The sequence below is a fragment of the Nyctibius grandis genome, chromosome 2, assembly GCF_013368605.1.
Source record: "Nyctibius grandis isolate bNycGra1 chromosome 2, bNycGra1.pri, whole genome shotgun sequence".
Taxonomy (NCBI): domain Eukaryota; kingdom Metazoa; phylum Chordata; class Aves; order Nyctibiiformes; family Nyctibiidae; genus Nyctibius; species Nyctibius grandis.
The window spans coordinates 62906827-63051005 of NC_090659.1; positions in this window are offsets into that span (position 1 = coordinate 62906827).

Below are 144179 nucleotides of genomic sequence, written 5' to 3' on the forward strand. Positions count from 1 at the left end.
ATAAATCATTATGGAAACAAAGACTCTCTATTTAGATTAGATGAAGTTCATAAGCATTGAAGCTGCTTGAAACATAGCCAGGCATTAATCAAAAAAAGCTTGTAGCAGGGAGTCAATTAAAATAAAAGATCAATACAATTTGAAAGTTAAATATGTATATGTGTGATTGCATGGCTGTATTAAATGTAATTCTTATTAATAAGTTAGATCTTTTATAATAAATGTTATATATTGTTAATTACAAACAGAAATTATAGAACTTGTAATGGTAATATTAGATTGAAAATTCCATTAACCTCAGCAGGTCTCTCACCTATATGGGTTCACTGTCTACTCTGAGGCAAAGGTATATAGAGTCTTTTGTTATCTCCCATAATATCAACAGGCAGAAAACTAGAATATGTTTAAAAAACCAAAACAATCTTCTTGTGAACAGGAGAGGACTACTTAAAGAGAAGAATGGCTCTGCACTCATTAGACATAAAACCAGATTTCAGATAAGGATTTTTTAACTTTGCCAAATGATCACATGTATGTGTCTAGGACAGCACTGAAGTCCCACATTTGCTCAGAAAGAATGAGTAGAAAGACCGGGGTGAATTTCAGTAATGTGTCTTTCAGTTTTGGTTTAAAGGTGTTCAGTTGTGAAGAGTGAAGATCAAAGGTATCAAAGTGTTTTGATACACTGGGCCTTTTTTTTCCCCCCCAGAAGACTAATGTTCACTTCTGATTTATGATACACATTAAATTAGTTTGGTAGTGGTCTCCATTTATTCTCTTGTCAATAAATGTCCATATCCCAAAACCACTAAGTAATTTTATGTGATTGGCAAGCTTTGCTCAGGAGAAACTCTGGACAGGGAAAGTGCATTGCAGGTCACTACTGACCTGAACTGGCAGAACTTAATAGAGAAAGCTCATAGTGTTTGCCTGTGCTTAGCATGAGTCTAAGCAGAAATACTAGTGATCAATCAGAAGCCCCTGAATTCACTGTAGAACTTATTGACCATAACTCACTGTATTTTTCCTATTTTTAAAGTCTCTTGGTATTCCAGTTGATTTCAGTAAACTCATGCTAACATAGTAAGAGCAAATTGCTTTAAGACACATTCATAAAAGCAGAATGCTTTTGCTCTCTCTTAGGTTTTGTTATGTTTGATACTGGCATAAATGTATTCTGCTATTCACAAAACAAATGCAGCACATGTCAACTAGTGCAGTGAGATTTTTTTTGTTACTTGTATTTTTGATTGTTCCTATTGTACTCTTATTTTATCTGTAGTCTTCCAAGGTCTATTTCATTTTCCAGTAGTGGGAAAGTACGCTTTGTGGTTTTGTGAGTTTTCTCTTGCAGGCTTATGGCAGAAATAGCCTAGGAGAGCAGTTTTCTACCTACCTTGCCCGATACCTGAGACATTTTGAAATAGTTTCTCTTGACTTAAATTTTCAAGTTCAACTAAATTTAAATATTAACTGTTCACTAGTGTCTAAAGTTCAATCAGTCTTTGTGGACAGCATTTCTTATTAACTGAGCAACCCCAGTGACAATCAGGTTACTAAGAATCTTAAAGCATTTAGCCCAGTTGTAGTCTTCTATATGTCTTGTTTATCTTTCAGAAAAGGTTTGTCTATTTTAAGTGTTTGGCAGTGTGAAAGATACTAATCTCCATCTGATTGGCAGAGTTTTTCTGTCCTTCAAGTGGATCTGTTAATCTCTTTACACGGGTGAAGGAGCCATTGCCAGACAAGTGGGTGTTTCAGAAAATCTGTATTTCAGCACAGCAGCCTGACCAGTGGGTTCAAAGCAGCTGCTGAGCATGGAGCCATCCTTGTCACATCGTGCTGCTGATAGGCAGGCAACTCTGCACAGTTTGAATGTCTTCCTCTTAATTGTGTGGCTATAATCAGCCCTTGCCCTTGAGTATGTTTTGTCTCTATAAACTATTGCTTTCTCTCCGTAAAGAGTATTACAAAATATATTAAGCTTGTCTTGAGGTCAAATTATGACACAGAAAATGTCTCTTTTCTTCTGTTGGAAAGGACAGGTGCAGCAGCTAATTTATGCAAAATCATTACCTAGTTTTGTATACAGGGAATATGGCTGTAAGGGAAACTTTGTCACGATTCTTCTTGTAGGACCAGAAGTGTCATGTCAGAAAAATCTGGTGTGGTCACTAGTTTGGGCTTTGTCACAAGCAGGCAATATAATAGGAGGTGTAATAATGAAACAAATACTTGTTTCACTCTCTTCAGTTGGAATTGAGGTTATTATAAAAGGATTGTGCAGGATAAAGGTTTTAGTGAATACGGAATGTGAGAAATCTGAATTCGTATGTGAGAAAGACTTCCCTTTTTTTTTTTTAAATCACTAAACAGTCAAAAAACTTCTAAAGAACCACACTGTCTCAGTAATAGCAAGAACATTTCCAGAGACCTGAATTATTTTTCAGTAGCAAAAACCTGCTATCCTTTCTTCCAGGGAGAGACTGATTATCTTAAACCTCATTATTTTCAAAATTCTACCTTTAGGTACCACTGCTATTGCATCTTTTCTTCTTTAGAAGAAAGCAACAAAAAACAACAATATGATATGTACAATGTAGCAGATAAGGCTGCATCTTTGTGAACCATAAAAATAAGCAGACAATTTAAAAAATATGTTGTGATACTGACAAAGCAGATAGGTATTTAGTGTGATACTTAACCCCCACTGCTCCGGTACCATGATACATGCCTGTATTTTTAAAAACATATTTACAGCTGGCCTAAGCTTGCCTACAGAAAGAGCTTGATATGCCAGCACCAGTAATAATAAACACAGGCACAATTTTATTTGGGGAGACAGCTGTTGAAACGCTCACATTGCCACTGGCATGCACTATGTGTAGTGAAAAAGCAACACAAGCAAGCAGAAGTAGGTCTGAAGGAAACCAGACCCACACAGTGAGGTGACACAAACAGAGAAAACCTAGTTCAGCTGGATGGAGAAACAGCATACAGCAGAAACTGCCAAAAGGATAAACACAGAAAATGTTTTATGCAATGCCAGCAATGATAGGCTATGGCAAAATAGCTACGGAGCTGCCCCAAGTAACATTTTCCGCTCCCTATCTATACAATTTGTGGAGCACATAATGACAATTGAGTTTGGCAACTCTCGGAAGGAAACTGAACTATTAGAGCATCTACCATACACCTAAGAAAGGGACTCTCAATACTCCATCTTTGCCTCTTTATGAGCAAAAATGGGCACAAAAAGCAGATTTGCCTATGCAAAAAGTACATATATAGCTGTCAACCTCGTAAATGGATCTATTTCTCAGGTAAGATATGTACCCATTAGTAACAGAGTTTTATTGTGAGAATTTGCTGATGACACAAAACTGGGACGGGTGGCCAATACACCAGAAGGTTGTGCTGCCATTCAGCGAGACCTGGACAGGCTGGAGAGCTGGGTGGAGAGGAACCTCATGAAGTTTAACAAAGGCAAGTGTAGAGTCCTGCACCTTGGGAGGAATAACCCCATGCACCGGTACAGGTTGGGGGCTGACCTACTGGAGAGCAGCTCTGCAGAGAAGGACCTGGGTGTTCTGGTGGACAACAAGTTCACCATGAGCCAGCAATGTGCCCTTGTGGACAGGAAGGCCAATGGTATCCTGGGGTGCATTAGGAAGAGCGTGGCCAACAGGTCAAGGGAGGTTATCCTGCCCCTCTACACAGCCCTGGCGAGGCCACATCTGGAGTATTGTGTCCAGTTCTGGGCCCCCCAATTCAAGAAAGACAAGGAATTACTGGAGAGAGTCCAGCGAAGGGCTACAAAGATGATCAGAGGACTGGAGCATCTCTCTTATGAGGAGAGGCTGAGAGAGCTGGGTCTGTTTAGCTTGGAGAAGAGAAGACTGAGAGGGGATCTTATCAACACTTACAAATACCTTAGGAGTAGGTGTCAAGAGGAGGGGGGTAGACTCTTCTCAGTGGTGCCCAGTGACAGGACAAGGGGCAATGGGCACAAGCTGAAACGTGGGAAGTTCCATCTGAATATGAGGAGGAACTACTTTACTTTGAGGGTGACAGAGCACCGGAACAGGCTGCCCAGGGAGGCTGTGGAGTCTCCTTCCCTGGAGATATTCAAAAGCTGCCTGGACGCAACTCTGTGCAACATGCTCTAGGAAAACCTGCTTTGGCAGGGGGTTGGACTAGATCATCTCCAGAGGTCCCTTCCAACCCTAACCATTCTGTGATTCTGTGATTCTGTAATTTCACAGATTTCATGGGTGCCTTTGAAACGCTTGGTCTGATGATTAAATGCAATATTTCTAAGAGGTTTGAACTCATAGGCAGGATGTGTATGAATAGCAAAAGCCAAAGTCAAAGATATGTATTTTTAAAAACACAACCCCCTTTGTTTTCTGGCTTGTTTCTATTTCTTTCAATCTCAAAGTGTTTCATATGAAATTTCCCACACATTAGATGTGTTTTGATTTTTGTATGGTTTTCCTGGCAAGACAAGACATTGAGATTTGCAAACTTGAAATATCTCCTTAGAAATAAGTAAGAAAATAGTAAATAAAAATAAGACCCTGAAGTATTACATGACAAAAAGTTAGACCAATTACACCAGAAGACAATACCTGAAAGTCATAGTCTTTGTGGTACACAGCGACTCTCATATTTTTTGGTAATTACCAGAAGTTTCCTATATGAACAGCAATAAATATGTGAAAGCAGCCAATAAGATTTGAGAAATTATATGGAATATTTAATCTGATACTCAAAATGAAGCAATTGTAAAACTATAACAAACCTGGTACATCATTGCTGTGAGGTGAAATAGTCTAATGATGGAGGAAGAATAGACAAACTACTTTTAATATTGTCATAAGATATGAAAGCAATTATTAGGACTGTTCAAGCCCATTCCTTAGATACTTCCTTTGTTACATATTTAACTTGTTTTTAAATTTCTGGAAAATTTAGATATACAGCTTTATTATATACTGGGACAAAAATAAATAAGACTGTACCTGTATTAAAGCTGTCTTCAGATGTTGCATTTTTTGTAGCACCTTGCCCAATAGGACCCTTATATTTGAGTATAGCAATGCAATACAAATACATGCGTAAACCAATGTATGAATATGTATGTGAATAATATGCTAGTCAGGATTGCTGTTGTTCAAAAGAGAAAATCTAATACTTTGCAAGGAAATTCTGTCCTTGTTAACTGATTAACCTTTTGGGTCCACTTCCTCTCTTCTCTTTGACTGAATATTTTCTGGAGCACCTACAGCTTCATGCTATACAAAATGGAGAATTCTTAAGGTACAGATTTTTTTTCTTTTTGGTTAATTTAAAAAAGAATTTCTTGCCATCATATATTACCAATCATATTAAAAGAATGATGTTTATGAATGCAAATTAGACATAAGTCAAAGAATGAAGACATAGAATAATGTTAATTAACATAATATCTCAAAATACTTACAGATTAAGTAAAACAGGACAAAGTTAAAACTATTTACAAGGTAGTAGTATGGGGATAGTTTAACAATCTAGAAAGTACACAGACACACAAGAGTTGAAAAAGTGTCCCTTTGACATATCTTTATAATATAATCAACTGCAATTCTCTTCTCAAGTCAGTTTAATCAGAAATGATTTTTCATAGCCTAAAGTCTGAAAGAAATCGTCATACCAACTGCTGAGTTTTCTAAAGTGCAACTGGACAGCCTAAGGGGGGAAGAATAATGTGCTCCAGTGGAGCAAGTTCTAAAATATTCTATGGCAGATGGAGTTTTCTCTGGAACAACTAGATTACAGATTACATTTATTTTAAAAGTGTGCTGTGTCCTTTTAAATTTTTTTTTTATATTCATGGTCCTTCCTTGCAAAAAGGACATGGAAAAGATTTTAATTCGATGTTAGAATGCACAACATCACATCACTTATTACAGGCAGAGAATCTAGCAATTTCTAGAGTTAAGATTGCCTGATGACTTCTATTTTAAAACCCAATTTTCCATTCCATTCCATTCCATTCCATTCATCTTCACCAAAATATAACCTTGGGCTGAAAGCATCATTATTACCAGAATTTCTACCATTATTATTATCAATAATATGAGAAAGGGAATTTCAAGAGAAGAGTTCTGCCATTTTTCAGAAGAAGATAGGGCAAATGTTGCTGAGATGTTTCAGTGCCTGCACTCTATAGAGGCAAAATCATCATTCATTTCCACAAAAATCTTCCTAAAAATCATTTAATAGAAGTTTTCTTCTCTGTGCCAAATATAGCGTGTATCATGAGGTGGCACAAAAAATATTAGTTTGCACATTTGCAGAGTTTTGGGGCGATCTTCTCTGTGACATTTCCTGGAATTTAAATAACTAAATATGAAAACTTAATAGTCATTAAGTATACTGTCTTGCATACAATTATGTAAAATAGTTCAGGGATAAAAAAAGTTAATGATCTTCTAATATTTTTATATCATACATAGTTTTTGCATTCTTATTCTATGGGTGTGATATTAATTGTCTTCAATGACTTATGACCTGAATTTATTGAAATGCACTTCATTTATTCATATTGCATTCCACCCATCTTCACACCCTTGTAAATGAGGTGTTAATAGAGTTGTGGGACCACTACTTCATATAGCCTGTTCCCAAGGAAACGAGGTGTCCTGGTTTGGCCTAAACCAGGCCGATTTTCCTTTCAGTGATTTTTACTTTCAGCTAAGTCTCCTCTAAGTAACTGCACTTTCTGAAACTAACTACATGTTTTGCAGACAGTGTCTGCTTCCAGGACTGATAACGCTCGAAGTTTGTAGTTATCGCTGAGGCACCGGTAGGGATGTTGTGCAGAAAGGCTCTTGCTGTACTTAGTCTTAGAGAAACCAAGGTCACTGCTGAATTCCTCACTGCTTACGAGTGAAGAGCTGAAGGGGGGTCGCAGCTGCAGGGGGGAGCAGACAGGGCAGGTGACCCAAAATTGACCAACGAGGGTATTCCATCCCATACACGTCATTCTCGGTATAAAGCGGGGGGATCACGAGGGTCTCGCTCTTGCTCGCTCTTGCTCTTTCTGCTATGGCCGGTGTCCAAGGAGGACTCCGACTGTTTTCCTGCTGCCCCCGATTCCGATCCGTGCATCCCTGAATCCAGCTCTCGACTGTCGCTAGGCCCAGCCTGGGCCTTCCTGGAGCCTGCCCTGCAGTGCGGTGGTGACGTTGCCGACATCGGGGGAGCTCGATCTTGGTTTTGTATATATATTTGTATATATTTGATTATTCCAATATTATTATTATACTCTTTTTCATTATTATAGGTTTATTAAAACTGTTTTAACTTTCCAACCCGTAAGTCTCTCTCCCTTTTCCCTTTCCCTTTCCCTTCGGGTGGGGGTGGGGAGGGTTAACAGAGAGCGTCTGCCGCAGGTTTAATAGCCGGCCCAGCTTTAAACCATGACACGAGACCAGAAGAGGTTATCCAGAGAATCACTACAGAAAAGGCTGAAGCACAGCCTGCAATCTGCTTGATGGTGTTCTCGCAGGAAGACGGCAGGGGAGCTAAAGGCACCGAGGTGGCAGTGGTAGTGCTTAGATCTTGGAGAGGCAGAAACACTTGTACAGCATTTCAGCTGTGTGACTGAGACTAGTGAAACTGGTTAACCTTGTAATATGGTAGTGCCATTGCTAGTAACTGTAAGCTTTCTACTAAGTTTGTGAGGTCTCAGGACAGATGCTTGTCAGGTATTCTCTGAGCTTTTCTTGACCTGCCTGATGCTCTGTCTGACTTGGTTTAGCAGTGACAGCAATTTCTTTAATCAAGCAGGTGTCCACAGATAATTTGTTTTACTTTTGTCTAAATTTGTGTGGTATAAAACTCATAATTTTATACAGATAGCAGTACTGAGAAATTATTCTACATAGAATGAGGTTTTTATGACTCTATAACAATGTAATGTATAGAAAGGAAGGCCTGACACAACAACAAAAGTCTTGAGAAGGGGAGACAGGTCATGTGGTATAGGGGAACACAGGCATGGGCTGATTAAAGATAAGGCACAGACTTGCCATGGGAAACCTCACAGGTATAAACCGCTCACCAATGATCAGTTAAAAAAATGCAGACCTGGTGATGGACAAAACTGGTTTTAGAGGTAATAAAGAAAGTAAAGAAATGGCACTATGGTGCATAAAAGGCACCACATATAGCAGACTCAGATGTAATTTTCAAATGCAAGTGTTCAAACCAATGAAAAAAGAAAAACATATAAAAGCTTGTTAGAAAAAGTGTTAAAAAAAAACAAACCCAAAAACCCACCCCTACATGGAACCTAAGGTGATGACAAAGAAACCATCAACATGAGCATCATATTCCTCCCACCAAAGAACTCCAGCTGTTCACGAATTACTGTAACACCTGCCACCACCACCACCAGAATGAAACCACTTGCCTTAGGACCTGTAGGAACATTGCAAGGGTGAGCACAACACCAGGAAAAGGGGAAGAATTTAGATGTATGTATATAACAAACCTAACTCCATTTTTATTTTTTCTTTCTCTGTAACAAATAGATCTGGACTAATAATGACCAGACTTTTAAGATTTCAGTTATACTATTGGTTTGCTTTTATATAAAGTGCGCTGCTTCTTTGCCTGTGAGCAACATTTTGAGCATATCACTAAAGACCCGTTGATTGTGGTCATAGATACATGAAAAACAGTCTGATTCCCCTCATTCAGGAGGCCAGTAGGTGCTCCTTTAACCCTGACTTATCTCTGCATTTGGCTAACTGGAAGATGTGTAGTTCTTTCCTCCTGAACTGTGGGTGTAGGTTTTTGCCTTTCTTATGTTTGTGAAAACAAAAACATTGGACACCAGTCTATCTTGGTATATTTCTGATAAACTAGCCACAAACATAAGAAAAATAATTTAGGATGACAATGAAATTAACTTCTTTTTCTTGTTTGCTGTTTCTTAGTTTGAGCACGAATCAAAAGTCAAATGGAGTAATTCAGGATAAAGATCCTTCTCAGGGGCAAAATTCACTGCAGTTACTTAAAGACCAGGTAATTATGCTTGAAAAAGCATAGAATGAATTTCAGCCCCCAGTTCAACAGCCAGTCCCAGAGCACCACTACAGCCCCTGTGCTATCACAACCTAAATCTGTAGCCCAAGGAGCTATTACAGTCTCTTCCATGGCACTTGAGAAGTTTTCCTTTTTATTTTCCTTCCTGTGAAACTACAAAATTGGCAGTCAATTTCCTCCCTTTCTCCTTACAGGCCCAAGACTGATTATGAAATAGCATGATAAAATATGTATTACAACCGGTGTTCAAACACAAATTTTCGAAATAAATACAGCATCTTGTTAGAGTGGAGATAATGTTCCAATAACACAGAATCTGGAATGTTCTAGATAGGATTTATTAAACAAAACCAGAAAGAAAGTTGGTTTTTGAGCTAAGACTGGTTTTCTTTTTCTAATAAAGCTCTGTCATAAAAGGAAATATTTTCACTAATGCTCTCTAACTTAGTTCCCATGACCACTTACTTCTCTTGACTAACTATATTGGAATCCTAAATTCATCAACCCTAGGTAGAAGGTAGTCTGAAACCACCACCCTTCTCTTGAACTTTGGTCCACAGTAAATTAGTCATAAATAACAACTAATCTCAGTATAGATCAGAGTGAGTACTTTTGGGGTTTTTTTAAATACCATCGGTAAATAAATGTCTGGAAGTTTAAAAACACATTAAAGGGTATTAAGTGTGTGGAAAACTGCGAGAAAATATATGCCTTTACTGCATTATTGTGTCAATAACTTTTTAAGAGTCTGTCATGCAAGTCATCTAGAATAACTGCCCCTAAGTAAGTTATCAAAGAGTAATAATTATTTTCTCACCAGTGCCATATGTTGCACTTCTAACTAGCCACAATGCAGCAGGCTGAGAATAGACAGTTATAAATATCCTGCAGAGTATCACATTTCACTGTTGTCTCTCTAAATGAAGGACAGAGCTCTTATAATTGGGGAATGTAACCTCTAGAAAAAGAGGCAAAACACATCCCCTCAGGTAACTCCAACCCTGTTATTCAATCACTGAAATGAGGCAATATAACTTTGAAAGCACCTTTGCACCTGGCAACCACAGCATCACTTTCTGTCAGGAAACAACAAGCTTTAAAATGTGTTGGTTTATACGTGAACAATTTAGCATGAAATGAAGCTTGTGGAAGAGATCGTACTAACCTGAAAGATATGGTAATTTTTAATATAAATTTGTCCCATCAGCTCAGTAACAGCAGACCTTCCAAGAGGACACAGTTTTCCTATACAGGTCACATCAGAAAAATGCAACCTATTCCTTATTGCACAGAAAAGCTGTCACCTCTGAACTGGAAAAGCAGCCATACTGTACCACCAAAGTAAGGATAAATCAAGGACAGAATATTTTTTTTTACTAAAACAAGCAAGAGGATATCTCCAACAATGAGATAGCCATCTATACCTGCGCCCTGATGTGGCCAGTGAAGGTCAGCTTTGTATGTCCTTCTTGAGATTTATCTCAGATAGTGGTCTGAGGTTAAAACTATCTTGTCTCTGTTCAGATTTTACATGGAGATCACAATCTTGATTTAGCTTCCTTGAGCTAAAAACACCCCTATTTTTGCAGTAAACACTGTCTGAAGCAGTGTTTTTCATTTACATGAGATGTCCTTGGAGAGCCATAAAGAAAACTGGCACCCTCAACGTTTGATCTTTTTCTGGTGGACAAAGATTGCATTAGATCACTCACACTTTCATATTTGAAAGCAGACGTGGTAGGAGAGTCAGAACCCAAACCAGGAATCAAACTCTGTACCAGATGACTGAAGGCCGTAAATGTATAGGGAATGGCAGGGTTGTTTCCCTGATCATATATCCTTGTCTTGGCATGCACTACTGGCCATTGCTCGGAGACCTTTGGTATAAACCAGTATAGCCATTCCAACTTTCTAATGTATATGCTTTCAGCAAGAACAAAATAAAAAAAGTCAGGTGCGGAATTCATCTTACTTAAGTTTAGCCATTTGAAAGTCAGGCATTTGGCTTCAAGCTTGTTGTCTAGACTTCCGCTATAGTCAGTGGAAAGAGAGGATCAGTTCCAGAAGAGTCTATATATGATATTTAGGATAGATAGGCCCAGAGTGGTGCATGGGTGTCCCTTTCTCCCCCTCTTCCTCCCTCTCTTCCTTTGATCTACAGAAGCCTAATTTTTATCTGAATTTTAATCACTTATTTCAACGGAAGCTGCATCAGACCTAATTCATCAAAAAGTGTGTGCATGTGTCTCCATGTTCATTCCTGTTCTGGGAACCACTTTTTTCAATGCAAAAGGCACTATGTAAAGATTTGCAATATCTATGCTAGCACTTCTGTGATGGTGCTGTTTTGTTTGGTTGAGGATTTGTTCTTTTTTGACAAAACAAATTGAAAGCAATAGTTAGCTGGATACAGCATCCCTGGAAAAGTAACATACAGTGTAGTGTATCAATTTTGTATTTCAGAACTTCAGATTCAATAGGATAAGTTTAGTACTCTTACTATTCCAAGAACTGCATATCTATTTAACATGCTCATCAAATCAAAATTATTTATTTCTGACAGCTAAATTGAGAACAAGTAGATGACAATTTAATTTGTTACACCTTTCTCCATTTGAGTGATACTCATGAGAGTCTGTCTCCACAGCGTGCCAGACAAGTCTGCCCCAGAAAGTCCCTGAGACACCAAAAAAAATTTGTAGATCAGATAAAACAAAACAGGCTTCCATCAGAAAGCATAAGAGCTCATGAAAGAGGTTTTAAAGGCCTTTCCTGATTGCTGTGAACTAAACATAAGGTTTATCATATAAACAGAATTTTTAAAAAAATGGCAGCTATTAAACAGATACCAGAGGGTTATTCAAGTGCTAAGTAAATGGAGTTGAGCTAAGATGGAGATGAGTTCAGACTTAACACAATTTATACTTAGAATGATCTTGCTGAAGACTTCAGCGCTATCAAGTACATGGTGGGCTTAAGTTACTTAATAGGTTTAAATAGCCCAAACTGAAACATATGGGCTCCCCAACATGAAAGTCCCAAAGTGCTAACTGAAGTGTGAAGTATTTCTCAGATCTGACTCTACTCATCCGCAGTACTTTTCTAGGCAAAATTATTTTAACCTGAATTCAAGCTGTTTGCAGACAGCACATAACATGTTTCAGGCCTCTAAGAAAGGACCTCCAGCTATATATCTGCTCTGTCTGACAGTGGACACCTGATACATGAGGACACAGAATGAAAATGGGACACATAGATGTGGCAAGCAAAGCACAAACTGGGACACCTGCATTGTATCTGCAGCCACTGAACTGCATCTTCATGTCAGATTTACAGAGAATGCAAATGTTAAGGATAAGGCTTGGATTACTTCAGGGCTGGACTCGTCAGCTACCCACGAAGCAAGAAATATAGGCAGTCAGTAAAAATTTCCTCTGCTTGGGGCGGCTCCTCAATTTCACTGTAGTAGTTAGCTTAGTATCTTAATTGATGACAGCAAATTGTGGCTTTCCATTTCGTCAGAGAACCTGAACACCTGTACTTATACAATATTTTGAAAGAAACAACCTTCTTCAGGTGTTCTTCTGTGGCAGACAGAGCTTTGCTCTAAGCCTGCCTTCCATTCCAACTGCTGTGTCTTGCCTTCGGCTACCTATCTTGGAGCCTGCTCAAGGAAATGAGACATCCTTTGACTTTCACAACACAGTTGTTACCAAGATTCTTTTTTACTGGATTCACCTTGTACCTTGCAACTTCCTGAATCTTTTTAATTTGTAATTCGTATTTTTTCTTAAGTCATTGCCATTACCCTTGCCACTTCTTCAGCATCTGAAACATTTAAATTAAATCTAAGATATTTTCTATAAATTATATGCCAATATAATTGCTAAATAAAATTTGATAACCCATTCTGTAAGTGGAGGTATTTTTAGATGATCACTCTGATTTATTCTTATTTTAAAATTTATGAGAAAGAAAACTCTTATAATAAAATGCCATATGCATTGGCAGAACTCTACCTACAATTTTAACATGACTGGAGCTTGTGCTAGAGCCCATTTCACGTCTGATCTAATTTAATTCTAACTTAATTTGAACTGAATGCTGCAGGTGAAGCTACAGGAATGCAATGCCCTGCAGCTTTACAACACCATCTCTCCAGAACACACTTAAACAGATTAAGGCCTCTTCAGGACTTTCCCTGATGCACTGTGTCTTCTCCCCTAAAGCAGACCTTTGATTCTTCAAGGAGGTGCTCTAAGTAAGAATGTTTAGCCTTCTGGAACACAACATTTTTCTGTGGGCATGTCTAATTTCCACTCACATTTCCCAGCAGTCTGAACAGACTGCAGTTTAACTGTGCAAGTAATGGGGCTGTGCCTCCCACCTAAGCAAACTTTGATGGACTACATCCAGAGATGTTGCATGGGAGGGTTACAGTACATGCAAACATGTTGTGAAATAATATGGATCTGTTATCAAACAGCACATGAGAGAAAGGGTGAATGAAGAAAACCAGTGTCCTTTTGCATGAGTAAGAAGCTCCTGGGCATAACAGGAGGCAATTCTGTAACTGTAGGACACTGTAGGGAGCTGTTAACATGTGGCAGGCAAACACCCGAGCTGTAAGACCTGATTCAGTTGTAGGACTTTGCAGACTGGACACACTGCCCAAGATCAGCTTTGATGGTGGTTCATGTCATAGTGCAAACCAAGTAGATTAGGTCAAATGGCAGATCGAATATGCAGGCTTGACAATATTTTTTTGTTACATACTTAATGCAGAATCTTTAAATATTCACCTGTAGATGCAAGGTTTCTGTTATGTTCAGTGCCCAGAACATCTTTAGGAGAGAATTCCCTCTTTATTGTAAATGTATACTTATTGCAGAATTTAAATTAATGTAATTCTGTTCATGCACAGAAACTATAGAAGTTTGTGCCCCACTGTATGTATTAATATTCCTATTTATTAAATACATGTGGTACTTGATGTTCAGTTAATACCATGGTAAATATAAAGTAAATGTTAGTCTGTTTATGCATACAATGCGTACATAGATTTTACTGACTTAATAAAAGTGGACAGCTTTAAATATAGAGTCTTGTAAGCTGACATCTGTCACACACGAATGGCAGAATAAAGTATAAAGAATTAAAACTGTAAGTGTGAAGTTTTGCAGTGCATTTCAAGGAAGGAAAACTTCTAACTGAATAAAAAAGCCCCTCACACTTCAGGGGTGATTTCATTGCTGACTTTCTGTTAAAAGTTCAGTCACTTCGAAGACTGAAAAGCACTTGAAAATTTGCTACTAAAATAGTTATGGTGATATCTAGTGCTAGACTTTCTACAACTTCGATGTCATAACATGCAAAAAATGCTTTATAAAACAAACAAAATATGTATAATGAAGGGATCTTAAGCAGTGCTTTTCAGAGGTTGACATTCATACTTTTAGGAAGAAGCTGACTGTGTAAAGTTGTGCTCTTTGCTCTGAATGGAAGAGAAGTTTATTAAGACCACCGGCACAGATCAAAATGCTTGACTTTTAAAAAAGCAAACAACAGCATTTAATTTGAATGTTGTCTTTATTATTTTGTATACTGTATCTCCCAATAAAAAATACAACACTAGATGAGATGCTCCATAGGAACGCCCCCTCAAAGCAATAATGAAAGCATTCTATTCAATATGTATATATATTAATAAGCACTAAAATATTGTTGGAGCTTTTTCACTGCCTATTTTTTTTTTAGGAAAAAAAAATCAGTTAACTTAGTTTTACTTCATGGGGCTTTTTAGCTTTGGCAGAACCATGTAGTCTACTGGAATATGTTTCTTTTCACATTTCTCTGTCAAGCTTTTATCTGGAGGGAGATACAGCAGTATAGCTTAGTTTCTTGTATGCATTTAATTTACAGAATCATAGAACAGTTTGGGTTGGAAGGGACCTTAAAGATCATCTAGTTCCAACCCCCCTGCCATGGGCAGGGCCACCTTCCATTAGACCAGGTTGCTCAAAGCCTCATCCAACCTGGCTTTAAACACGGCCACGGAGGGGGTAGCCACAACTTCTCTGGGCAACCTGTGCCAGTGTCTCACTACCCTCACAGTAAAGAATTTCTTCCTAATATCTGATCTAAATCTACTCTCTTTCAGTTTAAAACCATTACCCCTCGTCCTGTCACTACTTGCCCTTGTAAAAAGTCCCTCTCCCGCTTTCCTCTAGGCCCCCTTCAGGTACTGGAAGGCTGCTAGAAGGTCTCCCCAGAGCCTTCTGTTCTCCAGGCTGAAGAGCCCCAACTCTCTCAGCCTGTCTTCAAGGAGAGGTGCTCCAGCCCTCTCATCATCTTTGTGGCCCTCCTCTGGACTCGCTTGTAGTGTCTCACTTGTAAATACTACCAATAAAACAGTTCAGATGATAACCAAAATATATTTCCATCTTTCCTTCTTAGTCCTGAAATTTTCATTCTGAAAACTAAAGTCATGAAAGTTTTCTGTTGCAAGTTAATATAAGAAATGGCCTTTTAAATATATATATAAAAAAACCTCATGCTAATAAACTAAATAAATCAATAACTTGGAAAGGAACCAAAAGTGGATTTTTTAAAGGAACAAAAAATCACCCATTTCTCTGTAGTGACGATGTTTATATGTATTTCAAATTAATTTAATTAATCCAGCCAACATTTAATACAAAACCTGTTGACCTTTAAAAACAAAAAAAAAACAAACTCAGTATCTTTATTGTTTTCTTTTGGTAGAAACATGCATTTTCGCTTGTTTTTTTCCTGCTTTTATATGATGGTTTGATGCTGAAATGAAAAAATATCAGCGGCCCTGGAATCAGTTTTTTTCTGACTCTAGAGACCGCTCCTTTTTAAACCAAAAAGAAAAATAATATTAAATCAAATGTAAGTATTAGCTGTAATAAGAATTGGTGGATGCTCTTGAAAATTAAGTCCTTGTTTAGACATTACATTTTTTGTATTGAATTAAAATTGAGGGTTTTAAACACTTTAAAAATTGTCCTAGAACTCCATGATTTTGTTCAGTTTTTCCTTCTGACCAAGTTATAGTCTGTAGATGCAGTTATGTCTCTCTACATAAAGTTAGCTCTTCATTTCAGAAACCTATGCTACCATCAGTAAATTAGAGAGTTAAAAGAGCTTTTAAAGAGGTTAGTCAGTATGACAAGAAAAGAGAAATCAACAAAATGAGGGCATGAAGGTCGGATGAACAGGTGGTGGCAAGTCAGCAATATATTTATTGTTTAAAATTAAAGATAATGTAAATGCAAACTTCTAACTCCTCAAAATAAGATATATTTGTTCTTATAATGTGATATTTGTTCTTATAATGTGATCATGTGATTTCAGTAAAGAACAAGAAAAGTCAATTTGAACAATTTCTCTGTCAATATCTATAAATTCGACAGGAGTGAACATGGAGGAAAAATACTAGGAATACTAATTTGATTTCTTTTTCAGTCAGTGTACCCCATTTATGCTTGCCACAGGACATTTTCTCTTGCTCTACCATGAATATTCCAATACTTCTATTGGAAGTAAATAATTTCTTGGCATCAGCTGATTATCAATTTATATTCCAGGGAAAGCTGGTCATCTTTAAAATTTTATCTTAAAAGCTGCATATCACATTCCTATGAAAAATCCCTAATCTGTGATTAAAACTCAACAGAAAGCTAAGGCATAATATTAAAGACTCGCTGACTTTTCATTTTATTCTTTTAAAGAATTTGGCCAACAAGGTGGGATTTAGAAAAATTATTTTGTGTGCAGAGTTTTGGAATATTTTTGACTAAGTCAAAGTGCAAAATTGCAAAAGCCTTCATCTATGTTTCTTCTTGAAAAGTGCTTTAATATGAGAAAGTACCACCGTTGTTCTCAGTAACGTATAGCCTGACTGTCTACAGAAACAGTGTTGATGAGTCACATTGTCTATCTATCTGTTCATCTGTCTGTTCATCAGTCCCTTTCCAGGAACATTTCAGTCCTCAGGTCATTTTCAACAAACTTTGCATCCCAAGAAGTTTAAGGATAATTTAGGAGTGAACAAAAGAATATCTACATGGTTGTAGTCCAATGAATATCTCAAGCTGGCATAAACTGGTAATGAAACTAAGAACAGAAGCCCTGCTCTTCAACCACTGTGGACATCTACTTTCACCCTGGCCCTAACTACTGTCATCCTACCTGAAAAGTATCATTTGGCCTTTCAGGTATGCCGTATGTATTTTTTCCAAGGACCTCCAGGGTCAAGTTATGCAGAATAGTTCAGAATAGCTCACATCCACACTATTCAGAGTTTGTCCTCTCTGAAGCTGACTGGACAAGTCTATGCCACATGGTGCTTGTCTCAGGATCCAGGGATCCAGGTCTCTTTGGGATCAAGAATGCTAAATGTGGTGCAGGACTACTCCATAGTCTTGAAACAAACTAACTTCTGATCGACAGTCAGGCTTTTTTTCTCAGAGAGAACCGTTTAGTTTACTTTAAACAAAGCTTGGGGCAAAATAAGAATTATCAGAGGAGGAGGGCTTTGGCATGAACAGGGAGATGTTAATTGGCAAAATAGTTGCACCTAAATGGATGAGAACATGGCAGCCCACAGCCAGGCTGGAACAGGAGTTTCCCAACCACTGCACCACCCAAGAACTGATAGATCAAACTCTTGGACAAGGAGATAATTTCCTTTGTGATCTTGGTGCTCTTCCTACTGTCAAGGAGGAAAACACTGGTTTGTCTGCAGAATAAGAAAAAATAGGGAGGAAGTGGGGAAGCTGGGAACTTCAATAGACCAGAGAAGAAGACTGGAAGGGGTAGTAATGGGTGAGAACAAAACAGAAGGCATGAAACCTATACAGGAAGAAATATGCTGTGATAGTTGGAAAGATGTATTACTGGGGAAAGAGAGAGATCAAAGGGAATACAAGAGGAAGCAGAGGAAACAAAAGCACAAGAGCTGCAAAGGAGGAAATAGAAGACTAAGGATGGAGGTGACTGGAAAACAGCTGCACAATTCTTTAAAAAATGTTGAGCTCTTTCCAGGATGTTTAATGATTTTCTCTTTTGTATATGTGGTGGGTGGACCCCAGACAGCAGCCAAACACCCATCCAGCCTCTCACTCCCTCCTCTCTCATGCAGGATAGGGAGCAAATAAAAGGAAGGTGAGAAAATCCATGGATCAAGATAGTGACAGTTTAATGGGACAGCAAAAGCTGCACATGCAAGCAGGGCAAAAAGAGGAATTAATTCAGTACTTCCCATCGTCAGGCAGACGTCCAGCCACTTCCTGGAAAGCAGGACCTCAGCACATGTAATGGTTGCTTGGGAAGACAAATGCCATCACCACAAATGTCCCCTTTCTCCTCCTTTCCCTGAGCTTTTCTTGCTGAGTACAACACCACATGGTATGGAATATCCCTGTGGTCAGTTTGGGTCCACTGTCCTCCCTGTGCCCCCTCCCAAATTCCAGCCAACCGTGAGCCAGCTCACTTTGTGGGGGAGAGGGAGGAAGAGAGAAGAGAGAAAGCCTTAATGCTGTGCAAGCACTGTTCAGAAATAACCAAAACTTTGGTATATTACCAACAACCTTTTAGCCACAAATGCAAACCACAGCCGCACATGGGCTGCTATGAAGAAACTTAACTCCATCCCAGCCAGACTCACTACAGTTGAAAAAAACCTCATGTACTGGTAAGGTATATGTTTCTAATAAGAATTTTTAACTGTTATTTTATTAGTTTAAGTGACAGAGGTCTATGCTGTGGTGCTAAAGATCTAAATCCAGTGGCAAGCTGGAGTTTTATAGGACATAATTTGAAGGGACCAATATTGAGGAAGGAGTTAGCATGCTGATCAGAAAACCAGAAAAATACAAACATAAAGAACAACATGGAAATAGTTAAGAAAGTTGTAGATAAACTCCAATATTTAATAATTAAAAGAGTTTTCACAATTAATCTTGCCTTGACAATCATAATCCCATTTTTTGCACAGGTATTATGCTTTAGTCTCCAGTTACATGATTACGTCATTAATTATAGGCCAGTTCTTTACTCCTTCACACTAGGGGAAATGATCATTTCAGATGTGTACATAAACTGTCTGCTCCTATTTATACATGTTTGTCAGATGTTGGATTCTGGTGTATAGGAGCTTATCCCTAGCTGTCTACACAGGTACAGTAGGCAGCCACTTTGAGAAAATATTTCCAGAGTGAAGAAATGGCTTTGTTTCTGATTCCTACTCTGTCTTTGCCTTGTAGCTCAATAAATACAAATTTTGTCATTAATAGCAAAAGTCAATAGGTTTTGTATTGGCTGAGAATACAAGGCCTCAGGACTTGTTTACATTTGTTCTAGCCTACGCTTCTTTTAGCTATGATGGCAATTGTCTACTAGTCAGGTTTGGTTTAAGTTAATTTTAGTTTATAGTGTATACTGAACTACATATAGAATAAAAAGTGGTTTGCAAGTGTGTAAACACAGGATGATAACAGAGGTCCCACACTGAAAATGCAAACTGTGATGGTCCTCACAGGAGTACAGTCTTGTTAAACCGATGCAGAGATAACAAAAAGGACAGAAAACGGAGTGACTGAGAATTAATGAAGAGAAATCTAACTTATGCAGTCAGTGTTAAGAAAATCTTTACAAATAAACACAAGCAGACTCCAAGACCACGGGGCAAGGGATCCCTACCACCAGCATCAAACTCTTCCTGGAGAAGAGCTCAGGGAGCTGACAACTCCCTCCAGCCTTTCTGATGGAAGAAGGCTGGTGCCATCACCCTTGGGAGAGCGCAGCACGAGACAAAAGGGGCAGCTACTACAAAGGGTTTTCTTTATAATTATCTTAACATGTTATTGGACTATGAACGACAGGACTACAGTAACTGAACTAAGAACTACTCTTTGTTGTATTTTGATTAGACTGTCAAATTAGATCAACGATGAAATCTTGGATCTACATGTGTATCACATGTTCCCTTTTGCCAGTAATAAGACTCTTGAGTGTAACAGCTGAAAAACTGAGAAGCCTGGGCTCTTGCTGTGGCTATTTCCCTTGCGTGAGGGTTCAGACTCTGTGGGGAAGCATCTGCTTCTGGGAAGTTGTAGGAGGAGTGCTGGATCTCCCAGAACTGTCCACCCGAGCTCTACCTGTATTTCTCACTGCTGGCCTCCCTTTAGCAGACATGGCCACAGATAGACTATAGCCACTTACCCTTCAGACAGAACACGTTGTTGGGAAGCTGGGAGCCATCTCTGCTAATTGTTAAAAAGCATAACAGGCTTTAATGTATTGCAAAATGTTACATACTTTAAAAGACTAACCCTGCAGCATCTTCATCTAGATCAACAAAATTAGTGGATGTTTTACTTTGATTTTTCAATACCTTTGTTCCCCATCTATAATACCTGCAAATTTCTTACCTACATTTGTGAGCTTCAGAAGCTATAAGGTTTAGCGTTATAGAAAAGCATTTGAGAAAATTAATATTGTACTGTAAATAAGATCTACAGTCACAAATAGAGCAATACAAAATCAAATTATTGAGAGCCTTATCTGTTCTAAATATGGAATATTTATCCCATCATAAGGAAGCTCAAAGCTATCAGCTATTAGCTGATATCAGCTGATAGCTTTCACAAGGCTATTATTACAAGGGAATTCATATATATAAAGTAAGCAAATGAAACCAGTCTTAAATCTCATGAAGATTGACTTGCAATCTTAATAACCTTTTTTAACACAGAGTTTGTTTTTTGGAACCACTTTTGTCTTAAGCCAAAAAAAACTGCACCTCTTTTCTGGGCTACTGCATTGCAATACTTTTATACCCCTTGGTTGAATTATAAATGTCACTGACACATTTTGCTGTGCAAATTTATGACTGGTTTGACTTGAAACATATATGAACATTTTCAGAATATCCTACCACGTGCCTTTTATTTTTCTCTCCCATGGTATTGTTATTTATTCAGTGTTTTTTTATTAGTGTCAAACGATCTTTCCATGAAACACAAACTATAAAATATTTTTTAAAAAAATCTACCAGGTGGCAACTCTCGCTGAGAGTACTTTCACAAATACAAATCACGTTCTTGCTGTGTTATCAAACTACATCCTAGATGATAAATTCTGTCTCTTTCACAGATAACAAGAAGTCTTCCTGCTCAGCAATTCTAGATGGGCCTATGAGGTCTATGACCTCTGAAAATACTTGCTTCTGAAGTCTGACACAGACAAAAAGGACACCTGGTCTAACCTTGGAAAGATACCACAGGCCACAATCATTGATTTTTTTATAATATTTCTGATACATTAAGTTAAAGAACAGGTTATTTCCAAAAATAGAGATACCATTTTCATACAATATCTTTGGCCTCTAGAAAAATAAGCTGTGACTCAGGGGATCAGAACTAAATTAGAAACTCCAGAAGACTGTAACTGCAACCGATTTTGGACATGTAGCTAGGGAGAAAGTAGAGCAAGAGAAACAGTTTAATCTACCTACCAATTGCCATGAGACATATTTGTAGCAATGCATGTACCAGAGCTGGGTACTGGGCCATGAAGGGCACATATCCAGGGGAGGCTGGATGCATGGCCAGCCCCTGTGTTGACTAAATAGAAGAGGGAAGCAGAAAATGTTAATGGGATTTAAACCTCCAAGGTGGAAAAGAGAGGAGGAAGAAAAAGAGGAGGCGTGAAGGCCCAGGCTCCCAAATCAAACTGCCTTGAGGTACCTGGCACAAGAATTTTCTTCAGGTAAGTTAGTCAGCTGCTTTGTACAGCAGCACAATATTCCAGAATTCTTCCTGTCACTTACCATTCTGTCCTACAGGCTTGAGGAGTCAAGCATCCTTTTCTGTCCTCATTTTAGGTGGTGATTATCGATCACAAATGTTTTTGGCTACCCAGTTCTCTTCTTTCATTATTCACTTCTGTGAATCCTCCCCATGGCTCCTATTGGCCGTTCCCGCTATTTCAAGTGCCAGACTGCTGTTGCTTGCTGCTGCTCTTGCTTTTACAGTGCAATTCAAGACATCAAGTGCTGCTGTGCAGCAAGTTGTTCATGACTGCTGTAGTAAGCTGCAGGCAGAAAGTTGCCACAATACGAAGCCTCCTTTTTCAGGAGGTAAAGGTAGCTCTTTAAGACAATAGCTGGAAATAGAAAGAATGAAACATTTGTGGTGACAGCTTTCAAAGCACCGGGTATCTAGCTAGGCAGAAAACTCAGGAGACAGAGAAATGTGGCCCTAACGGTGGAAAGAGATATAGCTTAGCAGAACAAAACTGATTGGAGGAACATATTTGGAAACTGTGAACATAAGAACCGCAGTTAGGCAGGGAAAATAGGGCTATGCCCATGCTTTTCAAACAGTTAGGCTTACATGAAAGAGAAAAACAACATCCTCATCTATTTCTCCTTCTAAAGTCCTCCAACTTCCAATAATGACTTTAACTTCCAAATTGAAGAGAGAGCATTTCTACCCTACCTGACCCAACAAGTGAACACCATTCTGTAATAGCTACAAGAATTAAACAAACTATACAAAACTATACAGTTTGGTGGAGAAGCAGATTCTAGTGGCTTTTACCTAGAGTTACAAAATGTCTGAAAAACTCAAGCCTTCACTTAAAGTTCCTTTTTCAGACATAATTCTGCTTTCTTCTCCAGCTACTTTCTGTACCAAAAAAAGGAGGGTGCCCTGTGGAAAACACGATACTAGTTGTGTAATGAAATACCTCACCACATATACACTTGCAAAAAACCTGAAGAACTTTTCTTTCATTTCCAACTAAAGTGACTGGTTTAATAAAATACATTTTTCTTCTCGCAATACATTAAAAAAAAAACCCATCAGATTTAAGGTTCAATAAGCAACTCCCATTTGCTGTTTTTTTGTGATCTCAAGAACTTTATTTAACCAACTTAAATAAGGTCCTAGGAAACATACCTCTCTCAAAAAAGAAAGAAAGATCAAGCTTACATAACTATAATGTTATTCAGCCATCAAGATTTGAAATGTGAACTTTTAGCTATATTGAGGCACAGGACTGAACATGCTAGCTAACAGCAAGTGAAGATTTAACTGAGAAAGAGAGAAACCTCAGATATGGTATGTGCCTGGGAAGAACAGTGAAGAGGAGTGAACTGCATCTTCTCTTTTCCACCTTCTGAAGGTAAAAGTCAATGGTCAGCCAAAGGGTCTGGAGGAAGCTGAAGGAGCAGGACTGGGAAAACAAGCACGCACTGAGGACCTGGGAGAAGGACTTCTGCCATTTGCACTGTAAGGTGCTCTAGGAGGTCCCAAGATGTGTCATGTCCCCTGCTGCAGCAGGACTGGTGGTGGTGGCCTTGGTCCAGATCTTTGGGGCATTTGTTTGCAAGCACACAGACAACACTTGCACGGTGCATGCCAATGACAGGAGGAAAATGACCATCCCTTAGATTAGTTCTGAGGAAAAGCCTGAACCAAAGTTTGAGGGACAAGGAAAGGGCACTTCCACAGTTTAAGTTCTCTCTGATTAATTTCAAAAGACATGACTGGAGAAACCTCAGCTTCTCAAAATAATACGTATGCAAAACCTTTACACTGAAGAGTTTTGTGCAACCTAAATATAGGGCTCACTACTAGCTAGTCATTCTATCTGCTTTTTAGAAATTGGCTCTGTATTCTATATTTTTCCCATTTCCTTGATTTGTTTTCTGTGTGGTGGTTTTTGTTTTTTTCTCATTAAGCCATCTTCTAGGATACCCTTGCCCATTCTCTTCTCAGCTTGCAACTGCACTTTTAACTGAAACTGAATTAGCTATTCACTTAAGTAGAGAAGACATCATTCCCTCAAATTCCATCTTTTTTGTGTCTTACATATACGCAGACATATTTTTGTAAAAAAAACCCTTCTTGACACAAATTAATATAATTCTTCCAATTTTAAAGAAAAACTTCAGAGTTTCATCCTGTTCCAATTTAGTTTAAAAGTTTTTGTGTTAGTTTACGTGAATTAATTTTTATCTTCTTTAATAAAACCACATTAAAATCATATATTTCTCAAGTATTCACATATGGTTGTTTCCACTGAGTAAAACAGTATTGTATGATTCTGACACAACCTTTTTTCATCAGAGACTCAGAGACAGCACGTCTTTGTGCCGGACTACACTTTTCGTGTAAAAGAGGAACAAGTGTTAAAAAACAGGATGCATGCTAAGCATATTTTGCTTTATTTACACCCAAGCACCAGTATTTAAAGGAGAGAGCTAAAAAGAGGCTAGGAGAGGCTCTCCCCCATGAAAACTCAGCCAGTAGTTACCAGAAATCATCCCTACCTCCACTGCAGCCAACAGGAGCCATAGGCAGTCAGAGGCAATCCCCCAGCTCTTGCAGCAACTTTCTCCTCCATGAGTCTTTGCAGAACAAAAATGGCATGACCTGGAGTGAATGGCACCAAATCATGCCTTCATTATTGTAAAGCATGCTCTCTCAGTGAGGGAAGAACAACTACAGCAAGATGCAACTATTTCTGATCTGGTACCATAAAAATTATTCTCAAGCTCCACCTGGTGGTAGGAAACTGGCCCTTAAGGTCCAGTCCTTACTCGGCACAGAAGGTAAGCCTTCTCCTAGGTTCAATTGGCGTAATTTGTAATATTTTGCAAGTAAATGCCCAATCTTTGTGGCAATGGAGCAAATTACTGTGTTGTTAATATTGTCAATATGAGATGTCAATAGTGATTCTATGGACTGTACACACAAGACTGACCATTTTTTTCTTTTCCAGTTCTAAATAAAATGTATGCTTCCATAACACATACAATTTGTGTTAATTTACAGAATAAAGACGTACACCCTGCTGTTAACAGCAACATAATAGTTTCACTGCTACTTTTTGGAAAATCACAACAATTCTTAGTATAGTAGAAAATGGTAACTCATCCAGTCTCAACTTCCCTGTACATACTGAAGGCTTCATCCTCTGAGACTGAAGACATCTACCCAGATCCTTCTGGAACCACAACTCATAAATTCTCTGAGGTAGATGATTAACTTAATTTAGCACACTGTGAGATCTGTGCTGTCTTTTAAAAAACAATCTTAAAAAGCAAGGTACAAATTTTGTGGTTGGGTTTTAAAAATCACAAGGCAACATTTGTAACAACCAAAACCTCCCACGTAATTGCTATTCTCTCCTCTGACCACATAGGTAAGGAGAGAGCTGACTCCTCTCTCCACATCAGCACACCAATCAGCAGCAACGTGAAGGCGCTGCAGTAATGTAAGTCTGTCCCAGAACAACACAGGTTAAATAAAATTAATGTTGTGCATCTGCTTTGAGTGCTGTGAAAGATGAACATGCTATTACCAGTTCTCTACAGTATGCTATTTTCTCAAAGCATGTTACAACCTGGTAATGAGTCAAGAATGTCATTCTCATCTTCAAAAGCCCAGAAGATTGTCTTGTTTTGGTTTGGTTTGGTTTTTTCTCCCTTCAGTCTACCTGAGTTTGTTTTGGGGTGGGTATTTTTGTTGTTTTGTGTTTTTTTCAGTCCTATAACATGACTGTGCACACTGCCTCTTTTCCCCTCCCAAGATCATATTAGTATTTGTTTGTATCAGCAAACAGTATCAGTGCTCTGCACTACCAAGTGAGCAAGCTAATGCTTCAGTAAATTGTTGCTGCCTCCTGTTACATCTGTTCTGCTCTGTTCACTAATTGCCTGTCACAACCACTGAGACATGGTGCCAGCCATGCTGCCACTTCTTCTTTGGTCAGCTTGTCGGCTCCTATTAATCTGAGCCCTGTTGCTTTTTCCGCAGCCAATGTTTTTGCACTCTGGATATAATGAAAATGTATTACCTTGGTGTTATATGAAAGTGCCAAAATTATAATTCAAAAGAGAAAAAGTTAATGATTTTTTGTGTGAAAGCTGACAATTCCTTACCAGAGCAGCAAATTATTTTCCTTGATATTGCTTCACTTTCAGGACTATATATATCTTTACACATATTTCAATCTGTTGCTATATTATTAATATTACTATTAATTATTAATTGTTATTATTATTGTAATATATGGAAAGGAGATTCTGAAATCAAGCTTGTGAATGTGACAAACAGAATCTGAGTATAATAAGTACTGATATCTAAAATATGACAATTTTAAAGGCAAGTCAGGAATACACTACTGATTTTTATGCTGAATTTTGTTAGCTTTTTTCCTTGGCGGGGGGAAGCGATTGATTTGAAACCAATTTAGTTTTGCTAGACTTGATACTTCTTCCAAAACAATTATATTCTCCACATTTTAATTCAGTAGCCCAGAGTACAGAAATGAAAGATCATGCCATTATAGATAAAGAATCACAGAATCATTTAGGTTGGAAAAGACCTTTAAGAACATCAAGTCCAACCATTAACCTAATACTGCCAAGTCCACCACTAAACCATATCCCTAAGCACCATATCTACTCGTCTTTTAAATACCGACAGGGATGGTGACTCAACCACTTCACTGGGCAGCCTGTTCCAATGCTTGATAATCCTTTCCATGAAGAAATTTTTCCTGATATCCAATATAAACCTCCCCTGGCACAACTTGAGGCCATTTCCTCTTGTCCTATCACTTGTTATCTGGGAGAAGAGGTCAACATCCAACTCGCTACAACCGCCTTTCAGGTAGTTGTAGAGAGCGATAAGGTCTCCCCTCAGCCTCCTTTTCTCCAGACTAAACAACCCCAGTTCCCTCAGCTGCTCCTCATAAGACTTGTGCTCTAGACCCTTCACCAGCTTTGTTGCCCTTCTTTGCACCCACTCCAGCACCTCAATGTCTTTCTTGAAGTGAGGGGCCCAAAACTGAACACAGTATTCAAGGTGTGGCCTCACCAGTGCCAAGTACAGGGGGACGATCACTTCCCTAGTCCTGCTGGCCACACTATTTCTGATACAAACCAGGATGTTGTTGGCCTTCTTGGCCACCTGGACACACTGCTGCCTCATATTCAGCCAGCCATCGATCAACACCCCCAGGTCCTTTTCCGCCAGGCAGCTTTCCAACCACTCTTCCCCAAACCTGTACCATTGCATGGGGTTGTTGTGACCCAAGTGCAGGACCCAACACTTAGCCTTGTTATAAGTCATACAATTGGTCTCAGTCCATTGATCCAGTCTGTCCAGATCCCGCTGTAGAGACTTCCTTCCATCAAGCAGATCAACAGTCCCTCCCAACTTGGTGTTGTCTGTGCACTTACTGAGGGTTCACTCAATCCCCTCATCCAGATCATTGATAAAGATATGAAAGAGAATAGGCCTCAATACTGAGCCCTGGGGAACACCACTTGTGACCGGCCGCCAACTGGATTTACCTCCATTCCCCACAACTCTTTGGGCCCGGCCATCCAGTTTTTTACCCAGCGAAGAGTACACCTGTCCAAGCCATGAGCAGCCAGTTTCTCCAGGAGAATGATGTGGGAGGCCAGGTAGACAGCATCCACAGCCTTTCCCTCATCCAGTAAGCAGGTCATCTTGTCATAGAAGGAGATCAACTTAGTCAAGCAGGACCTGCCTTCGTAAACCCATGCTGACTGGGCCTGATTGCCTGGTTGTCCTGTACGTGCCATATGATGACACTCAAGATGATCTGCTCCATAACCTTCCCTGTCACCAAGGTCAGATTGACAGGCCTGTAGTTCCCTCATCCTCCTTCCGGTCCTTCTTGTAGATGGGCATCACATTTGCCAACCTCCAGTCAACTGGAACCTTGCTGTTTAACCAGGACTGCTGATAAAGGATGGAAAGTGGTTTGGTGAGCACTTCTGCCAGCTCCCTCAGTACCCATGAGTGAATCTCATCCAGCCCCATAGACTTGTATGTGTCAATGCATATGCATATGCATGTGCTCACACATATGTATTATCTATATACATATGCATCTGTATACATATATTTCCATGTATATCAGCTATAGTGATAGTAAGAACCATCCCATGTTTATCTTCAAAACTCATTATCAGTCTTGGCTTCCAGACTATAGTGAGCTGAGGACACCTCTTCCCACCCAAAGTTCTGGAAAATAAGGTCAATAAAGCTCCTCTACACAGTTTCCCAAGCTCCTCTTCTTAGTGTCTGGAAGAATATTTAATCTGCACAAGGCAGTGTTGAAAACTTATAAGCAGTTGTTTTGGGTTCTGTAGAGTCCTAGAAGCAGCAGGGAACCTGCTTAGTGTTTAAAACAAAGTTTCTTTTTAAGAGATGCTCATTAGCACCTGTCCTGGGACTCTAAAAGTAAGGACTGCCATGCAGGTTTTCTGTTCTGTTGCAGAACTCTGGTTTTGCATTTGTATATGGAAAGAAAAGAAGTCATGGCTCAGTGACACCCCTATTTTTTTCACATTCTGTGTGACCACAGGACAAAAATGCTGTCTCTATTCAGGAATATTTACAGTCTGGTTTGATGCGCATGGTTAGATAATTACTTTCTAAATAACTGGAGAGGTAGACACAAGGTAAAGACATGACCATCATGACAGATACATGGACCCAGTGCAAAAAGATCCTTGACTGGTGTCAAGGGTTTCATGGGCATCATGGAGGCTTTTAAAGAAGGTTTTGTATTTTGATATTCTAAAAAATAAACACACACACAAAAAATATTAAAAAAATGTAAAGCTACTAATATTTATAGGAAGCTCTTTCAAAGATATTTAAGAAAAGTGACAAATTTCACCACAGCAAGCCAATCAGACACATGAATTGACAGCCTAACAGTACTGTATAGTTTGTAGGTAGTACTGAGAAAGGCCATGGAGAGTCTTGAAAGAAGAGGAAATTAATTCTGAAGAAAAAAAAAAGGAGACCAAAGAGAGAATATGAGAGAGAACAGATTCTGGACAAGAGAATGCAGATGGATACAGACAGTTACTTCGCAAGGATCAAACGCATGAACAAAATTACCACAGGGAAGGATGTGACCAAGTATCCATCGTACTGTCTGTATGCCTTTTCTTCCCCTCTAAACTCCAAGTTAAATATGAGATATTTATCTGTGTTTCACGCAAGAGTGTGCTCACCAGAATAACTTCTGATTCCCAACAGGGTTCCACAAGGTAAGGCATGCACATGGACCATTACCTCTGAGCAGATCGAACGTAGCAGAGCAGCAGTGTATTCCCCTGAAACTGTTTGTCATGCATTAAGCTTTTAACAAAACATAGACATAATATGTCCCTTAAGGAAATGAGAACTCAAGGTGACATGTAAGTTACAGGACGGAGACACAGAGTGATGTTCTCACAAGTAATTAAAAGTGGCTATAGCAGATCATCCTTTTCTAGAATAAAATACACTTTTATTTTTTAAATTATGCACAGGGGCAAAATAATAGAAATATCATTTCAGAATAACCAAAATCATTTTGGTTCACAAATTTCTCAGTGTGACTTCATATGGGAATCAAAGTGCTAAAGCTTCGGGGCTAAGCATATGCTCCCAGGTTATACAAAGGTGAAGGACACTTTCCCCAGGCAGCAGATCTTGGCTGTCTATGCTATCAACTCTCAGGAACCATCCCTGGCCTTGCTGTGGTCTGGATGAATTAGCATGCTCCCAAACAGTTCCTGGGCACAGTTCAGGGGTTAGAATGGGTAAGAGATCTTTACCAGACCTGCTTGCAGAGCAGGGGCTGAATGTTATATTTACAGGCAGGTTTATGACTGTTTTGACCTCAGTGCCAGAGAACAGCATGGTGCACCTTTGGTTTACTAGCAGGCATTTATTCTCAGAGGCCTAATAGAGGAATGAAAAGAGAAAGCCATCTCTCTGTTCACCTCACTCCCCTGAGCCATGCTCATGAGCAGGTAACTCCGGCGCTGGAGTTTTGGGATTCTTGGGGCTTGCCACAGAGCCTGTGGCCCCACACTCACCTCCACAGCAATCTGCCTGACAGCTGGACTTTCAAGATGCTTTCCAGCCTGACATAGAAATACAAGACCTGGGGAGTAATCCTGGCTCCAGGAGTCTGGTAGGCAGGGTTATTTTGAAAGTTTGTGCATTTTAGTGATTATGAGAGTTTCTTGCTCTTTCTGTTGGGAATGAGATGACTTTATGATCCCTGTTTATTTGCCCAACAACAAAAAAAAAAAACAAATATGTGAAAATTATGTGGTCAGGGCCAAATACTAATAAGGCATTTTGCAGACTGGGAAACAGCTGTCCAGTAGTCATGCCATTATTGACAAGGTTAGCATGGATTTTGATACACTGCAACACTGGGGGAGGGGGAGAAGAAAAAAATAAGAAAAAGAAACAAATCCAAACCCCACAGCATTTATACAAATCAAATACAAAAAAGACACCAAAAACCTTTATATCTGCATAACTATCATGTCAGATAAACTTCTGTTTGAACTTCTGATACAAAGCACATACAGATACACAGAAAAAGCAAGGTGAAAAAATGAGCATTTTTCAGGGACTTAGGAAGAAGTAAGGCTCTTTATATAAATAATGCATTCTCAAGAAAAGAAGCCCATGTGAATTAAAACATAATGGAATGGTAAAGAAGAACAGTTGCAAGACATGACACTTCATTTCTGGAGCACCTGGGAGATCATTACCTTAGTCTGCGTAATATTATCCACATCTATTCAGAAAGTACGACCCGAAGAATTAGTTGATGTACATCACATTTTCTTTTGAGTAAGTGGGATGTAAGGCAAAATATGTAGACAAGATTTAAAAAATGTGATAATATGATGAAATTTATCTGAAACATAATGTCAATGAAGTTACAGTTGGGATTAATTCATTCCTATGCATTTACTTATTTAAATTGGCATGTATATTCTTTTAAATCTTTCCTTCATTCTGCTTTGCAAGTTGAAAAAGAATTGTGTTATACAGGGACAACTTCATTATTTCAGTTACTGTGCTCTTGTGCATTTTGAAAAGTAGAATCCCCAAATATTGTCTTTCCTATTTTGCTGGTTAAGCGCTTAGATTGCTACAGGGCTGGACTGAAATTGTTCAGGACATGATGAGACTCTGGATTTCCGTGAGCTTTATCAGCCAGTCAGGATTCAGGCAAGGCAGCCAATATATTAGAATGAAATGTCAATTACAACGCTTTCCACTGTTATACGTTTCCAAGGATGACTGGGAAGTAAAGGCCTGATGGTTGGAGAAATTACTTTCTTTATAGTTTAGCTGTAATACTGACAACCAACAAAAGGAGAAATCTTATTTTCTGTTCAATTTATTTATGGGTCTGCACATCTGTGCAAAGCTCAGACAACAAGACACGCTTCCTTAACCAGGCCAAGGTACCTAGCCAATTCCTACAGTAACATGCCTTGCTACTATTTTCAATAGGATGTCTTTCCATGTAAGAATTACTTCTTCTAGTAAAAAGAGAGCGATGCCTCTAGTATTCATTTCTCTTGCACAAATTGCTTCCACAATATTTATTCTCCCATTGAATTAACATTATCTTGGCTAGAAATTAGAGTTTCTCTCTATTTTAATGAGTTCTTTGCAAAGACAAGGTGTTAATCTGGAATGACCTTACTACGACATCTCTTAATTCTTGATGGCAGCAAATGAAATGTGAGTGGACACAGAACAAATTGCTTCATTAGTGATATAGTGTATAATACCTAAGGAACTGTAACCCACATTTCCAATTCATGGGCCATTTCGTCTCATCATTATCTCCCACAATAAGATTGCACTATCCGTGTTAGCTAACAATATACTTACTTGTCACATTATGAGGATATGCTATTTAGCAGCTTATAGTAGATATTACTAATTGTGTAAAATATTGCCTTCACTTCCAAACACAGAAAGATCAACATATCTTAAAAATATGATGTGGCTGAGCATATTTTAAAAATATGATGTTACTGAGAACATATGAGAAGGCCACATCAGCAACTGGATTTCCAATGAGAGATCCTTGCATTTGCTAAGTATCCTATTCAGAAGTCTAATTTTTCACATTAGCAGTAGGACATCACAAGTCTCATTGAAAAATGTGTCAATGATCAATAAAATTGTTAGCTATAAAACTCATCTAATCATTGGAAAAGAAGTAACATTTGGGTTCAGAGTCTGCTATTTACATTATTACTGTTGATGTGTGAATGTTGTAATAGTAAAGCTCTTCCTGGGAGACAGTTTGTTCAGCAATTTTGACAATTAAATGTATTTATGTGTGTGTGGCACTGTGTAGCTTTGTATAATTAACTTTCTTTTAAACATAATTATTAAATGAAATACTTCATGGCTCACCACAACCACAAAGGCAAGCAGATAGACAATAGGAAATGACAGAATCAAGCTCCCTTTGCAGCTTCAGTTCAGCATCCTTGCACTTATAATAAGTTCTTAAATAAAATTATGTAGAAAATGGTGACAAAACCAGAAAGGCTAGTTAGTTTTCATCTCAACTACAAATCATATTTGCTTTATTTATTATCACTGTGTTTTTCATTCAGCATCCAGGCTATGCCCTGAATAAGGCAGATATAATAATATATTATATATTATAATAATATAATATATAATAATAAAAATATAATGAGAGCAATTAATAGATTATCAACATGTACATTTACAAAGGCTGAAATAAGATGGTACATTTAATCTCAGCTGCGGGGGTAAAATATCTCTTAAAATAAAAGAAAGGAAAAGGAAGCTTAAAAAATAAAAATTCCTGCAAATAAACCAATAATTCCATATTTCAGCATGACTTCCTGAAACTACTACCTGAAAGGAGGTTGTAGCAAGGTGGATGTTGGTCTGTTCTCCCACGTAACAAGCAACAGCCCCAAGTTGTGCCAGGGGAGGTTTAGATTGGATATTAGGTAAAATTTCTTCCCTGAAAGGGTTGTCAAGCACTGAAACAGGCTGCCCAGGGAAGCGGTTGAGTCACCATCCCTGGAGGTATTTAAAGGACGTGCAGATGTGGTGCTTAGGGATATGGTTTAGTGGTGGACTTGGCAATGTTCAGTTAATGGTTGGACCTGATGATAATAAAGGTCTTTTCCAACCAAAACGATCCTATGATTCTATGATTCTAATCCAGGTCTTTTAAAACAGCAGCCTAGACCAAGAGCTTTTGATGACAGGCATAGCTGATTAAGGTAAGTTATTCTTTGTGTGGATCAACTGCCAAGGAATGGGAGGGGAGGAAAGGACAGGCCAAGCACCTACGAAACTGCTCAACCATCCCATCTGAAGCTGATATATGAGGTCTTGCAGTGATGAGAGCAGAATTATTAGTGAAACCACAAAACCTGAAACACCTATCTCCCAACCCAGCTCTGCTGCCCCAGTACCGAAGTCATGGTTTCAGCTGCTGTACTTCATCCATATATCTGTGAGGCTTGGGAACTTGCTCTACACCTGAGTGTGCAGAAAACTCAACAGCAGGCTTCTTGACAGCGCGCTTTGCTGTATGTGAACCTGTGGCTTTTGAGAGTCTACTAATTTGTTCCAAACTAACTATATTTTCATGAGCATAGAAGAAAAGCACCCTCACAAATGTAGTGCTCCTGCTCCTAAGCCCAAAGGCACTACAGCACTTCAAACAAGCAAAGTGTAATACAATTTTTAAAAGAAAAATATTTTTCTTCTCCCAAATTAACTTTCATTTTAAATAACTAGGAGATTTTTAGTGAAGCATTAAAGTAAAATAACTACTCAAGTTGTGGAAAAACTTACACCAAAACTATCGGTGTTTTGGGGAAGTTATAATAGGCTTATAATGAAAAATGTTCTAGACCAAACTTTACCCATAATAATAGGTATAATTTCTGATATCCTAGCTCAAGATAGAAAGCATCTTATGATATGAATAGCCACTACAGGACTATTCTTTTTTTTAAGAGACTGTGATGTACTATGTATAATAATTGAGCCCGCTCTGAGATTGATGGCTTAGCCTAACTGCCACTGATTGTCCTCTTTGCACTCGGTAGTTCCTTTGAGACAAAACCAGGTATGGTTGAGGGATAGTTTACTCTAGTCTACAGGACTGCAGCTTGTTGTGACAAGGTAATTAAAGTTTTGCCTTGTTCCACACCCTCCGCAATCATCCAGGACTATCCCAGGCATCTTTCTATCCTCAAACACTCCCACGTGCCATCATACCACATTTTGAGATGAGGCACATACTCTTACCAACTCTTCATAAAAACCTGTGATGTCTCTATCTTTACGTATTTCAAAACAAAATGTCATTAATGGCCTGTTGGGTCATAGGGCCACAGAGGAGAGCTGGACCAGCTGATATGTAACATTGCTGTGTCCAGCCCATCAGAGAGGGAGGTCACACTGGGAGGTGAGTCATCTTGCACCATCTGGTCTGGGAGCCAAGGAAATCAATCCCTGAGCAAGGGCTTTAGTAGCATTGGCATAGCCAGAATCAAGCTCATATTGATTTAGAGAATGCAAGGACGGTGAAAATATTCATTTTTCATTTGATCAGGTCTATGTGCATTGATTCAGAAAGCAAACATTTTAAAGTGGCTCTCATCCTTTAAAACAATGCTGTTAGTGAGATCAAAAGCAGCATGAGTAATAAAGGTTAGCAGGAAAAATGTAGATGAGTAATTACACAAAAATCTATACACCTCCATGCAATCTCATTTGAAAACACTGTGGACAATTTCTTACAATGGACATCCCTCTCTCTCTCTACTGGGGGTAATAAACCTTGGAGATTAAATGAAGGAAAGAGGGAAATGAGCCTTTTAGTTCTATTAACTATTCTAACCTGTATGTATGGAATTATATAATAATTACTACTGAAAGGTAGAACATGTCATTTGGATAGGGAAAAAATGGTCAAGCAGTATCAAGCTACTTCTGCTAATTTCAAAATGGACTGCAATCTCTTAGCATTGCCAATTTTAAGAATCTTTCCGAGTCACTGAGGAAGCTGAATCAACAAAAATGAATTTTTGATTGATTAGGAGTAAGTTATGGTATTCTATTCTTTCAAACACAGAGATATTGATGTTATTTAAAGGTTATTAAATATATTCTTCTGTGTATATTTAAGCGTCACCTTAATCTCATCGACACTATTCAAGAACAGAGGTTTCTACTATAGCTCATGAAGATTTTGAAGTACAAGCTGTGAATTTAATGATCAGTTTATATTGTGAAGGTCAAAACCCAAAAAGGCTACCTCCAAAATGTCACTATTTGCAGTTGACTGTGTGTCCCATTTCTACCACTATTATTCAGACTGCTAGTAATCACTGTAAGCTCTAGATCTGTCATGTAAATTCAAGCAACCAAAAATTTTAATATGTAGGGCATCATGCACAGTGCCTCAAGCAACTTCACTAAAAGAGGGTCTACTCACTGCCAGATGTCAGAATTTGGCCCTCTCTAAGTAGACAGCAGGTTGGCAAAGGTGGTTTCAGATAATAACCCTACCTCTGTGCAAGGTTATAAAAATCCTATTAAATATCACTCTGATCCTCAAGTACAATAAGAAATTAATAAAAATAAAAGTTAGAATTGAGTATGTAGAGGAGAAAATATCCCATAAATGAAAAATGACCCAGAACTTATAAGTCTCAAGTCATTTCTCTAACAGCTGCAAAAATGTCAACAGCAGTAATACATAAAAAGCCAGCAGTGATTTCATTAATAGTACTCTGCTGCACTGCAGAGGGGATTGTGCTAGCACACGCTCGAAGGACAGACATTTCCTTTAAAACTCAAGTACATGAACTGGATCTTTTCCTCAGCTTCAGTCTACCTGCTGTTACCTACACAAGTGAAACTGGCCAACTGAAGATCATTAATCCATGGTCTCTCCGAATCTTTCATTTTCTCAGTGAGTGGAGCACAGCATGCTGGAGCACATTCTGCTCACAGCAAGAGCATCAGAGTCCAGAGACTGGAGTAATGATTGCTGTTTATGCTAATTCTGCACTTACACTATCATTCGAAAAACATCCCCCACACCGCTGCCGGTTGAGAGCTACTGTATATGTGTCCTTGAGCTTTTTGTTTTCCAAATATTAGCGCCTCTGGTTAATAATTTATCCTGTCTTTAAAGCAGCCTCTGAAAAATGGAAAGCAAATACACTGGCTGTGAAAGTTAAAAAACAGCACTGTGGTTAAGATGCTAAATGAGGACTCAGCAAATCTGGGTTCAATATTCAGTTCTTCTCACAGAAGCCCTAACAGACCCTGGGCAAACCAAAAGAAGAAGTGTGAGAAAAGCACTTACTGAGGCATGAGCAAACTGTCTTGACTATTTAATGGCAAGTTGCCTGAGCAAACAGGTTGTTTCTTATTACCCACAGGTATGGTACTTATAGCCCAGGGCATCAGCGGGGACTCTGGATGCTACTTTAGTACAGCTTTACACTATAGCAAAGGTCAAGTGATATTTTGGGACTCAATAAATTTAACATTGTAATGTCCAGTCTGCCTGAAAGCAGTAGAAAGATCACAGTTGTCCATTCACATAGGGAAGAAGAAGTTGCTGAGACACGGGGCTGACTGCAGTGCTCTGGCCACACCTTTCCCTTACCAAGGAGCTCTCCCATGTAACACCAAAAATCCAATATGCTGATAAAGGATAAAGTAATCAAAAAAGTTGAATGCCTGAAGAACTGGAAGGATTTCTAATAGCTAAGATCTCATTAAAAGATAGCGTTTGCATGTAAAGCCAGACAATAGTGAGATAGGCCTCGTAGGTTGTGATTGACAGTGCACCTGCACTCTCCATCCACTAGAGACCTCCGTTTATGGTTCTGTGGCCAAGGACATGACACTGCTTAATTTTAAACTGCAGAAATGCAGCACAATACCACAGTTTCCTTCACTTGTTTTAATTCCAGCAGAGGTGACCTTATTCCATCAGGATATCGACAGTGAATGTGACTGCTTCAGATATCATTATTGAAATTAATTTCTGGCAAAAAACTCCCTGTGTCCTTCTAGACAGCAACAATTGTTAAATGTCAACCTAGGTCTATAGTAAACATTGCAAAAGTCAAGAGTTCTGTAGTGACAGTTTGACAGGCAGAAGGTACATTTCATTATTGTCTCTTTTGTGTGATATGTCAAAAGAGGATAAAGACATCATTAAAAAATAAAAATCTGCATTCAGATTATCTACTATACTTGCCTAATTTAGGCAGTACTGTCTGTACTTGAAGTCAGTCTGGCAATCCTAAATAGCAGATGGTGTGACATTCTCATCTTTTGGTCTTAGACCTCCAAATATTTCTGAGAGTTACTTTGGCACCAACTATAAATGGTCTGAAGAAAACGCCAAGTTAAATTTAAAAGTTTTCTTTTCAAGGTGCCCAGAAATAGCATAATGCAAATTTCCCACTCCCCAGCTTTATTACTGAGACTCCAAAAGAGAGAAAATGAATCATTAAATAGATGAATTACAGGAAAACACATAGATCTTTCATACTCCTTATGTCTAAAACTGAAAAAAAAAACATTTCCATGAAATTCCACAGGCATGGAATCCAGCATTCATGTCCCAAACTTCTAAATTTTCACAATCACTGCTAAGAGCTGGATCATCTTATAAAAAATCTGAACTTCAGTTTAAAGTAAGTTTTCTTTTGTCTTTTGCCTCCATTTGAGCAATACCTACGGTATTAGTAATAAAACCCATGACATTAAGAATGTAAAAAATAAACTCTATAAAAGCCAAGATTTTCAGTTATGCAAGAATGTTGAAGATTACTAAACCAAATAGGATCATCAAGAAGACATTTGCACACCTTGTCACTAACCCTTCCACAACTGACAGATAAGTGATGGATGAAGTACAGGCTACCTAACTCAATCTCCTCGCTTTGCAATTATGTCATTATGCTTTTGGAATAAAATGAGTCATTTCCTGGTATGGTCAGCAGAGAAAAACAGAGGGAGATCTTATCACCAGACTTAAGTGTTAAGTTCACTATTTCTCCACTAAGTTGCATTTCTTGCCCCAAAGCCTCTGGAGCAACTCTAACGGTTTAATAAAAGAATCTGCAAAGGGAGGATACACATATGTCACACAAATGCAAAAAGTGAGAGTAAAGTATTTAGTTAACATCCCTTTTCCTGCCAAACTCAAGGCTCAGTCCCCCTCATCACTTTTACCTCACAGGAGACAAAGTTTCTCCCAGTTCAGTTCAGATACTGAATCGTCGCTGAAAATCAGTTAGTCCTAAGAAAACCAACAAAACCCAAAGCAAACAGGCCTTCCCCTTCCTTCCTCATAAAAAGGCTCATCTGACCTTTAAGGCCTGTGGAGTTGTGAAGGAGTATCCCACAATAAACATTTCAGTGTAACGCTCTTATATTAACCACTGCCTTTTCTCTGCATAATCTATAAATGTTAATATTGAAAACTGATATATACACATATGAATGTATATGTCTATATATGTATGTACACGTATACATAGATATGACTACCTTGCAAGCCTATTATTATTATAACATCATTTTTAATTATGACAACTTTCAGGAAGATTACAAAATCTCTCTCTCTCCAGCTGAGCATCTAAATCCTGAAATCCTCCTAAATCCATTCCTCCCATGCAACAAAAGAACCAAAGAAAAACACTATGGAACACATTTCATTAAGCCATAAGTGCTTGCAATGCAAGTTAACAAACTATAGGACAATCCAGTCTTGAGATATGTAAGAGAATTTTCACTCTGTCTAAAACCTTTGGTTAGATTCAAGGCTAGTCCATTTTTGCCTTCTCCTGGAATTTCAAATAATTTCCACAAACTACAGAAAGTGCCTGACAGTATGTGACCTTTAAAGTTATGTGAGTGACTTGAGACGTAATAATTGCCTTATTATTTTCTTTCTGTCTCTTAGTTAAAATAGAACCAAAATTTTATCATCTCTTTCAAATAGGCAATAAGTCTCCAGTCTCTAGTATTCTCCGGTGTGGTCAACATGCTGGAGGGAAGGGATGCCATCCAGAGGGACCTTGAAAGGCTTGAGAGCTGGGCCTGTGCAAACCGCATGAAGTTCAACAAGGCCAAGTGCAAGTTCCTGCATGTGGGTCAGGGCAATCCCAAGCACAAATACAGGCTGCACAGAGAATGGATTGAGAGCAGCCCTGAGGAGAAGGACTTGGGGCTGATGGCTGACGAGAAACTCAACATGAGCTGGCAGTGCGTGCTTGCAGCCCAGAAGGCCAACCGTATCCTGGGCTGCATCAAAAGAAGCATGACCAGCAGGTCGAGGGAGGTGATTCTGCCACTCTACTCTGCTCTTGTGAGACCCCACCTGGAGTACTGAATCCAGCTCTGGGGCCCCCAACATAAGAAGGACATGGAGCTGTTGGAGTGAGTCCAGAGGAGGGCCATGAAGATGATGAGAGGGCTGGAGCACCTCTCCTATGAAGACAGGCTGAGAGAGTTGGGGCTGTTCAGCCTGGAGAACAGAAGGCTCCGGGGAGACCTTCTAGCAGCCTTCCAGTATATCTGAAGGGGGCCTACAGGAAAGTGGGAGAGGGGCTTTTTACAAGGGCAAGTAGTGATAGAACGAGGGGGGAATGGTTTTAAACTGAAAGAGGGTAGATTTAGATTAGATATTACGAAGAAATTCTTGACTGTGAGGGTGGTGAGACACTGGAACAGGTCGCCCAGAGAAGTTGTGGATGCCCCCTTCGTGGTTGTGTTTAAGGCCAGGTTGGATGAGGCTTTGAGCAACCTGGTCTAGAGCAAAGGTATCCCTGCCTGTGGCAGAGGGGTTGGAACTAGATGATCTTTAAGGTCCCTTCCAACCCAAACTGTTCTATGATTCTATGAAATCTTTATTTTTAACAAAGGAAGAAAGCAATGCAAAGGCCTTTATATGGTAAAGATCTTAATGCTCTTTCACCTAAAACATCATTGAAAGCCCTTGGAAACACGACAGAAAGGGGATCAATGAACCTCTGAAAAAATTCTTCAGCCATCCTCCCATCCCCAGGGGAAGTTCCCTTTTCCACTGATAGGAAAGCTATACGAATACCCATCTTTTCGCTGGTCTCTCAAGCAAGTCCTGTTTATTTGTCAAAGCTTGAAAACCTGCAGCTCTTTTAAAAAAATGCTGCTGAACGGGAAGAATGATTTACTCCTGAAAGAGCTTTCTTGTAGCTTTTCTGAGCTACCCTCAATGTGCCAGCAGGGTTCCCACAGGCCTGCCCCAGCTATGGTAGCATAGCATTCTCCTTGCATTATATCCCTTAAAAAAAAAAAAAAAAAAAAAAAAAAAGCCTGCCTAGCATTTTATCATCAAGAGCTTTGCAAATCTAGTTTTATCCTTCATTTGCTTTTAAATTTCCTCTGAATTCCACATGTTCTGTATCTCTCAACCAGCTATGGAGATGATTACTCAAACAACTAAATACTATATCTGTTCCCCAAAAGGAATGTGGAAAGGCCACCAGGCTCTCCTTAGCCCATCTCTACTTTCCATCTGGGAACCATAAATTTCCTAATCTATTTCTTCTCCATGGAACAATCTTTTCAGTTTCTAAATGGAACAATATGACTAAGAAAGCAGCTAAAGTACTACCAGCAACCCAGTCAGGAATCAATAGCTTATAGGCTTCTGTTAGACTAAGCAGGGCTCACAGAAGACGTATGCTCTTTGGAGAAATTGTCCTGACTTTTACCCAATTTTCCTCTATAAAATTCAACTAGGTTGCCCCAAAACACTCTACCACATTTTGCCTGTTAATAGACTCCACATCCCTAAAGGTACGGTGTTTCTCTACTAGTCAATACATCTTAAAAATTGCAATTTCTATCAAAATACCTGTAACTTGTTCATGAAAAAGAGCATACCTTTAGAAGCCCTTGATCTTCCAGTTCATATTCACAGAAGATTTCCAATCCCAAGTTGCTCCATAAAATATAATCATGTGCTTTGGTCCAAGTTTTTACTCATATTTAAAGCCCCAGAATAACTGACTATATGTTAATATACGTCTATGTTTATAACCTCCCTGAATGACTTTTATTTGCTTTGGAAACCTTTCTCTTTTTGATCACTTCATTATTCCCCCCAAACAGAGCCGATCAAAGAATTCGACCAGGTGACATTTTCTTGGAAAATGTGGTCGATGAGCACAAACTATTTCATAAAAAATAATCTTTGGTTTAAGAGGCTTTTGTGGAATTGAAGGTAGAATCTGAAGGGACAAAGAAACTCACAGTGAGTTCCAAGTATGTCTGCCTTAAACAAAAAGACCTCAGGAATGAGTGTTCCCATTCTAAAACCAGGAGGTTTATCCCAAAACTGTTTTGTAACAGACATGCCCACAACCTGAGACCCTTGCTATGGGACATAAATTTAGAATAATACCAAATTTTCCAAACAGAACTCAAGGTTCTCCTTGTTCCTGGGCAATTTAATTACTCTATAAAAACTTATATAAATATAAAAATAAAAAATATATAATTATCTATGAACCAGAAACTTTGCTTATTTAGGCAACTGAAATGCTAAGATAGACTCCAATTCAGGAAGTTTTATCTCAAAGCGCTCATCTTCAGTAGCACTCTGTTCTGTATTCCCTAACACAACGCATGTCATTCACACACAGGCAAGTCCCTCCTTCTCGTCCCTTGTGTTGAAGGCAGTGAGATCACCTACTATTGCAAGAACTGCAAAAACTTCATGCAGTTTGAATGACTGCAGATCACCTTTAACTACTACATCTCTAAATTTCCCTATTTAACAAACTTCTGCTTTTTTATTCTTCATATTTCTTCTACTACACAACTCAAAGCTTGCCCCTGTCTAGAGATTCTGCTGTAACCTCTTTGCCATCTTGATGTTTGAGATTTCCACATCATTAGTTGTAGCAAATGCTTCTTCCCTATTTCTTTTCGTCCTCTCTCTTCTCTTTTATAATTTATCAGACCTTCTTCTGCACATTTTTAACACTTGTGCCCCAGTCCTGGAACATCCTGACTCTCCCATCTTTCCACTCTGCTTAACATATTCACAATTCAGTATCATTAAAGGATGAGATCTGTCCTTCCCCAAAAGGTGAAAAGACCTTGCCACGCAAAATGTTAGTACTGTTCAGGACATCCCCATGACCTCCAGCTACTCTCTCCAGCACAGGAGGCAGAATTCTGTGAATGGAAACTAAACTTTTCTCAATATGCCAAGCCCAGAAAACTGCCTATGAACTCATCACTTTCCACACACGCTGTTTCTCAGTATCTTCTGTTCTCATGCTTGTGAAACACAAAGACCACATTTCTTCATCCTGAAGGGCTCACATCTTGATGCTGCTGTGTGCTAAAACCTACTTATACAGGCCCTCAAATCGTGCAACACTCAGCATTAGGATGTTCAGAAACACCATAGACAAATAATGGCTGTCTGAAATATCCACAGTAACAAACCTGGAAAATACAAATGGTAAACAGGAAGATGCAGTTGTATTATTAACCTAGAAAGTTCAGGGGTACATTTTAAATCACCTTGAACATTACAGCTTGAACCTTACATAGAAATATTACTGGGAGGTTGCAAAATGTTAGCAAACACAGTGAAGAGTATGTTTTATGTCTATTTTAACTCTAGAAGAAAGTTGTCATGGGCTTAATAGAAAACTGAAATACAGAATTAGATGCTGCGCTTCCTACATCTGAAGCATTCCGAGATAAACTGTTCTTACTCTAAGAAGAAAACTTGACAGTTATTTCTCAGGTAGCTGGCAGATGAACTGCAGATTTTGCATGTAAATCTCTCCAATTTCAATAACTGGGACTACACATATGCCTGCTGTGGTATTCTGGGAAAAGGTTTTCACTGTGAGAGGCCCTGATTGAAGCCTCAACCATCACTGGCTATGGGTATCTGCCTTGGTCATATCTAGGGAGACACATTACCAGCATAAAAATTCTTCAAGTTGTTGTCTTCTGATATTATTCCTCAGTTACTAATTTCTTGGACCCTTTTGTCTTGCTGCACCAGAACTAGGGTTTCCCTTTGTATTACTAAATACAAAAGAATGTCTACAACATTTAAAAGGTGGCCTTTCTGGGGAATTTATTTCCTCTAGAGTTGATTCCTGCACCAAGTACATGACTGACATGACACATGAAACACTCTGAAGCCAAAGAGCTCTGCTGACGTGGAGGAGACCTTTCATGTCTTTCCATTTTTAAGTAACAGAGAATTCAGGTATGTGATTACTAACTCCCTTTATGTTTCTGATGCATCTCAACTTAACAGATGGAGTACTATTGTATTCCTTACCTTCGTTAATAACCATGAGAATTTTACATAAAGAAACACCTTCAAAATTATTTCCTGAACAAGAATACCTCTCTAACATGCTCAGGGGCTTCTTTTGGCAGCTGTACCAAAACAATGGGGTGTTACAATGCAAACTTATTTTTTCAAAACTATATTCACTTCCACTGTTTGTGTCTTGACCACATCTGCCCAACTCATCGAAAAATGGCTTTCACACATACCTTTGCTCAGAATCCCCATTCCCTTCACTTTCTCTTCTCTCTCATCTTCACTTAATTGTTGAGCAGCCCCATAACAACAGTAGATAAAACAGCCAAGAGCAGCATAGACAGCAGTCTGCTGTACATGCTGTTTACACTCTAGCACCTGTGTCTGAAATCATCTTGAAGGCAGAAGTAAGTAAGGAAAAGAACTGAGGTGATATTTCTCTCCTCACCATATGGAATCACACAGAATAGTTGAGATTGGAAGGCACCACTGGAGATCCTCAAGACCAATTCCCTTGCTTAGAGCAGGTTGCCCAGGGCCATACCCAGTCAGGTTCTGAACATTTCCAGGGACTGAAACTCCACAACCTCTCTGGATAATATGTTCCGGTATTTTAAAATTTGTTTTCTTATGTTTAAATGGGATTTCCCTTATTTCAATTTTTGCCTATTTTCTCTTGTCCTGTCTCTGGGCACATGTGAGACAGTCTGGCTCCATCTTCTTTATTACCCCCATCAAATATTTATACTCACTGATAAGATGCCCTTGATACTCCTCTTCTCTAGGTTGAACAGTCCCAGCTCTCTCAGCCTCTCCTAATATGGCAGATGCTCAAGTCCATTCGTCAGCTTCATGGCCCTTTGCTGGATTGGAGCTGGTATGTCCTTGTCTCTCTTGTACTGGGAAGACCAGAACTAGACCCAAATCTCCAAGTGTGTCTCACCAAGGGTGAGTAGAGGGGAAGGATCACCTCCCTTTACCTGCTGGCAATGCTCTGCCTAAAGCAGCCCAGGAGCCTGTCATCTTTCTTTGCCCTGATGGCACATTCCTGGCTCACATTCAAATTTTTGATGATCAGGACTCTTAGGTCCTTCTTTGCCAAACTGTCTTTCAGTCAGCTGGCCCCCAGTGTGTACTAATGCATGGGGTTATTTCTCCACAGGGGCAGGACTTCACATTTGCCTTTGTTGAACTTCATAACGTTCCTGTCAGCCCATTTCTCCAGCCTATTTATGTCCTCTGCATGGCAACACAATCATCTGGTACATGAGCCATTTCTCCCACTTTTCACAGAATCACAGAATCACAGAATCACAGAATGTTAGGGATTGGAAGGGACCTCGAAAGATCATCTAGTCCAATCCCCCTGCCGGGGCAGGATTGCCTAGACCATATCACACAGGAACGCGTCCAGGCGGGTTTTGAATGTCTCCAGAGAAGGAGACTCCACAACCTCTCTGGGCAGCCTGTTCCAGTGTTCGGTCACCCTCACCGTAAAGAAGTTTTTCCTCAAATTTAAGTGGAACCTCCTGTGCTCCAGCTTGCACCCATTGCCCCTTGTCCTGTCAAGGGATGTCACTGAGAAGAGCCTGGCTCCATCCTCTTGACACTTGCCCTTTACATATTTATAAACATTAATGAGGTCACCCCTCAGTCTCCTCTTCTCTAAGCTAAAGAGACCCAGCTCCCTCAGCCTCTCCTCATAAGGGAGATGTTCCACTCCCTTAATCATCTTCGTGGCTCTGTGCTGGACTCTCTCTAGCAGTTCCCTGTCCTTCTTGAACTGAGGGGCCCAGAACTGGACACAATACTCCAGATGCGGCCTCACCAGGGCAGAGTAGAGGGGGAGGAGAACCTCTCTCGACCTGCTGACCACACCCCTTCTAATACACCCCAGGATGCCTTTGGCCTTCTTGGCCACAAGGGCACACTGCTGGCTCATGGTCATCCTGCTGTCCACTAGGACCCCCAGGTCCCTTTCCCCTACGCTGCTCTCCAACAGGTCTGCCCCCAACTTGTACTGGTACATGGGGTTGTTCTTGCCCAGATGCAGGACTCTACACTTGCCCTTGTTATATTTCATTAAATTTCTCCCCGCCCAACTCTCCAGCCTGTCCAGGTCTCTCTGAATGGCTGCGCAGCCTTCCGGCACCTCAGCCACTCCTCCCAGTTTTGTGTCATCAGCGAACTTGCTGACAGCGCACTCTAATCCCTCATCCAAGTCATTAATGAATATATTGAATAGAACTGGTCCCAGAACCGACCCTTGCGGAACTCCGCTAGACACAGACCTCCAACTGGACTCTGTCCCGCTGACCACTACTCTCTGGCTTCTTTCCTTCAGCCAGTTCACAATCCACCTCACTACCCGATCATCCAGACCACACTTCCTCAGTTTAGCTGCGAGGATGCTGTGGGAGACTGTGTCAAACGCTTTACTGAAATCGAGATAGACCACATCCACAGCTTTACCATCATCTATCCATCGGGTAACATCCTCATAAAAGGCTATCAAGTTGGTTGAGCAAGACTTCCCGTTGGTGAAGCCATGCTGAGTGCCCCTAATGATCCCGCTATCCTTGATGTGCCTAGAGACAGCACCAAGAACAAGTTGCTCCATCACCTTTCCGGGGATGGAGGTGAGGCTGACCGGTCTATAGTTACCCGGGTCCTCCTTCCTGCCCTTTTTGAAGACTGGAGTGACATTCGCTTTCCTCCAGTCCTCAGGCACCTCTCCCGTTGCCCACGACTTAGCAAAGATGATGGAGAGTGGCCTAGCAATGACTTCCGCCAGCTCCCTCAGCACCCGCGGGTGCATCCCATCAGGGCCCATGGATTTATGGACGTCCAGTTTGCTTAATTGGTCCCTGACCCAGCCCTCATCAACCAAGACAGATTCCTCCTCTATCCTGACTTCTTCTGAGGCCTCAGGGGTCCAGGGCTCCTCAGGACAGCCTCCAACAGTATAGACAGAGGCAAAGAAGGCATTCAGTAACTCTGCCTTCTTTTTATACTCTGTCTCCAGGACCCCCACCTCATTCATCAGTGGGCCTACACTGCCTCTAGTGTTGGCTTTACCTGCAATGTATTTGAAGAAGCCCTTTCTGTTGTCCTTGACCTCTCTTGCAAGGTTGAATTCCAAGGAGGCCTTAGCTTTCCTAGTTGCCTCCCTACATCCTCTGACAACAGACTTATATTCCTCCCAAGTGGCCAGCCCCTCCTTCCACGATCTGTACACCCTCTTCTTCCACTTGAGTTTGCCCAGCAGTTCCCTGTTCAACCATGCAGGTCTCCTGGTACCCTTCCTTGACTTCCTACCTGTTGGGATGCTCTGATCTTGAGCTCGGAAGAAGCAGTCCTTGAATGCTAACCAACTATCTTGGGCCCCCTTACCTTCTAGTACACTGTCCCATGGGATTTCCCCTAGCAATTGCTTGAAAAGGCCAAAGTTGGCCCTCCTGAAGTTCAGGGTTGTGATTCTGCTAGCTATTCTGTTCCTGCCACATGAGATCCTGAACTCTACCATCTCATGGTCGCTACAACCAAGGCTGCCCTCAACCTTTACCTCTTCAACCAGACCCTCCTTGTTAGTGAGGATAAGATCCAGCAGCGCTCCTCTCCTAGTTGGCTCATCCACCATTTGCATCAGAAAGTTATCATCAACGCACTGGAGGAACCTCCTGGACTGGGGATGGCTGGCTGAGTAGGCCTCCCAGCCAATATCAGGGTAGTTGAAATCCCCCACGACAACCAGGCCCTGTAACTGCGAGACTGCTCTCAGCTGCCTGTAGAAGGCCTCATCACCTTCCTCATCCTGATCCGGTGGCCTGTAATAGACACCCACAACAGTATCACCCCTGCCAGCCTGCCCCTTAATTCGCACCCACAAACTCTCAACTCGCTCCTGATCCGCCCCTGGACAGAACTCAATACATTCTAGCTGCTCACTCACATAAAGAGCAACTCCACCACCTCTCCTTAGCGGCCTGTCTTTCCTGAACAGGACATAGCCAACCATGACCACATTCCAGTCATGCGAGGCGTCCCACCAAGTCTCTGTAATTGCCACTAGATCATAGCCCCCCGACCGAACACGGATTTCTAACTCCTCCTGCTTATTCCCCATGCTGCGTGCATTGGTGTACAGGCATTTCAGGGAGCGAGCTGGGCACACCGATTTCATCCCAGATTCACCCCCTGATTTCACCCCAGGGGGATAGTGGGCCTCCTGGTCTACCTCAACACTAGAGCATTGCCCCAGTGGTGCAAGCCCAGCTACCACCCCATCCCCCTTCGAATCTAGTTTAAAGCTCTCCGAATGAGCCCTGCTAATTCCTGTCCCAGAACCCTTTTGCCCCTACCACATAAACCTTTCCCATGTATCACTGTCACGCCTGTTGTCTTATAAAACCAGCCATTATCAAAGAACCCAAAGCCCTGCCTGTAGCACCAGTCTCGTAGCCAGGCGTTAATAGAGAGAATCCTACTATTCCAAACAACGTCATCACCTGAAAATGGAAGGAGGGAGGAGAAAACAACTTGTGCCCCAGACTCTTTCACCAACCGTCCTAGGGCCTTGTAGTCTTTCTTCATCCCCCTCAGACTACGGGATGCAGCTTCTTCCCCACCTGTCTGGAAGATCAGCAGGGGGTAATAGTCTGTGGCCTTCACCAGGTTGGGGAGTTTCCTGGTGATATCCCTGATTCGGGCTCCAGGCAGGCTGCAGACCTCCCTGTGATGGGGGTCAGCTCTGCATATTGGGCCCTCAGATCCCTTTAGAAAGGAGTCTCCAACCACTAAAACTCTTCTCTTCTTCCTTGTGGAGGAGGTAGCTATACGCCCGTCAGGTTTTTCTGACTGTGGTGGGACCTCTGATATAGGTTGCCTCTCCACCACATCCCCGTTGGACTGGCTGTATTCCACTAGGGCTTCATATCTATTGCTCAGAGGCACCTGTGGAGGCAAGGTAGGCAAGGAGGGCACTCGCCTTTTGCCACGGCCATAGACTTGCCTCCACTCACTCCTCTCCTCTAGGTTATTGTTTTCCACCTGACTACAGTTTTGTTTCATCTGCAAACTTGCTGAGGGTGCTCTCTGCCCTATTGTCCAGGTCAATAAAGAAGATATTAAGGAGCACTGGCATCAATATCAACCTCTGGGGTACAGCACTAGTGGCTGACATCCAGCTGAACTCCATACCACTGATACCCTTTGAGCCCAGCAATTCAGCCCATTTTTTAATCACCTCACTGTCCAATTTTCTAGCCTGTACTTCATCAACTTGTCTGTGAGGAGATTATGGTAGACAGTGTGAAAAACCTTGCTAAAGTCAAGACAAACAATATTCACTGCTCTCCCCTCATCCACTGAGCCATCATGGAAGGTTATCAGGTTGGTCAGGCATGATTTCCCTTTCATGAATCCATGCTGACTACTCCCAATCACCTTCTTGCTGTCCATATGTTTGAAAATTGTTTCCAGATTAGTTGTTCCATCAGTTTCACAAGGTAGGATTGATCAGCCTGTAGTTCCCTGGATCCTCCTTCTTCCCCTTCCTGAAAATAGGGTGGCATTTACTTTCTTCCAGTCCTCAGGGACCTCCTCTGATCACCATGAGCTTTCAAAGATAACAGAGAGTGGCTTCTGAATGACACTGGCTAGATCCCTCAGCACTTGTGGGTGCACATTGTCCAATGGAGTAGATTTAGATTAGATATTAGGAAGAAATTCTTTTCTGTGAGGGTGGTGAGACACTGGAACAGGTTGCCCAGAGAAGTTGTGGATGCCCCCTCCGTAGCCGTGTTTAAGGCCAGGTTGGATGAGGCTTTGAGCAACCTGGTCTAGAGGAAAGGTGTCCCTGCCTGTGGCAGGGGGGTTGGAACTAGATGATCTTTAAGGTCCCTTCCAACCCAAACCATTCTATGATTCTATGATTCTATGTCCAGGTTGTTCAAATGATCCCTAAACTGCACTGAGGATAAGCCTTCATAGCCCCAGACTTTGCCACTGGTCTCAGGGGCCTGGAGTTGCTGAAGGTAAATCTTATGCTGCAAAGACTGAAACAATGAAGAGATTGAGTACTTTGGCCTTTCTGTGTTGTTTGTCAGCAGATCCTTTTCCTCATTCAGCAATAGGTCTACATTTACCCTAGTCTTCCTTTTTTTGCCATTGATGTACCTGTAGAAGCCATTCTTGTCCTTCACATCCTTTGTCAGGTTCAATTCCAAGTGGGCTTTAGTCTGAGTGTGAAATGTCGTCTCAATAAAATTGAGAATATGTCAGTTTCAACAAAATTCCACTTTTAGCAGTAAATGTTCCATAAGAAAGCCTAGCTGCAAATACTTTAGTAATTATATACTGCCAGCATCCTCTGGCCTTCAGACCAGTTAGCATGATTTCCTTTCATCAGTACCATCAAGCTCTCTTAGTCTTCAAAAAAGGTGACCATATGTAAATTGTCTATTCCGAGTGATCCATTGGGATAACTCTAAAAATATGCCTGGGAGTTGTTCTCGATGGCACTAGTAACACAAAAGAAAAGTGTTGGCAGAGAATATTCTAACAATGCAACAGTGTGAAAGGCTTCCAGTGCATGGAAACATTTCCTGGCATCATTTAATCTATGGCTTAAGCATAGCTTTTGTGACTCAAGGTGACAGAATATGTACATGAATGTATTATGATATATCACCAAAGTTAAATTCATAGGATTATACTGAGTTACGTCATATGCAGATGCAAGACTACTAAACATATTACTAAAACCGAAGCAAGGTATGTATATATTCCTCTGACTACAGTTTGCAGTTGGGACACATTCTTTATTCTGTAAGGTCTAATTCAAGTCCCTTTGAACCTACCGGCAGGGTCTGTATGAAATCTGGTAATTCTAAGGGATAAAGACATTAATTCTAAGGGATAAAGACATGGGTACAAGCAAAATAAGATGTTTATCAACATTACAGACTTATCCTAAGGTTGGGGCAAGATTTCTTACCCCAGAATACACATTGTCATACTAATCACAGAGTTTATTTACTTGAGGTATCACTGGTTTCAGCCTTCCATGACTGTCCTTCTCTGAGGTTTGTCCCAAGCTGTGTAAGATGACCAAGCTTTCTCCAGAAAGCAGAAGATGAATGAGACACCTTCCCGTCCTTTTTACCATCAAGTTAATTGTTGAAATAAGACAGGTGCTTGCCTTCCACTCTGTACTTGGACCTACTTATATTGACAATGAACTCTTGGTAAATGAACTCTAGGGCAAGAAGGAGGACCCAGGAAACTACAGACCTGTCAGCCTCACCTCCATACCTGGAAAGGTGATGGAACAGCTCATTCTGGATGTTATATCTAAGCATGTGGAGGAAAAGAAGGTTATCAGGAGGAGTCAACATGGATTAATCAAGGGGAAATGATGCTTGACCAACATGATGGCCTTCTACAGTGGCATGACCAGCTGGGTAAATGAAGGGAGAGCACTGGATGTTGTCTGCCTTGACTTCAGCAAGGCTTTTGACACTGTCTCCCACAACAACCTCATACGGAAGCTCAGGAAGTGTGGGTTAGATGAGTGGACAGTGAGGTGGATTGACAACTGGCTGAATGGCAGAGCTCAGAGGGTTGTGAGCAGCAGTGCTAAGTCTAGTTGGAGGCCGGTGGCTAGTGTTGTTCCCCAGGAATCGGTACTGGGTCCAGTGTTGTTCAACTTATATATCAATGACCTGGACGAAGGGACAGAGTGTACACTCAGCAAGTTTGCTGATGACACAAAACTGGGTGGTGTGACTGATACAGAAAAGGCTGTGCTGCCATTCAGCATGACCTGGACAGGCTAGAGAGCTGGGCGGAGAGGAACCTGATGAAGTTCAACAATGGCAAGTGTAGGATCTTGCACCTAGGGAGGAATAACCCCATGCACCAGTACAGGTTGCGGCTTGACCTGCTGGAAAGCAGCCCTGCAGAGAAGGATCTGGGAGTCCTGGTGGACAACAAGTTCACCATGAGCCAACAATGTGTCCTCGTGGCCAAGAAGACCAATGGTATCCTGGGGTGTATTAGGAAGAGTGTGCCCAGCAGGTCGAGGGAAGTTATCCTCCCCCTCTACACTGCCATAGTGAGGCCACACCTGGAGTACTGTGTCCAGTTCTTGGCCCCCCAGTTCAATAAAGACAAGGAGCTACTGGAGAGAGTCCAGCGGAGGGCTACAGAGATGATCAGGGGATTCGAGCATCTCTCTTACAAGGAACGGCTGAGACAGCTGGTTCCGTTTAGCCTGGAGAAGAGAAGACTGAAAGGGGATCTTATCAATACTTACAAATACCTTAAGGGCAGGTATCAAGAATCACAGAATCACAGAATCACAGAATCATTTAGGTTGGAAAGGACCTTTAAGATCATTGAGTCCAACCATTAACCTAACCACTACCCAGTCAACCACTAAACAATATCCCTAAGCACTACATCTACTCGTCTTTTAAATACCTCCAGGGATGGTGACTCCACCACTTCCCTGGGCAGCCTGTTCCACTGCTTGGAATGGATGAGACCAGACTCTTCACAGTGGTGCCCAGCAACAGGACAAGGGGCAATAGGCACAAACTGAAACATGGGAAATTCCATCTAAATATGAGAAAAAACTTCTTTACTTTGAGGGTGACAGAATACTGGAACAGTCTGCCCAGGGAGGTTGTGGAGTCTTCTTCTCTAGAGATATTCAAAACCTGCTTGGATGCAACCCTATACAAAATGCTCGTGGTGAACCTCCTTTAGCAGGGGGTTGGACTAGATCATCTCCAGAGGTCCCTTCCAAACCTAACCATTCTGTGATTCTGTAAAACATCACATAGCACTAACTGAATATTTTACCAGGTTCATACAAACTCATAGCACTCAATGCTATGGCATAAGAATATAAGTATAAAAACAAGTGCACACACACACACACAAAAATCCCATGTCCTCTTGGGTTAAGAATTCTTCAAATCAAAACTGTAAGAGTCAAGCTAAATGTTACCGGTGCCCTGCCTGACCCCACTGAAAATTGAATGTTGCCAAAGTGAATGCCAGTGTCGAGCTGGGCCTGGCATTTCTTCAGACATCTGCCCATAAGTCAACCAAAGATCTGTTGTAATTTCAGCTGCATCTCAGCTGCATCTCCTCAGCTTTGTGAACAATAACACAAGTGAGACTAATTCTCCCTGTATCACCTGTGATGTTCTTACCTCTTACAGTGCCTCAGAGAATTCAGAGGGTGAACTCCAGCATACATCCAGGCTGCTTCAGCCAGTAACAGCACGTGCTTTAGAAGTGTGAAATACAGATGTGGCTCCTTTCCTGTGGAAGGCAGAATGGCTCACTGCTGACCACTGTTTACCTCCTGCACCTATGTGTATTTTGATAGGTGATTACATTTTCTTAAATAAACCTGTTCATTTATGTAAACAGTAAATTATGATTCTCTGTGATTTTTTTTTCCAAATAGACTTCAGACAATTTTACACATTAAAATTACATTATTAATATATTAATATTGTAAATTTTTACAGTAAACTAATCCTGAAACTCTAGGATTGTCTTCAAAATATGATGAGTTTTATTAGCTGAGAGTTAAGGTTGGTTAGGTTAGAATTAGTAGAAACAGGCACCAGGAAATTTGGTTCTATACTCTTCCTTGCTCATAACGTGCAGAACTTTTTATTGTTTTACATCACACACTAATTATTTCCAATGTCTTTCAAGACAGTGTATTAAAGGTCATTCCTGGATATAAAGTTATAAGTGAGGACAGAAGAGAGAGGAGTTATATTCTTTTTAACTGATGAGCAGACCTGGCTTAGGAAAAAAAAAGATCAAGAATGATATCTTTGTCACTACTCCATGTACGCAAGATGATTCAAAATATCCTGTAGTCAAGTGCTGCATTATAAGATAAATGCTTCCGAGCTGCAACTCTGTGGCTCAGCAGTGACAGCATTCCTTCTTCGCTTGCAGCTATATAATACAACCCTATTCCTGCCATTAAAGTTGTAGAAATAAAAATAGAAGAGCATTTGTCCTTTAGATATTGCATAGATATACATAGAACATATCTTTACCTAGATCTAAGTACTGCAGGGGGTTTATTTATGAGCATAGGTGCAGAAGAGAGAAAGTGCTTGCTTTTTAAACTCAGTGAAGGCTAACAAAGCATATCCTGCTCTCAGGAAAAGCCAAGGACGACTCTTTCCATGCTGTCTCAAGAGAACGGGCAGAGAAGGTGAGGATAACACCCTCTCCATGGAGTAGCAGTTTGGGGAAGCAATCTATTTTAAAGCACTCAGTAATGATAAATCCAGTTTAGCTTTAACCACGTTTCTGTGTAGAGATCTGAAAGATAATCATTCCTTCAGCCTCTCCTGAGACTGTATATTTGCTCTTTTCCCTTGTTTGGACAAATAGGCTACAATTAACCCGTGGAAATGCTTCCCAACTCCTTGTTGGTGTAAGCCCCAGTGACATCTCAGTCCCACAAAAGAATGAGACCCCTTTAGCTACCACTACAACACACTATTTCTACAAAAAAAAAGAGATACAGAGTGGACATTGGTACACTCCAACAGTTAAGTGCAGATGCAGGCAGAGCTAATGCCCTGGAATCTTTCTGCAGTGAAGTACAGCATGGTAAGAAAGCTTTCTCGTTTTTTACTTGCAAACCCTTATTTGATGCCTGTATCATAACAAATTGCATCAAATTATAAATGTCTTGCCTCGTTACATGAATTAGCTATGTGCAGATGTACTGTGACTGAGCAGCCAGAACAGCAGCATGAAGACAAAGTCAGTGGTGACTCAGTTCTGCCTTCTTTGCTGCAAAAGTACTGGTTTTCTAAAATGCCCTCCTTCAAAGGATCATAACATCACACAACATCCCTAGAAATTAAAAATGGGAGAAAAGCTTATTTAGAGCAAAATAACAATGTACTGGGTTGGAGGTAGAATTCAAGATTCTTGAGACACGAAGTTATAAAATTACCTACAAAACCATGATCTCCTCCGCACTTTAGTGTGCTTTTTCAATCGAACATTACAAACCACCTTCAGTTAAAGAAAGACATCCTATAACATTTTCTCATAGTGATTTGCTCTGAATCTAACAGAAAATATGAGATATATTAGAATGAGTCTGTCCTCTCAAATTAGTGTGTTGTCTATGGGAGTCTCTGCTAGACCTACAGTCATAGTTACACACAGAATCTCCGCAATGTTCAGTAGTTCTGCCCTCTGCCAGAACTGTAGGTTGTCCTTCCCAGTTGGGAAGGAAAGCTACAAAAAAACAATATTTTTAGAAAAAAAATTGCAGACTCTTATACAATACTAATTATCATTTTTATAGGGAGTTCTGCACTCAGAGTAATGAAGCTATGTAAAATAATTAGCAAAGTGAGGGTTGTTTTTTTCCAGTACAATATTCACAACCCATTTTTCCTTTTTGAGGGGTGTGTATAATATTTTCCAAAATATCTCATCTGAAAGTAGTCTTCTGTTTACTAGTTTCTACTTAAAAACATTAAGCAGCAGCACATAACAGATATTCATTCCATCCTAACTAGCTGCACTTGCATTTTACATGGCTGCAAAAGTACTCCAGCTGCAGGAAAGGTTCTGCCACACTAATGGATAAAATGCTCTGCTGTTGTACAGCTGTTTCCCTATTGCTGGTCGAAAGCATATGCACTGTCAAATGTTAGGCCAAAGGGGAATGAAGGCTACAAGGACACTGATGTGCCTTCCTGTCCCAGCCCATCTGCTGTGATTCCTTTGTAAGATGAAAGGATTTAGCTTTGGTTATGTCTATTTACTGTGACAAGATAATAGGCATGCTTGTGACAAAGAAGGAAAAGATGCCATTAGCATGTATACACAAGCCTGAGCAGCTCTAACTTTTAGGGTGAAGAGTCAATACTCATGCAAGATACTCTGCCATTGGTACTGGTGTGTTTTCACGCAATCTGACATTACTGGAAGGCAAAGGCATCTCTGTACCAAGCTGTGGGAACAGTACACAAAGCACACATTTTTATATTTCACTTTACTATTTTGTCTACCTAATAACAAAAAAATCTTTCAATTCCATTGTAGCTGGCATGCTAAAAAAATGCTGTCACGGATAAAAATTATTTGGCACTGGGAATCTTAATTTACCAGCATCAACTCTGCAAGATATTTCTGTCAATGGCCTGATTGAATGACAGCAGGGCACTCACAATTCCACTTCATGCATATATAATTACTGTACTGTACTGTACTGTTTTTCTTTAAATGGTAAAATTAAAGGGCTTCTTTAATGAATCTCCTAATTCTCACATGCTCTTTTAAGAAGCACTTGTGAACATTCAGACAACGGGATTTACTAGAGATGTCCCATTACAGCAAGACCTTCGACAGGGCCAGTCGTGGCACCTGCCTGCTTCCAGTGCATTCTTGGCAACTCCATCCTCGCAACTCCAAATAATGCAGCAATTACCAGCTTCTCTGTGGGTTGCTATTGTAAAGACTCTTGTTAACCACAGGCCTTAGGAATCACCTTGATGAAACTTCACGCTTTCACTTTACAAATTAGCATATGGCTGGAAACATTGTTAGAGATCTTTATAAAAACTAATTATATGTTCAGCCTTCATATGACCTGGCAGATTCAGAAAACCAATCTAAGAGCTATGGATTTATTGTTTACTGTGTTTTTTAACCATCCCACACCCACAGCTAACCCTCTTTGAATGTTTACAAACATTATAGTAGTTCGTGGTCTCCATAATTATCTCCCTTTCTGTATTCTTTATACGGATCCAGCTTTACACTCGGACAAATATTTAGCCCAGGCAAGCCAGTATAACTCAAGGGAAGCCAACTGATTTTATTTTAATTTGATTTAAACCAGATGAGAGTCTGGCTCTTAATTGCACTCTGAATTTTGTAAGAAAGTCATTGATGTAGCTTGATATACTCTCCACAATATGATTTATCTGTTCCTACATGAATGGCATCTTCTCTGTGTTGCTACCAGACTACCCTACCCTCCTAAAAAAATCATCCTAAACACCCTGACTTTCCTGTATAAGGGCAACGTCCTCATTTCATTGTAATTCACATGCAACTATTTAAGACCCGGTAGTAAACTGTACTGTGTGTATATTCATTCTAACATTTTGTCAGCTTGAACTATATATCCAGTCCTTCCCCCAGTGTATAATAGTACTGGAAAGATTAGATATTGATTTTCCCATATTACTTTAAATTATTTAGGGAAAAAATGCATTCTTTTGAAATTATGGCTTTCAATATAGCACAGTGGATTTTATTCAGATGTATTTTGTACTATGTTTTACAGTATGAAAATACTGTGGACACAGAACAGTAAAGCTTCAGTACAGCCTTTGTATTACTCCTTTGACCATGTAGTAAGAACAGTCAGAAATAATCTGCTAATAAATTTGCATGACTTTCAATCATGAAATTGTGTGGTTGGGTTTTTTCATTGGATTCTACTGCAAGTTAAAAAATACTGCAGTTAAAGACATGGAGCCTGAATGCCTTTACTTACGAATTGAATCTGTATGACAGAGGTTACTCAGTGTAATCCCACAATGGCCCTCATATCCTAGTGTGCTTCAGTTTTATTCAAAGAGTATGCCTTGGGATAAAAGGCTACTCTACTCTGCAGACCACCTCCTCAATTTGCCAGTCAGATTTTGGCTGATGCTGACAACAAGGATGTCCATTAATGTCATTTATTGTGGAAAATATATAATGCAGTCAGTCCTGCTTTGTAATGAGACCATCAAAGAATGAACAATCATATCAGATGGAAACAATTTTCAGTTACTTTTGGCCTGGGGTTAGATTGGAAAGGGTGACCTTGAGGTGAAGAGCTCCTGATCCTATTACCAAGCCCTCAGCAACAGAGTCTTCAGTCCCACTCTCCAGGACAAATTATTGCCTATACTGCACTGAGGATTTGCATTCTCTAGGATATGTTTTCTTCATATTTGATAAGTATCAAATCACAAGAACAATCTAAAACAAATACTGTCACTACTGCTCTATGAAATAAGCCACAGCAAATATGCAGATACACACATCTTACATCACAAGACAGAACCTCAAATAACACAAAACCATCCTCAAAAATCCCTCTAAATTCATACCATAAAACTCAAATTTCCTCTTAAGTAGTTATAATGACTGTTAGAGGTCCAGAAATGTAAGTAATTTCCATAAGCAAGGTGTATATTCTATAAATTCATGCAGGTCATGCCCTCTAAGATATATGCATCACATTTATTTAGTGATTTTTTTCATCTTCTTTCTTCCAATATTTTATAGGAGTTCTAAATAACACTACAAAGAATTAAGGGCAAGGTAATGGTGTGTGCTTAAAGTGCCACAACGAAGAGAGAGGTTGTTAATTTGTAAGATATGGCTGTTCCCAAGAACTCCAGGTTTGAGAAAAAGAATAGCTATAAGGGAAATTCTGACGGGGCAACTTTTCGGTTATCTGGTTCATTGGGTGCCCAGAGGCACAAACACTTTTAATACACAGAACTTTGGTCACAGCTTCCTCAGTCCTTGCTGTTGCAGCTCCTCCACTTGCATAGGACAAGTAAATATACAATGCTCTAGAAAGTCTGAGGAAACATCTCTGTGTATGCATTGAAAGGTTCCTTCATGGAAGGAGAGACGTGGGTTCCACCCTCCATCTAGTGACACCATGTAATACTTAAACAATTCCAGACTTACCTTGAAATGCTGCATAAGTACATTTAAACAGGTTTTAATTGTGCTTAAACAGGATTCTGTGTAAAAATTAACATCTCATTAAATAATATTTATTTAAATATTCAGAAGGCAGTATAGCACTCTCTCTCTCCTTCCTGCTCTAAGATATTGTACATTATTCAATAACATCATCCAGTCAACATTTTCTCACATAGAAATGTATTTTCATACATACTATTTCTGGACCTTTACTTCTGTACATAAGTGCATGGCCTTGTTAAGAAAGGCTACTATCTTTGTTTTCTTCTGGAAAGGACTTATTTTGGTTTTAAATGAATTTTCCAGTACATGATTTGCAACAAGCATGTCTCTATTCACTTGCTTCCAGATTCTTCCACTGTCCTTTCTGTAGCTAGCTTAAATAAAAGTACTTAAATAAAAATAAAAAGTACTTAAATAAAATAACCACTCCAGAGTCTTGCTATAGTCATTGCAGCAAAATATTCATCATTCAGACAAGGTGCCACTCTATTTCTATTAATTACAAGGAAAATTTGGGTAATTGTGCTTGTCAATTCTTAATTATTAATCCTGCAGGTTAGATGCCTAAAGTTAAGGAAGGTCTGTATCTGGCCTTGACAGTTAATTATAATAGTGCTCACACTGAAATGGGTAGATGCAGGAAAAGAGCTGTGCTACTGATTACTGGAATATCTGTGATCATTGCTGAGCTGGTCCTGGTCAGTGTATCACAACCACTTTGGAAGCCAGGAATGGGAATATCTACAAAGCAGTTAATCTCTTGGATTTCCAGTACCCTGAGCACTGCTTCAAGAAAAAAAGTCTCCAGGATCAAGGCAGGAAAGGGAAATGAAGTTGCCATTAAATGTTGGGAACTGGAAAGAAGGGAGAAGAGGGTTGATTTTTTTTTTCATAATTTAAAAAAGTTACTTACTTTTTTTTTTCTCATTCCAACACACAATGCACATTTCCCCCCCAACTCCCCCCCGCCCCGTCAACAGCACAGTTTTCCATGGGAACAATTCAGAGATGAAACAGTAAATAAAATAGTTTTATAATTTTACATGGACCAAATACTCCAGCAAATATTTGATATCACGTTTTTTGGTTTATAACTATAGCTATATACTCTTTTTCATGAGAATGGTTTAAAGAACATTTTTACAAAACAACTTCAGATCAAATTTGAAATTCAGTTATGGAAACACCCTGAAATATCCTTCACTGAGCTATAGAAGTGGCTAATGAACCTTTACATTCTTCACTTTTTCACTGCTACTTTTGCTGCTGAGACTGCAATGAACTCAGCCTGGGGTACTTTGCAGAAGGGAAGCCAACCTGTCAATATCCAGTATCCTTGCTTGACAGCTGGATCTTCAAAACAGTTATGTCCCCACAATTTCCAGCTCCCACCTCTATGGGTTAAACCTCAGAGGCATGAGAGTGTAAATCGGAGTTAGGATTGTTAAAATTACAAAACTCACTTCTGTAGAGATGAGGGTGCAACCCCTGAGCACATTTGGGGTTCCCAGAACCTGAGAAATGTGAATGCCCTGGGTGAGACTGCTCTGAAGCCACATTCTCCATAAGCACTGTGTGTACTGTGTGTACTGTACAGCTCATGTGATCTAATGCAATAGTTAAATACATTTGTTAACTGGAATTGTTAACAAAAGTTAAGGAAATAAAGAAATTTCTCAAGAACAAAAAGATCAACTAATACCAAAGACCTTTTGAGGTCTTTACAAGGTCACTGAGCCTGGAAAAAGTAAATTTTACCACACAGACTAGAGAACAGAAAGACCTCTGTTATTATGGTTAACCCAGGAATGTATAGGCTACCTATTTTTACTGTGATCTATTCAAAAAGAACCTGGGGTAGCCAGACAAGACAGAAAGTTCTGCGGCAATGTTAACAGCAATGTCTACACACTCTGGTATTCGTACTAGTTTGCCAGGTTTTATAGGAGCTAATAAAACCACATGTCTTCAGGATTTTCAATTTGTAAATGATGTTAGATTCAGCAACGACATTTTTCATCTTGATTTTTCTTTCCTCTGTCTTCTCATGTGTCATTCTTCTTTCATCTTCAAGCACATGCATTCAAAGTTAGCTTCTATTTCATGGACATTAGCCCATGAATTCCAATATTCATCCCTTTAGGCTGCTGTCTTGCGGCAGACTTTACATAGCAGAAATCAAGTAAGAAAAAAGGCCCTATAAAACATATCCTATCCACGGCAGGTGTCACCTGTCCAAAACAACAGATGTCAACAATGTCAACATTTTCAGACATTAGCATTCATGGGTAAATCTTGGACTTCCTACTGAGATTAGGCTTCAGACAGTGTAAAAGCTAGGTTTTACAAGAAGCTGCTAAGCCAACAACTCATGTACCCAAAAGAGACGAAAGGCATAGCAGTTTAGAAGGGGCAGAAGGGCAAAGAAAAAAATCTCCTCTTTTTTTGGAAGAAACAAAAAAATATGCCTGCAGGAGGCCGAGAAACTCACAGTTGCAGAGTTTCCAGGGCTGCTTGAGCACTGGAAGAGCACGTATGTACTCACATACATGCTTGAATATGGCTAGAGCTTTCCACTGCAGAGTGAGCATTTTAATCTCAGCCAAGCAAGGCTGCCTAGGGTACCCTGAATGCAGTAATTGACATGGCTTTCAGTGAAAGCAAGCCCACAGGAACACCCAATAAATGAGTGCCAAGAGAATGTTAAAATAGAAACTTCTATATAGTTTTAACTCCAGGGAGGTACGGTTGGTAGGAAGAGGTAATACCTTTTATTAAACTAGCTGATATGGTTGAAAAAGCAGGCAAACTTTCAGTCTCCGAGTCCCTTCATCAAGTCCCTACTGGTCCTCCTATAATTCACGTATTTTATCATCCACTCACATGAGAACAGTTGAAAAGAACTTTCTCAAATGTCAAGGAAGCATTGCTTTTCCTTTTCACCACATTTGGGCTTGTATTTTTAACCTTGAATGAAAGGAAATTATAAAGTAGACTAGCACAAATGGTATAATAAAAATATACTATTAATGAATCAAAACTCTGAAAATATTTCAGTTTTGCTTTTGGACCATATCAGAGTTACATTTGAAACATATTGACCCAAAGCACACTGATTAATAACATTTAAAAAAAAATTCAGCACACTGACTTGAGAAATTTTCACAAACATGTGTGAGAAATGCATAAACGAACTGGAGAATAACACTAGGCAAAAAATTACCTCATCATTTTAATAAGTTTTTCCCAGGATTTATTATAAGTCTTGGCAGCTTGTGCTGACAAAAACTTGGAGTACCTATGCAAAAATATATTCACACATCTATCCCTACTCCAGTCAGTATTCAGTACTGCTTGGGAAATGGCTTGTTTTAGCTCACATTTTAATCTTTGTTTAAAAACAAAAAGTCCCAACTGTAACTCAATCTAGATATGATCCTTCTCTCAGAAGTGACCATTTCAACAAGAACTGAAATATGAAAAAGTCAGCTACGTTTGAAGAAAACTCTTCTGAGACAGCTGATGAGGGAACACCTGAATAAGCACACCGACTACAGATTGCAGACATGAACGCAGACAGACTTGGACAGGTAGTATAGCATTCATGGCATTTTTAGGGGCATAAATATCAAGGTCAGTAAGTGAAATCCAGACAATGCATTTTATACTGTTCAATTTAGCAAAACATTTGGCATGGTTTCCATGTGAAGGGCTGAAGATGCTGCCAAATGAGTAGGGTGAGGGTAGTCTATGATTCAATGCAGAACCATGTTAATGATGCCCAAGGCTGGTCCAAGAGGTTTGGTAAGTCACGTAGACATGACACAAGTCATGTGTCTGTATGACACTACTCAGTGACATGTAGAAATAATAACTAATCTTACAGAAGCACTAGTGTGCTTCTTATCAATATGCTCTGCCCATAGCTGATTAGGCATTTTCTTATTACAGTACTACCGTGGCTCTGCTGCTCCCTCATCCAAAGCCAGCTTGAGAATGTCTGCATATTATTTTGTAAGAGAACTGCCTAAGAGACACAAGATAAGCAATAGATAGTTTAAACCAGAGTATTACAAAAAAGTCAGTCATCTGAGAGGTCTGGTTTTTAGGACATGGCTTGTACATATCTCTGTGTGGAAGATTTGGGCAAGTATGTGGAAAACACAGAATCAGCATTAGCCTTTGTATAAGCACGCAAATTCTTCAGTCTGAATGAAGGTAGACAGACTTATAGAAGGACTTAGTCCTGAAAAAGATTTCTCAGAACAAGTTTTGGAGAAGGAACTTGCTTGCAGCAGGAATTAAAAAAAAATGCTGATAGAAAGAAAACAAAATAATTCAGCATGTTACAGCAACACTTTTTTCTTGTTCTGATGGAACATCTATCCCCATCTGAGATGACAGTGAGCAGTGCTGTGCAAACTTTAAAGGGGCTTTGAAACCTTTCTTCTATTCATCCAGCTGCTGAAGGCCAGAGCATTTTGATAAGGAAAGCTCAACATAAACAAAGTCATTCTTCTCTCCTAACTTTTCCCAAAAATGTTTTCAGAGCTTTAAATGGAATATGAGGGGCATCTTATGACAATTATACATCTGAAAGATGTAAGGAATTCAGAGCTACCTCATCTATATGGCTAGAAATCATTGCAACCATCTCAGAAGTAATCTTGCCTTACATTTATGTCATAATGGAGACAAAAATAACTTTCTTGTAACATCGTCTGAAAGTCATTCAAAGAGATATTTAGAATTATCATCCAACTTCATCTGCGCTTTCAAAGATCTTTCTCTTTACCCTACTGATAATAAATGTCATGTATCTTTCACACTCATGTCAGAAAGAAAAAGCATCTCTGCAGCAGACTTAACATTCTTTCATCCCTTAAAAATTATAGACATCTACAGTAGGAGATTACAGTATCAACAACTGAGATTTTAATCCATCTAACATTGAAAAAACTTCTTTTAACACCTGAACAACCACTTCTTGCAAAGAGCAAAGCCATCCATAAACAACTTTTTATAATGGTAATAACCATGTGTTAATACTACCCACAGCTGTACCAGGTACAGAGTTTTCAGCATTTCTTTGGTGATATAGATAATACTGTTTAACACCTGTTGGAAATACTAAGTTTTCAGTTGTAAGCAGTGCGCCTATTACCTAGCACCCATCACCATGTCAGTCACTGAGACACAGAGATCCATCATGAATTACTCATCAAGGATTCAAACTCTGAAAGATAGTTTTAGAGAAGAGTTGAAAGAACCAAAAGATGTTGCTTACCTGTTGCTTCATTCTAACTACAACTCCATTATTAACACAGAAGAAACACCAATAGATTCACCAGGGACAGGGCAGGAAGGACCAACAGACACAACTTGGTTCTCTGCCCTGTCCCAAGTAAGGAAATGCTTCCTCAAAAAGCATTAAGACTGAATGTGGAAAGCTGTTTCTGAAATGTCCATTTGAATCTTGACATTTTTTTCAGACTAATGAATCTATTCTCATATAAGCTAAAACAAGATGATGACATTTTAAATTTATTGTGTCAAACGGTAAGCTAGTGAAAGCCTTCAGTGATAGTCCTACTGTCTGAGCTCTCATAAGCCTGAATGGTTAAGAGATATTTCCTGGTGATTTGCCTCCTTTATTTCCTGTCTTCAAGGCACAAGAGCGTCTATGATACATGTTATGATCTCTGTGGCGTTAAATCTCTTCCTCCTACAGTGCATGTCTATAGCCTTAGACCAGTCAGATAGCACAAGATCCCAGGTATTTGCCATGACTGCAGCAGGCCCAGGTGGGCTCAGCCCCTGCAGCTCTTCCCGTATGGAGTTCAGACAGCATGTGCATGTAATGACCCAAACATGTTTGACTGTATCTTAGTTGAAACAAAGTTTAATCTTAATGAGAAAAGCAAAACATAACACAGGCAAGGTTGTTAACACAACAAGAAATCTGCATGTGCATTTGTCTCTCCTGAGACCGAGATCAGTGTATTCCCATGTAATCTGATGGCCACAGTCAGTATGGGCAATGCTACCCTCTTTCTCCCTGTCTCCCTGTTTCCCAAGAACCGTTTTTTTACCCACCTCTAAGTTAATGAGCCTGTCCTCTGCCTTTTCAGTTTGCTAAACATTTTATATCCACATCTCCCAAGAGTCTGCCAGTGAGACTGGAGACCTCACTTCACCAAGGCAAAATTTTCAAGTAATTGGGTTTAGATTGGCTGCATGCAGAGCAACCTGAACATACTGGCCACTTCCCCAGCTGCATGCTGTTTGCACTTCTCAGAATTAGTCCCTTGTACCCACAGAGCAAACCACATAACAACAAATTGATGAGTGCATAGCAATCACAACATAACATAGCTGTTGTCCACATCCTTCTCACTGATAGCCACAAAATGGAGATAGTGACTGATGCTCAGAGTCTGGCTACGGATGCAGCCTTCTGTCTGCCGGTAGGGATGGTTGCTACAATAATGTGCAGCAGAGGCTAAAAAGTAAAATAAATTCCAAAGCAGGAATGACACCAAGTTAGCGAAGTACTGCTCAATCTCTAAAACATTCAATGTTCATTATTATTTTACGCTATCAGCAAATGAGGTGCTCAACAAACTGTGCCTCCAAGCAGAGGAAAAAGCATCTTCCTTTCAGCTCCTTGATACCACATATTATTTCCAGATTTGTTGATCAGATGATCCTGAGGTTTGTTTTTTTCCTCCCTTGCTTTAACTGAAGCTGAGCACTCCCCTCTTTCTCACTGCAGTCATCTTGTTATTTTCCTTCCCCCAGGAAGGGGGACACCTTAGTTGGCAAATCTATGCAAATTTACTGCTGTTATAACAGTCTGTTCTGTAGTCAAAGTTATCCTAGGATGCAGGCTTTTACTTTATTTCTTAGGATTTCAGAAACTATGTCTGCCCTTTCCTGCTTTAGTTTGCCTATAAAGAAATACAGACAAACCATTCTCACAGAAGATGCTCTGTAGTCTTTCTAAAGGAATAAATTGTCCCTTTCTGAGCAGCTGCCTATTACAGGCAGGTTTTTGCCCTCCATCTCCACTCAGTGACCTGATCTGTGCTTAGTACCATGATTCTGCTACACTTCACCAAGCACTCGGGAATTACAGTGGAAAATGCAATCCTCATCTTTCTGAAACACTGATGGCAGCTTACCTCTGGCACTGCTACTTCCCCCAAGGTGTATCAGACCAGCCACAAAATTTAGATTCAATCATTCATTGTTTCCCCATGAAAATACCAGAAATTATGTTTGACTTATCTGTAAAAAAGGGATCTGTTCCTACAGAGGATGCCAGGAACACAAATTGCTTCAAAAGAAGCTTCCCTTCATTTCCAGCTCTGTTTTCCTCATGGCAGCCAGTAGGAGGAAGTGACATCCTCAAAGTCCATTTCACTGTTCTTAAATGGAAATTAATAAAAATAGTCCCAGCCCATAACTAGAGTGTCTCCATGGTATAACATAATTAGTTGATTATAACAAATTCTAGCTAGATTTTTTTCTTCAGTCTGGGCAACTACCTCATTATGTTACCTCTTTTCCTCTTGATCTTGAAAAATTCTGAACAAAAATGGATGGTTAAAAAAGGACAGAGTAAAATTAGACTTCTAAATAAGATTTACACTGGTGCTAAGCACTTTTAGTTTGTAAATGTCTTTGCTTTCTTCTCTCTTTTACTGATACATTTTAGCTGCTTAGTATTTTTATATTTATATCCATAGATGTTTACCTTCAGAGAGCCCTGCTCAGTGACACACACTGAGCAGCATTTTTCCCTGCATTTCTCCCAATGAAGCTACTAATACTTCTTGTAATATAACTACTGCTCCTTGTAGTATAGGCTACAGCATAACATCCAGCTACAGCTACTCAGCATAGAATCATAGAATCGCAGAATTGTTTGGGTCGGAAGGGACCTTAAAGACCATTTAGTCCAACCCCTCTGCTATGGGCAGGGACATCTTTCACTAGGTCAGGGTGCTCAAAGCCCTGCCCAACCTGACCGTGAACACTTTCAATGATTGGGCATCCACAATTTCTCTGGGCAATCTGTTCCACTATCTCATCACCCTTATCATAAAAAACTTCCTTATGTCCAATCTACATCTACTCTAATTCATTTTAAAGCCATTGTCCTTTGTCCTGTCACTACAGGCCTTGGTAAAAAAGTCTCTCTCCATCTTTCTTGTAAGACTTCTTTGTATATTGAAATGCTGCAATAAGGTCTCCCTGGAGCCTCATCTTCTCCAGGCTAAACAAGGCCAACTCTCTCAGCCTTTCTTCATAGGAGAGGTTTTCCAGCCCTCTGACCATTTTTGTGGCCCTCCTCTGGACCTGCTCTAACAGGTCCATATCTTTCTTGTGCTGGGCACCTCAGAAGTGGATGCAGTACTCCATGTGGGGCCTCATGAGAGTGGAGTAAACATACAGATACTGTATAAAAATACTATCTGACTTCCAGATAGCAGGAGCTGATCATGCCTATGATGCCCTTACCAATCTACGTTTAGTGATTCCACGCATATGCTAACATGGTGGGACCAAAACAAGAAATGCATTTCCTTTTCCAGGTGTATTCTTATCTGATACCTGTTAAAAGTTATTCCAATTACCATTTAATCTGTTTCTTCCTCTTTTCTGAAGTTACACAAATGATTCACAACAGAAAACATACTTTATTGACTCTCTGCTGTTTGCACATTATTAGATTTTAACAGATACGCTCAGCTCTCAAAAATTTTGATGAATAGTTTATATAAACATATTCACTTGTATGGTTGGCCACAAGCTATCTAACTAATTTGTTGTTTCTGATATTTTCTCTGCATAAACATAAGTTTGTGAGTTTTGACTCAGCCAGCAAATAGCTGCACAATGGTGAATAAGGAAGTAGGAGTATACATCTCTTTCATAACCTGCCTGGGAGTGAAGATTTCATTCCCACCATGTAATAAAATGAGTGTTTATTGTTGCCACCAATGCCTTCTTCGAAGAAGGGGGAATACTTCTGAATTCAAAGAATAATGGTTCCTTTTTTATGAGTGACCAAGATGCAGTGTACTCTTTGCAGAATTCAGTAACAGAAAGTGAATACCCTCAAGACCTATACTGAACGTAAGAAAGGGGGCAAGAGAATGCAGTTTCTCTTTCATCCACCTTTCACACTGAATTTCCAGTTAGGAAATACAAAACTCTTAAGCAACTATGCAACCAGAAATTCAGTATCTTTTTTTTCAGAGTAGAGAAAAAGTGTTGTACCTTGGGTGATGATGAACATTTAAGTGTAATTAATTAATTCAATCCAGAATCACAGTTGGCATAATTAAGTTTCCTCTGCCCTGGGGACTCAGAAAGCTATTTTCCCTGTCAGACAGATGATTTCTTGGCCTTATACTATGAAAATCTATAAAGATTTCTCTTTGATACCCACATAATTTGTAAATATAAGTCGACTGAACAGAGAAAGCATATAGTCTATTTTGCCTGCAAAAGATAGATAAGAACTGTATTTTCTTAGAAGATAAAGGTAACCTCTAGTAGTAGTGATTCAGACAATGCATTATGTATGTCAGTGTCTAATACTGGAAAAAATATATAAGTCAAACATTTCTACTTTTTCTGTGTTTCTTTTCTACTAAATTATTTTTTAGTAGTCAAGGGATGCATTGCATTTGTAGAAACAGAAGGAAAATGGCTTCACAGCAAAGAATTCTTCCACCTGAAAGGTGAGAAACTTACTTACTTACATTTTAGGTCTTTAAATCTTGCCAATATTTATATCATAGCCAGCATCTAGGTGCCATAAACAATATGCAGTCACAAACATAAAGTGGAAATTCCCATGGGACTAAGCAGATTCTCCAGATTTAGAGTAACATTTCATCTCTTCATGGTCACCTTACATGCAAACATATATGCAGTAGAACTGAAAATACCTTTAAATGCTCCAGGATTAACCGCTGAAAAGACAGAAGTTCCTTGCTCTAAATAGTGAGAGTTGTTTAATGTTTTACTGACAATGAAGATTCATGCCTTCATCATAATATTTCAACAGATAAATATTTAAACTTAATTGAAGAAACAAGGCTGAGAACAAGTTTGTGCAAATTTATTATTAACTGTTATGCTGCTCAATTTTGTGTTTAGATGCTTTAGAATTCACTAAAATATTTTGTAATTGACAGACATTATCTTAGTAAGGTTTCACTCAAAACAATATTTATTAATGATTGGAAATATTTCCCCACTAAGAATATTACATTGTAATTGCGGAAAATCTAGCACAGTTATCCCATAAATAAAGTGAAAGTGTTATTTTTTCACTTTTACAATATGATGTTTAGATCCAAAGATTTTTATAACTGGTAATGAAAGAACAAATAGTTTACAGCTCAACATTATTATTAATTTTTTACTTAGTTACCACAGAAGCGATCATTAGCAAGTAACTAACCAGTAATCCTCTTTTTGTAGGAAAACGCCTTGTCAAGTTCTATGAAATTCTAAGACCACTGTTTCAGACCTTTCAAGTGAAAAAAAAACCCAAGAAAAAAGTTTTTTTTTCTATTGAGAGATGACAAGGATAGATTTATTACATCAAAGCTATATTCTCTTTCCTTCCCTCATTTTTCAAACTAGTTGCAATTAGTTCAATTTTTAGGTAATCAAAAACTAGATAACTTTATGGTTATGAAATGATTATGATAGTAGCCATAAGTAGCATCACAAATTTTGAATAATAAGTGAATAATCTGAACACTTTATGGATTTATTACTCTTATGTGCCAAAAGAATCTAAGAATAATCCATGTAAATTATGAGGCTTTGAGCAACCTGGTCTAGAGGAAAGGTGTGCTTTCCTGTGGCAGGGGCGTTGGAACTAGATGATCTTTAAGGTCCCTTCCAACCCAAACCATTCTATGATTCTGTGATTCTAAACAGAGATTTTCTTGAGGAAATCATACAACTTTTTAATTGTGTTAAGTTGCTGAAATTAAAGATAAATGGGGAGGCATTTCTGTGAAATGCTTACAAAACTAACAAGAGTCAAAGAGGGCGTTTTCTTCAGTTGTGGGGACAAAGAGCAGGTAGATGTTAACAGAAAGAGCTCTTTAGTTTAAGTATCTAATTGCATCTGGAAATACCTAGCAGAGTTCTCTCTTAAAAGAAAACAGGTAATTTTAATAGATGATAGCCCTAATTATCAAATGCACATATGAACCTGGTCACTCTGTTAAAGAAATAAATACATTATAAATCTTATTTTTATTTACTTTGGAAAACACTGCATAGTGAGTTAAATGCTGGACTGGGACAACTGAGACCCAACTGACTAGTGGATGGTTTTGTCTGAAAATATAACTTCTGAAGATTCATACCATAATCAAAGGGATAACTTTTGACCCCTCTAACTCACAGTCAAAAAGATTTAATTTATATTACCACAAAACACCGTAGACTATAAGACTATTTTTTTATTATTTCAAGATGTGTAAATAAAAGTTAACATTAGACCTACGGATTCATTCCTGCTTAAAAAATATTATTTATTGCAGTCTTTTTCTTTGGTGAATGTAAAATCTATTTCTGTAGAAGTGAATGACTTTATCATTAATTAATACTGCCAGACAATTTAAAGCAGCTGCTCCATATAATTTGAGAAGAAATGTCATTGCATGCAGTGATACTGCATTACCTATATATGCTAGGTTTTGATTAAACACCTTTTTGTTAGGATCAGCATTTGCTGTTCCCTGGTCATGAGGGTTAATAACTTTCTGTACCTGATGTTGGCTCTGCTGGACACCAATACCTGATTTGTGTTCAGTTGGGATAGTGGAGGAGGATCTCTTTGAATTATTTATTATTTCACATGTTGGAATTTTTTTATGACTGCCAAGAGTTCCCAAAGCCCAGGAGAGCTAATTGAAAAACTATTCTTTATAAATTTAAACAAATGCTCAAAACATAGTCTTTGACCCCTCTCTCAGAAGTCTGTGTTGGCATCAACACAAGTAGGTCTTGATGCAGCATTTTTTAGAAAAGCAGAAGTGGTAACAGCAGGACCATTAGCATGAACAGACTGTAACAGGTCAGTTCTCTTGCTCTGTAAAGCCAATACTTATTCCACTCTGATATTCAAGGGGTAGGAAATTTTAAAATTATGATTTCCATAAGATTTTCTAAAGTTGCAATAAAATTGAAGGACCTGTAAGTCAGTGTATTTAGACAAGTGTTACTACTTGGTGTTGTATTGGAGATGAAAACCAAGACCTTTTTGTGCCCATATTTGAAATACTTTTGAAGGTATGGTCACAGTTTGGCCACATTTTGACCAGCTGCTACTATGGAATATCATATTTTGAGATGTGTTTATGATGAATGAAAAGTCATCAATTCATTCATCTGGATACACAGTGTAATTATATGAAAAGAAGGACTGTTTTTCCTATAAAGTTTCTTGTTTTAATTATTGAAGTGTTTAACTTCAATCAAAAGTAAAGGGAAGCTAGGGAAGGATTAATTCGCTACATATTTTTCTCTTTTGCATTGTGCTGATGTGGTGGCCTAGGAAAATGAGTAGAAGCTGAGCAGAGTAACATCATTACTTATGAGTGTTGATAATATAGATTCATATAAATCAGACACGTTACTTAATTTTAGTATAGCATTTGTTCTAAGTAGACTGTCTCTTTACAGTAAACCAAATAACATGTTTAGAGAGTTACACATGGAAAAACAAGCTACTAAATTTTTAATACTATTAATAATTCTTGCTGATTAATCTAATTTAGAAAAGCAGCTGAAACAGCACCACTCTCTTCTTCCAAACCACATAAATATTTCTTTTTGATTCATGGATTTGCATACAGCAGAGATGATAGCAGTGTATGAATCAGGGGAAGAGTAGGTGAGTGAAAGTGATATATACTCAGTCTCCTGGTCTCACCCTGCAGGCTTAACTGGGAAAACATAATAAACACCAGGACATTTTGTTAAGGATTGGTCCTGGTGAAAGCTACTGTGACACTTCAGAGCAGTTGCCATGGAGCAAACTGGCTGCTTAGATGTTGCTGTGGTGGAAACTGGACGTGTAGATGGCATTAACTACTTAGGCAGCAATTTGAATATGTGTGTTTGTCACAGGCAGAGGAACCTCCATGAGGAGAAAGTCATAGTTCATAATACACCAACTGCTTTTCATTGTTCCTTCCATTATGACAGATGTTTCCAGGATGACAGCTATTGATGAGCATTGTCTACTGGAAGCTTAAAGAACAGGATTCCCTTAGCAGGTTTTAAATTATTTTTCCTTTAATTCTGTAGATTTTAATTCTTTTCCCCCCAAGAACTTTATTTTCTTCATTGCAAAAAGAAGAAGTGGAGGGTATAACTCCAGATAAAAGAAGCCCTTATAAAAGTTAGAGTTGTTAGTTTTTCTCTTTACCTTTAAATTGAGACATTCAAATTTATATATTTTTCCTGTCTTTTTCCCTTTTTTTTTCTTCTACTTTCACTTTCTACAGAGTACAATATCTCCATAAATTAAACTGAAGTTCTAGATAGACTGAAGATGATAGTTAATTCCTTATCCAGCACATGATAAACATGCTTCTGAAAAGCTGTTCCAGAAGCTGTTAATGACAGTTATTGAGATGCATGTTTTATAAATTACTTTTTTTTTAATCTACTATCAGTTATTTTTCAGTTTTCTGAATGCATAATGGCAGTGGATAATAACCATCTGATTGGCCTCAGTATTTTAAAGATGGAAAAGCCTTTGATTTATCTAATCACGTTATGTTGGAGAGATTACATTCGTACCCTAGAGTGCTTCCAAACCAAACAACTGGAAAAAATGTGGAGATTTTTTTCCTTGTTTAACTATGAGACCAGTCTTCCCATGTCTCAGATTCCACAGTTTACATGTAAACTCGGTTTTTAAATCTACTCAGCAATGTCAAACAATGATTTACTTCATACGTTATAGCACTTACATATAGTTCTGAGTAAAAGAACTGCAGGAAAGACAAGGAGCCAGAAGAATATAGTGTATATTGTTCTACAAAATGCCTGTATACAGCCAAATAAATGATCCACCTTCACTGTGTCTTCGTTTCAACTGACTCTCTGTACTCTGAATAACTGGAAATAATGGGTGGAGGAAAGGAAGAGAAGGGAGTCTTAAAATTGAGCTCTGAATTAATAGCATTTGCCTCTATAGCTATTTACGATAACAGATGTCTTTTCCCTGGTTTGTGTATGTGTATATTCATACACAAGAAAAAAATCTGAGGATAACAATGGTGCCTTCCTTTGCTTAGAAGGGAGAGGATGAAATGAAGTAAGAGGCTTTCAAACAGGAACAAAGAACCGCAGATTCCATTACATTTATGGTCTCATTATTTTGGTTCTCTGAAGATAAAGAGAGTCCCCTCAGTACAGGGCAGCCAGATGAAGTCCTTTGCATAACTAATGGGAAAAGAACAGAACACCACCATAATCTGGTTTTGGAAGAAACCTGTGAGATTATATTTACAGGCTATAGAGGAGTAGCTTAAAGGCAAACATTCTTCCTTACTTTGCAGTTCACTTTTTATACTTACAAGGCACTTTGGAAGTGTATTATACGCTGCACTGTACTATTGGCAGTGGTTGATTTGTGATGCTGTATCGAGCCTGTTTTGCCTTTAAGATACAAGTCCTCTGAAGCACTGATCTGAATGTTTGGCACAGTTCAGCTATTGTAAAATCATTGTGTACAGGTAACAATAAAATTATAATAAAATAATGTGCTGGCTTACTCCTAACTCTGTGCTCTAGAGTGACTCAATAAAAAAATGTATTTTAGCCCACATTCAAGTGAAAAATACAGTAATATACACACTGAACATGTAGTAATACCAGATTACTTACTCTGATTTCAGACTTCTCTATGTTACTGAAATACAATTTTAAGAGAGAATTTATTAATAGTATGATGTTAACATTTCCACTAAATCACCTGGATATATTCGATTTACACTGAAGAAGTTCCAGAACTATAAATCATAGCATTCTTGGCACTAGAAAAGTGTTTCTCTTGCCTAGATGAGTGGAGGCCATAGGCTGTGATTTTTCATTACTTTCTGATGGTCCATTAAGCAGCTATTCTATCTATAACCAAGATATGCTGTTGTTCAACCCAAAATTATAGGTACGATGCAGGAATCAAGGTAAGGTGCTTTGATCTATATTGCATCAGGGATCAAACTAGAGAAATATTGGCCTTTTGTTTCAGACACACATGAGGAGCAATGAGATATGAAGAGATGGCCTGACAGTCACAATTCTAAGAATTAAACTCATCCAGCAATTTTCAGTCCTTTCTTCATGTATCAGAGGCTATCATTTCTTTCTTTATCCATCTCTCTAGAAATGGCTGCTGTTAATCTCTCACATCCCTCTCCCTCTAGCCTTGCTTCAGAGCTAGTCACTTGTCCTCTGCTAGAACTGCTTTTCCTGTCCTTACCATGCCAACTGTCAGGGCCCAGGCCAACCCAGCCATGTGAGGTACCTAAGTTAGGTGTCTGGACTCCATCTCTGGTCAACAGAGAGAAGCTCTCCCTGTTAAGTCATCACTTAGAACAACTGAATGTGCCTTTTTCTTCCTACTGTCCATGGTATCTAGGATGACCACACAAAGCACCTCAGCTGGAGTCATTGTCTGGAGGTGTGAGACAGAGCCCAGGAGCTGTATTGTATCATGTTAATAAGCATCTTTTTATAAGGTACTTTTTATGGCTGTATCACAGACTATGAAAACACTTGGAAAAAACATTTGCATACAAAACCAGTCACATGATCTCACTGTTCATCTCATGACTCCCTTTTTCTTCTTGTCCCTTTCTTTTCCTTCCCCCAACTCCATCAGCCTGGAAGTGAAAACAAAAACCTTTCCCAGTCTTGAAAATGGCATCAGGTGCAGTAGCCAAAGCAAAGTAAAACCTGACTCTTATTCAAGCCACAGGTAGGACATCCTGATGCCAAAGAGGGAGAAGATCATTTTTGGGGAGGGGGGGGGGGGGGAAAGCCTGTGTATGCATTCTGGTTTTGGGATACCACCACCTCCTCCCAGGCAGTTTTGGCCTCACTCCTCTCCTGATGCCAGCTCACAGGAGAACAACCCTTGAGGTAGCCACAACCTCTTGTATTTCCAAGTCATGTTTTCCTGTCTTTGAGTTTGCAGGTGGTGTATTCTGGCCCTTATGCCTCTGAATCCCTCCCTTTCTCTCATTCATCCCATGCTGATTCAGAAATTACTGAATGTTACGTACATGTAAATAACACACCTGCGGTAGACATACTTGGTAAGCGCATACATTTTCGAGTTGCATCTGCTATATTTCAGAAAATTCTGCAACTTAAACTGAGCTCTCTTCAAAAGATTCTGGTTTTGAAAGATCCACCTTTTGATTAGGCCTTGACCACTGGCAGCAGCAGCACAGACAGACTGGCTGCAGGACCTTGAAGATGTGCACTACATCTGGTAGCGTTAATGTGAGATCTACAGCCTTCTCATCCTCTCCATAGCCCAACTTGTCTCCATCACATAAACCTGCAATGAAAGACAAAAGGCAGGTAATTTCCTCTTTGATACTTTTAGGCATTTCCTACTTCTCTGAAAGCAAAATCTGTTTCTTTCTGTCTAGAATATACACGAACAAACTCTCTGTTCCCTTTCCAGAAAAAAAACAATTGATGAAACAACGGAAGAAAACTCCAGCTAAAGCATAAATTAAACTATCTAGTGAGATTTTAAATATTTTTTTTTCTTTCAAGCTTTTCAAAATTTGTAAGCAGCAAGGGACAAAAAAAATAAATGTTAGCTCAACAATTTTACATCCACAGGAAAAAATTGGGCTGATTTGGGGAAAACTTCAATACATTTCCTCTTTCACCAGTTTATTCTTCCCTACTGCTCTTCTGTTCTGTATGGATCCTGTATCTAACATCATGCCCATCACTGTAATATGCATTGTCATTCCTGTTGTGCAATAAGTAATGTGACTAACATCTGTCATGTATAGATTGTTCTCCCATCTCCAATTCTCCCAGGTATAACACATTTAAAAAAAAAAAAAAAAGAAAAAATATTAAAACTTATCATTTTACAGTATTCACAAAGAATATGGAGTTATAATGTATACATTGACCTCTTTTGCTGGTATAATGCATTTTGCAGGAATATTTGCAAATCTATATTGTCATTTTTTTCCTCAATTTCTATTAATGCATGTTGTAAAATCTAAAATAGCTTTCTAATCTCAAGGTTTGCAACTTTAGTTTAAATAAATCTTGTTAGGCAGTAATAAACCAGAAATAATTTATGTGACAAGTCAGGCATCTGTTTTTATATCGTAATTCATACTGAGTAATATCTAGAGAGAGATTGTGGTATAGCATTTCATAGGTGAATATCAGTAGCATGCTCAAAGTCCTTTGTTTCTTTCAGTATGAACTATTTAAGAAGGAAAAGACAAGTCCCAGATATTAATTCTTCTCAAATTGTATTGGCTTTAAAGCCCATTTATCCATAGCTTAGTCCATAACGTATTGCACTACATCTGTCTACTTAGGAGGACTGGGAAAACTTATAACCTGTCTATGTCCCTAAGATGCAAAAAAGGGATGAATCACATGAGCAGACTTGTAAGAAATCTTAAATTAAAGTCTAAAGCAAAATCTAAAATGATGCATGCGGGGGTTGGTATATTGCCATAATTTCTCATAGGGATTGCATTTGTCAGCCAAACGATGTTGTAGTGTTCTGCATCCTAAAGTCAGAGCACCATTTTGCCATGAAGGGAAAATAACAAAACCCACAAAATTCCATTTCAGGGTCTGACATAAGGTGCTGTCAAGCACAGAGCTAACAACTGTGACAATGGCAGCTGTTCCCTTTGGCAAAAAACATCTGGGAAAACCATGCAGAATGAGAGTTGTTATATTTCTCTCACACCATGATCTGAATGGAAGGATGCCCAAAATAGTAGCCAAGTGGATGAAAGAAGCTTCCAGAGCTGGTAACCAGTTTAAGTCTGTATTATTTGCTCAGTCTGTACTTGTTAAACAGAGAACACTGACAAGGTGAGAAGAAAACACATAATTCTCTATGAGGAAAAATGATCTCCTCGGTACTTACTGCAAATGCACAAATGTGTTTCATAGGGTCAGCTTGCCTAGTCCAAGGGCACCCTGACCTAGGGAGATTAGATATGTCTCTGAAGGGGTTTCATTCATATAAGCAATCTGGTCCCTCCTGAAGAAACATCAACCAACACTGGGCTGTAAGAGTTAAAAGTTATTTTTTCACAAGCATGTACAGCCTCTGTGCAAGGGAGTTTGGCCCCATGCTCAGCAATACAAGCACAGGTTTTCTGAGGCTGTGTTGTGAGTAAGTGTGGACTTCTCTCTGATGAGACTGGCACTAAAGGGGTTTTTCAGTTTCCAAATCAATTATTTCTTCTGTTAGACTGAGATCTTCAACTCATTTTTCACTAATAGCCATCATGGATCTAGAGCTTTCAGTCGTTACCAGCACAGATCTGATTTGAAGAAGTGAAATAAAGGTGAAAGTCTCCACAGTTGTATGTTAATTTTTAAGGTATTCATTGTGACAGATTAAACATCCTCTCTGCTGACTGAAACACAGTTAGAATTTTCATATTATTGCTCTTTGACAAAGCAATTAAGGATGAACTACCTGAACTGCTGTCTAAAAGGTACAGTCTCTCCATAAAATCAGCTACTCAGTCAGACATCCTCAGGTGCATAAATATTTAGATTGGTAATCTTTACATGGGATGCAAAGCGTGTTTTCTGCAAGTACAAATCTCCTAGGACACAATTTAACACAAAAGTTAAATTGACACTGCCAAAGTTATCAAAAAATTTAGCATCTGTGCCCTGTTTTCATCCTCTCCCTACAGTCACTTATTTCTGCCCCCACATCAGCTCCTGGGCTTCATCACTACAAGCATTTATGAACTTGATCCCTCTGGAAAAGCAACCCGAGTAACTCAGCCCCACCCGTCTGGCTCACTGCACAGCCTGCACCATGCGAGGAAAACACAGGGCAAAGGCAGGAACATCAGAGATGAGGTGCAGTGCCTAATCTTGCAGCAATGCTGGTTCAGAACGCACCTCAAATTACAGTTTAGCTTTCTAGTTGAGTTATGATTAAATTCTTTAAAACTTAAGGAGGACCAGCACAAAGTAGGGATTAATCATCACGATGTATTCAACTAGGGACATAGTGTGTCTCTAGTTTGCAAGAGTACTTTGAATTTGTACACAAAATACTAGGCTCTTGCCTCCTCAAAATATCCATCAGGTCAACCAAATTCAGATGTAGTAGTATAACCTGGGGGAAACACCACCAGAAACCCTGTCCACAACATAGATGTTATTGACTGGGTAGCTAGGCAGATTTTTCACAAGAGAGCAGGCTATAGAAATTTCTGCTTGATTTTGCTATATGTGGCTTAAGGCCACTGTGGAGAAAAAAACTTTCAGATGTGCAACTTTGCCATTTTGTTCTGCATATTCTGACTCTATTTGGTGTGCATGCATGTCATAAGACCAACATAATTATATATGGGGCATGTAAAACAAAATTATAACCAAAAACTTGATATTAATAAGTCCAATAAGAATGCGGGTATACATAAATCAAATCTAATACTGATATGTAAAACATTTGCTATGAGTACTAATGTCTGAATATGTTCTTTCATTTTTCATGTCTGATATAAATTCCATTGACTAGAGTTATGAAATGTATGAATATTAACAATTCCATATTAACCTTAATAATTAAAAATTAAAATATTAACAATTAAAATGTATGGCAAAAGAAGTAAAAGGAATAAGGGTTTTTGACCTTGCAGCTCTCTTTATTCTGATTGGCTGAATGCTCCATCCCTGCCTGCTGTTCTGCAAACAGGCTGTGGTCTGTAAACAGCCTTAAATAGTCAGAGCCAAGTGAAGCAGCAGTATAAAGATCAAAGCAATCCAACTCTCAATTATTCCATTTATGAAATCCAGGAGTTTTACACATGAAAAATCCTTAGCCTGGTGGAAAAATAAGCCTATAAAGAACATAGTCCTTTATAAATCGCCACTCAGGACAATAATTGCAAAAAGACTGAGAAATAGTCCCAATGTCACCAGTGTTTGTTTTGATCCTAAAATTGTAATCACTTGTTCTTTAAAAAATGAAATATAAAATTAGAAACACCTGAGAAATGGTTACTAAAGTTTAAAAAAAATCTACAATTTCAAGTGAAGAAATAAATGTATTTGTTATCACAAATACATCCTAATTTTTTTACAAATTTAAAAAAAAGAAAAAAAAAAAGAGAAAAACAGAGAAAACAGGACAGTGGTGTTAGAACTTAACTTTATACATAGAATATATATAAACTGTCCAGCATAGATTCTATCTAGAGATTTCCAGGATAGTCATATAGAAATTTTGGAAGCAGACTGTTTTGAGAAGCCTAGGGCTCTGTCAGCAACTTATCCTACATGGTAAGCTTATTAGTTTAATAGAAGTAGAAAGAGAGGGCAAACGTTATATACACTGATAGCTATATTCTGATACCTTCTTTCCTGACAGTTATTTTTAGTCTGCCTTGCAGAACTCAATGCAATTTGGAAAAATTACTGACGAGCTTTGATTAAGGTTATCAGAAACTAATTCCCAAAAGTTACATCCTAAAAACTTTTGTCACAGAATGGAAAGCGAGTCATCTTTTGATCAGTCTTTGGAGAAGAATATGAGATACCCTTGCATACACATTGTGGGCTTGTTAGGCAAAAACAGATCCAGAAAAAATAGCTGAAAATAAAAAAGTAGGAACTGTGTTTTATAGCTTAAAACATTCTGTACCCCCAAAGTATCTAAACCATAAATTTTTCCTACAGTCTTTTCTGGTGTAGTCACATGTTCTTCACAAATTAAAACCAAACAATAACAGCAACAACTATCGAAGAAGCAAACCTAGAAAGACTACTCCCCATACTACAAAACAGAACCAAGATCATAAAGAAGGAAAAAACAGTCATGATGTAATAGAATCACAGCAGACCCAGATCTCTGTAACAATGAACTACTGAGAAATCTCCAGCCATCAAGATCAATGAGAGAACAAGGTTAAAGAAAAGAAGAGATACTTCAAATTAATATCCAGATTTAACTTTCACAAAATTTCTATTGACCATAAATTACATATAATCTGCCCTTCAGTGTGTACAGCATTTCTCTGAAGAATAAAAAGAGTTATCAGCCTTAATAAACTATCCCATCACCCCTTTCAATTTATTTCCACAATGCTGGCTGTGTTTACCACATTGAAAATCATTCCACATTAAAGGCCATACCAGGTGAAAAGTTAGCAAGGACTTTGGCACAATACATATGATTAGCTCTGTAAAATATTTCTCAAATCTTTTCCCCTGGTGGCAGAAGAACTAAAATAAGAGTGAGGGAACAACTGGTTATTTTTTGAAATAAGAACATGAAAGAAAGCTACCCTGCTCAATTATTATTGCACCCCAGCTTTTTTTTTGTCTTTTTTAAAGCCTGTTTAAATCACAAGTAATCCCAGATTAAGGTAGAAACATCGATCTTTATATTTCATACATATTCACATGTATGAAGTAAACTCTAAGATTTAAAATTAAACTCAGTCTGCCCCAGAAACTGCAAGTTCTGAAACCTGACTTCTTTTTCTTTGGATTTCAGTGTTATAAATACAAGATTCAAGGGATTAATTTGTCCTAATTTAATCTCCTAAAATTTAGATATTCACATCTAATCTGGACGCTTCTATAATGAAGAAAACAGGTAAAAGTAAAGTGTGTTTCATCAAAAAAAAAAAGACTATCAAAAACAATTCAGATGCCAAGCTTAGATTTAGACATCTGAGTGTTACATGGCTAAAGTTGAGCAAAATACATCCAACTCAAGGTGACATCACATATCTAATGAGAGGATAAAATAGGCTGCACTTGGGACTAATCAAATTTGTGGGAATTCTGTATACAAAAGAAGTAAACCTATTAAATACTTACTCCCTCTGTACATATGTGACTTTTAAAATCTTTATTTTCAAGGATATTTCAGTGCCGCTGAAGTTCCCAAATGTACTCCACGGGCTGCAGAATTTACCTCCAACTTAGTATTTAGCAATTTCACATACTTGAAATTTCATCAGGAATGCTGCCAACGCCGCCAACTTTGGCAGTCTTTGACTATAAAGGATTATAAGGAGCAGAATTTTCCAAACATTTCTCAGGTATGAATTGTGCATCACCAGAAAAGCTGGGTCTTTAAACTTGTTCATTTTCTTTATTAGCTCAAGAGACTCTATAAGATTAGATTAGGTAGAAGACTACATATATAACATATTTAATTGTCTTTAAATGCAATTTTCCATCTGGAAACAAGAAGGTAATTTACTTCCTAGGCACTGTCAAAATTTCTGTGGTCCAGCAGCAAGTTACACAAAATTGTCAGTGGTAAACACATTACGAGTCAAGAGTATGTGGGTAGTACAAAGATGCTCATCTCAAGGGGTGATTTGGCCCAGTTACTTTCTAAATCACCCTTTGGAGCTTTTTATTTCTCCTTCTTCACCATACTGGGAAACTAGAGCAATCAACCTCCTAAATAAAGATCAAGGTTAAGTGCCTAAAGCCAGGGATATAAGTCCAGGCTCAGAAACTAGTTTTGAAATAAATGTTTTGATTGTGAAATTATTCCTGAAAAAATGAAGACTAGCTATTGTTATGTGCAGAGAATTTAATAGAGTTTTCTCCTGAGGAGTAAGGGAAATATTAGCAAGATCAAAAAAACCTCCATATCTATTAAACAAGAGACACCAGAAGAGAGTAAAGAATCATTCTCTGTGTGCTGGATGAATTTTTTAATAGCTAAAACAAGTTTGTTATGGTACTGAAAGAATTTATTGCACCATTAGTTTATAAAAAATAACAACTTACTCTACAAAAACTGCTTTCATAAAGAATTGCCACCATGAACTAGCAATCAAGGATAAATGAATGCATGCATTCAGTATGCTCACTAAAATACTTCAAAATTTCATTAATATCTTCCAAATAGTCTGTCCAGAATATTATTTTTCATTCTGACTAATCCATTAATTTTGCATCAGCTGTAAAACAAAGATTCTCTTTGCTACATTAAAATTGTTCTAAAATACAACAGCTCCTTAGAAGTCTTCCTGCAAAAAAGAATACAGTAAGTTTTAATGTATTCTTACAAATTGATTTGCACTTTGCTATACTAAGAGATAATCAGAACAAATTAAAAAAGGCAGCTTATGCCCACCTTAGTCTTGGCAATTTGGTTGAAAGCATAGAACTGTAATTGTGTTTTTACAGCACTTCCTTGAGTCGATTTGCTAAATTTCAAACTTTTATTGAAATAAAATACTATTTACATTTGGTAAGAAATACTGTTGAGTGTTTCCTGGATATGTGAGACAACAGTGATTCAAGATGTATGCCACTAATACAAGTCATTATTTTAAGAGGAGTCAATACAGCTGACCATGAATATATTACTTTATCCACTCTACAAAATTTACTAGATCAAAAAATAATTTACTGCTTAGTTTGAGCAGAGAGGGGGGAGTATGTTACCTCTTACTTTCCATATACTTTATTATATTTAGTCAGAATGCAGACACTCAGTGGAGTAGATTCATAGCTAGAAGTGAATTTCCGCAGGGTTAGTAGTCACAAAGGAATGCCTTTTTCATCCCTGCTGTTCAAAAAATTTGTGAACATAAGTTTGGCATGAAGGAAGAGAGATCACAAGAAATACAACCATTTTGTGCCAGAACTATTTCAAAACTACTAGGCAGTGGCACTCCATTTAGCTAGAAGGAGAACAAGCTAAAATACCTTCTCTACTATTAAACTACTCACCTCAGTCTTCTGAGAGAGGTATAAAGAAAGAATGCAAAGCCCTTGGCTAGTGCCTTTTGCATGTGCTGTTCACCATTTGCACAATGCACTTAGTGCCATGCAGCAACTACATCTAATAGAGTTCCTCTAATGATTGTAATCAAATAAAAATAACCAAAAACCACCAGTAACAATAAATAAGAAGCAAAATAAATAATTAATAATTACTAATGTAATAATAAATATTAATGAAGATTAATAACAATATATTATGGACTATCACAAATTCAGATGTGACTTGAATATTTTGATAATTATCTTCACGCATCATGAAATATCAGAATGCTGGTTCATATGAAAGTGGGGTTATAGTTTTATCATCCCAATGGAGGAAACGCAGTCCAACATATCAAAATATTTGTTCAAGCTTCCCCATATATATCCAGGTAGTCACATGTCTGTGCTGGTGCATTTATACATACATAACTCACTAATTTAAAAGAAATCTCTATGCTTTTGCATAGAGATGTTACTGCATGTGAGCTGGCACCGTGCTGGTTCTTGCCTGACATAAGAATTTTTCATTTCACTTCCACACATATGTATGAAAGTGTTTCAATGTTCTTTAGCAGTGAAAACTAAAACCTCCAAAACTTATGATTCCCAGTCTTATAACTCAGTTTTCATAGCACAAGATATTTGCCCTAATTTATGGGCCTATAGGTTAGGTGTCTAAACATAGGATAGTAATGTACACTTCTTTTTAATTATTCATAGAATCATAGAACCATAGAATGGTTTGGGTTGGAAGAGACCCTAAAGAACATCTAGTGCCAACCCCACTGCCATGGGCAGGGACACCTGCCACTAGACCAGATTGCTCAAAGCCCCATCCAATCTGGCCTTAAACATTGCCAGGGAGGGGGCATCCACAGCTTCTTTGGGCATCCTGGTCCAGTGTCTCACTACCCTCACAGTAAAGAATTTCTTCCTAATATATAATCAAAATCTACCTGTTGGGGCCTGGATCGTGGAAGAGCTGTAAAAGAACACACACACAAGTACATTGTCAAGGACACAGTGTCCTTGGTGGTTGTGTACATGCTGAGGCAGCATGAGACAACAAGAAAATGAGGAAACAGAGCCTGAGAAAAGAGGATGTTTGCCTGATAAAAGGAAGATAAATCAAGATGTGTTTTTGCTTATGCTCATAGCAGATATCCAATCAGAACAGCAGAAGAGGCGCGTGGACGGCATATGGACAGCGCGTGCACAGTGCTGGCAACCAATCACATAAGGCGTGATCACAAATACGGAACTATGTATACTATAAAAGAGCTGTGTAACTTGCAATAAATGGGACTATCACAGCATCACATTGGTGTGCTGTAGTCCGTTCCTCGCATAGACCCCAACATCTACCCTCTTTCCGTTTAAAACCATTCCCCCTTGTCCTATCACTACATGCCCTTGCAAAAAGTCCTTATAGGCCCCCTTCAGGTACTGGAAGGCTGCTAGTAGGTCTCCCCAGAGCCTTCTGTTCTCCAGGCTGAACAGCCCCAACTCTCTCAGCCTGTCTTCGTAGGACAGGTTCTCCATCCCTCTCATCATCTTCGTGGCCCTCCTCTGGACTCAATCCAACAGTTCCAAGTCCTTATGTTGGGGGCCCCGGATTTTGACGCAGTACTCCAGGTGGGGTCTCATGAGAGCAGAATAGAGGGGTAGAACCTCGACCTGCTGGCCACGCTGCTTTTGATGCAGCCCAGGATACGGTTGGCCTTCTGGGCTGCAAGCGCACATTGCCGGCTCGTGTTGAGCTTCTCATCAACCATCACTCCCAAGTCTTTCTCCTCAGGGCTACTCTCAATCCATTCTCCATCCAGCCTTTATTTGTGCTTGGGATTGCCCCGACCCACATGCAGGACCTTGCACTTGGCCTTGTTGAACTCATGCGGTTTGCAGAGGCCTAGCTCTCAAGCCTGTCAAGGTCCCTCTGAATGGCATCCCTTCCCTCCAACATGTCGACCGCACAACACACCTTGTTGTCATCAGCAAACTTGCTGAGGGTGCACTCAATCCCACTGTCCATATCGTCAGCAAAGACGTTAAACAGGACCGGTCCCAATACCAACCCCTGCGGAACTCCACTCATCACTGGTGTCCACTTGGACATCAAGCTGTTTACCACAAGTCTCTGAGTGCAACCATTCAGCCAATTCCTTATCCACTGAGTGGTCCATCTATGAAGTCTCCAACTTGGAGACAAGTTTGTTGTGAAGGACAGTGGCAAATGCTTTGCACGAGCCCAGGTAGGTGACATCAGTGGCTCTTCCCTTATCCACCAATGCTGTAACCCTATCGTAGAAGGCCACCGATTTGTCAGGCAGGATTTGCCCTTAGTGAAGCCATGTTGGCTGTCACCAATCACCTCCTTATTTTGCATGTGCCTTAGCATAATTTCCAGGAGGATCTGCTCCATGATCTTGCCAGGCACAGAGGTGAGACTGACTGGCCTGTAGTTCCCAGACTCTTCCTTTTTTCCCTTTTTAAAAATGGGGTTTATGTTTGCCCTTTTCCAGCCAGTGGGAACTTAGTGGCTTAGTGGCTTAGCAACTTCATCTGCCAGTTCCCTCAGGACCTGTAGATACAGCACATTAGGTCCCATGGACTTGTGCACCTTCAGGTTCCTTAGATGGTCTCGAACCTAATCTTCTCCTACGGTGGGCAGTTCATTCTCCCAGTCCCTGCCTTTACCTTCTGCGGCTTATTATTACTGTCTTTTTTATTACTGGAGGGAAAAAGACACCTCTGGAGAACATTCATTCCCATCTGAATATAGGTATCTAAGGTGAACAAAACCAATAAACTTCCATTTATTATAGAAGGAGTTTAAGTGACTGGCTTAGATTTAGCAACTAACTTTTGAACCGCTAAAACTGGAGAAGATAAATCCCACATCCCAAAAACATGAGAAGGTCCACTGACACAACCATAAATAATAAACAGCTTAATTTTTCCAGATCAAAATGCTCTAAGTAGTCAATATGTAAGCGCTAAGTAACCAAAATATTCTGAGGTGCTGCAGGTAGTTGTACCCCCAAGCATGCCCCATACATTACCCCTGCAGTCAAAGGGAAAGGATAGGTGCCGTGAAAGGTCTCCAGAGGGTTATCATGCACAGAAAACCACATGGAGACAGAATGACCCTCCAAAGGTCTGCAAAGCCTCAGTGCAGCACCATGCATGGAAGCATGTACTTCACTTCACGGAGGGCTTCAAAGGAGCCCAAGGAAAAAGATGCCTAAATTAGTCAGACTGGGTCCTACCCAAACAGTGCTCAGTAGAAACAGTTAGTCTTACTTTCCTGTATTCACCCTTGATTGCACTTCTAAGACATAAATATTGTTTTTATAGCTGAATTATCAACCCCTTAAAATTTGTGTTTCAATAATGGGATTGGTGACAGCACCTCAACCGTAATAGCATAACAGTGCTATTATAATTATCATTACAGGAACAGATCTTACGGCGAGGCAGTGGTACACTCATTAATTTCCTTGCCTGATGCAGCCAGGATTCAGATACAGCTCCGAGTCTAAAGGTCAGGAGTCATATCAATCTGCTCCATAAATGTTTATTTTAGTGAGATGCAATGTCATAAGGGGATGGCAGAGAAAAGCTTATGTGTTTATATGGTGACCCTGCAGCAACAAATTGAAAATGTTAATATCCATTTAGATGAATTTTCTATAACTTTTTGTTTAGCATAATGGTGATAAAAAAAAATCTGAAGAAAATGCAGTACTTTAACACATGATTAACAGATTTAGCAGTGGATTTGTTGTTACTGCATTTAGAAAGTTTGCTCTAGGAAGATATCCTATGTACTAAAACTTGCTATTACTTACAGAATTGGTTATATTTCAATATCCTAACTTTAGATTACTGTGTCAGTATGCAAGGACCTGATTTTTTACCTTGTGAGCTTTAACTTGCAGTTCCCTTCTTGCTTCAGGAATTTAGGTTCTCTGAAAGCTCATGCATTTAAGCAAACTGTGAGACAACACATATAATTTGGGCATCAATTAATTTTTAGTTTGCTGTGTGTCTTAACCAATGTTTACATTACATGACGATATATCCTTTTTTTTCCCACACAGTGGTAGTGAATGAAGGGATAGCTGAACACCACCATAATGTAACATTATACTGTTTGAATAAAGATGTACATTGGAAAACTAGTGTACATTAAACACCAGTAGTAAAGATGCCAATCAAACTTCCCCATACATTAATATACATTTTTTCTTTTCTTCTGTGTATGTGCTTTGCCTAGAAGCCTAGAGTAACTGCAGTTAACTTCTGCTAGACCACCAAACTTTTGCTAGACCACCACTAACTGGCTAGAATTCTCAAGCTTGATTAACCTGAACAATTAAGAATGAAATCCAGTTCAAAGCTGTAATCATTTATTTATATAGGAAGGCTATTGTTCTTGGGAGGACTGGAAAAACCTTTCATTAATAATTCTTGCTTTTCCTGTTCCAGTATGATTTCTTCTTAACATACATACATGGCAATTTATAAAACTAATTCTAAATGTTATTTCAGTGTTTTCTGTCATCATATCCTATGTGCTAAAAAAGTTTTAAAGTTGAAATGCTTATAAATCCACAAAGACCATGCTGGCATGTTTCGTTACCAATTCAAGCTTATCTTTTGACAGACAATGTTATATGTAATGTGACTTGAATGGCCTTCGCAGTTAATCATCCCTGGCCTGTGAGCCAGCCCAGCCCAGCTGCTTGGATCAGCTCTTGTACAGGTAGCAGGGAGACACGGTGAAAAATGAAGTAATGATCGTTACAGAAAATTAATGGGGGAAAGAGAGAATATCCCTCATATGTAAATCTGATAATATCATCACATGATTAATGTTGGGTAGTTTGCTTGTTCTGTTTTCTTTCAGAGACGTCCGTACTGGCAACTGGGAATCAAACAATAACAAATCAATCCTATTGTTCCCGAGTGTAATTAGGCACTAATATTTGGAAAAGACTGATACCATGTTTTCTAGAAATAACACTATTCTCTGTCATATTTTCAATACTTATTGCAAAAAACTGAAGGACCTTAGAGTCCAAAGACTGCATATGTCAAATTGCATCTGAAACACTGAGTAGACTGGAGATTAGAAAACAAAAGTGCACTCTTTTTTTTCTTTCAAGCTCTCCTTGCTCTCTGTAGTTAAAATGCTTTTAACTAAGAATTAACAATAAAAGTCAATAGCTATGCACCCATTGCACAAGCATAAAACTTCTACCCGCAACAGAAGAGAAACAACATTGTCATTAATTCAGTATGTCCTTGAGTGTCAGGAACGAAGTCTAGAAAATTAAATTACAGACAAGCTCAAACAGGAAGAGCAGCCAGAATGAAGTCTCTCAGAACAATGGACAGTGACAATGGAGACTCAAATCACTGTAATAGTACCTATTCCTGCCATAACGAAAACAAAATAAATTACATAATTCAGAAGCATTTCATGAACAGAAAGTGTGATTGGTGCACTGGGTAAGAAAGGAAAAAAAAGACATCTACGCTTTGGAAAGATTTGTGGTTGCAACTTCTCCTTCCAGCTTTAGTGTAAAAATTCTGAAACTGGGTATCAAAGGTCAGTATGGTAGTGCTGGTTAATACACAGGAAAATAGAAAACTGATTTCCCCACATTAAATAACATCTCAGAAGAGAAAATGATGACTTACTACAGAACTGTAATTGTTTTTTCTGGTTTTTGATTAAATTAAATGGGATGTTGAGATTCCTTCAGCAACTTTAATAGTTCTACAATGAAATGATGTGGAAATTAAAGCATCACTTTCTCCATCATGAGCAAAAAATAGCAGATATGAAAGAAAGATGACAGTATATGGAGACAAACTATGTGTGCAGAAGTGAACTGTAGAGTGATGTTCAAATATTTTTTTTTTAATCCATAATGTAGCCAGAAAGCACTTAATAAATTAAGCACTTCCAAGCAAAAATTTCAACCAGATATATTCCTACAGCAGTAAACAGAATAATAATGGCCCCTTAGTTAACCAGTAATCTAATAAGACTTCAAATAGGTTTAATATTTCTGGTTTTAATTGTGTCAATTTTAGTCACCACTCTTGGAATGGAAAAGGTAAATTTTGGAGAACAACTATTTTAATCCTATCAAACTTCCGTTATGATGATCCTTTACGTATGTTAAAACATTCAAAATGCAGGCAACAAAGAGTCAGATTGCTGACCACAGTTTTAACTAGATTCCATGAAGTTCATGTAAAGCAAAAATATTAAGTTTTGCAAGTATCTATTACACCTTAAACAAATTCATGGTACACATAGGGTTCTAGATACTTACGTGTCTATAGCTATATGTACAGACAGAAATATGTCAGGCCCCATGTGTTCGTAGCTGTATAATACCCTACCTAACTATGTAATTACCTAATAAAAAATTACTTACCTTGCACTAATGGGAGCTTTTTAAGACTTATTGTTCATACACACATTCCACTGCTAGTGCATGTGTACCTCATGGAGAGAGCTTAGAGATTTGAGGTTAATAGTAGCCTTTGTGTGCATATGCATGCCAAATCTTTGTATTTGAAGGGAAGAGCTTACATGGGCTCACAGTAACCACACCGCAGTTGTTGACCCCAAACATGGAGTCATGTAAGGCTACAAGGCAGGGATGGATACTGGATTACCTATATAATGTAAATAAAGCCAATGTGACTGAGAGAGCTACTGTTACTCTAAGATGAGCAGCTTTTTCTCTTTTGACAACCACTCATATGTGCACATCCCAATTAGAGCATTTCATCTGGTGGTGCAATATCAGAATACCAGAAAAGCAAGCAAAGCACCATGGTGCTGAATGAAGCCCTAGGGGTGTACATTTCACAGAGCATTATGTGACCATTGGAAATATGAATAGATGTCTAAACATTTGTTTCTTTCTGCAATTACAGTGGCTGCTGTTCCATCATGCACGCAAAGACCAATTTTAACAGGCTTCTTTCAAATTAGCTTAAAAACATAGCCAAAGCACTGGAAAAACCTTTTGCTCTTCTTTATCTCAGTAGTTAAGCAGCTGACACATTTTGTGTATTGAGGGCCAGGCTTAGATGACTTTTCTCATTGTTCTGAATTCTTCTGGGTCCATTCGCTGAAGATGATAATGTGAAAGAAACTCAGTTTTGACAAGCTCTGTGAACCCTCTCCTAAGTGTCACAAAAGAGCAGCCTTCAGCTTGATTTGCTCTCAGCTGGTGGGAAGCAATGTCTCCAAACTTCCCGCATCCTTCAAACAGCAGTTTTCTAGGAAAGGTGTAGAAACCTACAGGTTCTCCCTCTTTCTTGAGTAGTTTCTCCTACAGCAGCTGATGCAGTTTGCAGTTGGAGCTTTGAAGACCCCTTATTTTTCCTTGCCATTTTGCTGAAGGCTCATCTCAGCTGGGCTGTAGGGGTTGGAAGCCAGTCTGCAGGTTTAGTTTCACTGCAGTCATCATGCAGGTAAGCTCAAAAGATGAAGCATATCAAAGCTAAACTAGTTCCCAGATATATTCTTTCCTTAATTATTTTTTTCCTTTTTCCTCAAAACTCTCATTGTGCATCCATTGCTTTCAGAAAGTAATACAGAGAGTTCTCTTGTGACTAATTTCAGCCCTATAAAATTTGCTCAATTACCACAAAGTGCCATGTAGGAGAACTGAAAATGTGTCTGTATTCAGAGGTATTTGGTTCAAATCCTACTGAAGTTCTCTTTTTCATTTAGAAATGATATATCGTCTCTGTCAATTATATTGCCAGTTCTACCTTCTTAAAGCAAGAAACGGATAGGTAGAAGAAAAGAAGGTCCGAAAAACTGACTTCTTGATCACATTTAGCAACCATATCTTCAGCTGTAATCCCCAGGAAATTGTCTTGCTGTTGTCTCTGTTATTTAAAGATAAATGTGGGCTGTAGAGGAGATGCGTTTTCTTCAAACTGAGAGATTCAGTTTCCATTAGTTATCTCTCACCCCCAAAGACAGGACAGGTATATACTATGAAACACTGAGACCATTTCAGAAGTTTTTAATAATATTTTTGTACTGGTTTTCTTATAAAGCATTGTTGCATTTGGAACAGACAATATGGCAGACCAGAAGTGCACGATTAATTCACAGTCAGAGGGAAGCATACTGCATAAGGACAACAGGATTTGGCTTGTTATGAACCAGATAGCTACAAAATATTTTTTAATGGCTTTGTAACCAAAAAAGTAAGAAACAGAAAGAAAACTCTGAAAATCTTTCCAGTGATTAAAATAAATTACAAAAATAAATTGCCTTAAAATTTGGCGTTGTTGACTTTAAAAATAGTTTCTCTTCTAGCTCAAGGCAAGTTCTACAGACTGATTACAAAACCAATGAAAACAAGATGCTGACACAATGTCAACTTTAGAGTAATAATTGCACTGCTATAATAATCTGTTTAATTGTTGTTTATTGTAATTAAAATCTCATGGCGCACCAGAGTTACAATTTTCTTTTCCATGTCAGCAAGGTCTCCTTTTATAGAACAGTTTGCCCAAAGCAACCAGTGATGTTACAAGACAGAGGTTAATCAAAGGACCTTACAAAGCTACACCTGGTATCCTTGAGGCAAAATGTTTGGCAAAACACAAACCCCACATAAATCGGAGCACGGTGGGTATGGGGGCATTGTTATGCTTGAAAGCAAAAATTGTACGGTTCATTTTTAAGTATCTGTTATATGAAGGAATATTCATGAGCCAATATTATTCACTTAATGACCAAAATACCTCTTATTGAGAAGATTGACAGCTAATTATAATTAACAAGACCAATAATTTTCCCATATCCATTTTCCAGATGTTAATGTAAACTAGATTGACAACACAGATCGACACAACAAAGGAGTCTAAGAGAATTCATTCACACCTGCTCAATAGCAAAACATCACAGAGGTCAGCAGAAAATTCAGAGTTAATTTTAAGATTTTGATATGTTGAAATGACATCTGGCCTCAGTGGAACATTGAGGGTAAACTCAATGAACATGTATACCACCAAAGAAATCTGGATTAAAAAGAAAAGAATGCTAAAGATAATTAATATCACTTTTACATAGTGCATCAGTAATGCTGAAGCTTAATGTGAAATAAACACTTGAGTCAAGTTAATCTGATGCTAAGATGATTGGGCAATTTATTACAGCTTAAGAAGGACATTGCCACCAGAGCAGGAAATAAAGGTTTTAAAACTTGGGGTAATTATTTTCAATCAGAGCTGCTTTCAAGGTCAAATGTTTAATACTAGCCATTATTTTCTCTCTGCTAACTTTGGCAGGCGTTTCACATGTCTCATCCATAAATAATTAAAGAAGTAACTGCTGTATCAGCTTAACCTTCAGAGAAAAACTTCAATGTCCAAGGTAAAGGTTTTATTCTTTTTTTAGTTTCCCCAAAAGACAGCAATATACAGTTTATCTGTCCTAACAAATACTGCCTACTGCTTTCTAATTCAACAATATAAACATTTCCTAATAAGCTTTCTTTGTGATTTATTTTTCCATTTGGACCATACTCAGCTCCTTCAGCAAATTGAGACAAATAACAAAACCAAAAGCTCTCTGCAAATGCAGCCTGCTAACACAAAAGAAATTAAATGGAATTTAAGCTGCTGGCAGGCAAAGATGAAGTAATATTTGATGTGGTTTTTTATTCTACTAATATTGTAACTATTTGAAATGAAGCAATATTGGGAAGAGAGTTGAGGTACTAGGTTTGTTTAGAGTTGAGGTACTAGGTTTGTTTTCAATTTGCTTGTTGCTATACAAAGGTCTATATCTAGTAATGCCTTTATATTAGTCAGACATTTATATCAGACTATACACTATAGACTGGAATGTTGGCACCAGAGAAGACCAAAAATAAGTGTGGGAAATAAGTGAGTTATAATACACTGTGCTATTAAATTCTGAAATGAACAATACTTGCTGAGCATCTGCATCTTGCGCTAGAGTGTTGATGTCCTCTGTGTTAATCGTATTTGGCTTTTCAGATCACAAATTCAGTAAAGAGTCTATACAACTAAGTACATTCATTCCAATTCAGTGAATATTGAAGTACATGCTTAGCACTTTCTTCAAAGTAAAATCAGAAAAAGAGAATTATTTGCTTGTTCTAACACTAAGCAAACTTTTAAATCTTTTTGGTTTTTCTTTATTTGAGAGTCTGCTTATATTCAGATAAATGTTCTTTGTGGGCGTACATGTAATTTGGGGAGTTAATTAAGTAATTCGACACTGTCTCCCACAGCGTCCTCCTAGACAAACTGGCTGCCCGGGGCTTGGATGGGTAGACTCTTAAATGGGTTAAAAACTGGCTGGATGGCCGAGCCCAGAGAGTGGTGGTGAATGGGGCAAAGTCCAACTGGCGGCCTGTCACTAGCGGTGTTCCCCAGGGCTCAGTTCTGGGGCCAGTGCTGTTCAATATCTTTATAGATGACCTAGACGTAGGGATTGAGTCCACCCTCAGCAAATTTGCGGATGACACCAAGCTGGGTAGGAGTGTCGAACTGCTGGAGGGTAGGAAGGCCCTTCAGAGGCATCTGGACAGGTTAGATAGATGGGCCGAGACCAACGGCATGAGGTTCAACAAGAACAAGTGCCGGGTCTTACACTTTGGCCACAAGAACCCCATGCAGTGCTACAGGCTGGGGGAAGAGTGGTTAGAAAGCGTCCCAGCAGAAAGAGACCTGGGGGTGCTGATCGACAGCCAGCTAAACATGAGCCAGCAGTGTGCCCAGGTGGCCAAGAAGGCCAATGGCATCCTGGCCTCTATTAAGAATAGTGTAGCCAGCTGGTCTCGGGAAGTGATCGTCCCTCTGTACTCGGCACTGGTGAGGCTGTACCTTGAATACTGTGTCCAGTTCTGGGCCCTGCACTTCAAGAAAGATGTTGAGGTGTTGGAGTGAGTCCAGAGGAGGGCAACCAAGCTGGTGAAGGGTCTGGAGGGTCTGACCTACGAGGAACAGCTGAGGGAGCTGGGGTTGTTTAGCCTGGAGAAGAGGAGGCTCAGAGGTGACCTTATTGCAGTCTACAACTACCTGAAGGGAGGTTGTAGTGAAGTGGGAGTCGGCCTCTTCTCCCAGGCAACTAGTGATAGGACAAGAGGACACAGCCTCAAGCTTCGCCATGGGAGGCTCAGGTTGGACGTTAGGAAGGATTTCTTCTCAGAAAGGGTTATTAGACATTGGAATGGGCTGCCCAGGGAGGTGGTGGAGTCACCATCTCTGGAAGTGTTTAAGACAAGACTGGACATGACACTTAGTGCCATGGTCTAGTTGACAGGGTGGTGTCAGGGCAATGGTTGGACTCGATGATCCCAGAGGTCTCTTCCAACCGGATTGATTCTGTGATTCTGTGATTGATTCTGTGATTCTGTAATAAGTATTTTACAAGTGCATATCAAGAATTCAGAACAAAGAAGTTATAAATCGAAAGGAAGCCTTCGGAATAGTAAGAGAAATCACACTAAATTAGAAGAAGAAAGCAAGCACAATATATAGATACATACATATACAATAATGCTCAAAAAAAAAAGGAAAGAACAAAAAAGTAGGAATTCTCTTCAGCATTGGTGAAAATATATGGCATTTAAAGACAAAAGGACAAATTCTGTGAAACCAAATATCTACATACCTTTAAAAAGTGTTTTTGAAAATTCTGCACAGTAGTATTTTTACTGGGGCCCTGAGTCAGCAAAACAAGCAAGCAATTGCCTAATTTAAGCACATGTACTCCTTATTGAAATGTAAGAAAATTACAGTTAAATCCCTCTCCCAGGAGCCCTTAGCCTTAAAATTCTACTCATTCAGTTTGCTTTTGATCATTTTAAAATTACTCAGATTTTTTTAATATGTTGTTATACACACAAAAGTGGATGTCTATTCAAAGTCTCTGTATTAACTTGAATCCTACATTATTTTCCAGTGTTTCTCAAGCTCAGCATTTCTTACTGAACTGCATTTAAGGCATTTATATGAGATTTGGCTACTCACAAAGCAACTATATCATTGCCTACAAAGACAAAAAAAGAAGAGCAGAGAAGGTGTATCTAATAAAAAATCCCAGCCTGCACAAACTTCTTGCTTAATTGCCTTCTGCTAAAAGTAGTGCAAAAAAGTTGTTAAAACCTTTGTCTTGGCTGTGGTCACAAATGAACAAGGTTCACACTTACAGACATTCTAATGGAGGTAATAGCTTCTTTACTGCACCATAGTAGTCAGTTATTATTAACTATTAAACCAATTACTGAGGATTGACTTTTGAAAACTAACTCTTGTGTGTAGTTTCTCTAATACTAAATGCCTACTGGTTCTCATTACAGCAGCCATTGGGGAATGTATGCTGGCATACCACTGTCTAGATTTATAAAAAGAACCTCACATTAACATGGTGTCTGATGAGTAATTCTATAGGATGCATTACAGTTCCAATCTTCAGGACAGGGTCAAACACAGAAACTTGTTTTCACAACTTTCCTCTCTGGGACATGATAATTTGGAAAGCAGCTTGCTTTGCCCCAGGAAAAAGGTTAATGCTCAGAGTTTTCCATATGTCATTTCTTAAAATGTTTTCTTAATTTAGAATGAAGTCCTTAAATTAAACTGAAAGATATATTTTGGTAACAATGTCTACAAGGATGTGGGCTTCCCCGAGAAACTGCTCCCAGGTGGAAGACGTGCAGTTTTTCTCCAAATCCCTCAAAATCTCCGTAACCTGAAAACATGTGACACTTTCAGCTTTCAAGACTGGCACAATGCAGAGGCAAGATATATTAAAACACTTAATGGAATAATACTTTATCTTGCTATTGAGGAATTGACAGTCATAAACAAGTTAAGTTTTTGTTATCTCTTTCAGTATCATCAGCAAGTCATAGACTAGAAAACATAAATTAGCCAGATCTTATCTCTGTAGAAGATCTTGAATTTTAATGATAAAACACCATATCTCAGTAGACTGAGAAGACAGAGAAAGTAGTTCTATCATCAGCTCTACAGCATACCTCTTCATTCTTCAGGCAAACTCAGTGCCTTGAAAAATAGGACCCCGGAAGGCTCTATCGTGATGTAATTCTAACACACCATCAAAATAGAAACTACCTGCTTCAGCTTGTCAGTAAAGCAGTGAAAAGTCTCTTGGCTTTTCCGTGCTCACTAGTTTCCAGACTTTCCTATGCCTCCAGTTCTGCTGGGAAATCACAAGCTGCACAACTGTAAACAACTGGATGCCCGATAACACAAAATTCCATGTCCACATGAGAAACCTACATCTTTATGTACTGAGATAGGTGACTCCTTGGCCAGAAATCTACTTAATAATTCCAGTAGGTGGTAGATGGAATTTGGAGCGGAAGGCTGAACTCAGTGTTTTAACTTTGGAATTAATATTAACTTCTAGAAAAAACTATCTGCAAACAGATAAAACCTAGTTATAGGCCTGTCGTTAGTCCCACCCTACAATGGCACCTCTCCAGTCCCTCAGAAGGGAAATCATTTTGTCAATGCCTTCCAATTTCAAGCTTCTTTATTTTTTCTAATCCCAGATGTCATATCTTTCCAGTGCCATGGAAGAGCAGAATATTTTTACATCATATTTTAGCAGATGGAATCCATTCCAGCCAAATTTATCACTGCCAGATGGCTGACCCTTATTTACTGATGAAAAGTTAGACACAGAGATAAACTTTAGTCAGTTAAAACATTCGAATTTTCTGCATGAAAATGACAGGGTAGCTCTTCCCTCATCATTTCCACCAGCACCAACAGATCATCAGCTCCCAACAGGTCAATGTCTAGCAATAAATAAATGGACCTTCACGTGAGATTTTAACATCTTCAGAACTGAATCACAAGATTAACCAGCAAAAAATTTAGGCCTTTGATACTGGAAGTCATAAGGAATATACTAACCTATCCTTCAATAGCACTAATCCTATATTTGAAATGAATCTGGTTTTCAGTGTTTGCAAAATAAAAGCCCCATATACAATGGCTCAAATATGCAATGGAGGGTCAAAGGTTTTGCAGGTGATACAGATACAAGTAATATATTACATACATTATTTATTGGCTGCTTTCTTAGTTGAAGAATAAGGTCTGGACCTGGAAAGCTTATTTGGAACAAAAATTTCAGTATCCAGATAAAGATGAAGCCCATAAACATCTTACTAAAGCATTAAAAAAAGCTAAGCTTGTCTACTGAATTTATAGGCTTTGATTTCATCCCAGAGCAGTTCTATATCATGTTCTGTATTTAACAGTTTAGTAGTTGGGTTCTACTTTTGAAAATTATGTTAAATGGTGCATACAAAGAGATTTAGAGAAGTAGAAAGGAAAGATGCAGTGAAGGATACACCCCAGGAAAGCAGGTAACCCTGAACTGATGATTCATGGACCTGAATTAGATAGCAAACATGAATTCCAACAAGAAAAGTAAGTGATTCTGCAAACAGTTTGTAAACTGTGCAGTGTAAAGAAGTGTTGCATTACAGTTCCCTGAAATAGCTCTGACTGAAAAATAACAAACCAATGACAAAAAAGTTGTAATACCAATGCAAGCCTTATTACTCTCTTCATCTTTTGCCTGTAGAAGAGTAGGACAGGCTTTTAAAATTCTCTTCCTGTCTATGGACTACCATATACATTCTACCAGTAAGTTACCTATCACCTGTCCCATTTCACAGAAGGATGTTTCTCAGATTCTCATATGGTAGGTAATGTAATTTTAAAAAAGCTCAGCTCCTTGCCCCAGCTAATGAGAGCAAATGCACATAGTATAATTACTTGTTTGTTGTAATTTTTCATGAATGCATTTTAAATGACAACATAAATTTATCTTCCAGAATAAAACTGGAATGCAGCATTTCAATTCCCAGTTTATCAAAATCTGTCTATGTATTAGAAAGGATTAAAATTTATAGGGGGGCCCTAAATCTTCATTCTTCCACAGTAATGCAGCTGCTAACTAGCTGCCTGGGAGGTAAGAAGCTTCCTCTGTGGTCATGATATTTAATAGTTGTCCACTGCTGGTTTTCTTACACATTTTTCTGGAACATCTGGTGCTGGACACTGACTGGGACAATGTGCTGACCTAGTGGGACTGATGCAATGCTCAACTTCAGTGTTACATGTGGTTTAAAGACAGAGTATGCTTTCCTAAACCACATGGCATGCAGATAGCATGAAGGAAAACAGCACTATGAACATTTCATGAGAATTTTACACCTTTTTCAGAAGTGTACAATAACAACCCCAGCCTGAAGATGAATATAAATTAGGATCAATCATCTGATCTATTGAGATCATTTTTACCTTCAAATTACAAGATCAGAAACAACATGCACTGTTATATATGAAACATAGTACAAATTAAAAGGCAGCCTTAGTTTCCAGCATCTTTAACATTTAGCCACTAATTCAAAAGTAAAACAACTCTCTCTTTGTTTTCTTTAGCTGCATTTTAGCCACTCTTTCTTCTGCAAAATGTCAGATATGGGAAATCTACAGTAAAGGCAGCCATAACACCATATAAATACATGTTTTAGGCAATATGTGACAGAAGAAACTGAAAGGGTTACTGGGTATGAAAAAGGTACTTCCTTTTTGTATCAATCCTGCAAAGCTGAGATTCCAAGAGCATTAGAGGGAACAGTTTACCCTACTCACTTCTGCTTGTGTTTCCCATGTTTTTTTCTCTGTTTTTTCTGCTTCTAGTTTTCTTAAATGCCAGACAAATAACATTTTATATCAGATTATAGGCACACATTCTTCAAATTTAGGATGTGTACAGGAATAAGATTAAGATGATACTTTCAGATGTATTGATAAAGATCTTGATATTGATAAACTCCCATATATATGCAGTTAGAGAAGCAGACCACTGTCGAATTACAGATATTTCTCTTCCTGCACACATTCTCACACTCAATGCATAAAATTCACAGGTGTGTACTTTTTGTGTATAGAAATATCCCTCAAAGCAGCACAGAAGGGAAGATGGCACTATTTCATTGTAGTCTTAATTCAAGTTTTCATTTCATTTGTTTCTCCCCTGTTTACTCTCAAACAGGAAGCAAGCTCTGAACCTTCAGGACCATGAACAGACTTCCATGTTTTAATGTGCAGGATCAATTCAATACCTTGGGAAATTTCCAGGAAAAGGGTGCATCAAATAGGCCAGGAGATCTGACCAAGGTCGCTAGCACATGAAGCCTATCCTTGCTTCCTCCAGATCTGAGGTCACAGATTGTACCTTGGGTATTAGCTCTATTGAAGCAAATAAAGGAAATAATGCCTTTTGTAAAAGCTGCAAAAATCTCTTATAGTGAATAGTATCAGGTTACATACATATAGAAATTGTCTCTGTATTGCAGCTATGGCATAATATATCTTCCTCTATTAAATGGTTCAAGGTTAAATCTGAAAGTTAATATCTCAATCTAATTGATACCAGGCTACTTAAATTGTACTGCTCAAGAAACACTTTAAGAATCATGGAATGCAGCTATGAACCGGTCACTAATAAGAAACTGTGCCTTCCATAAATACTCTATTTAGTTTCCTCAAGCATAGATGTTTTGGCAAAGAACACAGCATTTCCTAGTATGGTGACATAAATTACGCGTAATCAGACACATTGCTTTAAAATTCTGAATGAATGAGCTCAAGATTATTTTTCTTGTTCACTTTCCCTTGACTTTAGCAAGTAAAATTAATTCAACCACATCATGAAATATAAAGAATACTAAAATACTAACATACTGGAAGAAGTATAGCACAGACGACTTTATGAGTGTGATCTTGCATCAGCAGTGAGTATTTCTTATCTCAGACACAAAGTATCTGCCCCGTAACTGTATCCATATCTGCCTAGCTGCAAGTTTTTCAAGTGAGATGATAATACAGAATGCAGAACAAAAACAATGCTAATGACAACGCATTGATTATCAAAGAGAAATATTTCAAACCTTTATTTAAAAGTAAAATAGATGTCTAGGACAGGGTTAGACACTATAAAACAAACCATTTTCATTTCATTTCTATGCAGAGCTACACAGAGGTACGACATTCAATATTATTCAAAATGAAATGACATGTAATATTCTCTTTTACTTGCTGACTATGAAACACCAAATAGTAAAATTTAAGTAATATCAATGAATCTTTTTTTTTTAATGGTATCCGTAACTGCACCAAGAAATTCAACCCCTGACTTTAGCTTAAATAAATTCAGACTTTCAATAAGGAAATTACTGCTACACACAACAAATAATAGCAGCTAGTTCAAACATCAGCCTTAGGGTAACATTTCTTGAAAAAAGTAGTTTAAGCTGAAATTTCAATTTCGTTGCTTATTTTATCAGATAGCTTTTTACTACAACACTTCAATGCTCTGTGGAATACATTTTCATACTAAAGGATTTCTGGATCAAGCCTATGTTTAACACTTAGACTTTTCAAGATGCGTATTTATCCAAATACATGTTGCAATAGAATCCATTTACAAACTTAAGTAAACAATTCACTCTGGAGGGAGGGAAAGTACATGCAAAACCACATTCCTAAAATGAAGTCTGCAAGGCCAGTAAGAATTATTTTAAATTGATTATCAGATGAGATTCTGAAAATTGTAAATTGGCTTCACCCATTATTTTTATGTGCAGTAGTAAAGTGTGTGCCAGTGCTATACAGGCAATTAATACAGCAGCACTGACGCGCAAGAATTTCTTCATGCAAGCAGGTCTACACATTTTTCTTTAGTACTTAACCCACACTTTTGCACAGGTTCATTTTCTGCTTCCTATTGAGGAACTTCCATTTGCACAATTTATTCTTCCAGCAAAATAAAAAAATACCTTCCTTACAGAGTAGGAGGAGGTCTCCATTCCTCTTTTTCCATTTAAATTATTCTTTGGTTATGTCTTCATTAATAAGAGCAGCACAGTAAGAATTGGTCTGTAGAGCAAAATATTTGGTTCTGAGAACCAGTGACCACATCTTGTGTCTTTTGGGGACCTTTACTCCAATAGGCTCTGCTCTGGACCTGTTGACTGACAACCACTAGCATTTGGAGTGCATTAGGAGAGATCCTGGAGACCATCTTTTTATTTAGTTTCATACAGAAAGTACTCACGTAACATGCTCCAAAACTTGTTTATCATGTGAAAGAGAGCACAGATTGTGGGAATGACTGGGGAATCCACTTCAGAAGCAGACTAGACCGATCCAAACTAAAATGCTAATGCAGAGGTATCCTGTAAACACTCTATACTCATTCCTAAAATAACTCTCTCTCAAGGGTGTATCAGAGGTTCCTCACTTTGTGGGTGTAGCTAGTTCTCTTGACACTGGAAGGAAAGGGTACAATCAAGTCATTACAATTGCCATGACTTCACTCATCTTCACACAACTTTAACTTCTTAAGGCATGTGATATAGTAATGATAAGTCCAACTGAAGTATGCAACTGCTTTTCTAACTCTCTGGAATTCTGAAGTTTCAGAGAAAATAAGAGGTGAATGAAAAACCTTTAATAATCTTTAATGAGCCATTTGTGATTTAAAATTATGATTGCATTTGATCTTTCTCCTTCTGAGTTATCTATGTCAATGTACTTTCTTCTCAAGCTCCCTCTCTTAAAGATGCTAAAGTAACTCCCCATTTTATGATGTTCATGTCACTAGAGTAAACAATGCTCCGCACATCCTTCTTCCACTCCTCCATGGTATGTCCATCATAGTCCACTCAATTTTGGGTGATGAGCTCCCTGCTTTCTTAACAGAAGGACCTCTTTTCAATTGGCATTAAGCATCCATTCTTCCTGCAAACTACGCTACCCTGAATGGTTGTTTTTCAAAGCTGAGATCATCAGCAGTATAGCAGCCTGCTGTAGTGACTCACCATTTCCAGATATGTAGCCCTTCAGGGAAAAACGTTAGAACTACACTATTTCTATCAAATTTTGGTCTTGTTCAATTTCAATGAAAATGTCGTGCTTGCTCTAGGGTACTACAGACCTATTAAAAAGTGTACAGAAGAGATAATTCACTATTAAAATCTACACAATTTTGAAGTTATTTCTACAGATACCTGTAATATTTCTATTGAATTTTATAGGTTAAATCCTTATTATGAAACCCCACTGTGGCCTTTGTGTTCTAGGCAATAAAGTATAATGCGCAGCATGTGTAAATTTTGTGTTTGTTGGCTTGAGAGAAACAGAACTGCTTATAGAAATCTTTAACAAGGTTTCTGCATCTTTCCTCTTACTGTCCCAAAGGGCTGCTAAATTGTGGTGCACTGAAAAAAAAAAAAGACAGCATGCATAAATTTTCTAGCCATCAACCATCCTCTGTTTCAGTTTTGTCCAGTCATTGCCAGTCACAGGCTTTTGCCAGTGGCTGCTAAACTGCCTCTCCCCTTAACAGAGGCAGCATTAGACTATCTATATTGTTACAATATATATGTCACGCTGCTGAATATCTGCTTAGATTCATTAGCTGAGCTTCTTTCCAATGGTACAACAAAAAAGGAAAACCACACTACTTGTTTTGTTAAAAGTTAAAACCACTTCTGCCAACAGCAGAAAAAATTAACCTGAATGATTTTGTCATATAATTTCCTCTAAGAAGGAGAAAGGATACAAACAGGTAAAAATAAGGATGTTTTCCGTCAAGAGCATAAACACTGGTTTATATTTCCAAAAGTAACATGTGGTGGAGAAAAACAGAAATCTTGCAAAAAAATAAGACCATGTACAAAAAACAAATACTTCAGCACGTTTTAGATCATGTACGTGATAAAGCTGTTTTCCCAGGCAGGCAAAGTGTGAAATTCTTGTCATGGTTCTTAGTCTAAATTTCAGTGGGTCACCATTCAGCATGTAGCCTGGAGCAGAGCTCTTACTGAAGTGCTTACCATGTTCTGCTACACAGAAAATGTTTCCTCTTGTCCAGCATTTTCCCCTGATGAAGCAGAAGATTAATAGGATTAGATGCCTTTCCTTGGATCGGTTTGGCAGTTGTTCAACCTCTTTGTGGCTTGTGAACATTTTACTGATTTTCAAATATTTCTCCCTTCATTATTCCACCTTTGGTCAGCTTTGTGTCTCCCAGTGTCCCTCCCCCTTCTTTGTCCCTTTAAAGAATAACATTGTTTTGAAAGTACCTGAAGATATTCTGAATTTTGTGTGTCTCACATTGGCTTCTGCTCGAGGGCAAAAGATTAAATACCCACCCAAGTGACAACTCCCTCTCTGTAAAAACATATTTTAACAGAGTTCTCCCACAGATACAGCATTTTTGCATGTTCCTGATTTCTTCCTACATCATTTCTCTTTCCTGGTTAATGCATATATGCTTGTAAGAATTCATTTTTATAATAGGGTTCTACGGCACCAGCAATTAAAGAGAAAATGTAACACCACTTTCACTTACAAAGGACACAACAATTTTATGGACTACAAAGAGACTTCCTCATTAAAACTACCAAATGTACAGAACAGGCACAAATTTCTCTAGACTGTGCTCCTGGAGACTGAAGATATGGGACCCAGGTCCTGCCCATCAGTCTCACAGCTATGTGAGCACAACCCCGTAGCTTGGTTAATATTCTCTTTCCACAGAATCACAGAATCAACCAGGCTGGAAGAGACCTCTGGGATCATCGAGTCCAACCATTGCCCTGACACCACCCTGTCAACTAGACCATGGCACTAAGTGCCATGTCCAGTCTTTTCTTAAACACGTCCAGAGATGGTGACTCCACCACCTCCCTGGGCAGCCCATTCCAATGTCTAATGACCCTTTCTGTGAAGAAATTCTTCCTAATGTCCAACCTGAACCTCCCCTGGCAAAGCTTGAGGCTAAGTCCTCTTGTCCTATCGCTAGTTGCCCAGGAGAAGAGGCCGACTCCCACTTCACTACAACCTCCCTTCAGGTAGTTGTAGAACTTTTCCTGGAAACAAAAGCAGAGTTAACACCCATGTACACAGACACGCACCCTAACTTCTAACCTGGAACAGACTCTCTGAGAAATAATTGCAGCAAGGTAAGGAGACATGGACTCCAGACTTAACCATAGATGTACTGTGCGTAGACTTGCTGGACCTATCTGGATGCAGACAACCGTTAATCCTGGTTTCTCTTCATATGTAGCCTGCACCATGTATGTACAGTGTGTGTCCTGCGGTTGTGGGCAACCAGAACCTCCACCAGTCCAGTCTGTACTCTTTTGTGGACATCTGATCTAAATTCCAAAATGTCTGGATAAAGCCCAGACCTCCAGCAAGACTAACTGCATAACCTTGCCAGTGTTTAACTGTGGTTCATATACCTGTTGCCACCCATGCACAATGACAGGATGATTTTAGGCATTTCCATTACCGAGATTTTTTACAGGTCTTGAAGGTACTGAGATGAAAGGTGCTGTGCCATTCAGTTCTTCATACAGTGAGAGTACTGTACAAATAACAATTAAAAATATGTTATTTTTTCGTTTGGCCATGCTGTTATCTATCTGAATTGGGTTTACTTGGGAGAGCTAATTGCTTTTATGCATGGGAGCACATGCATACACATTTATAAAACATAAGTAATTAAAACTGTCTTTTCTCTCTTTATCCTTTCTACCAGCATACTGTGTGCTTCTGTGTGATCAGTGGTATAAATTAAAGTGTTTCTCTGTGTGTTGATTCTCTGCTATTGTACCTGAATCGTAACACCATTGTGACCTTGTGTCTTGTCTCTACTGTACCAGTAGAGATATGTTGTGGGCAAGTCCCAGAGCAAGGCAGTCTAGGATCTTTCTGGAGATAGTCTCCTTCTTGTCATGCTGGTGGGAATACTGTCTGCAAGAAATGCTGAGGTCCCCACAAACTCTAGGTTGCCTCCCCAGCTACAGATCAGAGTCCAGTTTCACACAGACACTCTGACATTTGCTTCCAACTCAAAATGAAAAAAAAAAAAAAAGGTTGTAAAATTCTCAGTGAAAATAAGATTAAGGCCTAATTCCAGGGTCATCAGCTGGGAAGGTAGTCCAGCAGCCAGGGAGGCTCTGCAAATCCCAGCCCTGTGCTGGCCACCCGCCACCCTGGTCAAGCAGGGAGAAGCTGGAATCTCAGGTTTCCAGGCAAGCTGTGATCTCCCAGCAAAGTGTTTTCAGTGATGATTCTGCACTTTTAAACCACCAAAGGGTCTTGAGTCAGCCTCAAACAAAAATCTTCTCCTTGGTTAGACCATATGTACATCTGACAACTAAGTCTGCATGCTATGAATAAACTGTTGGCAAAAATGAGAGAAGAAACCTGCAGCAACTATTTCCCGGTTCAAATACTCCAGTGACAGATCACCGAAAACTTTTCAAACCTAGTCTCTGTATTTCAAATAACAGAGTGTAGCCCATGATGGGCAGTTTCCCTGTGTATTCCTGCTGGCACCCCGCCGGTTCAACCAGCCCTGATGCACACCGTAGCCCCAGTAAATTTGGTTTCTCTAATAAGATTCACATCCATAAGACTGTGTCAGAGCCTAATTCCTCTTTGAATGATTTATGTCAGCAGTCTCTTACGTGCCTGTATTAGAGCTAGCGACCAAGAGGGGGCTTGGTGAATTTGTTGTTAAATATTTTCTTTCCATCATACATATATATGGCTGAAGCTGACTGTAATCAGTGAGGTAGGAAACCACTGTACTCTCTTACTTGCACATTGTGAGAAGGCATCACCTACTGCCAGTCAAAGGTATGAAAAAAGCAGCTTTTACAAATGAGACCATTGGTCACACATGCGAAACCTTTTCTGCTTCTTGGCTAGGCAGGAATAGCCAGTCTTTAGCTTAGTTCCTTTATCTTCATTTGCACAAATAGCAGCCATTAACCAAGGAGTGAATTCAATCAGCTTGTCTCCAGTGGGACATAAAGTCAAAACCATCTGCTAGTTCTTAAAAGCAATGAGGCAAATTTTATTACAGAGTGATTTGGTTACTGTTGCCCTTGTTTTAGCTCACACATTAAAGACTCTCTCTCCTGAAAAGTCTTGTCTGAGGTCCAAAATGAGATTGGTATGTCCAATGGACTGTTTGTAAATATCAGAAAAAAACATGGAACTACTGGAAGTCGGTGTTCAAAAGTGGCATACCAGTCTTTCGGGTCAAGATCAACATATATGGACAGAGTCCCCAGAAGAGTCTTACAATGTATTCATTTTCTTTAGGACTTTTTTCCCCCCTGTTCTTGTCCCATCTTGTTTGTATGCCAATTTTCCTGAAATACAAAAAGTTTTTTAAGTTAAAAATTAACGTGAAAATTGCACATGATCTTCTGGGCTGGATTCTATTACAAAAGCCACAGCATAGCCAATGTTACATATAACAGTATGTAGACATCTTGACTGCATTCACCATAGATAACTATATTTTAAATAAACTCACGTGTTAATGCTAACTCACACCTCCCAGATGTTGATACTGGCATCAGTATGAACATCCTTGTTAACTCTGCATTTTGAAATAGCCCAAAGAGGTCTGGACTTCCTTATTCCAACAGCAAATATATGGGCAGAGCCGTATGCTCTCTGAATTCTCATAAAAATCTCGAAATTCCTTTCCAAATCACACGCCAAGTGGTTGGATGAACTTAGTCTTTTTACTATGGTAGACATAAAAGACCTATGTGTAGTGTATATACTATGATATATACCTTATACTGGATGAGGTGTACAACACCTTGATTACTCCTAGGCAGATTAGATAATGAAAGTTTATCGAATTGGAAATCACACAAAAAAATCACATTACCATTCACATCCTCATTCAATAGCAGGCTAGAGAGATTGGAGCTGAAGTGGTGTAGTTACTTGAATGTCAAGAGGTCTACAATTCTTTCTTCTCATTAGTGTGAAATAAAAAAAAAAAAATCAGATTATTCTTCACAGACCTATTGTCCAAAACTGCAAGTTATTAAGCAGTTTGCCAGTTTCTGGCTGCATGGGCTGGGAAGGACTGGAAGGCTGCAAGTAGATGGGCTAAAGCCAAACATTTGAGCATAGGCTCCCTAAGCAAGAATTAATCACACCTGAGAGAATTAGAAACCTGAACATACTGCAAGGACTTGAAAGCTGCAACCTTGTTCTGCTAAAATTCTCTTGACAGAAACTGAACAGTGAGCACACTGCTGGTACTAAAGTGGCTCCTGCTTATAACTAGATACTTCTTTCTCTTCTAGGACTTTTTCAGCCGTAGATAAGGTCAAGCCTGAGATCAAACATTTCATTTGTTTCACCTACTTTATTCTCCATGTCAGACTCAAGCAGAAATAAAAAATGATTTTGTAATAAACTCACTGAACACAACAGCTGTTCGCTCTCTTTTCTGAGTGACATGGTTGTGTTAGATCATGATCAATTCTTATTTTTCACAGTGACACTACTGTGGTAGGAAGCATTACTGCCTATTTGGAAATTCTGTCCTAGTAATACCAGCAAAGAAATGCACTTGAAACTCCTGTCTGCTACCTCTATTGTAATGTTATGACATTCAGATTTATGGGAACTGTCTGAACTTCTATGACAGTAATTAGTTGGAAGTCTTAGGCAGGGTCTCTTTCTGATTTCTTGTCAACACATGTATCGTATAAGTTATTACTGTTTTGGATCAATTGCTCTTGAGAACAGATTTCTTATTCTGAACTTCATTTAAATTTTACATTCTATTTTCTTTTTCTCCTTCTTCACCAGTTCAGAGGTTAAAAAATAATAAAAATCTACTGGAAAAAAAAAAGACAGAGTTAACTTAAGCAGCTTAAGAAGTTATTTGATAGTAATGGAGCATTTCCATCATTTTTTCTGGACCAAGTTAAAATAAGGGAAATGCAGTTGCATTTATTAGACTAAGTCAACTGTTATGGGGTTTTAAATAATATAGAAATGTCTATACAAATTTAAAAAATTAAAACTACGATTTTATTCATGGGAAAAGAACCTCTTAGGTAAAGATGTAAGCAGTTTGGGAGGCAGAGATTCTAGAATTAAAAAAAACAAACAGGTCCAAAATAAGCATCTCCTGTAATAAAAAGTAAAATGACATATGTTTTATAGATGAAAATATAGATCCAATACACTGTTGGCAAAATGTTGAATGTCTATAAAATATGGGAGGTAGAATACACTTGTAATTTAAATATGGATTAACAAAGGCCCCAAGTTTTGTATTTTTATAGAGCAATTTGATATTTCCAATAATCAAAGCAGATTGCTTACAGCAGTCTCAATCTAGGCAAAAAAATACTATTTCACTCAAGAAGACACCAAATGGCTTTGTTTTGTTTTCCTTCTTTTTTTAATTTATCAAGAGTGATGGGCAAAAAAAGAGGCACACATGTAACACTGGGTGAAAAAAGAGCTGAGAATAAAGTTTTAGTCATTCAAAACAAAGAAATCAGAGGAGCTTATTTTTATGCAGAGCAAGAATTCAACACATGTGGTCCCTAAGAATACATAAAGAGGTGAATGTATATTTTAAGATTCCAGGTTAGAAGGCAAATTAATCACTCTACCCCAAGGGATGAATTAGGTGCTTAATAATTTTAGCAATCTCGACTACATGGTGCATGTAGGGCACAAAGATACTGGTAATGTCTATGAAGCCAAAACTCTCTTCAGGTTTCAAATTTAAATAAACCATTCCAGGCAATCATCTGTAGGAAAAAAAAAAAAAAAAAAAAAGAGGCTTGAGTTGTTACAGAGCATTACATTAGCGTATCTGGCTGATGTTGCAGCAATATCAAATATCTTTCAAGAACTGCTGTCTGGAATAGTTTATCCTCCCTCACTAATGAAAAAAAACCCAAAGTTTAGCTAAAATATTTCATTGACTTCTGCAATCTTTCATTCTCACTGACAAATATTTGTCTTACATTGAGTGCTGTTGTGCCATAAAGGTTATGGATCATCTGTAAAGATGTGGAGTGTAGCAAGGGACTAATGTTTCCCATTCTCTGTTTGTGGTATAGTTCCTGTACATGAATGGATTCTAATTTTTCCACGCCTAAGGAACTCCGTGTATTATGAATACATTTTTAGCCAGTGTTTATTATATGTATTTTAGTTATTTCAGACTTTATTTAACATACTTTTGAAAGGGAATTGTGAGACCACAATTAGAGAGGAAATACTTCTAAGAAAAGTTGTTTTAAAGGATACTCTGTTCATATTATACACCTAACTCTTTATTCTAGCAAAACAATACATTTCCACTTTCCTTCTCTGCTTTTGAAGTTTATGTACTTACATACTTATGCCATTTTTTTTAATCCCATTATATTCCTCAGTGTCCACAGAGTGGAGACTTAAGCTCCATTTAATACACCTAAGCCCATTGCTCTACTAAATTCCAGTGTCACCAGTATTTGGTTTTACTGGTACTTCAGGCAACAGAGGAACAGAGGAAAACAGAAACGGGGCAAGCCTGGCTTCCACCTGGAGACCACACATGGACCCTCTGTCTGTGCCCAAGATACGTCTTTACCTGCCAAAGGTTTAATGAATACCCCCAACCTCACAGGCTACTGGGCTAGCTCAGAAATTTTTGAGTCAAAATACCACAATTAGAATTTCTGGAGTTGTGTATAATTATCAAGTACTTTTAAGCATCTGTAAGGAACTCAAGAAGCCATGATGAAAATGCTGGGTTATGGGTCTTTGAAGAGTAACCTAAATTAATGCCAATAGAAAGTGAGTTGTTATAGACTCATAGGACTAAACAGGACCTCAAAAAGTCAGTTCATCCTTTCTGATACAAAAATGTAGGATTAATTATGCATGTCTTGTTTAAGGAAGATGTTTGCCTAAGCCATCCCAAAAAAATTTCTTAAATTGTCAAAGCAATATATTTTTATCTTTCTTAATTACAAAAATATAAACCCAGGAGATTCTAATCTTACTGTTACCATTCAGAATGAAACCTGGGTCTAAATTTCTGAAACAGCAACAGCCTGATTCACTCTACAGGGAAGGAAATCTTTCCCCTTTCTTTCTAACAGCTGCCTCAAATGCACTTTGCAGCAGCTTTGTATAAGCTTAAGGAAACATTGCTTAAATGCAGACGAAGGCTCAAAAAGAAGATGCAGCAAGGTGAGCAAAATATTCTGAAGCAGCAGATCTTGTGGCTTTGCTGGAGTTATACACCACTCAAGCACTATTCTTTTCCAGCCTCTCATCTACCTCTCCAAGAAGCAGCTACCTATTGCTAGAGTGAACAAACAGGATTTCTCCTCTGAACAATAGTATTTTAAAAATGTGACAAGGTAGGAGCTATGTGAGATAGAATAATTCTTAAAATTAATCCTTAACACCTACATCAGAAAACCATTATTCAGTCCACAGCTTGTTAAAATGTACTGATGATATATGCAAAGAAATACTAAAACAGGTGTTTCCACATATTTGAATGTTGAATAGCTAAAAATTTATAAATTAATTTTCCTGAAATAGCAATACTTTTTGTATAATACATTACTGCAATTGTCTATCCAAACAGACTAACTTCAGGTGAGATTCATTAGAAAGCTAAATCCAACCCAGCCACCTCAGGCTCTTTCTAAAGACAATGAATCAACAGATACCTCATTTGGTAACGAAGGAAATCCATCTCATTCTGAAACAGTCATCTAAGATCACTCCTCAGAGTGGTTCCTTTGATCTGCTTCTCTTCAAGCACCATACAGAGAGCCCACCATCATTTGCTCTCACTTAGACACATATCTAGATGCCTAAAGTGATAGCAGAAGCCATCTAAGTGACTGAAGTAGGTTAACTTAGAAGATGTGCCTGCAGCTGACCAACGTCTTCTAAGGAGGACAGTTGACTGCAGTCTTCCAGCATTCACAATTTCCCAGTCAAGTAGGCCCCAAAACTCATGGCAGGGGCTTAATCATCAGGAGGTGATCAGGATATCCTGTAACACATGATAAAGTGAACAAGTTCATAAGCATTGACTCAGTGCAGTCTGTGCCTAATCTCATAATCCCTGCTACATACAAACCCCTCAGCTTTTAGGTGGGTACATGTACTATGAAGGAGAATGAGAATTTTCCTAGTGTAGATTTTGTAGATTTTTTGGTAGGATTTTGCCTTCTACAAAATGATAGAGTATAGCTACTGTCACAAAAATCAAACTCCTGCTGACATAGTCAGCAGTTTACCATTTGTAAACTGAATAGCCTGTTGCATTTTAACACTAATTGAAGTTCCTCCCTGCTGAAAGCCAGACATTTTTTTGTTGCAGGACAGCAGGTGTAGAGTAATACAAAAAAGGATATTTTTTTCTTGATGTCAAACAGAAAGTCATTTGGCTATTAGAAAAGCAAGATATCAGGAAGCTACCAATTGTGTTGCTGCAATATATGCTATCTGAATGTTTTAACATGACAAAAATTTAAAAATGTAATGCTAACATAGAGGTAATTTCTAGCGTGTCTAACATTTCTGTCATTATACAAAGAATTGTAATTGATTTTACATTATTTCTAAGTAGTTTCATTTATGAAAATCTATGTCTGAATATATTCCAACAGAAAACTTTAAGTAATTATGAAGGAAATCAGTTTTACAAAGAAGCATGATATTTTCTCATTTTTTGTCATTTATCCAGTAAATGAAATATATGTTTCACAAAACAAACTTTGTAAGGTGTATCCCTCTAAAAATTTACGAGGGGAAAAAATTGTACAAGGCAGATACCATCCAGGTTAACAATAATTAATCAGATCAATAGAAATTCTCATATGTATAAAGTACATCCCAGGCAATTATTTAAAAATCCTTTTGATTTATGTTAACTATTATATCAATTTAGTTCATAAGGTCCTGATGCTTCCAGAACCTAAATTTGCAAGCACTGCCCTGTACGCAGCACTGTGACTGACGTCCAGTATGCATGTATTTACAAGATCACAGCCTTATGTGAATCAGTTCTGTCAGAAACTAGTTCGGAAAGCTGATGCACTTAATGCTTGAGCATTCCTCATTTACTTGTTGCTGAACTTTTGAGAAGAGATAAGTAACAATACGTATGAGGATAAAAAAGACCCTGGAATGAAAACCACTTGAATGACTGTCTTCACTGAAAACAAAACAAAAAGCCTTTTAATAAGTTTCTTGTCCCCAAACAGTGCAAGTGAAATTAAACAATCCTCCCAATACCTGCCATCACAGGTATCTTTGTATTACTGCATAGGCTCTGTGAGCCTTTTCAAGTGTGCAGTGAACAGATGGAGATTGTTACAAGCTTTTCAAAACAGTGTTTACTGCAAACTTCCAGGCAATCTGTCATGGTTTTTGTATTCCCAGGGACGTTTTAAGTTCTTGAAAAGGGAGCAAAATCATAAATGTTCCTTACTAATCCACATCTCCCTAATTCACAAGCAAACTTTCATACTCAGTATCAAAAACATGTTTAAAAAGGTGAAGGAAATTATATGATCTTCTCAAACACATCAAATTACTTTTGAAGATGGAGCTATATTCATTGTAGTGTTCAGAGAAAGCAAACATCATAAAAAAAGACTGGTTCTTCTCCTAGAGAACAAACCATGTTTTTTTTTCCAGTTAACGACAAGGCTTGTTGAATGCAGCAGTAGAATAATATGCAAAACTACAAGCTTGGTTCCCTGCTGTTCAGTCAATGAGTGTTCTCTGAACCAGCTCAGACCTGCATTAGTTTCAAATTGTCCAACCTATGGAGCAAAAATTGTTGTGCCCTTATTACCAACATACTCATTTTACTTCTACCTAAGCTTTCATACAGGGTTAGATTGTAGCTCCTCATCTACATATCAATGCAATTTTTCATCTGACATTTTTCATAGTGACAAACAAGCAAGCAATTAAATATATCCCTGAAGGCACTCATGGAAGTGTATATTCTTCTAACCCTTTTTATTTCCTATAAATAATAACTGCTACATTTATTTTTAATAATATAAAAAAAAAATCCCTCCAAAAATTCCATCACTTCAACTTTTATACAGTAAGATCATGAGTCGAAAACCAGAAAAGTAAGGTATGATCACAAACAAATTTGTCTTCCAAATTTCATAAAAAGGAGCAAAATATAGCTTAACTTTATGTTCAGATGACAGTTGCAAAATTCCTGAGTTCCTTTTCTCCAAATTATTTCACTAATGAATCACTACATCTGTCAGCACACAGTGCCAGTTATATATTGCTGACAGGCAACAACGACAATTCAAGAGGATTCTGTCAAAGGGTTTTCTACTCTTAATAACATCATTGTTGTTGTCCCCAGTTGTCTCTTGTACCTGAAAGGAGGAAAGGGTCATCAGCTCAATATTTTCATTTGTCTAACCAGCAACAAACAGCAACCATCTAATGGCTAAGAGCACCCTGACAGATCATTTAAAAAATCACATTCAGTGGGTCAAAACCCATAAAAACAACAAAAGTGCCCACAGCACACTTGAGGCCAGTCCCTTCAAATGACAGAATGGTTTGACAAATGAAAGCAAAAGCCACCAATCTTGAAACCCACAATAATATGTTATTAGTATCTGTGTATCACACACAGACAGAAAAATGTTTATGCGCTTAAGATATTTGCTATAAGTTACGTGGTGTTTCACAGATTGGAGATCCTGGGGTTTTTTATTTATTCATATTTACATGATCATTTGAAAAAACCCAACCTATTGCTTTTTTTCACCACACTCCATCTTACGCCCAGGAAAACCCAATCTGGTTGGGAGCATATATTTGAAGCTGCAAAGCAAAAGTAGAGCCAGCTCACACACTGAGCAGGTGATGAAAGTCAAACTTCCTCGTCAATTATTTCTAAAGCTCATGGGGATACAGTGGGCTTTGTTGCTAGTGACAGAATGTCGTCTGGGCAAATCTGTCCTACTGGCCCAAGGGTAAACTCCCTATAATAGCCAAGCAACCAAAAACATAAAGAAACAGCATGTGTGGTCTTGACAGTCTTTCAATTCACCAGTCCCAAAAGACTAAGTGATTGACTACCCAAAGTCTTTGAAATTTACCAGGTAATTCAGTATGAATGATGCAGCTCAGCCTTAGAAATCATACTGATTCATCCTGGGAAGCACTGAGACAGCACAACTACAGGATGAGAAGCAGTGATAACTGCCCAGCAAGACCTGCAGAACTCACTTCACAGATTTTACTTTTCCATGGGATCAATGAAAATCACTAATAACGCATTAAGTTATACAGTAAATTGATAGAATTCATATTTTAATATACACCTTTTACAGGTCTAGGAGCAATAGTCCATCTAGCACATAAAGGCCAGGAAAAGCTTGGCAGCCTGCTAGTATTTTATTTGGCATTGCACTGTAAGTTTCAGTTCAGTGAAACTACATTGTTACCTGAAGCATGTGAACCTATTCAGAAATCATTTCAAAAGTCAACCATCTGTAGATTTTGCAGCTATGAGAACGCCACATGCAGCTGAGAATTTCTATTGCTTGATAATGTGCAGCATGATAAATTTCAAATGGACACTTGTTTTCCGAATGGCAAAAGTACAAGTATGGTTAAGGCTATCAAATTCCTGATGCCCCATAAGGTTCTTACAGCCAAGTGGTTACCAAAGAATTTTTCCTGAACCCTAGGAGCTGAGGTCCACAAAATGATTAGTTACTTGACCAAATAAAATCTTCTCCCTGGATGCCTCACAGTGTCTGCCTGAAATGGTCCAACCAAAGCTATGTCTGTAGGCTGCTAACACTGCCAAGAGGCTGCAGCAGCTCATCAGTGACTGCTCATCAGAAGCAGCAGAGCATTACTGTGCCCACAGGCACTCAGCACAACAGACAGACAGTGCAATGCATGCGGAGGGTTTCAGCCAGGCCGTCTAGGAGGGTAAATAGGCATTACACACATGCCTATCCACTACTGCATGTATATCCATAATTCATGGAGCAACAAATACCTCTAGCTGTATTTTAGATGCAGACCATTTCCACTGAGCATCTTTTTAGGGACTGTGGCCATTTGTTCATCTAAGTTATTTGTTTATTATGAAAACTGTTCTGATGCTATCTATTTACACACAATGCTCTAGTCAGAAAGAATCTACCTATCTGCTTCACAGCGAAGCAATAAAGAGGAGTATTGTAAAGAATAATTAAGAGTTAGGCATTTACAAAAAAAAAAAGGATATAATAGGGTGTCTTCATTTAACCTGCACCCAGGGCTAAACAAGAGCAGTTTTTCTCTCACCCAATGTCCCTTCCCCAGCTGAGGAAGGGAATTGGGAAAAGGAGGGAGACTCATTGGTTAAAATTAAACAGATTTAATAAAATAAAGAAACCAATATAAATGCTAACAAAAACCACACAAAAGTGTACTTAGCTACAGAGTTGCAGCAGGTTGTGCAGGAATAGCCATCATCAGCAATGAGGAAAAAAGAAAGGCCAGAAGAAAGGAAAACAAAAACAGCCCCACCTCTTCCCACCAAGCCCTCCCTTTTATAGTGAACTTGATGTTAATGATATAGAATACGCCTGTGGACCAGCCTGGGTCAGCTGCCCTGGATTTAGCTACAAATGGCCCTGATCACCATGGCTGGCCACAAACTGAAACAAAATCCCAATTAAACCAGGACACAAGGATATAATTTAATGTATAATTTAACACATTAATAAAAAGACATCTGTCTCTGGCCATCTATTAAAGACTCAGTTAAGAAGAAAAAAAATCACCTTTCAGTGTACTGTATGACTATGGTCTTATGTTCTTTCATCATTCTGCAATTTAGGCTTTATTTTCAAGTACCATGTGATGACTCATGGAAAAGGAGTGCCCACAAAAGGCCCACAGAGAGGTTATGGAAGATTTTTTCTCCTAGCTGTTTAGGAATATCAGTACCCTAGACCTGCAAAAAAAATCTCCACCAAAAGCTAGTAGAAACATCCACATTGGTTCAACTTTGAAATTGTTTGTTCAACAAAAACCATGCCCTATTTCTGCTTAGAGAAAAGAAATATGGGAATATGATAGCAGCGCCAATACATGAGCCTTCCATGCACACAATTTTTGCAGCAAAGATCATGTCTAGGAAAAAATAAAGCTGTTCTGGAATCATTATACTTGAAAATTCCTCAAAGAAAAGCAATCCTCAGAAAAAACAGATAATGAGGCTTTTAGGCTTTTAAGACTAGTACAGTCGCAATGAGTCATTTTACTCACAACATATGTTTGCATCCTTCTTCAGCTAGAATGTGAACCCTCTTTAGGAAGTCTTCTTAGATATTTAGTCATTTTATACATTCCTCTTCTTTGTTCTCATTCAGTTCCACAATAGCTGAAATCTCTTGACTCGTTTACTGTTTATCGGCATAAATCAATTCGTTGTCTCTTTGATGAGACTTTATATTTATTCTATTGTTTTACAGTTAAATATATACACTAGTTTTTCTCTATAAAGTGATTTCAAGCATTACAGTTAAGGTCAGAATGTAAATAAAGAAATTGATTAAATGTCAGTTTACCTAGATTAGCTACGTCTTAAAGGATTCTTAAGAGATTGACAAAATGTTTTTGTGCGTCCTAAAAATAAACAAAAGTAACACCTTTGGTAGAGTGGGAAGAAAATCTGCAGTGTATGAAGTTTAAACTAAAATCCTCATTTGATTTACAAATATAAAGAAAGTAAAGGGGATGTTCAGAAAAGCTGGATATCTGGGAATAAAAAGAACCCACTTACAAAACTGGAAAATTTAAACTATTCATTTTGGGGTTTGGCATGAAATTATTCTCCTTATGGCAAAGCCATCTTTCCTTTACAATGTTATTTTCCCAAACAAAAGCCGGGTCTGGAGTACAACACAAACAAATGCTGGAGAACATAATTTGTAATACAGTGTATTAAGTCAGGTCCCTTTGCGTGCAAAAATAAGGGAGTCCAATTTGAATCACACCTCTGTTTTAAGAGTACATTATCTACAGGATAGAAGAAAGATAGGTCACCTTGTACATTTGTTTCTATGCTGAAAGAATAGGTCCGTTAGAAACCTTCTCTATTTGAGTACCATCATGAGGGAAGAAAGAAGTGATTAGCAAAGACAGTTAACAGACCCATGATATTTTTGAAATTACATGGTTCTGGCTATGTGAGAATCATGAAAAGGACACCTGACTTGTTTTCAGTCTAGACCCTGTTTTGCCTTAACTCCACTCATAGCTACAAAATTTATACAGATTTTTAGCAAAACTACCTTCCACAGTTCATACCAGGCATTGCTTAGAAGGAATGAGAGAGTCAGCCATAGCCAGACCACTGGGCAACAGAGCTCTATTTATTTACAAATGGAGGTATAACAGGAAGAAGAGCTGGAAGGGAGCATGAAGGATTGTCTGCTCCATACCCATCAACATGCTAATAAAAACAAAGAAAACTAATTGATGTATGTATTGTTTGTAAATGTCTAAGTATATTATTATTGTTGTTTGTCTGGAATTTTTAGCAAGGCCTGGGAGACAGAGCTCAGCTGATCACACATGCAGGAAGACAAACTGAGCACACTTTTAATTAGTGGAAATATGGGAACAATAACTGAGCAGATTCTCCATTTCCCTGGCAAAGACACCTGAATTCATGCAGTAACCTTCAGAAAAAGGCTCTGTTTGATAATGGGCATTCCAAAATAGTAAAACTCAAACAAATATCTTTATTTTATGAAATTAAGCATAAACCCTTTTGACAGTAACATGACAGGAATAGCTGATTAGCTCTGCAGTACTAATCCAAGCAACTAAAAGTCTTCCAGTGTAAAACCACTGAAAGTTAAACTACTCGGGTTCCAACTATCCCTACTTCTTTAAAATAGCTATAGTTTATGAACATCTAAATAATTACACCTGTTTCTATCTCTTCCATCTGCTTAGAAGAGATATTGGCTCTACCTTATATGTCACATAACAAAATCAACCATATGAACATCATTAACCATGTTTTTATAAACCATTTATTTTTTCTTCTTTACACTATGAAAAATATATTAAAAAAAAAGAAACTTTGCAGCAGTCACAACAACTTGTGTGACAAGATATTTTTAACACATAAGTATTTACCATTGAACTGCATTAGAAAAGTAAAGTCAATAAGAGATTTGTACTAACTAATATATGACAGGAAAATGTGCACCATGACCTTACAAGAAGGAGAGTGCCCCAAAAGGGGTTGTTTTCCATTAAGTTTAGAATTTAATCCCTGAATGTGCTACTTATCTGCCCATGTAGTTCCTAAGAAGATATTCCCACTGGGACTTGTTTAACAAGTTAAAATTATTTGTGTAAATTACGGTAGCAAAATCAGGCTCTTAGGGAGCAATATAATACTGATTGCTGTTAGTACAGCTTTTGACATGATGAAACAGAAAAAAAAAATCCCTTCCAAATAAGGACATAAATAAAGACCTAATGAAGAAGACTTTTTCCTGAATCCCTATCAGGGATTTTCAGCTGCTGCACATAAAGGAAGCAGCCAAGGACCACCTTAACCCAACAGAATCACATAAACAGCACGTGATTCCCACAGCAGTACCCTATAGGGGGTTTACACCAAAGGTGTAGCTCACAGTACTGTTTGTCAGTGGCAAACTTTGCCCATCCACTCCTTGTCTTACCCATCTTAAGGTAGTTCTCACAGACCTGCCACACATGACTGCTCCCTACAGGAGCTGCTTCGCCTTATAGCTAAGCTTATCAAGCACAAGGGGATTCGCCTCTCAGCCCACCTACTGACCCCCACATCTTCCTTCGCACATATGCTGACCCCGCCATGAGCCATCCAAGGATCCCAAACCAACAGGGAAGGGTGTGCTTTGAGCTGGTTGTTTGGAGTGTTATTTTTCTTGCTAGTTTAGCTCCCAGAATCAGTTATTTGGTCTCCACAAGTGCAAAAACAGAGAGAAAGCATCAAGTTCATTAGTTTAGCAGTAGGTTTAGTTAGGTTGAGCAGTAACAAGCAACCTAATCCTTAATCATGGGATTCACTTTGTTGTGGGGGTTTACTGTAAACCAGAGCAGTGAAAAAAGGATTCAGGATTAAAACCAGGAGAGGGTATGAGCTCTAGATAATACGACTCATACTGTTCAGAGAAAAAACTGTATAAACAGTTGCATTGGCACAACAAAGGAAACAGTTATTTATGAGGGGCAGAAGAGAGGAAAGCAGCTGCAAACAGAAGGGACTAGGACCTTCTTAAACTAGGTTTGCCATCAGAGAAATCATAATATGAAACCTCAATTAAATGGTTTTTCAAGTTTTATCTTTCCATTACTTACTACAAAAATGTCATGTATACCATTCTAAGCCTTTTTATCAGGAGATTCACTTCATGTTTGTGCATGCCCTACACATACAAGTCAAGTGAAACACTGAGGATTTCCAGTGAAAATCTGTAAATTTTTTTTACAACAAGATGATTGCCTGTTACCTCCTGGTCTGTTGAAAATGCTTTTCTATATTTTTCTCTCCTTCCCCTTGTGCCCAAGGTGCTGAGAGCTAATAGCTTGCTGTCAGTGCCAGTGCTCTGTGCAAGGGCATGGTTCTGAGCTGATCAGTTAATAGCTGAGAATGAACAACAACAAAAAAATCTCTACAGTTGCAGCACATTTTCTCCTGCTCTCATCGCCCTGGATGGAACTTAAAATTGCAGCTTCCACTTCACCCTGAAGTTTAAACTAATATCAGAAAACAGGGGATTTTAGGATTAATAGCATACCCTCACAGAAACATAAATAAGGACACCATGAATATATGATATACCGTTTCTGAATCTGCAGTGTAGCTATACCTCATTTCTGCATTGCACTGAGACCTGGTAACAAACTATCCTCTCACTGCCCACTCTCTTTACTCTGAATCCCTGTATTTTCTTGGAGGAGAGTCAAGCTGTACTCCGAGAGATCCCTGACACCAGACAGTATAGGAGGTAGGACAGTGGTACACACCATTAAGTGCACCCACTTAAAGGGTGGTAGAGCACTGGAACAGGCTGCCCAGGGAGGTTGTGGAGTCTCCTTCTCTGGAGATACTCAAAACCCGCATGGACATGACCCTGTGCTCTAGGGGAACCTGCTTTGGCAGGGGGTTGGACTAGATGATCACCAGAGGTCCCTTCCAACCCCAACCATTCTGTGATTGTGTGATTCTGTGAAGCACAGACACAGCTATCAAATGTCAGTAGACCTTAAGCCTATAAGTGGCCTGGGTGCATTTTAAGACATTTCCTTGTATATCCACCAGTTCTTACAAGAAGCAGAACTGAACCTAGTCTGCACTTGCATTGGAAATACAAGAAAAATCATCATAGCAATCTTCCCTCTGTTCATAAGGAAATAAGCACAACCTAAGCCTGTACAAGAAGGCAATGTCAGACATGAAGAGGATTTTTCCTTTGGATTATGTTTACATTAAGAACCTGTCTGTTAGTGGAAATTACACCAGCAGAAGTGCTATCACCAGTGTTTAGCCCTGTTCCAGGTTTGGTTGTTAATTGCAGAATGTTCTAATCTACAGAGTCCTCCTATGATTTTTCCAGTCATTTAAGGGTTTTTATTAATTTCCTGTATTACTTAAAGTAATACTACTTTGCAAAGGGTGAGGGGGAAAGAAGATGTGAAGTCTCTATTTCAGTGTAGATGTGATTCCTGTCTGAGCTTCCAAAAAGCCTGTTACGTCTCTGAAATGTCACAATAATTGTTTATTAGTTTCTTTGTTAAGTGTGCAAAAAAATTTGGAAACAAATCAGGAGGAAGAGTGCCATAGAAATATTCGTCATAAGAAATCTATATAGCTTTAAATACAATATGTTCCAGTCCTAACATTTGCTTTCCCCTACTACTTAAGCCCTTGTAAACCACATTTTTTAATGCATGTTTCTAGTACCATCAGAAGAGTGGGGTAAACTTTTTGAAAGAGCTCTAGAGATCCCCTCCATCCTACTTGGGATGGACTGGCTTCCTATGCAGGGAGAGTTCAGAGTGAGAAGGATCTCAACCCACCTCCTGTTGCCAAACTAAGATGGAGTAGCCCTGAACCTCTTTAGCACACACACCCTCCTCCAAATTCAGCATAGCAAATTGACTCCTATCTTAGAGATAAACGCCATAGAAATGCATCTGATTATGCTAGTTGATTTCACATACTCTCATTCTGAGGTTGTTACAGACTGCTTCTGAATTTTCTTTGGTTCTCTGCTGTTTTGCTAGGATTTCTTAGCCCCACCAGTACTAAACTCCCAATTCACAAGTTATCAAATCAAGCAATGAATAAGGCACAAATGTCTGCAGAATTTCACATTATTATTATTATTATTATCAGATAGCTGAAAATTAATGTACCCTTAGCTGTGCAAAAGACAATGAGACATAATGCCTTCCCTACTGCATGAGACTGGAAATGCAAAACAGAAAGCTATCAGTAATCACTAAGAAATAACATAAAGTGAAAAGTACCCCCAAAAATCACACACACCCATGACAATCACCCCCCCCATATCATAAAACAGATCACATTTTCTGGATGTCCTTCTGTTTCGCACCTCACTCTGCTAGCTTCTTAACTACTGGCTTTCAGGTTACGTGATGAAGTACCATTAGACAGCTGACTGCCTCTCTTCTTCCTTCACTGACTACAGCACTCACCCAAAGCCTCATTGAGCGCATCCAATTCATTACACCAGCCAGAAAGTATCCCAGTGTATAGAAACTAAAGAGCTTTCTGCTAGCTGAGTAAGCTGAAGCAGCCTCCAAAGGTCAGGTGGGTATCAGAACTGACAAAAATGTATAGCAGGACCTAGTAAAAGCAGGGGGCAGGGAGTGAGACAGTTTCTGTCCATGGCATCAAATTGCCACATCAGTTTAGCCATCTCACGGATCCACTAGGGGATTGTTTCAAGTGCAGTTGACTCCACCTAATGATGTCCTACTGCCACAAGGAAAGACCTCACTCCCTTCTCCCTTGTCTGTCTTTCCCAGGCCCAGTTTCAGCCTGGTCCCCCTCACTTGCGCTAATCAAGTTTTGATCAGTTGATCACAACCAGTATGAAAACAGAAAACTACCATTTTTCTTTTTTTTTTACCCAGTTGAATTCTTTTTCTGCCAGGTTAATGAGTTGAATCTGCTCCAACAGGGCCTGACAAGTGCCCAAATCAGCTCACGTTGACACGCAGGTACGTATGGGGAGGCAGCAGGGCAGGGGAAATTTGGACCTCTCCCTACCAGCAGAGGTGAGCTGGATCTGTCCTGTGCCCTGAAAACATAGCATCAGTCAGATGCCTGCTTGCTGAAATGACAACAGCGACCAGAAGACCAGAAGTGAGCAGACTACTAACAGCATTCTTCACATAATTGCAAATTCCTCTCTGAGTATCATCCATAGTCTTTTTTGCTTAAGAAGGCCTCAGCTCGTAACACTTATTCACATGCAAAAAATGCCCCTATCAACAGACTCCATGGGTCAAAGCTCTGCTTTCCAGACTGGGATGTATGGGAAGGGAGAGCACATGTGAAGGCACCTCTCTCACTCTCTCACTCCATGCAGGAAAGTGGGGTGAAGTGTCTGCAGATAACTGAGCAGACCTAAAAGCTCATTGCTACCAGAAGAAAGCCTTCCTGCACTCACATCCTCAAGTCTGCAGGGTCAGAAAATCATCTGATCCTTCAGTGAGTCAGTTCAGCTCACTAAACAGACAAAAGCATCTTCACATTTTTCTAGGTTAATCTCCTGTGGTTCCATTTTTTTTTTCAATTTTGACTGTTCTCTCTCCCAGATTTTTTTTTCTTTTCTACATATATATGTATATATTTACAGTTTTAATTTCAAAAGTAGAGAAAATTTAATTATAGAAATCCTGACATTGTTGTTTGTAAAAGTTGGATATGCAGCACTAATAACTTACATGATTTATATTAATATACTCTTAAAATAGTTGTGAAAATCTATCTCCTCTATGACTAATTTGGTTCTAGGAAGAAGTGTTTTCTAGTAAAAATGTTTTGTCAAAATCTGACCAGTTATATTCATAACCTGTTAAGTCATTAGATACTTCGCAGGGATTTGTCCTGGTCTCCAGCTATATCAACCCCTTTCAGTGTCATTTTGTGTATGTGTGTTTTTTTGTAAACTAAAAAAAAAAAAAGCAAAACACCAAACCAGTATTTTTAGAGCAGCACTATGAGTTTAACACTTAAGTATCATTTTTTTAAACCATGCAGGTTATGTAAACACACAGTAGCTCACATGTCATACATAAGTCCAATATAAAATGTCAGCTACTTAATACCCCAAAGCTTTGAAATCAGTAACAGCAATTATACACATGTCAAAAAGGACTGTTCCCCTTTCGTAACTGATATCTTCTACAAGCAGGTACTTCACACTTTTCAGCAAAGCCAAATTCCTACCTTCACCACTGACACTGGTTAAAGTCTGTCTGTGAGCACATAACTGAATGTCATGTCATTAGCAGCGCTGCGTTTGGGGAGGGCTTCATTTTTATGTGCATTTAACTACTTTCTTTGAGTCCACTAGTTTACAGCTATGTCTTTTCCAGATGGAAACATTTAATCTAATCATCTATGTCCCATTTTCTACACTGCTCATGACAAGGCTTTCAAAGCATTTAAGAGAAAGGAGGAGGGAAAAAAGTGTTCTGGGAGAGTTTGTGAATGATTAAAGTCTCTGCAACTCCAGAAGGAGCAGGGGAATGTTTGGTATGCTACTTACACCTTTTATCACCAAGCAAACAGGAGAAATAAATGTGGGGATCTGTCCCCTTCCTTTTGAGCATTGTCTCAGAAATCGTAAACCACGTGTTCGAGCGACATCTTATGGCGGCTGCCTGGAATGCCTGAGCCTGGCAATGCAAGATGACGCAATAAGCTAGGCGCCCGCCCTCCACCCGCCTCCGGATGTGTGTCTCCGGTGACAGCCTGGCAAGGGGCCAATCCTACGGCGCAGGAACCGGACATGTCCTGCCTTCGGACCTGTGATTGGTGCGAACTGTTGACTGACGGCTCCCAGTCACATGACTCTGCTGAAAAACTCTATAAAAGAGGCTGGATCGCTCGACCACGCGGGACCCCACCGCCATCTTCCAAGTAGGAAGGAAGCATTTCCCGCGGGATGCCGCTGGATCTCAGTGTGGTGAATATTTTTTTTCTCTTTCAACTGTTTTCTCTGTTTCTTTCTTTCTTTTACCTCTCTCTCTCTCTCTTTTCCTTGAATATTGAGTTGCCTCATTGTTGGACCTAATAAAGTCAGAGCTAAGTTTGTTGATACCGTGCCTCGGTTGTGCTTTGTCCGAACTCAAGGATCACGAATCTTTAATATTTCGGGTCAGGATTTTTTGGGGGTGCTTTACCTACAGGCAGATTAAGCATACCGGGTGTTCGCATTGAACCAGGCACGCCGCACGTTGGCTGCACTGGAATTACTAATTAGGCGGGTCTCTCTCTTGGAAGAGAGATTGTCTGCATTTTATTTCTAGATTTGCTCTTTTTTTACTAATTAGGCGGGTCTCTCTCTCTCCCTCTCTCTCTCGGGGAGCAGGGGGGGCGGACGGGGACTGTCTGCATTTTATTTCTAGATTTGCTTTGGAGGCGGACCTTAAATCCGGAACCCGACAATAAACTCCTTTATTTTGCACTGCTTTGGGTCCAGTAGTGTTTGTATGGAAGCCTTGTGAGCAGCAACAGCAAGGATAGGCTCAATACTGGGTGCACTGTTTTTGCAAGTCTCCGATGTTTTGCTCTGTGTTCCACCAGCGAGTCCAGAGTGCAGAGACTGAAACACCAGGGCTGCCTCTCTCCCATTTGTTGACTCTTGTCTTTGGGCTACAGGTTCATAGGTCAAAAAGGAGGTGAAAATCATTGTCTCGTCTATCAGCAGTATTTTTAGGGAGAAAGGAGCCTGGGACAATCTGGGAATATGGGGAGGAGATTTCTAAAATGTCAGTCCTTGCTTCAAGGTATTGCCCTAAATCCAGATGAGACTGCACCTTTCTTCACTTGTACCTGCTGCTGGTGAAGTGTCAGTATGCTGTGTATTGTAAATCCCATTTTGAGGCATCCATGTCTTGCGAGCTACTATAGAGGTCCCTAGGCATCTACATCAGGTTTGCAGCCTAGGACCCAGGCTCCCAGGCAAGGGCTAGGTGTAGCAATGCTGAGTTTCATTGTGCTTGTCTTCTGGGCACCTTGCTGGTCAAAGAATAAAGCAGCTTTTAAAAAATGACTGTTTTCGAAGCACAGATTTAAGTGACCTAATCATTAACATAACATATTATACCAGTCACTCTTAAGAAAATACATAATTTAAACTACCAGAATTATGTACAGAAGATTAAATCAATAGTTAAGAGCTGAGGATAAAATCTGTTGCTAACTCTACTGTGGACAGTTTCAATCTCCCCTTCTCTGAGAGGACAGACTGCTGTTAGAAAAGGCACAGAGAAGTACAACTAAAATGACTGAGGAGATGGAGCAGCTGTTTTGTGTGGAAAGGCTAAACAGGTTGGAGTTGGAAGGAAGATGCCTGAGGGGACACAAGGGAAAGATTTACAAAATCTTGAAGAGGGCAGATAAGGTGGGTGAAGAGCTGTTCTTCCCCAAATGCTGATATATAGGCAACTTCTACAAATGGCCACTTTCAGATGCAGGACTCCTTCCCAAAACAGTCAACAGCTCAAGCCTGAAACCTGGTGCATTTAGAGAGAAAAGGTGGGATCAGAGACAGTGACAAAACTGTGAATCAAAATACAGTCAGATATCCAAAATACTATTTTTGCTTTAAAATCCAATGTGAAAAATAGACCTTGCTTACCAAAAGCAATGTTGTGTTTTGGTAACTAGGACATAATGCATGAATTATAAAATAAGCCTCGTCCAAAAGAAAGATCACTTGAGGCTAATGCGAAGTTCACAGCTTCTTGATGGTTGCAGAAAAGGGTAAGCAAACCTAGCCAAGAAAGGGCAAAAGGAAAACAGCCCTGCTAATTGGTGATAGCTGCTCTTTTTTAAGTAGTCAGTGACATTTCTGCTCTTTCATTTACTGATGGCTTTCACTTTGATCCTAACAAACATAATCATCAGTATCTTAACCTGACAGGCAATGTGTTAAGCTGTGCAGTTTGTTTTTCTCTCTCCTGTTAGCTAAACCCTACGGAGGACAATTATATTGTCTGTACCAGCATCAATCACAACATGGCCCATCATTTGGTATGTGAGTGATGATGAATACCAAACTATACTTTGAGTAAGGACTGTGATGTGAAGTTGTGTTTCCACTTTACTTGAACTGTTTTTGAGTAGAAACACATTGTATCTTGCAATGTAGATACTTTCTCAGAAGTATTATTGCTAACTACAGGAAGACACCTGTGTTGTGCTTCCTTCTCTAATTACAAAAGGTCAAATAATTCACCATATATGAATTATTCAGTTCTTGTCATTTTTTGACATCATGATTAAGTATGATCTAAGGTTCATTCATTAAAGCCATTATACAAATAATAAATATAGTAGTTTGTCAACATTTGATAAAGCTGCTAAAAAATTCTATTAAAAACAGAGCACACTGCTCTCCGACAAAATATATTGACTTTCAATCCACACATGAAAACTTTATGATTGCCTGTTTTACAACTGCATTTCAGGCAATTTCAATGTTAAAAAGAACTCAGTTTTTGAGCAAAGACAGAAGCACTGCAAGAACAGTGAATAGGAAATTGAATGCTTCAGTGAAGAACAATTAAGGTTAAAGAGACATCCTTGATAGCATATTAGGGACAGTGATAGATGAACAGTCTTATATTTCTTACACATGGCATTTCTTTTCATAGTAAGAAAGTTCTAAAAATTAAAGCAATGCTTTAAAATAAAGCCACTTGACTTTTATAGTACTGGTTATTGTTAGTTTTTGACATGAAATACACATGACTTTTAAAATGAGACTGGAGGTTAAAAGAGAAGAAGAGAGTACTTCAAAGAAAGTTTTAAATACTAGCTGAAAAAAGTTGTTTTGGAAAACTTTTGTTTATATGAACTTCACTGCTTGACTCTGTCCTGAAAAATCATATATATCGAAGTTAGCTTGATGCAACTGCACATGTTCATGTAACAGTGGGCAGGGACTGTGGAAACTGTCTCTCAGAAGGATGATCAAAGGAGCCTGGGCAGCTGGAACTTCAGAAAAAAACCCACATGCTTTACAGTATCCTCAACTGAACAGAGACTTTAGGACATCTGTATAAGGTTAAAAACACACAGTCAGGGATCTGGATAAAATCACCTACATGGATTTTCAGGCATTTCCATGGGCCTTCTTCAGAGAGAGGGAGGGAGGAAGGGAGGGAAGAAGGAAGGAAGGAAGGAAGGAAGGAAGGAAGGAAGGAAGGAAGGAAGGAAGGAGGGAGGAAGGAGGGAGGGAGGGAGGAAGGAAGGAAGGAAGGAAGGAAGGAAGGAAGGAAGGAAGGAAGGTCGGTCTATGTGGAGTCCTAAACACCACCCTGCACATGAAAGAGAAAAGTAAAGGATGTCCCTCCAACTGCTAAAATCAGGATCATAAAAGTCTGTTTCGGGTTTGGGAGTACAGCTGAGGGACACAGCAGCCTAGCAGTGTCCAAAGGCTTCAAAGTGGGTAGCCAAAGAATGTGCAAGCGACAAGTTCAACAGAAAAATTCACCCTTGTAGTAAGCAACACAGATTAGTTTGCTAAACTTTTGAGCCTAGCCCAGGAATAAGAGCCTTTATGCAAACACTCTTCTTTCCCCTTGTCCAAAAGCAAAATAACTAATGTCACCCTGTACTGAAAACATACAAGAAATGGTAGAAGACATTGAATGACTTTAGCCAACCTGGTATGAAAAGACTTTCACAATGGAAGGATGCAGTGAGTCCTGCTTTCTGCTTTTGTCTTTATTCATGTCCTTTAACAACAAAAGATAATTAAATACTGAACACAAGGTACAAGAGAATGAAACATCTAGCAAGTGGGATGAAAGATTTATTACAAGGACTTACAGAGAGAGATCTTTGATTATAGGCATCCTTGAGAATCCTTGCAAAGAGCAAAAGGGCAAGATGTTAAGCCATAAATCCCAAATGACTATTATATTCTACTAAAAGAGACACTTGCTAACATAGTTTGACTGTACTACGCTTTTGTGGCCTTCATAAGGATAAACAGCCCAGTCAAGGATTGTCTGCCAGCACACTTGCAATTTCTTTACAGAGGCTGTCAAGTCAAGAGAAAAGGAAGTTTTCAGACATTTAACTGTACTCCTGAGCACAGACAATCAGGAGCCCACTTCATCCTGCATGAGTTGCTCTGGAAGATGATAGTGTGCACTCAGACCGGGTGCTCAGATTTTGTGAACCATGGGCAAGGATTTGTTCATACTTTGGGTTCCATGGAGGTACCTGTCCACTACATAAAGCATGTAATTGTAATTGACCTGCACACACGCAATAGATTTTCAGACAGAGTGCCAATCAGGCATGTGCAGTGCACTCCCCAGAAGTGTCACACCCAGATCAAGTCCATTCAAACACAGGCTCAGCCATGCGATGAGAGGAGCTGTGGCAAGTAGTTCTCAAGCACTTTCACCTGTGTCTCATCTCTGTGTTGCATTGCACTCAGTTGCAAGACTGTTGGGTCCCCAATTACTTTCATTTACAGTTCCTTCTTTTTTTTTCTTCACTGAAATGTTGCCTTTCATCCTTCCTCCTTTCCCTGAGCTGTTTTCCCTTTGATATGCCTTCAACATCTACTCTTCTTCGCCATAGGAGGCCTTCTCAGAAAGAGCTGGGTCTGATTATACAGTGCTTAGATGTCTCCTTGCTCCCACCAGCTCTTGAAAGGATAGGTGGTTAATTGGAGACAGCTGCTTGGCGTTTTTTCCACCTATGTGGTAGTTCAGTTTGTCACAATGAGAGATGACAGCAGGAACAGGCCATAAAAATCCTTGGAAGTGAAGACAAGCAACTTACATTTGATATACAGAAGGGAAAGCATGTGGAGGGAATCAAAGAGAGCAGCTGCATGGTCCAATGCACAGGACCTGGAGAGAGAGCTTCACTGTAGTGCTGTAGCAAGATAGCTTTTGTCAAGGGAAGAGGAGGCTGCAGCAATTGAGAGGGGAGGTGATCAGAGCCCTGTAATGTGGTTTAGCTCTGGAAATGGATAAGAAAACCTGAAGCTGAGAAACGTTATTCAGGAAGGATCAGCAAATGTTAAAGACACTGTTGATGTAAGGACCAAAAAACTGGGATTAAGTGTTATGCATTTGCCAGATATGACTAAAAATTTAGCAGGAATAATGAAAACACTGCAGATCCACAGACTAATGGTGTTATGAATATACAGGCTCAATCTCTTTCTCCTCCTCTTTTTCTCCATCTATTTAACTCCCTCTCTTAATTTTAGCCTCTGCTTCTGAATTCTACAGTCTGTGGTCAAGCAGCAAGGTCAAAATGAGAAATAGACTCATTCTTTATTCTGCATACAAATATCCACTACTTAACACTGTGGCTTCAACAGTGTTTCTTTAGAGTTTCAATAATAAATATTAGATGAAAAAAATGTACACAGCCTATCTTTTTCACATTTTGCTTATATAAGAGGTATACTTTAACATATTAGAATAGCATGACAATGTACAGTCAAAATGTTTTACTTTTGATAACTACAGTATGAAATTATGTCTGCTTCTTGTCAATCCACATTATAATAACATGAGAAAGAGAAGAGATAAAGTGAAAGAAAGAAAAAAAGGGAAATAAAAGGAGAAAAGAGAAGAAGGAAAAGGGGAAATAAAAGGAGAAAAGAGAAGAAGGAGAAGGGTGAAAAGAAAAAGGAAAATAAAAGGGAAACCACTTCCTAATCAGCTGCAGGTGGCAGGCATTATATGCTCAGATACTAAGTGCATCTTACGTACCGAGGGCAAGTAGTACAGCCCACACAGAAATTTCAGGAAAATTGCAGGCTGCTACACAATCAATTTTTTTTTCAGAGTAGGATGTAGCTTAATCTAATTACGGACTGCTGAATTCAAGTATCAGCTTTTATGCATCCTGTTTATTGTACACTTGCCAATTATGTCTAATAGAGATAGACAGGTGAGGTTCAAAGGAATAACTCAGTGAATTAAAATAGGAATCACCCAAATTAGCAAAACTGTATGGCCAAATCATGATGCCAAAGAAGTCAAAGGAAGCTTTGTTTAAAAAGCCAGTGTGTTTAAGACTGGGCAAATGACTGTTTCCTAAATAAGAGCAGAAATCACTAAGAACTTTATTTAAATCCTGGTTTCATTTAAGTCAACAGGATTTTTGCCTTTTTTCACCGGTAAGTTCAGGTTCCTATCCATCTGGTTTTTGTTCTTCCCTGAGTATATCTGAAATGTGTAACACATTCTGTAACTTTGCATCTTGTCTGGAAGAATACACACAATGTACGTGTAAATGCACCTATCTGTTTCTCTGAGACATCTGGCCTGGTGTTCTCTGAGCTTTTACAAGTAAAGTGAGTTACATTTAGGCAAGGTCAATGGGGTCCTTCAGTTGGATCCCCTCAAGATCAGTGGGTTATTGTTTCAGCACTAGTATTTCTCCCAGGTGAGATAGAAACCCAGAATGTTCTTGGCGCTTATTAAAATTTCTGTGGCACTCCTCCTAAGATCAGGATTGTTAACTTCAGCATTAATTCTCATGTCCTGGCTAAATTCCCATTCAAGTGAAATGGTTTTCAGATTCTCCTTTTACTTCATGGTGCATATTGCTGAGCAAGTTGCTTTGTACCACTAAGCAGCTACCGAGTTTCATCTTATGATGGCTGCATGTTAATGCCAATAGAAATCTCTTGACATATTCCTTACCTGTGCCACAGTTTCCCTATTCAGAGGCTTAATAAAATTATGTAAATTTTTTAATTGTTTGGGAAGAAAGATAAAGAAATGTATGATGAGCATCTGGATCCCACTGAAAGTCAACAAGGTTGAAGTTTCCACTTTGGGCTTCATTTAGATGCTTTCAAAATGTATCGGCAACCTACTCATGTAAATTTAAAGCTACGCCTGTATTAGCAATTAATATGGAACAATACAGGAGAAGCAGTATATGGAAGCAAGTAGTGCTGAGGACCCTACATCTTCACTGGGTAACAGCTCAGGAGTGTTGCTTTACAACAGATATGACCCAGTTCCCTGGGCTAAGCAACCCAGTGCATGCAGACCGTGAAGCTAGCACTCACCCAAACCTCTCTGGCAACCAAACCAAAGGCCATTAAGTGGGGACAACTGGGGGATTCACTTCAGCAGTGCATGTTTGCCCCAAACCTGAACCCTAGAGTAGCTGCAGCCTGTCAGACAGGACTCTGCATTCAACGCACAAATACAGTTTGCCCTCTTTGTTATGAGGTAAAAAAGGTACTACAGAGCTCCGTTTCTATTTCTGTCTCTTTGTGGTGATGCCTTGCATATGCTTTCGTGTAAAGTTCTTAATTACAATAAACCTTAAGTTAATGTAACTAACTCCCTTCTTTTCAAATAACCTGTTTTGAGCAAGATGAGAATGATATTTTTAAAAGTAGGTTTTCTATTCTTTTTCTATAGTGTTACAAACCATTAGCTAGCAACTAGACTAAGATTTAGCTGACAGTACACCAGAATTATGAAGTGTAATTATAGAAACTATTTGATCCCATGGCTCCATAGATATATCAAAGGCTGACAAACTGAAAAATATACTGATTTCTGGTAATTATTTCAGTCAAAAGTTAAAATGTAAATATTCCTCATTCTTTTTTATTATTTCTGTCATACTTTAATGTATAAAGAAAACATAACTATAAATAACAGGTAAGAACATCTTTCTCTTTAAGAGTTTTCACTTAAAAAATCATATTGATTTCTTACTGTTTTCACCTGTGAAGACATGGATTAGAAATCCTGAACTCTATTATAATGTGTAAGTCCAGAGTAATTCTGTTAAAGGAACTCCCATGGAGTAATTCTGGTTTGACACTAATATAATCAGGACCATCACATCTTGATAATGAAATCAGAAGAATTAAGAACTAATACAAAAAGCAGAGTGCAGCACTCCATTTCTGTACAGACAAGCCTGCATTTACCCAAGCCCTTGTGTCCTTGTATTTAAGCTTTTTATTTTCTTTGAAAATTCTAGATATAAAAATCCACTACACAAGTGCATCAAGGAGAGTACAAAGTTGACATTGACTTCCTAGTCAGGAAAATGTTCAAGGGAAAGTGAGAGAAGTGTCTCTGTAAAGAAGAAAAGTTCAAATTAGTCAGTATTTTTCATAGCTGGTTTAGTGACACCTTATTGTCTTTTTTACTAGCACAATACCTAGTCCTGATTTCAAACCATGTGTGCCAATGGCTTCTATCACAACCAGGTGACTCCAGTGTACTACAGAGTTATCAAATCAGCTCACTAAACCAGCTAGTATTAAAAAAAAAAAATACAGATATATATAATAATGTCTCTGATAAAAATAACAAGAAAAAATCTGTTATTGTAGGGATTCTTTTAAAGCAACTCCTTACATTTAACAATCTTTTACAATAAAGTATTAATACATTTATGAAAATGAAAAGCTTTTCAGTAATTTTTACAATAATTTTATTCTAACCAAGAATTACTACACAAGTGTCAAGCTTTTTTCATTTCAAGGAGAGAAATTAAACTCTGCTGTGTGCAAGACTTCTTTCTTATAGACACTTCAGCATACTAGTAGCTTTTTATGTATACCTTCATGGGATAATATTACAGTTTTTATAAAACCCTGCAATTTAGCTCTTATTAAATTCTACAGACTCTTTCCATTCAGGGAAGAAAAATAGCAGCTCTTGAGACTTCCAGTCCATTAGCAGACCAATTAAGACTATCCAAGGTCAGTCCTGACCCCTAAGCTTGTAGATCAGGGAATTTGGTGGAGCTCATCAGGATGTGCTCTGTGTTGGTGAGTCTGGGCGTTCTCCCGCTGGCAGACCTGGCACAGGAAGCGTAGCAGGTGAGGGTAAGCACCCAGACAGGATGGGTCTCACAGTTTGGACAGTCCAGTACATGCTTCACTCCACAATCAGGCAAACACAGTGAGGAAGAGGGAGAGGCCATGGCTGAAGAAAAGGGGAAGTCAAAGGCGCGGCTCACAGGTGCTGGGCGACAGTTCCAGAGTAACGACACAATCCCAATATGAGTATGGAAGTTCTCCGTTTAATGATTACATGTACATGATATATATAGACTCTAAGCAGAGAGCACGCTGATCACGCACCAAAGCCCGTGTTTCCATTGGTAAAGCCTTGCTGTCCACGCGTACTAGTAGCATATATGATTGGTCTATATATTTAGATACACAGAGCGATGAGCACCCCCTCCCCTTTTCCTGTTTCTCTTATCTGTTTGTTACAGTTGCCAAGTTCTTGTTTTGTTGCATTTTTGCAGTGTTCAAGGAGAGTCCAAGGTGACTCGCTCTGGGCCTAACTCTTGCTCAAAGCCTGGATTGCTCAGACTGCTCAGTGGCATGAAATCATGCCCCTTCTCACTTAACCAAGCCTCCACACATGGCCACACTGTCTTCTCCATAGCATGTGCAGAGTCACTTACCTTGAATAGCAGGGACAAACAAAATAGTCCACCAACTGAAGAAAGCAGAGATACTGCAGTTAGAGTTGCCTTCAGTCATGGCCCACAAAGGCAGTCCAATGCTTTTTGGACTCTCTCATCCTTGAAAAGCCATGAAAACGATAAGTGTATTCTTGCTCAAGATCTCTGTTGATGTGCCTTCTCTAGAAAAGTGTAGGTAGAATTTCCCAGATTTTCTAAAACTTTCTTAAAATAATGGGCTCCTTGCTACCCGGCATCCTCCAAGGACCCATCCAGGGATAAAGAATGGCACAACAATTATATTCACATGTGAAAAGCTTCCTGAATGATCAGCAAAAGCACAAAATGAGGCCATGCTCAAAAAGAGAGGGAGATAATCTGCCAGAAAACATGGATAGACTTCTGTGGGTTTCCCCAGTCATATGTGTTACCCTGCAGAGCATTTATTGGCTTGCTAGAGCACAGCTCCAGGACATCCATGGGCCTCCCTCCTTCCCTACATAAGCCTCTGATGGAATCTCATCTCTGTTCCCCTGCTCTCTTTCTGCCTCTCTTCTTAATCAAGGGTAGTTTCTTTCCCCTTATTTCCTGCTCCAAACACGAGTCATTATTTTTCCTACTGCTGTTTCATAAAGTTGCCATTTGCACAGTGACAAAGCTGCCAGGATGAGGCCATGCCCTATTCAGCAACTCTGGGATCTGGCCTTTTAAGAAACACTGCAACAATTTTGCATGTCTCTCACAAACTTAAGCCTCTGAACTATATCATCAGATTTCATTACCAAAAATACTAAAATATACTCTGTGGGTTAAAATGACTTTCCAGTTTGCACAGATGACACAAGGATTGCATTTTTTAAACTATTTCTGGAAATAAATAAATATAAAAAATGATAAAATAAATAAAATGTTAAACAACATGACAGATTCAGAAGCAGCCAAGACCAGACGCGGACCATCGTGGCATTGATAATGAACACACTCGCCCAACCAACAGGTCTGCCTTGCAGGTGGTATGTACTTTTCTGACAGTGATGACACACATTGTCTCAAACCTGATATGAAAACATAATGCAACCGAGCTCTAAAAGAAAAGGGGAGAAAAATCTGTAATAATAGTATTTTGCTTTTATTGCCTAGCAGTTAAAATAGCCACCTTCTCTCTGTTTGGTACCCCACTACCAACAGAGCAGTAAAGCTTCAATGTAACTGCACGCTGTAAAATCTAATTGACTGTTGTCCAAACACTGGATATAAAGTGACATGCTACAAACTTGTCTCTTGTCCATTTTCTACAGTGCTCGAGAAGTGCTGTAGTGATTTACTGAACAAGGTGCTCCTGCTTATTGTCTATGATTTACTCTGCAGCTAGGCAGAAAATGGCAGGACTGACAGATTTCAAGAAAAGTTGGTCAGCCATTACCCCCAGGGCTTAGTCAGCAAAATCTTCCGGTTGGTGATAAGCAATTCTCAGTGGAACACTATTTTGTTTTTATTCCGAATTTTATTGTCTTATCCCCCAGTGCTTCTAAAAAATGCTCTTTTTAAGCTTTTGAATGAAATCTTTATTGGCTTACATAGTGTGTAATTCACATTCTCCACAGAAGTGCTGTATGCTAACCAGAAGTATTAGATGAGAATTTTAAAAAGCTATATTTAAAATAACCTACTGAGGCACTCAGGAGCACAGCAAAAGAATAAATACTGAGAAAAGCAAAAAAAAGGACAGCAAATATATAGTGTGCTATAAAGGATCAGTTTTTAGTGGAGTTACTGAAAGACCTGATTGCTATTTGCATAGAATTACAGAATTAGCTACTACAGGCAACAAAGTAAAGCATTATTATTTGGATTTGAGCTAAGCTGCTTTCCCAGACTGCGGCAAGGTTGATACAACATTCATTTATCACTCAGGTGCAAGGATTAACTGGGGGCCTTGCACGGGCTTTTGTGGAGACTGCAGCCAGTAGCACCCATATTCAGGAAAGGGATGAGAAGAATATTTAAAGGTTGCCAGTGCTTCAAGATCAATGGCCTAAAGGAACAACATACCATGTCAGATCCAGGGTGTGTCTACAGACTGGTGTTATGAATCAGAACAAGAAGATGTACATGGTAGGGAGATATATGATCATTACCCCAATACAGGCTTCCAGCTTCATGTAAGCAGTATTTTAAGAAGACAGCATTGCCCAGGATTCTCACAGAAATGCATCTACTCTTCTTTCATAAGAAACAGACTCCCAAAGCCCCAACCTGGTTCTTTATTAGTAAAAGTAATAGAAATTCGCCTTTGGAGAGTACTTATAAATGTCAGACCCCTTGGGCTATGCACTGCCCAAGGAGAGACAACTGTTGCCCAAAAGAAGCTCCAGCCTCTACAGGAAGGTCAGACCCATATGAGAGAACACAACGTACCAGCACACCCTCCGAAAAGCATGCGGATACCAGCATTTTTTTAAAATATTAAGTAGCTATTAAAATATTCAGCTTTCTTATATTTCTTATTATATCATGTTACATTAAATGCATGCCAGGGTAAATTAAGTTAAAAGTAAATATAAGCCTGCAAAAATAAACATTAGGGAAAACCCATTATAAGGAAAGAAAAGAAAGGCACAGAAGCTAAAGCTTGAGCAAAGCTGTAGGAAGACACCTAAGAACCGGATAAACTGTGTTGGGGTGAAACACACAAAAAAAGTTTTGCAAATATATGATGCTAGTGGTAGTGTCACTGCACTTGTGATGATCTAAGAGAAAAAGTCTAGGCTAGCTAGTCTTATTTTTGGAAGAAAGGAACATGCTTTCAAGTCACACATGCCCCTGCTCGGTATCAAACAATGCCTGAGGCAGGAGCCTGTTCAGCTGCCAGCCAAAGCCTTTCCCTGGGGCAGTTTTTCCCTGGGTTACTTCTCCTGCCCAAGCCTATGGGAGGGCAGCCTTACCAGCATTTTGCAGATGCTCTGCATGGTGTAGCTGCAACCTTCTGGAGACACGGGATTCAATGTACGGCACATGCGCAGGAGGACCAAGAGTTCTCAGAAACACCAGACATTTTGTGTATGAGTGACAGAGTTCAGCTGATGCGTCTGAGATTTCCAGATATCCAGCCGCATATCTAGAGTACAGGCAGCTGAATTTCCAGATGTGAGGTACTCAGAAAAATGACTTAATCCTCAAATTCCAACCAGATAAACTTCCAACCAGAGACAATTTTAATGTCTGGGGAAATCCAGATGTAAAGTCAGAAGAAGACATTACAGAAAAACCTCTCAATCATTTAGAGGTTCCTGCTTGGAGAACATTCTCATTATGAAGTATTAGAAGCCTGTGGAGTCTTAAATCTGAAAATGAATTAAAATGATCTTAAATAAGAGTAGTTTCAAGTGGATTCCAACAGTTCACAAAATGTTAGCTTAGGACAATATATCCAGGGAGAGAAGAAGAGCTGGAGTGCTTCTTGGATTTATTAGAAACCGGTATAGCTGTGGAAATTTGAAATACAAATCCTGAGAGATATTAACATTAGAACTGAGGCATGAGTAACACTGCAATGGGCTCACCAGCACTAGATGACAAAAGAAAGATAAATTAGCCAGCTCTGTGATACAGCCAGCAGTAAGTCTATGGAGAACGTGAAGATATTCTGCTGGTTTTAAGTTAATTGTTACTACTTCATTCCTCTGCTTTGTGCTGTTCATGAAGAAGTAATGAATTCAGGTCACATCTAGGGCTGAGGGACGTGGCAACTGAAGAGATCTGTGATTCTGCCTTGCGTGGCCATTCAGAAGTAAAGGAGGCAATCCACACAAGTGAGGCATGAAAGCCAGGGGAAGGGAAAGATATATCCCTCAACTGCTAATTTCTAACAAAACCTGAACCTCTGAAACTAGCAAAACTTCTGAACCTCTCCCAAATGTGCGTCAGAGGCACCGTGCCACCCAAACTTCATTATGAGACACAAAGAGATAAAACAAGAAAGGGAGAAGGGAAAGGGGATGAAGCTCAGCTAATGTTAGTCATGCAAAAGCTGAGATCCCTCAGCAGCCACAGGGAAGTTTATTCAGGGGTGGATGCCTGAAGTAGGTGGAATAACTGAAAGTCAGTAAGATAAATCTCACATAAACTGACATAATTCTGGACGAGGTCAAGTCTGGGCAAGACACAAACACTTTAACACTTTTTTTAAAATAGGTTTATTCCTAGTTGCTACCACTACTTTCTAAAAGGAAGGCAGACTTGAACAAGCAAGAAAAATAATTACTTAAAAATGACCTGAGCAAAAGATTTCAAGACTGTATTTCAACATCTTCTAATAAGAAATTATAATATTGAAAATTATTCTATGAGGGTGGTGTTTTCAGCAGGGAAAAAAAAAGAAAAAAGAAAACACCTCCAGGAACAACTTTGATGAAAACTAGAGTAGTACAGTGAATCCAAGTATGAAAAGTTTAAGTTAATTTGGAATTATCATTTTAATTTCTACTCACTCTATTTCCAGAATGCCTTTCCAGAAATAATGCTTTTTTGAAGGACTGAAGGTAAAAGAAACCAAAAAGACCATGTCCCTTACTGGAATGCTTTCTTTAGAAGCTTTTAAGTCATATCCACAGAAGAAACATAAGAGGACTGAATATGAAAAGAAGGAAAAATATTAATTTTTAAATGTGAGACTAGCAACAATGGAATAAGGAATGTTGGAATTACTCAGAGTATTTTTGGCAGAACTGAACTCATCAGGTGTAAAGAGATGCATTTGCAAGTGCCTGACACTGAGAAACACAAGCTGAACAAACTCTACAAGAAATATAATAAAGATTATTAAAAAAGAAGAAAAAAGAAACTTTCTTTTATTAAGCAACAAAAGAAATCAAGGAAACACCAAACTATCTCAGACATGATACCCAAGCAGTAAAAAGTGTTGTGGTTTATCAAATAAATCATCTGTTTAAGGCTACTCTCTCAACTGAAATTGTAGATCACTTGCAGCTAGCTCTGCCTGAAGCTACTGCTGCCTTACTTGTTTTATTGGTAGCTACTACAGATGAAAAAAAAAACCCACAACATGTTAAGTGTCTGTTAAAATTAGGTCATGACCACTCATATCACTTTATGTGATAAGACAAACATGGTGGATTCCCAGGGCCAAAAAGTTCAGATTCCTCCAGAGCTTCCTGTTCTGCACATTTTACTGCTCCTTAGTAATGGGTCAGGTTTTCAAGCTGTTTTCTGTTTATATGCCTCTCACAGCACTTTTATCCCAGCTGAGCACACCTCATTACCCTTTATTGTGCCATTTAAGGGTCACTTCTTAACTTTTCCCTTCTCTTGCTCTTTATAGGTGTAGGTACTCACCTACAGAAAGTAATAGTCCCAAATGACCAGAGATTCATGAATAAAATGTGGTTCACAAATAACTTCTGGAAAGTCAAGAACCAATTTATAAAAAGATCAGGCTCCAGCAACTAGAAATCATATGACAGGGAACCTGGAATTTTACTTTTAAAACTTCCTACCCATGATGTATCCACTATACTCATTTATGAATCCTACATGTGCAAAATCTTCCCGTGCTTGAGGAAAGTAAGTCAGCAGTCACCCAAAAAGCAAATTTAAGTGTGCATCTTGTCTGTGCAGATGTATGGAGAGGAACTGAAGGGCCAAAGGAACAATTAACTTTCTGGGCCAGTCCTACTGTTGTGCAACCAATTCCTTGGCCTGTACCAAACTACATATGTATTTCTATAGCAATTAAATAAAACAGGAAATTTGAAAATGCATGGCCAGGAAAATTCATCTTTACATATTTTGATTCCTGGATTTAATGTTAACATTGTATTTTATTTTACTTAAATTATATTAAATTTAATTCACACAGCCAAAGTGTCTTGAGACAATTCAGTTCAATTATATTTTCATTTGTGTGGTTTTGTAGGAAAATGATTCCCCACTTTGTATGAAAGGTCCTTTTAAAAAAAAGTCCTGTAATTCAGAAGCAGAACAAGAGGTACATTCACAGGTTCTTGAAGTCAATGTAAAATATCCTGTTAACTTTGCAGGAGATGGGACTTCTGGTAAAAATGTTTTACTGAAGAAGTAATTTTTGATATCTCTGCTCACAGTTTCAACTATTTTGCAGCACAGTATCAATCAAAGTCCAATGAGAGTCACTGTGTTTGCTGGAGCTTGTCCCTGGTCCTGCGGTTCTCTGTATTGGAAGAGTATGCCATCGCCCCTCCTCAGTCTGCGTGCCTGAGTGCAATGGAGGAGAGAGAATTACATGTTCATAGCTAAATTGTGCCTCAGAATAGCATTTGGGTGTTGCCAGGACAGTTACCGGGACATTGGCCTAAGAAGTTCTCCAGGACTCGTCAAGATATGCATGTCCGCTAAGACTACTTCTGGTAAAACACTAGTCTGTAAGAACAAGGGTATCTGACCTGACAGGACACTGGCCTTGCCCAAAGCTATGCCTAACAGAATACTGTATTTTATTAATGCAGGCCAGGTGGGCATTTTCTTCAGTGCTTCTTTACCTCCTACTTGAAAAATCCCTTTTCAGCAGATCAATCAAAAGGGGCTTAAGAAGGAGACAGACCTCTAACAAATCTATTAGATCTTCAATGAAAGCTCTTTTGCAGTCATCTTTTTTAAAAAAAAGGTAAGTAAAATACAGTTTACCTTTAATAAAACTACCACAAAGTAATGGTATTGTATAACAAAGGATATATCAATGTCCATAGTTATAGATTTTCTATAATAGGTAAAGTCACAAATATCCATGTTCTTTCACCCAGGTTAGTTATTTCCTGTTTTAGAAGAATAAAAAGAATAATTTAAATTTAATTATCCTTTTAAACTGTCATGAAATAGGGATTTAGCCTTCCAAGAAATCATCTTTTAACTCACCTCTGAACGGGGTGATAATGCTGGTACAAGACAGCAAATTATTTCAGAACACGGTACCAATTATGGGTTAGTGTGTTCAGTAATCAGCCCATCAATATGTAAAGATTTTGGAGTTTGACCCATTCGAGGGACATATGTCTGTGTATTAAATCCTGATCTCCTGCACTGCCACAGCCATAGCTGCTGGTTCACTCTATGCTTAGTTCCAGAACCTCAATTCCCAGACTCTAATTACTAACAACACTCAGAATGACCCACTAACAACTAGTGTGAATAAACAAGTTAAAATAAGATCCACTAAGAGTTTTCACTCCAAAACCAAACTAAACTTATACTACATTCCTAAGGTTCAAAGCCTTTGGCTAACTTTGTTTTGAATTATTTTGGTAAGTTTCAGCTCTTCTAACTCTGGAGGTGAAAGTGTCAGAATATCACAAATCAGTTTCCTCATATGAGATTTTCTATGCAATTTTTCAGACACAAGAGGTTCAGAAAGTTTAGGAAAGTTCCCATTAAGAGTCTGTGTCAAGGTTTAAAGCTGGGCTGGCTATTAAATGGATGATAGATGCTCTCTATTAAACCTTTTCTTCCCCTAGAAGGGGAAGGAAAAGAGAAAAAGACTTACAGGTTGGAAAGTTAAAACAGTTTTAATAAACAATGACAATGAAAAAAGAGTATTGTAATAATAATAATGGAAATTAAATATATAGAAATATATACAAAACCAAGATCGACCTCCGCCTCCTCCCCCACCCCCCGATGACAATCATGTCACCACTGACGCTTCAGGGCAGGCACTCTGAAGTCCCAGAGTATGATATGTATGGGATGGAATACTTCGTTGGTCAGTTTTGGGTCACCTGTCCTGTCAGCTCCTCCCCTCAAGTGCGACCCTTTTACGGCCTTTCATTGTGAGCCATAAGAAATTTAGCAGTGACTTTGGTTTCTATGGGAATAAGTACAAGCAAGAGCCTTTCTTAATACCATTCCCACCATTACCTTAGCAATAACTATAAACTTCAAGCGTTATCAATTCTAGAAATGAACAGTGTCTGAAAAACATGTAGTTAACTTCAGAAAGTGCAGTTACGTAGAAGAAACTTAACTGAAAGGAAAAATCACTGAAAGGAAAATTGGTTCTGTCCTAGTCCAAACCAGGACAGCCTGTAGCTTGTCTGTGCATACCCTACAGCACTTGTTAGATGTGAACACACATGAATGCATGTGTGTGTGTGCATGCACACACACACACACTTCTTGGGTATTTAGTGACATCAAAAATGTTCCTTGTCTCAACTCAGTGTTTTTTAAGTTTCTTTAAGCTCCAGTTTGAGAATGTAAACTGCCTGTACTTAAGATTTTGGCTAAACAGAATGAAATTACAAGGTAGTATGAACTTCAAGAAGCCTTTTCTAAGGCAAAACACGCACAAAATACATAGAATGGTTGCCCAAGTGATAAGACAAAGAAATAATTGAATAAACAATAAATACCTCAGCGTCCTATTAAAAATAACTTACATTGAATCACCTTTTATAATGGCCAAGAGTTCACTTTTCCAAGAGTTTGCTTGGAAGCAATGAATAACAGCTTGCCTTCAGCACAGTCAATGACAAAATCTGTATCTATTTCAGAATCTAAATTTATATATAGTAAGTATAATTAGGGCCTGCCTTGCCTACCTCAAAAATTGGCTTATTTATTTGTAGCTCATTGGTACCCTGTTGGCTTCAATTGTCCCCTCATCAAAGCAAGAACACGTTCCTGCTTTTTAATCCAACCATTGACCATAATTTTAACATACTGGAGCAGCACTGAACTGATTATGAAAGGGATGATATGAAGTGCCTGCCTGAAATACAGGAAGGCTGCATTTGATGAAACAGAGATTCATCATCCAAAGACAACAAAAGGCATATTTTCCTAGATTTCTGTACTTTTCCATATTTCCAGCACAACAGGTAGAATTAAACTGCTGAAATTATTTCTTTCCCATGCTTCCAAAGAGAATGTTTGAGCTTTCAGATTATGTATATGTAGATACATTTTTGTCAATGGCCATAATTTCTGGTTTGCTGTTCCAGCTTAGTCCCAACCTTTCTGTGTGAATGTCCTTGTATCTCGGTTCTCCACCTGTAAAATGGAAACAACATTGCCTTACCTAAAAAGCTATTGCAAATATAAATTAGTGTTTCTGAGATACATGATGCTATGGTGATTACAATTGTATAGGAAATTAGAGAGGAAATGTTTTTATAGTTCTTTCAATTTAAATTGCAGGCAGAAAGACTAATAGAGAACAAAGACACTAAAGTTTAGATCTAAGTCCTCTGGTCTGTTTATCACCTTTGGCTGTGATCTTAGGGTCCACAGATGTAGGGAGAAAAGCAGGAGATACCTATACCTTGCAAGATATAAGCCCTCCTGGATATCACTCAGAACAGTCCTCATGTCTGAAGTGCTGTCTTCAGTGTCAATACAGGAAAAGATTTATGGGATTATGTATTTCTTTTCAGAGGTATTTTTTCCTCTGAAACTGACTTGTAAAACTCCAAGTGTTATGCAAGAGAATTTTCTCCATATTAGCTTACTAATACACTCCTAAGTACTTTACAGTCTTGAGAGACTAAGCAAGAGAAAAAGAGCAAAACAGAGCTTTAGAGGAGATCTAGTTGAGGGCCTTTGCTTCAGGTGTTCCAAATCTTTGTATAACTTGACATTCTTGATCTACTTGATACTGGAATATGGAACTTTTGCAGACAGTTTTAGTTCTTCTAAGCATAAAATGTGACTTCCCCATATGGATACCTTAGAATGCGTCTAGTAAATTATAAAACTCTATTTTAGGGCTTCTGCCACTGATGTAGGCCACAAAGCATTCATAAAAGTATAATTTGAAAAAAATAAATTTGCTTTTAAAATAAACTAAAAACAACAGCTAAAAGAAAACCACATTATGGAATATTTTCAGCCAGTTCCCCTCAACACCTGTTTACAGATCTGAGTTATGCATCTGTATGTTCTGGCAAAATGAAATGGACTGCAGATCAGAGTACTTTCATTTCCAGTTACCTAATTGGGAAATACAATCTCATACATATATCTACTTTCAGAGGAAATATATCTTATATACAATACTATTACATACCTAAAAGGAAGAAATAGTGGATTAGTCACCCCCAAATCCAGTGTCACTCCAGAGGACTTCCGTGGCATCATGTCTGGTCTCAGCCAAAAGCTAATAATAAGCTGTATGCAGTTGAGACTGTTGGCTTTTCATGTATGTTTTTAATGTAAAAGTTGATAATAGAGTAAGGTCTAAGAATGATACATTCCTTACTGAAGAATTAGGAATAGTCACCAAAGGGAAGGAGACAGTTGTGCACCTCATTGAAGCAAACTGCTGTTTACTAATCAATTAAGAGCAGAGGATGAGTCCCAGTAGACAAAAACATTTACTTAATTATGGAAAGGAAATAATCTCTCTTTTTTTCTCCTTAAATTTGGTGGGAAGACAGACTCTCTCCCACAAGGATAAAACAGAAGTCATTGCGGAGGGAAAAAGTGCATGGTCTGGACACATGGAAGGTTTGATTGAAGAAGCTGAATAAAAAAGCTAGAATGGTCCACCACAGGAGAGAGGTGGCAACCATAAAGCCTGAAACTCAACTACGATCTTGACAAGAGAACAATCCCATTTAGAGAAGGAAGGGGAGATCTTTCTGATCTAATACTAGCAAGGTAAGCTAAACATAGCTTTTATTTCTTCACTTATTTCTTCTATGAACATCTGTGACTGTGCTGTCTGTTTCTGATGTTGTAAAGAAATGATTGCCTATTTGTTTATCCTGTTTTGAGTTAAGGATGATTTTAAAAAAAGGAAACCTGAATAAAAACAATGCACTTCTCACCTTAACAAGTTTTGCAGGTCCATAGTAAATTTTATCTAAATGGTAACAAAGTAGACTCACATTCGAGCTTCAAAAGCAGAGTAGAGAGCAGGTGACAGAGGTGTCAGGAGGTTCCAATCTGCCTTCAGGTGATGGCTGGTGGGTTGCTGGAGGCTCTCTGGCAATCAGTAAGATACTGAGATACATGCTTGAATGCAAGCTCAATGAGAAAATGTGACAAAACATCAGTCCTAAATACCCTAACATCAAGATAACTGAGGTTTTAGATGCAGGGTGGGTAATAGACACTAGACAATGTCTGATGGTGAGTCAGAAATAAGGACAAATATATTTTTCAAGCATATAGTGGCACTGGCAAT